General features: G+C 47.8%; 7 protein-coding genes across 7 annotated transcripts; 4 read left to right on the forward strand and 3 right to left on the reverse strand.

Moving 5' to 3' along the window:
- Positions 1–50,177: 50,177 nt before the first annotated feature.
- On the reverse strand, positions 50,178–61,021 carry WDR93 (WD repeat domain 93). Its single transcript, XM_062501421.1, has 15 exons — positions 60,758–61,021; positions 59,839–60,034; positions 59,146–59,210; positions 58,826–58,904; positions 57,891–58,018; positions 56,188–56,275; positions 55,403–55,580; positions 55,133–55,200; positions 54,500–54,586; positions 54,053–54,184; positions 53,318–53,549; positions 52,593–52,653; positions 51,717–51,873; positions 51,389–51,590; positions 50,178–50,289 (listed from the first exon to the last, which is right to left on the reverse strand). The coding sequence occupies exons 1-15, from the start codon at positions 61,019–61,021 to the stop codon at positions 50,178–50,180; spliced, it is 2,049 nt and encodes a 682-aa protein (XP_062357405.1).
- Positions 61,022–61,803: 782 nt separating this feature from the next.
- PEX11A (peroxisomal biogenesis factor 11 alpha) lies at positions 61,804–64,578 on the forward strand. Its single transcript, XM_062501423.1, has 3 exons — positions 61,804–61,859; positions 62,366–62,481; positions 64,013–64,578. Exons 1-3 carry the CDS (start codon positions 61,804–61,806, stop codon positions 64,576–64,578), a joined length of 738 nt encoding a protein of 245 aa, XP_062357407.1.
- A 6,443-nt stretch (positions 64,579–71,021) lies between these two features.
- PLIN1 (perilipin 1) lies at positions 71,022–75,650 on the forward strand. Its single transcript, XM_062501562.1, has 9 exons — positions 71,022–71,066; positions 71,700–71,898; positions 72,029–72,111; positions 72,476–72,728; positions 72,913–72,961; positions 73,061–73,202; positions 73,723–73,869; positions 74,533–74,766; positions 75,270–75,650. The coding sequence occupies exons 1-9, from the start codon at positions 71,022–71,024 to the stop codon at positions 75,648–75,650; spliced, it is 1,533 nt and encodes a 510-aa protein (XP_062357546.1).
- Positions 75,651–77,563: 1,913 nt separating this feature from the next.
- LOC134049361 (ras-related and estrogen-regulated growth inhibitor-like protein) lies at positions 77,564–79,600 on the reverse strand. Its single transcript, XM_062501741.1, is given in 5 exon segments — positions 77,564–77,989; positions 78,533–78,609; positions 78,878–78,931; positions 79,352–79,523; positions 79,526–79,600. Coding segments are annotated over 5 exon segments (804 nt in total).
- Positions 79,601–80,292: 692 nt separating this feature from the next.
- Positions 80,293–90,359, forward strand: KIF7 (kinesin family member 7). The gene is made up of 18 exons (XM_062501394.1): positions 80,293–80,593; positions 81,858–82,058; positions 82,297–82,708; positions 83,245–83,776; positions 84,244–84,381; positions 84,527–84,751; positions 85,144–85,346; positions 85,634–85,740; positions 86,045–86,200; positions 86,504–86,706; positions 86,817–87,014; positions 87,225–87,350; positions 87,816–87,992; positions 88,296–88,511; positions 88,712–88,918; positions 89,373–89,571; positions 89,665–89,814; positions 89,974–90,359. Exons 1-18 carry the CDS (start codon positions 80,293–80,295, stop codon positions 90,357–90,359), a joined length of 4,137 nt encoding a protein of 1,378 aa, XP_062357378.1.
- A 2,448-nt stretch (positions 90,360–92,807) lies between these two features.
- Positions 92,808–109,780, reverse strand: TICRR (TOPBP1 interacting checkpoint and replication regulator). Its single transcript, XM_062501391.1, has 22 exons — positions 109,133–109,780; positions 108,316–108,601; positions 107,489–107,727; positions 106,976–107,219; positions 106,323–106,455; positions 105,474–105,616; positions 104,560–104,772; positions 103,779–103,927; positions 102,951–103,045; positions 102,498–102,591; positions 102,251–102,330; positions 101,694–101,930; positions 101,175–101,271; positions 100,884–100,956; positions 99,994–100,134; positions 99,413–99,503; positions 98,830–98,891; positions 97,930–98,085; positions 97,013–97,170; positions 94,547–96,836; positions 93,242–93,346; positions 92,808–92,926 (listed from the first exon to the last, which is right to left on the reverse strand). Exons 1-22 carry the CDS (start codon positions 109,778–109,780, stop codon positions 92,808–92,810), a joined length of 5,853 nt encoding a protein of 1,950 aa, XP_062357375.1.
- Positions 109,781–114,646: 4,866 nt separating this feature from the next.
- RHCG (Rh family C glycoprotein) lies at positions 114,647–122,437 on the forward strand. Its single transcript, XM_062501424.1, has 10 exons — positions 114,647–114,857; positions 118,189–118,375; positions 118,838–118,988; positions 119,329–119,476; positions 119,871–120,037; positions 120,715–120,852; positions 121,208–121,344; positions 121,881–122,005; positions 122,213–122,286; positions 122,372–122,437. Exons 1-10 carry the CDS (start codon positions 114,647–114,649, stop codon positions 122,435–122,437), a joined length of 1,404 nt encoding a protein of 467 aa, XP_062357408.1.
- The last annotated feature ends 17,932 nt before the right edge of the window (positions 122,438–140,369 follow it).

Raw genomic sequence — 140,369 nt, forward strand, 5'->3', positions numbered from 1 at the left:
CTGGGCTTATCATTATCCAGCAGTATAAGGTCCTCTGAGGACTTGAATTCACATTTTGGTCCAGCTCATAACACAAAAGCCACACCTGAGTAACATGTGCTGGCAGAGCTAATTTCACAGAGTACAGAAATACAAGCAGAGGAGCTGCAAACATGTTTTCCATTGACTGAAGCGTACAATGTCTTATTTATCACAAGCCAATTGATGACTAAACTCACCCAGCAAAGTCATAAAAGCATTAGTTTGTATTTGTTGTTCACATTTGGAGACATTATACATCAAAAAGGTCAATGCTTCCCAACTTATTCAATTATAACACAGCCATCTATCATACTAGTTCAGTTAATACCATGTTAGTTTGCTGCTTCTGAGGAATGATAAAAGTTGAAGTGTCCATACAGGATATTCCACTTTAATGACAAACCTGACAGTGAGAACAGAGCTCATTGCAAACCTTTCTGCAGCCATTCTTTGCCAAATTCTTTGTGTATCTGAACTACTGCTCCTTGCAGGTGACAGGGTGTTTAAATGCACTGAGACACAGTGCTGCAGCCTGAAGACATGCTACCTATACAGAGCTTGGAAAATGAGAATCCCTCAGGATGTTTTATTTGCCTGCATTTGTTATGAAATGCATGGTGACTGGGATTCATTTACTGGTCTCTTTCCAATAGATTTCATCAAAGAAAAAACCATCATCCTCCCTGCACAGGTTTGAAAATCTAGATGTAAGATAGCTACAAGGCAAGGATTTATTTAATAAATCTGTGCGATCAGATAGAATGAGAAAATATGATATTCCAATTTTTTAGAAGTGCAGACAAGAAATCTGGACAGCTTTGGGTTCTCCAGTCTGATTTCACAAGCAAGGGAGACTGTTTAATACATGATGAAGAAAAGGGCTTTTGGAAGCAAATGGTGGCAGGACAAAATGCACCAAGATAAATCACACCCAGGGAGACCATTATGTTTCTTTGATAAAAATCCTCATTTTTTAAAGCAGCATATATAACCTATGAGGACTTCAGCAAAAAAGCTGACATTGAAAATTAAGTTCACTGGAAATTATTTGGATTAATTCAAAACTACTAAATATTTCTCCACCCACCCAGTAGAAGAGAGGCTGACATGCTATTTCGAGAGGAGGATGAGCAGGCTGGGGAGATTATTAGAGGCATTCCTCTGTGTCTGGGACCCATTTCCGTTACTATTTTCATTAATTATCTGTAGACAGAGCAGAAAGGCACTAATGCCTTCAGTGGCATTAGACACAGAGCTGGGAAGCATTCTTAGAGGAATTGCACAGAACAAGAGGCTGAGGGATGGGTCAAACACAGAAAATCATTTATGATTCTGTACTGAAGGAGCAGCAAGAATATCTGGGAGCATCTGGGAACTTATCAGTGGGGAGGAAGGGGGAAAGCAAAGCATTGGTCTAGCACAGGATGCTTCTGAGCATTTGAGAGGCTGTGGCCATTCAAAAACAAAGGGAATGGGATGAGTAGCTCTGCACACAGCTGCTGGGGAGGATGCAGACACATTTACAGGGCACAGATAAGGACGAGCATCTCATTGGGAATACCCTGCCCCACACAGTCCCCTGTGCTCAGAAATGCCCAACTCAGAGCAAAAAGCAACAGGGATGAGCCAGTGTTGTAAGAGGAAAGTGGACAAGCTGCTCCATTTAGCTTTGCAAAACGAAGCCTGAGAGGGGCTGTGATTATTTTCTATAAATACATCAAGGGGGTAAACACAGGGGAGAGAGAAGAGCTATTTCAGCTGAGAAGGAATATTGGCACAAGAACAAATAGATGTAAATTGATGGACTAAAAAAACTTCAGAAACGTCAGGTTTTTGAATAGCCACACAGGCAGGGATAATAAGCTTTCCCTCTCTCCCTTGCTCTGTTGCTGAATAGGTTTGTGTGGCCCATTTGGGTGGGATGATACCATGCTGCTCCCAAGCCATCCTGTGAGGTCTAGGTTCTCATGCTGAGCAGACACCAGTCCTGCTAATTCGTATCTCTGATACCACAGAGATCTCCAAAGCCCCCTTCAACCCATACCATCGAGAGCTTCCAAGAGTTTCACACTCTCAGGTTTTTAAACAGTGGGGTTTTCACCACAGCTGTTTTTTCCTGGTCACAGGCCGGTGGCCAGGAGGACCATGGAGCTCCTGCCCTGTACCCTGGCAGGGAAGTGGTACAGATGCCACCAAAACCTGTTGATGTGCACACAAACACCTGGGGCCCTCCATCCCTGCAGGACCAACCTGCTGATTGCTGCCCTGTGCCTCTGCTGACAGGCAGCCAGGAAGGGGTCATGCAAAGGAGAGCTCAGAATAATGGGATTTTTAACATTAATGGGGATCAAAAAACCATAATGCTGGAATCAGTTCTTTTGCAGGTGGCAGAGAAAGCTTTTAAATCACAGAAAATAATCATTATCCATACTTATACAGTAACATTACTAACAGACTCACAAATATCATCCCTAATCATCACATACTATGACACTAAACAATATATGGGAAAGTGAAATCAATGTCACAAGTCATCAATACTTTGATCATTAATTTCCAGGTAAATTATCCGGCTCTAGCCTTACAAAAGGTGCAAAAATCATGGCTGTCACTGGCAGGAGATCTCCACAGACACCAGGGGTAGCTTTTCCCAGCTCTGTAGCACCTTGCTCAAGCCCTGACCATGTCCCCCCCCTCCCTGTGCAGAGGCACAGCACCCCAGGAAGGCATTTTGTCAGGCTGAATTTCTCAGTGCAGCACGTTCACACTCACTGCTTGGATGGCCCTCCTCCATCACTTAGTACATTTTAGCATCTCCTCCAAGCAGCTTTTTCTTGGGGCAAACACATCATCTTCTGGACTGTTTTTACATTATCACAGCAGAGCTGCTCTGATGACGCACAACTAATGTGGGACTTTGCCTTTACATTTTGTTGCAGTCCGCTATAAAATTAGATGGAGGGCTCCTAAGATGTACATTTTGAGTCCTTCCATATCCCACTGGAAAGTGCCAACTCATCTTGCAATGAACGAGTCAAATTCAGAAGTAGAGACTTCAGTAAAAACTGGTATTTCGGTGAGTGGGGCAATAATAATTCTCATTGCTCTTCCTCTGAGTCACGCATGAGAACTCTCCTGCAGACCAAAATGAGCTCATATATACCTCAAGTGCAAATAGGAAATGCAGTCCTCTCCTCTGGACATCAACTACCAATTTGTGTGTTGCCTCATACTGTTCAGATCATGTTTTGGGCTGATATTATCACTTTTACCTTCAAGTTTATTGGTTTTATTTATACCAACTGGAGTCATTCTTTTTAACAGACTATCACTGTGCTTTATAAATCTTATCACAAGAATAAATCAAGAATAACATTTTTTGCTAGTCTATGAATCCATAATTGTCATTTTCTTTCTGATGTTTTATGCAGATGAGGATCTTTCTCAGTACATTACTACACATGCAGAAAAAAGCCCCCCCACCCTTCTCTAGAAAACCCAATGAATTTTAAATTGAAACCTTCCAGATTTTTTGTGCACAAAGGTTGATTTTATTTGCACACTGAACAAACTCCTGGAAGAGAAACACATTCATTTTAATACCTACTGCTGGATCTTAAAGCATAATTTCTTTTACATAAAGAAAACCTTCAGAAAAAAAAAAATAAACATTAATAGACTATTTGCTCAGAAACTCCTCTGGTCCTGGGAACTTTCTCTCTGAAACTGTTGGATGCTACATGGCATGGCACAGGGGGTCCCAGGAGCTCAGGACCCACATCCTCCCTCCCTTTTCCAAACATCAACTCAGAAACCCCAGCTGGGCCACGGGTCAGTGATGGCTCCAACTGATGCAGTGATCACCAGGAGCTGGGAAATATGGCAGCAAAGCCAGCTGCACACATCCCAGCCCTTCCTTTTATTCTGGTAGATCTAAATCCTCCTAATGTGCCAGGGCTTTAGTAGAAGGGAAAAAACTTAAAGGGCCTTATTTTAGTCTGAATCCATTACAGAGAAAACAAGGTGTCACGAGTGTGATACTGCTTGGGGGAATATTGTAGCTTCTCCCTCTTTCCCTAGCATGACATAAAGGGTCTATTAAAAGGGAAAATACCACTCTCTCATAGAAAATAAAAAACCTATGCCCTTTTGAGACGAATAGATGTCAGTCCAAACTGATGGCTTAAATTAAATATTAAAGATTAAAAAAACAAACCTCCTGAACCAGAGTTTGATTTATGTAGTACTATTCCTTTAGAGAGGATTTGTGGAAACATGAACTCCTTCTCTCTGTTGTTCTTTGTAAAAGAAAAAGAACAAAATCAATTTCTATAAAGCAAGATTATTTTAGGACTCAAGTTATCAGAAATGCCTGCTCTATCTGGGACATCTGTTTTTCTCTCCCCCATCCTTTCTCTCATAAGGCAGGAACTGCAGAAAAAAAATGAAAAATATCCCAGAGCCAGCCTAAAACTAGGTTATTACCACTTTTCTCAATGTGATTAAACTTGTCTTTGTTGCAATCTCACCTATTTTCAGCTAACATGATCAGCTCTCTTCACAGACCCACCTTTAGTGCAGCATCCCTGGGCCCACTGGGTGGTTTTCCATGCTCTCCTCATTTCAGCAGGACACCATGGGGCACATGGGCACCCAGCATCCAAAAATCACCATTTCCCCAGGGGGACTCTCCCACAGGCAGGGATGATGCTGGCAGCGTTTGTTAACAAAGCCAAAACAAATTATTTCTCCAGCAAACCCTGGACTCTGAACAGGAAATTACAGGGTGATGTTTAACAGCAGTTATGAACCTTGTGCCCCATTTCCAAAATCATCACAGGCACGGACAATTCTTAGTGGACTTTGGGCTTCTTAATCTCCCAGGCTCTTCTGGAAGGGATTACAGCATACAGCACTGAAAATTTTGCAACGCTTTCCCATCTCTCAGGATTATTTGGCACACACAGCCCAGGAGACAGGGAGAGTTCCAAGCCCCTTACGCACAGCCAGTGTTTTACATTTCATGGTTGGCCTGGCACCAGGTTTTCAGCTGCCCAAAGGAACCGATCCCCTAGATGTGATGGACCAACTCTAGACCTAAACCATGGGAGGAGGTGACCCAGATACCTGGGAGCAGGCAGGAAATGTGAGTGAGGGGAGCTGGGCTGGGGCTGCAAAAGGCAGCCTCGGGTGTGGGAGAGTTTAAAAAATGTGCTGGGCACAAGCTGTCCATGGGGGTGGGAGGGTTAATCACACAAAAGCTCCCATGAGAGCCTGTCTCACAAAAGCTATCTTTCACAGGCAGAAAAAAAAAATAAGAGGAAACAGCTGCTAAAGACAGAGAAAAGATACTGCAATGTTAGAGAACTCCTCTGGGCTTGCAATAAGTCACTGGAGCAAGTTTGTTCTTGAATGTGTCTGAAATGCCTCCAAAGCAAACATGTTCTTTTGAAGAAGGATGTTTTTATACATAGCTTAAAAGAGATTAGTTCCAATAGAAGAGCACAGCAGAAGAAAATATTCAAAAACAACTGGAGATTAGTGGTTATCACACTGGACGGCAATCAATATTAGAGTTAATGCTGTCACACATTAATTTAAATATCAGAAGTCTAAATGAAGAAAGGAAACCCACATAAGCATAATTAAATCATTCACCTATATCCAACAAAATTAGAGGAGTTTTCTCCCATCCTGCATCTGCAGCCTCTTGTACAAGTGATATGTGAGTTTGCATCAGAATTTCAGATAGAAAATCCAGAAAATTGTTCAGATCAAGCTGGATTTGGCTCCATGACTACAAACAGAAAATGTAAATCCTGTTACATGGTGCACACTCACAGCAGGACAGAGATAAAGCAAGGGAGATGCTGGGATGTTCAGTAAAGAAACCACCACAAAATTTGGCCTTCCTTTCACCAAATGCCCAGAGAGAGGCTGAAAGACTGTGCTTACTCATTACTATTCCCCATGCTTATTTTCTCTCCAGAAGATGCCAAAATATTTATCCAGCTGCTGTGTTTTAACACTGCACTGGAAAGGGACTGGAAATTCTTGGCAGCTCTTTTGCAAGTTTGGGTTTTATGAAAAAAAGTGTGTGGGGGGGAAAGGATATGGAGAATCTGTGTAGCTGGGTAAACTTCCACTTGAAGCTCTCAAGTGCTGTTAGGCAAAACAGCAGGATTTTATTAAAGCAGAGAAGTGCCTGTTGCCATACATTAATATGTGCCTTTCTGGATGCTCACAGGTGCAGATACTAAGGCTACAGGAGGTTTATCAGGAATCTAGCCTGATCCATGTTGCTGGGCACTGGGCTCAATAGCCCTTGAAAACAAACAAACCAACCAACAAAAAAACCCAAACACCCCAGCTGAGTTTTCACAGGCAAACCAGGTTCATACAGCTCCCCATCACTTAATTAACCCAAACCCTTTAAGTCTTACAGAAAACCCACAGACCTAAAATCACAGACTTTGAGAGAAAAAGTCAACTGGCTTTTAAAGGTTAATTTCTAGGCCATTGGAAGATTCTTTATGTGTACAGCTCAGTTGGCTCCATTATTAAATTAGCAGGTTACAAAGCTGGTACACCATGCTCTGCACTGGGACATTAAGCTGCAGGAATTTTCCTCTCAACACTGGCATCTCATTACTTGCTTCTGTTGATTATTCAGATTGCATTAGATGTCAAGGCTTGCTAGATTCAAAGACCTCACTGAGACGAAGGCAGTTCTATCCATCACAGACAACACCAAGGAAATGAGTACAGAAGCTACACCATCCCCCAGGATAGCAAGTGATGCAAAATATACCACACCACGCCTTATTTAAGTCTTTTGAAATGTCACAACAGCTTAGATTTAATAGGGGAGGTGCAGAGGAGGGGGAAATCCCCCAAGTTTCAAGAGGGTCTGCAGCCAGAGCTCAGTGAGTTGTCACTGTGTTTATGTCCTCACATTTACAATTCATACCAAGCTCACCTCTGCAGTACAGATTCCAGCCCTGAAAAGTGGGAGGCATCTCTAAAACAGAGGAACAAACTAATTAAGAGATTATACTTCCATATCCTCCTCTAAACAGAGTACTTGTTGTAGGAAGAGTTCCCCCCTGCCCCAGCAGCTTGAAATATCCTCTATGGACAAATAATAGATAAAGATAAAGATAAAGATAAGATAAAGATAAAGATAAAGATAAAGATAAAGATAAAGATAAAGATAAAGATAAAGATAAAGATAAAGATAAAGATAAAGATAAAGATAAAGATAAAGATAAGATAAAAGGTAAAGCAGCCCCGTGGTTTGTGGCTCCAAGGCAGCCTCATCCTTCCTGCCTGAGGTTCCCTAAACCAGGAGTACCTCAGGGTCCCATCCCCTTCTGCTGCTCCCACCTGCCCTGGGCATAGAGACACTCTCCAAATCAGAAACATTTGGTTCCACACCCTCACTCAGGCACAAACAATGGAAAAGAGCCTGCACAGCCAAAAAGGTGAATTTGCTTTGGTTTAATTAAAAAAAAAAAAAAAAAAGTGGAGATTTCCTAATTGTTCTCTCAGCTAACAATTTTAGACTTCTTTCCTCCTACTAAGTGAATATCTTCTGTGATTTCTGTGCTAAAAGCAGCTGAACATCAGAGACATTGATCTCGGCTCCAGCCTTTTATTTTTTTACATTATTTGGATCTACTCTGGCTTGGCACCACACTATTGGTTTCTATCAAAGTGCCACTTTCTGTTTTGTTTTTGCTTGCTCACACACCTCAGCCCTTTGGAGGGTGAGTGCCAGCCTAAGTACATGGGGCAATTAAACTGTCATGGGAAGAGACTTTTCTTGTGTCCCCAGAGCATAATTTTGGTGCTTCCAGAGGACGTGAATGTACCAGTGGGATGGGAAAATTATTCCCACAGTAATTCACTGCCTCCTTTTTGTACCAAAATTATTACAGACATCACTTCCATCACATACCAGCACAGTGGGACCAAACAATGCTGGTGGTGCAGAGGCAGACTTCCCAACTTAAAATCACAAATTCAGTTTGGAAGAGGGCAGCTCTGTCAAATGAGAGAGGGAAAATCCCTCTGCCCTGCACAAGTCCTGGGCTCATTGAATGTTTTTTCTTTTTTTAATGACTACCTTCTGCATTCAGAGCATCCTCATTCTTTTGTTTCTGTTGCCTTCTCCCTTAAATACAGGACGCTGTCTCAGGCTCCCTGCACGCTCTCTAGAAAACAAGTACAAAGCACTTTCCTCCTTCTAGGACAATACACTATATAAAACTACATAAAGGCACATCAATCACAGAGCTCACATTCATTTATTCATGCCATTATAAATGAGAAATATCTTTTGGTTTTAAAGGTTTCTTTAATAAATGAAGGTTGAAAAGCCAAAACAGAAAAAGAAAGAAGAAAACAGAAAGAAAAGAAAACTACATCAAAATATTAAATATGGGAGAATATCAAGCCAATGCTCTCATAGATTTCTTGAAATTACTTAAAAGGCTTTCACAGCTGAAATCAGGACAGAATAAAAAGACTGAAAATACTAAAAGAACATGCTGAACAACTTAAAGAAGAAAGTGAACAGAAGGTCTGACTGCAGAAACTCAACTGAGATCCCAAGGCATCTCCATCACCCATGAGAACCCAAGCTCTTCTCAGGAGCTGGAGTTTCCCTTCTTTCCCTGCCAGCACCAGGACAGGGGTCCTGTTTGGGACATTGCTCTCAGCATTTACAACCCCAAATCATAACCCCAGGCTCTAGAGGAACAGCATCTTCTGCAGAGGTCTAAGAGCAGGGAAAGGGACAAGTGCGGTGACAGATGGGAATTAAAACAAGGAAATGCAGATCAGTTCAGATTTGGGCTGAGGAGACCATCAGGAACCCCTTCCCGAGAAGCAAGTGGGGATACAAAAGCAGAGAGGTGTGGGCAGGGCCAGCACTGGATCTGGACCATCTGCTGGAGAAGGTTCTTCATTTCCAGGTCAGGCTGCTTTGAAGGAAACTCAACACCAAATTTTGGCTCAAGACCATCAAAGAGAAGAAACAGATGTGGGTTTTGGAGCAAACAGCAGGAAGACCTAAGAAGGTGCAGCGAAACACAAGAGATCCTTGTTGTCCATACTAAGAGTTTAACGAGCCAAAGGGCTCTGAACATCTCTTGTGGGAAGATATTATCCACAGGAACAGCGATCACTCTTGAAATCCAGTTAGGCCTTGCCCACATCAAAATGTCAAAGGGAGATAAAGGTGTCTGATCAAAATTTGTCAAGTGCATCCCAGCATTTCCGTAACAGATGGTGTGGTTTTTGACAGAACTATGATGCGTGAAGTCAAGATTGACCTGCAAACTGCAAATGATGAAGATGTGATTAAAGAAATAAGAATCACTCTTGGAGACAGTGGTCTTAATCAAGTAGTTTACATTCCTTGAATACTTGCCAGTGTAAAGTCTGTCCTGTAGGCCATTTGTAAGTGACCAAGGACACCTCTGTTACCAGTAGCTTCTTTTAACAGCCAGAAAACACAGTAACTGATAAAGCAAAAGGTGAATGCAAGTTTCCAAAACCTCTGTTCAAATTTGAAGTCAGCTATTATTTTATAGCTAATCTTCTGTCTGTTTGTGGTGATGAGGGAGCCAGATGTTTAATTAGTTTTAACAAAAAATTCCATTAAAATTTGTCTTGCTTCTACTGAACTAGATTTATAACCTGTGTAGACAGAGACAATTGAAAATCCCAAGAAAAATATTCTATGGGGAATCCAAGAAAATCTGTATCTCAGAACAGTTTCTCCTGTACTTGGGGACCTTCAAGGTCTGTAGACTCTGATAGAAAGACCAATGCATTTTTCAGCTGTCACCATCACTTACTTGCTTAACAAAGGAAAGAGAAAAGCCTAATTACTCATGAGTCCATTTTTAATTTGCAGTTAGCAATCTTTTAGGAAAAAAAAAAAAAGGAAGGAAAACACAAAGATGAATTATCCCTTCACTTAGAGCAGTAAGAAGATAGTGGTGTTTGCAGGCAGGCAGGTCCAGGGGGAAGTGCTCAGGAAGCTTTACAACCCAGAGCACCATTCCAGCCAGCCACTAACATCACATCGTAGCTTCCAGTTTGCAACCCTCTGCAGTTTTTGTTTACTTCTTTTAAGTAATATTTTGCTCAGGGACTTGTTTCTGTGTTATTCTACCCAATCTCATCAAGGCAATTTGTATCCCCATCCTCGTCAGGCACAACTTCCCCAGAATCCTCATTTCAACAGGTCCAGCAATCAGATTTTTTTTTTTCTGTACAAAAAAAAAAAATAATTCCAAGCTACACTAAGGCCACTATTTTTTATTTAAAATAAAAAGTGTCCTTTCATCATAGCCTCCTCAGCTGTTATAGGAAGACCCTCCACATGCAGACAAATAGTTGTGAACAAACAACTACAAGCAGTTCCAAGCTAGTGTTTTGCAATCATGTTCTACTCTTATTCTGTTAAGAACAGAAAGACCTACAGTCATGGTTATTTTGGCTCTTCAGCCCTCTGAGTGCCCCTCAGGTACTGCTGTGACTCAGAACAGATCCATGCCCTGGAGGCTGCTAACATGATTTTCTACTTGTTGCAGTTTCCTTTCCTCTTCTCCTAATTAACACCGTTGTGAAACTGGTTGCTCTCCCTTAACCTAACCGATTTTAACACATGCAACAACATCGACAAATCCTTCCATTAATTATTTAAAAATACAAACATGTTTTGGGGCACTGTACAACCACCTCAGTGTAAGTTGGACTTGGATATAAAGCAGATCCCTGTCTGAACTGAAAGGACTCAGTTTTGATTGTAGAAAAAGCCTGTAAGCACAGTAAGACCTTGGTCTTTTTCTAGGCTGCATTCTCATGCTTTCTTGAATTAAAGGAAAAAATAAAATTGCAAGCACGTTTCTTTCAGGGCAGATTTCAGCCTTACACAAAATTGAAATCTTTGTCTTAAATAACACTACCCTCTTTGCCATTGTGAGGGGCAAACTACATTAGCCAAGAACATTTTTTAAACCACTGTTGAGAAAAATAGGTTTTTCTAGTAAACACAATCCCAGGTCTAGACAGAGCCTGAAAGGAATCTACTAAAACCATCCAATGAGAAATATGTAGAAGCAGCATAGTCTCCTTCATGCAAGAAAAGGTTTTTCCTGGAGATAAAGTATCTCCACAGGCTCACACCCAGCCCTTTCTCAGAGGGTTCAGATGCATCTAAGGGGAGATTTTGGCCTCTCTCAGGAGGGTCAGGAGAGTTGTTCCAACACCTGACACCTTGGTCAATATTTGGATCTGTAGATGCTGCATCCCTGTCCCTCACCAGCAAATTCCCTCCCTGGCACCAGCGAAAGACCCTTTGGAGCATCACTGTTCATGAGGAGCAAGATGTATGAGTCAGAGATAGAAATACAGCCCCAGCATAAAGGGGACTTCATGAAGGTCTTTACATTTCCCCTGGTCCTCGGAACAGGAAGAATGTGGGAGAGGGGGCTACAGCCCCAGGGCTCAGCTCCTGCCTCTGGGTCCATCCCACTCCTGTGGCTGGCCTGACCCTGCAAACCTCCACTGTCATCTCAAGGCCATTCCCTGCTCAGGAAAAGCTCAGACAGTTTACATTATCCTCCTCCCTTCCTATAATGTGTCTTGTACTTGTGCCTTGGGCAGGAGCAGTTTAGATAGCATAAATAGAAATAAGTGATAACTATAAAGCAAATAACAGCAGCGTGGAGGGAACGGCATCTTCCAGAGTGTGTTAAGGCAGTGTTAAGAAATACGGGACAGGCTGCACTGAATATCAATTAGGAAGAATGGCTTTTTTCTTCCTCCTCTTCTCCCTGGTGAAACCCCAAGGCATTTCTCATTCTGCTCTGAGGCACAGTGCCAGCACCTCTTTTAACAAACACTTGTTTTCTGGCCAAGCATGGGGACTGGGAGACTCTGGTTGAGCAGAAAATGTTCTGGTCTCAGTATTCCAGTGGGTGCTGTGTTTTTCTAAACAACTTCTTTGCCTCCCATGACAGCAACCTACACAAAGCACTGGCAGAAGGACTCTGTTTTCCCTCATTTACCCCAGTTACAGTCATTCCTCCCTCTGCCCCACCTCAGACACAGGTCCTCTTCCCTGAGTACATCCCATTTACCAGCCTTCCTTGGGGACACTTCCATCCTCTTACACCTCTGAACTTTTCACTCCCATTGGCCATCCCCACAGATCACCATTCAAGCCATGGCTTGTAGGAAGAAGTATGAAAGCACACTATGTGTGGAGAACTGATCATCATAAGAATGGTTTTTCACTATGCCATGTCTCTTACCCATTTGGTCCAGCCAGTGGAAGTGAGTGGAGAGCACTTCTTGCAAAGGTTCAAAGTGCCCTGCACTGATAATAAGGCTAAACATCAAAATACAAGGAAGAAAATAAATTCAAAATGTAAGGTAACATCAATGTCACAGCAGACCTGGGAATTTCTTGCATCTCAAACAAGGTAAACCCTGGGAGGATTTCCAGAGTGTTGCTTTTCCCCACCCAAATCAAGGCTAAGATCCCTGAGCACAGGGAGGGGAAGTGAAGAAACACCCCAGGGACATTGCAAACAGCATGTTCGAGGTGCTGGTGGAGTTAAAAAAACTTCACCTCCTTGAGGGAATCGAATATGGAATTGAATCTGGCAGGTGAGAAACCATCAAGGCACGTGTGAGACAACACAACAACCCTGAGCAAGAGCTTTCAGTATCCAGCTTCAGCAGGACTCAGAGCCAGCCACAGGGTGTTGGAGGCATTGCTGCCCAAACAAACCAGAGATGCTGTTCAGCATGTAAAACAGAGAGCGAAAAGGCACAGGGCTCTTTATGACACGTTCAAAGCAAATCACTGAGGATTTATACTAGGAAAGAGTCACTACATCACGCCCTGCTCCTCCTGTAGTGCCATCAGCACAGACCGAGGCCTCTTCTGTGCAGCTTTTATCATGGAGGGGGCTCTTGCATGGCAGAAATGGAGTAGAAAATAAATATAACTTGGTACAATCCCCAACCTAAATGAAAACTTAGCTTCAATTTGCACTCCAAAAAGTGGATTTTGAGTGCTGGGACACAAATAGGATGACTAATATGAATGAGTTAATAGAAATGGAAATCACTCCCATCTGAAGTGAAAGTAAGAGCCAGAGCTTAACGCACTTAAGTTCTGGGGACTGGATAATTCCTGAGGATAATGATGATTAAAAAAAAAAAATCTATCAAGGCATAAATGGCAGTGTGTGCTAGGAAACAGCAAATATAAAACTATGTTTAAGAGAAGCCCATTAATCCAACTGCACCAGTGTGCAAGATTTCCTGAACAAGTTATGAAGGGAACAATAATTAAAAGATACGGTGCTTAATGGAAAGCTGTATAAAATGTAGCATGGGTGTACAAAGAGCTGATGCCAGACTGAATCCAATATCTTTCTTTAAAAAGATAACTAGTTTTCCATGGGAAAAATGTGGTAAGTCTAATCTATTTGGACATCTGTAAGGAACTTGGAAATAAAACTGCATGGGAAAGCACTGGTTGGAGCTAGGAAAAAAAAAGGGGGGGCTACAAAAATTATTAGCAGTGAGAAACTCTCCAAGGAGCTGACCAGAATACATTCATGCTATGTTCTTGTCCTCCCATCTTTTATCTTAGCAGTGACTTAATTTTTTTAAGGTTGGTCTGAGTTTCTGTGGTTGATGAAATTCAATTCTCACATCTTAAGTACTTAATAAGCCTACACATAAAGTAAGCTTCTTTTTATTTTTTTGGGGGGGGGAGGTGGGGGGGGAATGTAACAATTTATTATTCTTTGAAGTAGGCAAGGACGGTGGTGTGTATGTCCTTAGCTTCAGGAAAGTTCTTTAGAAATTTTATGTCTTAAACCATCCAGTTTCTAATGCTCCCCAAGCCTGTATTCTGCTCCACAGCTGCAGCACACAGTTTGTTTCTTCACATAGTTTCAGTCCATCCTCTCTCCTCTGCAAACTCAGTCATGTCATTGCCAATGATCTGGTGTGAGGTTTGCTTCATGCTGACAGACAGGAGGCTCAGATACTCCATCTCCAGCTTTACTCCTGAGGCACCAAAGGTGGACATCAGGCATGTCCCAAATCCCCTGTCCCACAAGGACCAGCAGCGCTGAGGTGTGGTTTAGAAAAATACAACCACTGGCAAAGGAAAGGATGAGGACCATTCTTCTGCCACCTGACAGGGAAACTCAGTGTTTATGGCTGTTAATCAGCACAGTCCCAGCACCAGCCAAATCCCACCTACTGTGGAAAAGCCCAAAGAGCCATTTCCATGGGCCATGCCAGGAAAGCCCAGTACCAAACAGGAATGACATTGGTCTGCACTTTAGCTGTCTGTGTTGCCCTCTGGGAGACTTTCTACAAAGGAACCTTGCAGGAGCACATTCCCAACCTGAGTTTTCCCCAGGCACAGTGACTCTTCAGCTCCGAGATTGCAAGCACAATCTTCCCTGTATGGGCAAAGTGTCAAACACTTCATCAGCAGGAAAATGTCTGTATGGATATTAAAGAAATAAAACCCAGAAAGGCTGCACACACCAAGTGGTACTAAACTGCTATAAAATTCAAATTAAGCTGCATTGCATTGCACAAACCTCCCCCCAAACCCACCCCATGTAAGGTTATTAAATGAATGTGACTCAAGTGCTGCAGAGAAAAGAAAACAATATGAAAATTCCTGAGAAGCCAGTGCATAATTTTCCCATCTCCAAGCCATAATATGGCAGTGCTAGAAGGTTTCCTATTTTGGAAACATCAGGCAGGCACATTCTGTCTCCATCCCAGCATGTCTTAATCAAAAACATCCTGATCTCAGGTTCAGCAGCTATTTGCAGGAACAACCAGCAGCACACAAGTGATCAGAGAGATTACAGAAGAGAAAATTCCTGCACCAAGGAACCTTAGCAGGGTCTCCAACCCTCTCCAAACACGTGTCTTTGCGCTTGAGCATCTCTATACACTGCTGCAGGAAGCAGAATGGAACAACACAGTAAAGACGTGAGCAGTATGGCTAAACCAGACTGTCCAGGGCATCCTCATTCATGGATGCTGAAGATAATTTGGGTTAATTGCATGTGCTTGTCTTTCAGCCTTTGGGTGCAGTGAAGAAGATGGGAGAAAAACTGGGAGCAGGATGGGAAGGTGCTGAACCAGCCTGGAAAGCATCTGTAAAGAGCAACAGCATGCAAAATCAGAAGTTGGCTTTCTATAGGGAGAAAGAAGAAGGTCCATTCCTGATGTAATTTAAGGTTTAACTGTTTTAAAGAGATTTAGCCATGCTCTGCCCTCCCTGAAACCAGAGGTTCAGACATTGTGAAATTGAAATGTGTGGATGAGCCAGAGCTTCCTATTCATCACAGAAATACTGAATAAACAGCTACTTCTCACAAAGGGCAATACAAAACTTTACAAGACCATCCACAGTTTAAATTTTAACAAGCTTAAAATATGTTAATACCGCTAATATTTGATCTTTTGTGAGCAGGAAGACAATATTAATTTACTGCTGAAGAATATTTTGGGTTTTCACCTCCTGTGATTAATCTCTCAGACAAAATCAAATCAATTCACATTACTACTTGTCTATCATCAAATCATACTGAGGTACCATTCAGAAGGTAATTAAATAAAGTTTTTAATCTTAGATGACATTCAAATACAAGTAAACAGCTTTCTCACTATTAAAAAAAAATCATCACTCTTACTTAACAGGTGGCAGATGTAATGATGGCTTTTAAGGAGATTGCAGTATTAAGCTGAACAAGAATGACAGAGCTGACAGTGTCTCTTCGGTGGTCTTTAGAAAACAAAGTTTGCTTGCAAACTTCAGATCACTGTCTCAGAAGCTCCCTGGGAAAGATTGGCTCTCCATGGAAATGGTCAGGTACACACTTTTGGTTGAGCTCCCTCACAGCACACCCCTCAGTTCTCCAGAGCCTGTCCTCCAGAACTGGGATAACCAGTGCAGCTCAGGTGCTGCTGTTCAACCCTGCTTCCACTCGTCACCTTTTGGGGCACATCTTCCCTCTGGAAGATTTAAGGAAATCATTATCCTCTGGTCTATGAGTGTAAGAGAGAGACATTGATTCTTCTTGGAAGCTTTATCTTTTATTAGATATGGTTTAAAAAAAAAATAAAAACTGAATAGGAAGGAACATACTTGCCTGGAAGCCTTCCTCCCTGTCTGCTTTATATTAATACAGGTATTGCAAACTTCCTTCTCTAGACATACGACCACTTAAAGAATTTGCTGACCTGGCTCCACCTTTACACAACAGTTCTCACAGCACCTGCAATAACATCCATCTGAAAGAGACACTGCCATAAAAACCCAGTATCCCTGCTAAATTGAACAGTCCTGCAGACAGCAAAATTCCCTCAAGACAAAGACAAAACAGTTCACAGGAAGCCAATGCCCTCCAGGTTAGCAGTGAGTTCACCCAAGCCAAAATCCCCCAGGGTGTTTTTCAGATATCTCAGCTCCTGGTTTCAGAGAACCAGCTTCCCCCTCACTGCCTGACCTATACACCAAATTATTCCCTTCCCTGCTGACCTGCACCAGTCTCGGTCCTGCTTAACCTGCATGGTGCCCATCACATCTCCATGCATTTGGGAAACCCCTGCAGCCAGAACTGCTCACTGTTCAGAATGGTTAACAATCCAATTAGTGTAAAATTAGCTAGTTTTAAGGTGCAAGGCAAGAAAATATTTAAGTCAGGAGGAATCCTCCTCTTTAATTAACTTTAGTGGAAAACAAGTTGTCAAACTGTATGGATATGTTTGTTTTGGTTCACTAGATTTCTTAATAAACACATTAGGTGTAACATACTATGGTGAGCTTAATTGCACAGCTATAACAAAATTCAATGAAGAACATAGTTAACAATTGCTAAACTGCAGCAGCTCCTGTTATTGCTTACAGAGTTATTACAGCTGGCAGTGGTCATCCGGCTCCTCTGGATCCTAACAGAGCAGAGACTGCACCAACCCATAAAAGAGGTAGGAGAGGGGAGAGAGACCAATATACACTTAAATAATTGTGCAGCAAGGCCTTGTAAATTCCAGTTTCTGCTAACACTGCTTCCCATGGAGAACAAAGAGCTTTGGCTGGCATGGTCCATGCTTCTCCCACCCAGGCACTGTTCTGCTCCCTTGCCGAGAGCTGAGCTCTGTGTGAACTGAGCTGCAGAGATGCCCCAAGCAGAGGACCAGTCCTGCCAAGCCCTCCATCAACACACCAGGGTGGATGCTCAAGGCATCTGTCACTCCTGTAGCCCTCACCCATAGCCCAGGGAGGAGCAATGAATTGTTCTTCTCCACAGATCAGTACAAGCATTTCTGTCCAGGAGCCCGGAATTCTTGGAGGGAAGAACAGAAGGAAGAGATGGCCCTGCTGCCAGGGCCATCCCAGCTGTAAGGATTATGAGAGTTTGCCCAGTGTCTCTGTCTGAAGGTAACAGCCAAGCAAAATGCACACACTTGCTCAGTATCAGCATCACTGCACCCTCAGCTCAAGCATTACTTGTCCATGTGCTGCAGACTTCACTGGGGGGAGCTCTCCTTTTGCAGCAAGAGGAATCAGTGCTTCTCCACACATGTTCTTCCTCTGGCAGGGGAAGGGAAGCCAGCCTCAGGTGTTGGAGAGTGATCCTTGCATGCAGTTAATGCAGAGAGTCTGATGGTGCCAGAGCATGGCAAGGGCAGATGAGGTGAGAGAGACCCTGTGAGTCCCTGCACCACGAGCAGCACAGAGCAGCTCTGCACACAATGGATGAGACATGTCCCACCCCACAGAACCCTCCAGGACCACCCCCTCCACCTCCCAACACATGCAAGTTTCAAACTCAGTACAGGTTGATCCAGCCAAGACAAGGAGCAGCAGTGACAGAGACACAAATAATTTAAGTTTTGTTTGACATAGCTTCAATTTTCTACCCCTCCTGAGAAGCTGAACAGCAGCAGTGGATCCTAATACACACACACACACACATACACACACACACACATATATATATATAGAACACATTCCTGTGATGGATGTCTCTCTCCCCTACCACATCTCTCAGTCAGCACACAAATTAACTTCAGTCAATCAATCATTCTGCTATCTGTGCCTATCGCCATATATTAACTCCAGTGATAAGATAGTGATAAGATGAAGTTTAGATATAGGCCTCTAACCTCTGGCTGGTGCAAATGAGTTTACACAGCCCATACTTTCACAATCCCAAGAGAAGAAATAATACTTACTATCTCTTGTTTAACGATGAGCACAAACTGCATATCCGTACTTTTATAGATACCCTGGAGAAAGGTGAGGGAAGGTGCACTCCATAAGCATAGTGATGAGTTATGTAGAAGTGCTCCCAGTACCCATTAGACACTCTAATATGATGCAGTCTATTAAGAGGAACACAGGCTGCACTCTGTTATTTTACAAGTGAGAGGCAGAGAGTCCATGGACAGAAAGAATTCCTCTGACTAAATCCAATCAGGCAGGAGACAGTGCACAGCAGGGTTTTTGCTGCTGTTTTACCCATCACCCCTCAAGGGGAGAAAAACAATCCTTGCTTAGCTTTGGTGGCAGAGGAAAATTAATGCCACACTGGGGGCGAGGGTTGAGGACCTTTTCTCCGCAAAACCGTCCCCAGGAGCTGTTCATTCTTTTTTGCCTCTTCCCAAAACCAATCGTGTCCCAAGCCATCCATTGTGCGCACCCGCAAAATGGTGTTGTGTGTTGCTGGCCTAAAATAGCATCAATTTAGCAAAACAAGACTAATCCAACTTCTTCTGGTAGACCAAGTTTATTAATCATGGAAAAAAATGCATAGTTCTCCTCCCTCTACTTCCAACTGTAAACTGTACTCCGCCTCAGATGCTACAACACATTTTCATTTAGAAATTCTGGCTGTTTGCAATTAAAACCATGCAGCATCATTCAGGCAAAGTATAAACACCCTACCACAAAGCTTTACATACTCATGTCAGACCATACATCTCTACATGGTGGGTGTTCAGAGAGCCATAATGCCCCACCCCTGGAGGGGCAAGGGCAGGTAAGGAGAAAAACCCCTGGAGGTCATGGTGAGGAGTGTCTCCCTCCCACAGACCTTTGCAAGCACATGCTAATCTCTTAAGCTCCATTGGTTGTTATAGCTGACATCGCCCCTGTTCACCCTGGTTCAGATCCTGTTTTCCATATATGTCCCTTCCCTGGGATGTTCTTCCCTCTCCTGATCCCCACTGGTTCTGATTTGTTGCAATGTTCCACCCTGTAACCCCATTGGTTCTCCCAGTTCATTGCCCTGCTTCTGCACCACTTTCCCATTCCCATTGGCCCTTGACCCTCAGATCCACCCCTTCTCCCCCCTATTTAATCCTGTGCCCTCGACTCCATCTTGTCCCTGGACATTGTTTGAGACCCAAAAGGCTTCTCTTGGATTTCCATACAGTGACCCATCCTTCACCTCTTTCATCAGCCAGCTCTGTTTTGTGCAAGCGTGCTCCGGGCCCCGAAGATGCAGGTCACTCTCAGAGGAACCCATTGAAGCACGCTGCTTCACCTACAGACCATGCAGCCATCCCAGGAGGCCTCTCCAGTGACTCAGCTGTCATTCCCCCTCTGTTTGGTGAATATTCTCTATTCAAAGGTGGTAACAACCAGAAGAAAGAAATAGCCCGTTTCAGTTGTGTCGCAGCAGAAAGCCTGGAGAGCATCAATTAAGGTCAAGGGACAGAGCTAGGAGGGTTAAGAGCACAGGAGCAGTCAGCAGCAAAATCCTGCCAATTAACATAAAAAGCGCACAAGTTGTTCATTCTGTTTAAGGTTGTTAAATATTGAAATTAAGTGTTATGAACTATTAAATAAAATTAAAGTCAGAATTAACTGCCATGCACGCTATGCCTCGCCTTATAATGACTCATTAGTGATGCTCACCAAAGAGCATCACCCCACACAGCACCAACGCTGCTCTGTCTCCAGCTGGGGTCTGCCTGCAGAGAATTCCCTGGCAAATCCCGCCACGGCAAAAAGAAGATAGAGCTCAACAAGTCCCCATGCATCAGGCTCCTGGAAAAGTTGGTGGGCAAGAGTTTGACACTTGTGGATCAGTAGCCAACTCTGTCTGTCTGAGCTAGACACAGCTGGAGAGGCATAATAACCACCAACAACCTCCTGAACGTTTCAAGTGACAGAGCTTTTCTTAGAGCAGATTTAAAATCCCCCCTCTACATTTGCTAATTAGTCACACCTAAAAATACATCATTTGCCCCAGAGACCAAGAGGATTAAGTCACTTTTTTTTTTTTTCCTAGACATGATATTTTTATAGGAAGAAAATCTGGTAAATATATGGAAATGAACCAACTCTCCTAAAAGGTTCTCTGATTTTAAGTGAAGACTCTTCTGCATCACCAGCGGTTTATATGCACTGACTGAAGGCATAATTGACAAGGGATAATTGCTTATTCTTCCTAATACATGGTGAATTACATTTTTCTGACTCAGCACACCCTGCTGATGAGAAGCCTCAAAAAACACTTGCAACAGAATCAGTTTGGAGGGCAGGAGCCAGATACACTTTTCAACAGGAGGGGCCACTTGGGCCTCATCTTGAGCGCTGGAGAGTCATGATTAGTCCCCAAGAAAGTTGTGACACCACCCAAGGGGGCTGGGTCTCCTTGGCACTACAAAACAGCTCAGCTAAAAGTACTACATGCCTTGCCTGATGGCAGATTTGTACCAAACACAGACATATTAAAAGTACAACAGGATCAGAGTTCAAAACTGTGAGAGGGTTTAAATATTGAGTATTCACTAATCAGGTGAATGTAAGATCTACTTAAGACCACAAACATTTAATAATGCTGATAAAAATTAGCAAAGGCTGATAATTGCTTTGCAGAAAATACAGCCCAAGGTATGAGTGGGATTTAAACCCCTGTAGGATTTGTCCTTAAAATGCTTCACAGCAGTTTAAAGGGGGCAAAGAGTTTTCAGAAAGGGTTTTAGGGATTTGAGAAGTGCATTTGAAAGTCCTTCCAAAAGTCTTGGCAATTAAGTTGGAAGAAGGTATTATTGAATGTCGTCGAGACCAACCAATTCCCCAGGCTCAGGCCAGGAGCAGAAAATGCTTCCTTGTTTTAGTACTGCTGGCAGGCTGCTACAAGGTCAAGTCAGTGTTGACACAGGGTCCTGTACAGACAGGATGACAAAACTCTCCCTTGATCAAACACTAATTGCAGGGCTCAGGCAAATACTTCACACAAGGGAGGCCAGGGTGAACATTTATGAATGTTCTCACAACCCACCCCAGCCCTCCTAACTTCAGAGACTTTGAATGAGTATCTCCAGCTTTATCAGATAAGAAGCTTATTTGAAATTCAAGGCAAGGGTATTCCAAGGCTCTTCCTTTTCTGCATGTTCATTCTGTTTCAAGGGAAAGATATTTTATCTCATGCTTTTTAATTCTGACTACAGAGTATAATTGGCCAGTACTGGAAGATAAGCAGTTAAAAATCTCCATTTCCTTTTTAAATTAAGGCTTTCTTGAAAACAACCTAAATCACATTTACTGAACTCAAAATATTTAATGCTTATTCAGTAAATTTCACAGGAATTAATTTTTGGTTTATATCTAAACAACACTTCCGATTGTTGAAATACAGTGTGTCTTCAAATTAAAATATGCCGGTGGGAGATGTAATCTAACATTTCCTTCAGATTAATGCCAATACTAGAGAAGACATTTCTTGAACAACCTTACTGCTCCAAAGAGCTATTAAAGGATGCAGAAGAAGTTACATATGCAGAGATCATCCTCCCTGAGAGTTCCTCTTGCTGGCTCTCCCATCCTCACACATCAGGGATGGCTGCTGAGCCCAGACAGGTCCAGGTTCACCTCCCATCACCGCAACAGGACAGGGGTCTCTGAATGCCCACAAACTGACCAGATCAGGGTCTTTTTTCTAAATCTGCCTCCAACCTGTGCACCCCGTGTAGTCACTGGTTGGGCTGCACTTCACAGCTGGGTGGTTCTCAGCCACAGCCTGAGTTCTGATTTATACAGGTACTCAAAAGCATCCCAATGCTCAACTCTTCAGCAGCATCCTTTGCACAGACTTCTTTTGGTGTCAGCAGCAGTGGGCAACAAATTCTGTCAGCTCATATAAAGCTTTGTCCTTTGTCCATATTTTCCCCAAGTCCAAGCTGGGCAAGGAGGAACTAAGGTGGGACATCATCAACCAGATCAGATCTGAAGATAAGCGATAATGTCCTAGAAGGTGGCACTGGAGAGGATTAGCAAAATGCAGAGAAGCCCTAATGAGACACCAATTAACAGTGACTTTGGCTTATCTCTTCCATCCTAGGGGAGGGAAGAATTTCTAACAGCAGGAGCAGTCTCAAGCAGCAGTTGAAGCTTTGGAAAGTCTTCTAAACACACCATGTTCCCAGGCCCCCCATATCCATATTTCATCAGTGTTTGCCTGGGTGGAGAGGTGGAGCAGACCCCCTTTGGCACCCCAAGGACCAGCCCCTACTCAGTGCCAGTGAGCAGTCATGCAGTGTTAAAGGCTTTGCAGTGTGACATGGGAATACAGCATGTGTAAAATCTCCATTTCAGAATTCTGCTGTTTAATTCAGGGAGACAAAAAGGGAGCGGTGGAAAGCTGTGAGTCTGGATTGTGTCTTTGAGGCGTTATAGGGCTCCAGCAGTGATGCTCAATTAACACAAACAGCCAGTGCCAAGCACACCCCAAAGCACTCGGTGCAGATTACTCTGCACAACAGACATTGCCTGGCGTGGAGGGTTTTCCAGAGGCTCTGCTGCATCTCACAGAGTAGAGTTGTTTCCTTAACCTACTGCTGTAGGCTATGGGTGTAGAAGCAATACAACAGGGAAAAAAAAAATGAGGATAACCCAAAGAAAATAAACCTGCACTTGCTTTCAAGGAAACTGCTGGCTCATTCACCAAGCACAGCTCCAAGCCTGCCAAAGTTTTAGAACTGGTTGGTCAACATTCAGGTACATGGTGTGATTCTTGGGGTGGTCCTAGGCAGGACCAATTAGATTTCAATAATCCTTGTGGGTTCCTTCCAGCTCGGGATAGTCTACGATTCATCAGCCAAGAATTAACTGGCAATGGTTGCTCAGCTTGGGTTTTGCTGGCCAGGATGAGTATCTGCTGCAAAAGCATGATGTGTGCTTTTAGAAAGGGTTAAAAGATGACTCCAAGGCAAGCAGATTTGGTGTTTCAATAAGGTACCTCTAATCAGGGCCACAGGCTGGGGACAAGAGAGGGACAGCCAGCCTGAGACCTGGCACAGCAGACTGCTCACACCAAACTGCTGTGTTTTACAGGGACTACTGGTCTTACCCAGATCATGGGAACCTGAGCAGAAAGCTCCAAACAGGCTGAGAAAGTAAGGAAAGTGAGTGTGCTAGAGATGCAGACCACGTAATTACAGGCAGAGACACCTGGATGGCTTAACAGAGGTAAATGAAGTAAAGTTCATTAAGGATCTAACACAAGACAGCCAAGGATCTCAGGCGTCAGTACTAAATAAGGTGGAGGAATTTAGCTCTTCTGGTCCATCACCAGTTTGTTTTGCGTATCAGGATCTCAGCAGGGCTGCTGGGGCACAGTTGGGAGTGAGAAGCAAGCAAGAACATTTTCCTGCAAGCTCATATAGAAAGGACAACACAGGGAGAGCAGGAAAAACCAGGAGATTAGCCAAGGCACAAACAGCAGGGACTTTGCAGCCACAAAACTGTCTCAGGTTTGCAGCAGCTGGGAGATAGCTTTCTTCATGCAGCAGCTCTGGCTTATTGTGACAGCCTTGTGCCACTGCCATCGGCTCCACATTCAGACAGAAAATGGCTTTTTCAGCCCTAAGCTCACAGCACCTGAGAGGCCACTGACTTTGTGCTGGCCAACCCTTATCTTGTACGTTAAGGGGACTGTGCAAGGAGCCCAGAGGGGCAGCAAGAAAACATTCAGAGAGGTTCTGGGCTCCAAAAACACACTGGGCTTCTACTACCTTTTCCACACTAGACAGCTGGGAAAAAAATTCAAACCAAAATCTAGGCCAGCAGGATTGCATCAGCACACTTTGCACCAACATGTGTCCAGTTTGTGCTGCCTTCCTGCTCTGCCCTTACAGAGAGACTTTTCAGTGCCATCCAACCACCTAAAGAACATTGCAAGAAAGCAGAGAAAAATCCGCTCTCTTAGATTGTATCAGAGATGTTGGCAAAGAAAAGGAGATCTCCTTCTTGCAGGAGATGCTGAATGAACAGCAGGCCTGACCACTGAGGGCACCAGGTGCTTTGCAGATCTGGACCCTGAGCCATGGACTGCCATCCCACCTCTGGTGGCAGCTCACATCCCAGAGCCCAGTGGGAACCACCCTCGGTGGCACAGGTGCTGCCTCACAGTGCTCCAGAAGAGAACAAGCTGCCTCATTCAAACAAGAGAACTTGAATTCCTGCCCAGCAAACCATCCTCTTGAAAGGGAACTTTCAGATCAGCGTTTATTAATTCTGGAGTGTGATTTTGTTTCCAAGAAACTTTCTCGGCTGAAACAATGAAAAATTGCTGGTTTGGCAAAGTTTCTGATTGAGAATTCAAGTGACGGAGCAAGTGTTTTGCTGATAACGAAATCATATACATTTTTGTTTTCTAGCCACTGCTATTTGCTGCAGAGTATTTATGGGGTGTGATTAAAAAAAATCTACACACTCAGCACAGCTCAAACTTCTTTCCACAGACAGGTCTTTACCCCATCAGAAGTTTTGTCAGGACAGAGGAGTTACCTCTCAGAGGTCCAAACACAGAGTAAGCCAACTCACCCTTCTGCATGGGACCAGGACTGCCAAGAGCAGCTAGGAGCTGCACAAGACTCATCCATGTTCTTGAGTTCCTGTTAACCAAACAAATTTCACCTGGGAAAACAATCTGAAATTCAGTTTAGCCAGAGGAACACACAGTTATCCTGTTCCTGTGCACTAAGCACATAAAAGCCCATTCAAGAGCTCTGTTTCCCCCCATACTTTAATTTATATCAAATCAACATGAGGCCAAATAGATGTTCTTGTATAAGCTGTTCATGGCAGCCTGGATTATGAGTGTAGTTTTGACTACTACTTGAAAGTCTTTTTTTTTAACCCTTGTTTTTTAATCCTCTGGCTGTTAAGACTGGAAGCATAAGGAAATTTCCAGCTCTAGCTCTTGCCTCGCTCGCTTTGCCCAACAGATCTTCAGGCCACGGTGCTGATTACTTGATTGTTGCTAGATCTCACACTGCCACCTCTGAAAAACTGTGTTGACAGACACCAGTGACTGGAGGTCAGAGCAAGCAGCTGGCAAATGGCTACCAGCACTGCTGTGGGGGAAGCAAGGCTATCAAGCCTGGAGTATTTATCAGACTGCAGGAGAGCTGACTTGCCTGCTAAACAGGGTGGGTTGGGTTTTTTTCCTCCATTCAGATGAGGAGGGAGTTGGAATCTCATACAGCTATTTGCTGGAAAGGAACAGCTTTCCACTCTAGCAGCAGCAGCCCTGCCCCAACTACCACCCTGACAGCCAGGATATATTGCCTTACTACTTTTGTTAAGAACAAAATCCAGGGACTTGCAGCTACCACCCCCACCATTAATCATCTAGGTTCAAAGATTTTATTTTACTTTTGTGCATCTCCAGAAGAGCCCTTTGATATGCAGAAGCTGTATTAACCCCCAGGTGATGGCTCTGATGTGGGGAGGTTCAAGGGCACAAACCAAGACCATGAGTTTCCATTGAGACAAAAGGCCACGATGGGAGTGGGGGGCACTGTGAAGAGCCTGGAAACCATCCCTGGGGCCTGCTTTGCTTAAGAATATGCACACACTGGAGACTGAAGTCTGACCCAACTGAGAATTGAAGACTCCATCCGTCAGGTCAGGATCCCCAGCTGACCTGGTCAGGTCTGTGTTTCCCAGGTAAAAACATCCCAGCTGCGTTCAGACAGGAAATTGTGATGTCTCTGAACACAGCTGGTTCCCTTCATTGCTCAGCTCATCAATCCATGGAGAGGCTATTACTGTTATTGATGTGCCTCAGACCTCAGGAGTCCTCAGACTTCCAACCCCAAGAGCTGTAAAGTCATGAATTAAACCCTAAGAGTCATTATTTTAAAAAGCTGCATTATTTTCATCTTCCGTCTGTTTAAATGCTCTAGGCTATACTTAGATCAAGGTTTCTTTTCACAAGAGCTAGAAATTTACTTGCTCTAAATGAAAAAAAAAAAAAAAAAAAGAAAAAAGAAAAAAACAAACAAACAAACAAACAAAAAAACCCTCCAATTGTCCTGGAGTTATGAGTTATGCAGTGATTTGAACTGAAGTTTTCATTACTGTGATACTTGCAGTATAGGCAAAATGCTCCAGTGCTTCCAACTTGTCCTTGAGAATATATTGCTCAAGGTAGAGAAGGATGAAAATCCAGGGTCTGGCCAGAGCTCATCTCACATTATGTTCTCCCATATGCCTTTGGAAGACAGAAGTGCTGCAGTCCACATCAAGGCAGTGATTTCCTTAGGTGCTTGCCTGCCCTCCCCATAATGGATTTTAAACCACTAGATCAAGTGGAGCTTAGTTTACCTTAAGTTTTCTGCTTGGATTAATTTTCAAGACATCACAAGTGAATTGAAAAGGAAACCACAGATTCAGTTTCCTAATCCAGTCTGGTGGATCCACCCCATTCCTCACCAACAGCCTTCATTCACCTGCTTTCACCAAGAGCAACACTGATGGCAAAAAAAAAAAAAAAAAATGGGTGGAGGGAAGAAATAAAAATAAGAATATCTAGCTCAAAAAATAAGGCCTTTTTAAAATTTTCTTCTTTACTGAAGCCCCACTTCCAAGTCCTAAAGAGGAGCAAAGATCAACTGCAATTGATTAAAAGATGTTCTATTCTGCAGCAATATATGAAGTCCTTAGCCAGAAACAGCCCATTAAGATTTTAATTACTTCTAACTCACATAGTAGAAAGTTTGTGGTTACAAATTAGGACCCAGTGCTCCTTGAAATAAGTGTAAAAATGGCACCAAGATCAGACTTGGCTTTGCAAGAGAAAAATAAAACCCTTATTTTTCTTTAAGAATAGTTTTAATTTCTACATTCATTAAGAATTCAAGCAAAAAAGCCCAGTATGTTTCTCAAGCTGGAGAGTGTTCTGTTTTATTTTCTTCTTTATAAAATAATCCTGCTGGGAACACCTCTCTGCATACATTCAGTAACTCTATTCCAACCAAAAAGGAAGTCCTACCCAATACTGTAGGTAGCTTTAACAAATATTGGAAGGATTGCTCTACAAACAGCACAGCCCTGCACAGAGTTGGAATCCAGAGCAGCGCTGGAAGGTGAATGCATCATCCCCAGACAGGAGGAACTCTCCTTCAACAATACCCTTGCTATGCATTAGTCCCCTCTATGGGTATCAGCTTAGTCAACAGCAATATAAAGAAGATTTACTGCAAGACATCCACAAAAGAAACTTATGAGGAACACACACATCCCACTGCTGGTAAGGTAATTGCTCCATTAGGGAATGAGACCCTTCAGTGAAGTCAGTGCAAAGGGTCTCATTTGTAAATGAGTGCCCCAACAGCAGCTCCACCTCGTCTGTCTCACAGGGACTGACTCCTGGGGAATTGGGAACAGACATCTGTGGGTCCTCACAACTTTGAGAAGGACCAGGCCCTTTGCACAGCCCCCATTGCATTTTTGGGTGGCTAGATTCCAAGAGGAAAAACAAAAGGACTAAGTCAACCTGGGTTAAAGTAATTTGCAGATTCAAAAATCACCCCAGTCCTGGCTGAATCAATTAGTATTTCCTCCTCCTGATGCCCAGGTCTCCTTTCTGAGATCATCAAAAGTTCTAAAAGCTATACCACTCACACGGGCAATAACAATTCCTTTAATATGTAATTTTAAACCACCCACCACACTCAGTCATTCAAGTCTTTGATACTCATCTGCTGCTTTACTGAGGCCCTTTGTTAAGGCACAGTGTGATAGACCTGAAGCTCTCTAGGGTGAGCCAATTTTCACAGAATGTGGCTTTAACAAATTCTATGTAGCCAACTGGAAAATTAAGAACTGTCTTTTTTCTCTGGAATTTATTAAAGTTGAAGTAGTCTTTTTAAGTGTCTTTTCAACATGTCAGTACTATCTAATCAATGGAAGATAAATTAAGGGTTTGATCAAACTTTCTTTCACAGGAATTGACCTGATTATTAGAACCAATATTTTGTGTGTTACTTCATCCACTGCAAGAAGGTGAAAAATCACCTGTACCTTGCTATGAGTGGCCAGTTTTGGGTACTTGAGGCCACCTGACCTTAAGCATTACTCAGTACCCACTGTTGTCTAAAAAGGCCTGCAGAACATGCTTTGCATTTGACTCTGTGGGAGAATTGCCATAGTTATTATTTAAATAGCTTAAAATTGGGACAGCTTGAAGTGCAGCAGGGCAGACTGGAACCATGAAAACCCAAGCAGTGCCACACAGCCCCCTGAGGTCACAACAATACCTCCTCTAAAGCCTTCTGAGAGGAGAGACAAACGATTACTTTACTCAAAAAGACACCACCACGGTCTTTGGGTAGTCAAGAGAGATGAGAGGTAAAACCACTTTAAAAATCACAGAGTCCACTAAGGTTGGAGAAGATCTCAAAGATCTTTGACTCGAGTCATTGACACAGCACCACCGTGTTCACCACTAAAGCACATTCCTCAAGTGCCACATTCACTTGATTTTGAACTCTTCCAGGAACGGTGATTCCACCTCTTCCCTGGGCACCCTGTTCCACTGCCTCACCACTCTTTCAGTGAAGAAATTTCTCCTGTCATCTATTCTGTAAACCTCCCAGCACAGCCTGAGGCCATTTCCTCTCATCCTGTCACCTTCTCACATCCAAATTCCCACCCTTACCATTTCCTAAACCAGGCAGGGGAAAGGTTGGAAAGCCCACACCAGTCTTCCCTCCAGCCACCTACAGGGTCTGCAGAAATTCATCCACAGGGAGGGATAAAAGCATCTCCACAGAGGCATCTTCCAGCATCCCAGTGCAGTGCTTCCATCCCTTACCAGGCAGGGACTGCCCTTAACACAGCTACTCTGATTTGCTGTCCAGGAGCCAGGACTGCTGAGCAATACTGACAAATCTGGCCCAATATCCTTCATCCTGAGATGCTTCTCAGACACACAGTACTGATGGCTGCCAATCTCCCACAAACCCATTGAGATCCTGAAACAACCAGGCATCATTTCAGGGAAAGTCTTGAAACAAGAATAGGAAAAAAAATAACCCACTGGAAAAATAGTTTCTATTTGAGTGTAATAGATGCCCTGGGAAGATGAAAACCTTTGTGTATTTCTTGATAGAACAAGCTGATGATGTGACTGGGCCACAAGAGAGGCTAATGAGTTTCTGCAATTATTACAGAAGGTCTGCTCAAGAGAAGCTGAAGATCAGTGTTATTGCTCAGGCCTAGCAATCCAAATTTAGGAAAGATCTCATTTGGACTGTAACAGGTACAAAGAACTACACATGCTTAGTTAATCTCACAAAAGAAGATTAAAAATAACTCATTTCAGTTTGCAAATGAAAGTGTAGTGGTACAATTGCAGTCTTTGAATAGATCAGGGAGATTACCAGCATCAGACCCTGCCTATTTTGCACTGAGAGCTGGAGTGACCTTTGACTCCACCAACAATGTGCAAGAGAAAAAGCAGTACAGGCACAAGAGGAATTTTTACATTTAATTTCCAAGCACAAATAGATTGGCTAGTTAAATGTCTAAGTGTTAGATGAGGGCATAGCTTTCCCATAGGAGAGGATAAGATAAGCATCCCTTACTAAAAGGATCTCACCTGCTTGCAAGTTCTCTGAACAGGACTGGGATCCTTCCTTGAGCCAAGACATGGAGTTAAACTTTCAGCAGCTTCCCTTCTTCTGTGACCCCACAATGCAGCTGGTGTGCATACCAACAGCCCCAGTAGCATCTCCAAAGCTGCTCATGTTTCCCAGTCTCCTCATCACTGAATATTTCCATGAACCTTTTACAAGTTTTTCAGTAGAGGGATGGGGGGAAGCAAATTTAATATACTGAAAAATTAATAATTAAGGGGCAGGGTAAAACTGATTGAATCTTGTGTTAAATTATACAACTGCAGGGATGCCAGTGCAATTTTATCATTCATACTTAGTGTAATAAAACTCTCAGACCTTTAATTTATCTCCACTCCAGCACCATCCTGCATCACGGAAGGGTTTTGCCAAAGAGCAGAGGTCAGGCTGAGGAGCTGCAAATACAGCAACTGGCTTTAGCTGCCTCCCTCTTGGGAATGACATCAGGATGCTCTTTTCTAAGGATAAATCAGAGATAAGCACAGCACCTGACAGCTCACTTGCTTTCACGTGCTGTACACCTGTGTACAGTGTACAACTGCTTTACTCTCAGAAGTGGACATAAAACTATGCAAAGCAAGGATGGGGAAGTCTCAGCTGGGCTTGGCCTCTAGCACAGTGTCTCCCACAAGAATAATTCAGAGCTTCTGAGGTTGTTGCTGATCAAGAGGACAGGAAAACAGCTTTCCTTTCTCCAAAGGCATGGTCCATCCCCTCACTCTGAAAGGTGTTTAAGACACCCTCAGGATTTAGGTAGCTTTCTCAGACCAGTCCTAAATTATTTGTAAAAAGGCAGGGCTGTGTAACAAGCAGTTGCTATACCTGACCCCAGGAGACAGAGCAGATAGTGCTGGAGCTTGCACAGACTGCAAGAAATGCTGTACTTTAGTCCTCAGGTCTATAGGGATCTGTGACAGATATTTTGTGCATCTTCTGGGCTTGAGACTTATTGCACAGTTGCCTGAGCTCAATGCACCAGCTGTTCCACATTAGCTCCTTGCCCCTGTACTCATTTGAAGCCCTGTTTTGAGCTGATTGTCCCAAGATGGGAACTCAGCAAATTCTGGAAGGTCTGTGTGGCTCCACTCTGCCTGAGATCTGGGTGGATTTTGATTTCACACAAAGTTGCTCAGTGAAAACTTCCTACTCCATATCTGTTTCCCAGCAGGCTTCACAGGACCTTGCACTTGAAGGAGTAGTGATCCCTGCCAGCCACCCACCACACTTAACACTCAAGCTCAGCCTGTGCACCAGCCCCCCCAAAACAGGCAGGGTAAAATTTCCAGTATCTTTTAAGACAGCTTCAACTTTAAAAACCAACAAGAAAATGAGCAGCTGACTAAACTGTTGCATGGTTTTGAGGAATTATTAATTTCCTTTATTGGTACAAGCTATGCATTCATAAGCAGCCCAGAGCCTCACCAGACTCCTGCCAGACTGAATCATTTCAGCTGGAAGATGAGAAACTGCAAAAGTTCAAGGTTGCCACAACAGCAGTCAGGTTTTAGTTCAGTAAATGCTATAAACAAGTAAGCAAAAAACCTCCCAGCCTCAAGATGCTGAAGACTCAATTCCACCCTTCAGAGCCAGGCACACAAGATGCACTGGAGGAGGGCATGGTATCTGTGGGAGCTCTGCAGTGGCCCCATCCCAAAATGACACAGGAACACAGGGCTGTGGTGCCTGTGAGGTGGAAGGACCCACCAGGCACCAAAGGGTACGCTGGAGACATCAGTAATTTCTTTGCTGCAAAGATGCCCTTCAAGTAGTTCTTATAACTCTTAACCTATCCCAGGATGAAAAAGACCATTGGAGCAGCTTCCTCAGGCTGAGAAAAACAACACAACTGCTCTGTCATGCTGCCTCTGCAGGGATATCTAGGACAGAAACCTGTAGAGCTGTACTGAGTAGGTACATATGGTCAGGGACCACCTTCAAAAAACACAGTAGTTTTAATTATTCTTGCTCCTGTGCCAGACATACGGCATTTTACCTTCAGCTTAAATGCCATCAGCTTCTATTCCCATTTTGTTCCTTTCCAAAGCCTGTCCTTTCTCCCCACTTTAATATTTTAAGCTGCAATGGAACTAGATTTTTTCAGAGGAAAAGTTTGTAGCCAAGCAAATATGTCCATGTCATAAGATGAATGACTATGCAGCTAAAGGAGTGATGTTTTCAGGATTAATCTTGGCTAAATATTTCATTTTTTCATTTTGAATTATGAACATCTTTTTACATAAGTACTGATGGAGTTTATAGATCATTCCCAAAAGGTAAGTTTGATTCAAAACCTAGAAAACCACTTGAGGAAGAGGACTTCAGTCTTATCTGAAGGACAGTTTTTACCACCTACTGAAGAGCCTATGGTAAGATGGTAGGTCACTTATTTTTTGATAGTGTTTTTATTTTGGCAAAAGAGGACTCTCATAAAGTCTTGTGCTACTTTGCCATTGTTGGATTAATACAATGAGACATTTGCTTGAGTCTAAAACCATTAGATATTGTCAGAGGTTATCTGGGACTCGGCACTCAGCAAGAATTTGGCATCACATCCACCTCCTTGTACTGTGGGATTCATGGAGAGCTGTCAATACACATTTCCTTCAGGAAATCAGAAAGCATAAGAAACCCCGTGGCAGAGAAGATGCAAGCCTGATGAGCTGCAATCAGTATAAATTAGCACCTGCAAAGGATAAATCCAATGCACAAGCAAAGAAAATATCTATTATGACTAGCAGAAAAAATCCAGGTGCAACATGAACTTGAGCATGTCACAAGGTTGTTATTTACAGCTAGTCCTCTTCAGCAACTGGAGTTTTGCAAAGAAAAAAAAAAAAAGAAAGAAAAAAAACACCAAAACCACAAAAACAAATCTGCTAAGATCTCGGACACCCTGAAGACGGGTGTACACCCATCGGGGTACCATCCTTCCCAGTTTATGTTAGTTAACATCCCAGAACTCCTGGAAATGCTCAGCCCCCAGCTGGCAGGTGATGGAGGGCTGGCTGGAGAGGGAGAAGTGTTGGATCTGCCAGAGGAGCTTATTTGCATGTTCTGTAGGAGCAATAGGATCCATTTCCTCCCCATGCATTGCTGTGTAGTAAGGACAGAGACCTAGAGTTTTAATAGACCAAGCAGATGAGAAAAGGACCCTGGTGTCAAGAAGCACTGCCCAGTGTCACCAGGCAGCCCAGCAGGTCACATAAACCATCTAAGTTAGGAGTTTCATTTAGAGCTCCTTGTTCTTACTACACCTGCAAAATCCAGATACTGATCTCATCCAATACTGCCTCTTAACTAGGAGATAAGTACCATTAATTACCTGCAGGCCCGAGGACATCTCCTTTCACTGCTAACCCACTCTCAACTGCTCTGATAAATACCGAGTTTCCTCTTGCAGGGGGAGGGAGCCTATCTGCAAAGTGTCAATAGTCTAAAGCCACTTTCAAAATAGCATCTACCAGCTGATAAGTTTATTCTGCATCTCAGCACTTCACAAACATCAGCTCCGAACATTTTTCCCTGACCAATTTATCAAGATTTATATCAGATTTGGGTTCTGTGCTCCAGCTTGACTTGCCCAATATTTCAACATTCTGTAATCAAACCCCAAGAGGCCCGTGACTCGTGGGCATGACATCTTCTGCTTCTCAAGATGCTCCTGTGCTCTGAAATAGAGGTAACTGTGCTAGGCAATAAGCAGGAAGAGAATATTTCAGGAATACAAGAGAAATAATTAAAACTCAGCAATTTATTTGGGAACACATATGTGCTTTAGTTAGTAGGAGAATGTCATCCATGGCTTTTTTAATCTCAGGATGCACTGATGTATTGTGACACTTTCTGCTTTTCAGTGCCCTGCATTTCCATCCATTTCCTTCCCTCAAGTGGGGCAGGCTTTCCAATGGATTGTCACCATTTAGTAATTACAAATATAAATGTCACTGCTGTCAAATAATATAACACACCTCACGCATCAGGACACAAGCTGTTTAAAATCGAGCTATTATAGCAGAGCCACCGCTGTGTGAACACGCCTTGATTAAATTCATAGACATTAATCATTTTAAATAAAAACTGAATTTTGTCAAGGCAGCAATGAACTTTCCAGAAGATATAGGAGTGAAGAGATGTTTCCAGAAGGCAGTTCCTCCAGGCATTGCTTTAACACTGGAGCACAGCTGGAGTACGTAATGCATAGCTGCAAAAAGCAGTTTTTAAGCTCTAGTTCCATGGAGCAGTTCAGGACCACAAAAACCCTGAAAGCTGCAACCCTCAGCTTATGGCAACTGCTCACCTGAGCACAGGCAGAGCCATCACAATCAGGAGTGTTGTCTGCACAGGCGCAGCCCCAGCGAGCCAAGAGCAGGGTCCAGGGTAATTGGTTTTGCCACGCTGTCAATCCCACCCCCAGGAAGAGGTTTCCCTGCCAGCCTGCTCAGTGCCAAGACAGCTTCTATTTTCCAGACTGTCAGTCTCAAACCCTATCAGATTTCAGGCTGCAGAAGATAGATTATCTGGGCAGCATTATGACAGATGCACTGCTGAAGATGTCCACTTACTCAGAGAGAAAAGGGACAATTTCTCCCCCTTCTCCTTTTCTGTCCATGCCAGACCCATCTGCCATCCACTGCTATGTTCATCTTTGTCAACAACTCCACCAAAAGGTCTGCACATGCATTAATTAGGCAAAAACATATTTTGATGGAAAGATTTAGTTTCTTTATCTTCCCAGGGAAGGGATATCCTGGGAAAACAATCTATGATTCTTCCCCTATGTATTAAAGAAGTTATTTTGCATAGGGACCAAATTGCAGTGGCAGAGTGGAACAGCCCCTTGGCATGATGATAGATTGCTTTATCAGTCATACCTGTGAACCTTATTTACAGAAGCACCACAAAAGTATTTGAGCTGGCAGCTGTTCCATTGTGAGAGCAAATATAGGTAAAAAGGTTTTCTATTCTGCAGAAGTTCCAACTCCTTTAAAAAAAAAATGCATGTGCAAGACACATCTCTCATCACTGTCATCCAGCTCCTGTCCACACCTTTTGATGAAGAGTCTCCTAAGTGTGAAGCATTTGCTAAAATACAGAATGATATTACTGTCACTGTTCAGTCTACTTATGAAAGTCCAGCTCTGAGATCAAGAGCAGATGAAAGAGGAAAGAAATCTCATGTGGAGTCAGATGATGCTCAGCCCCAGCTTGCTGCATGTCCAGCCAAGTTTTTACCCCATCACTGAGTTACTTTGCACTACTGGTTCCCAGGTGGGACTGAGCCTTGCCCTGTTTGGGGTGAGCAGACACTGGTGCCAGCTACAGGGACAGCAGAAGACCCCAAGGGCCATGTCAGAACTGTAGCAGCAAACCAGCATCAGACCACACTCAGAGATCAAATTTCTTACCCTTCCATTTTAAATGCAAGGAGAGCTCAGTGCCCTCACATGAATTGAGCACAGACAATACACAGCCTTGCTGATCCCTCCCCTGCCCTATTCCCTCCATCACCCAACTACAGCTGTACATGCAGCTGCACAGCAAAAGCAGACTGAGAAACTGATCTGGGCTAAAAAAAGAGGCAACTCCTTGCAAATAAACTCTTAAATTTAGCTTCAGAATTTGCAGCAAAACTCTCCTTGATTGAAGCTGGCATGCTGGGAGTGAGATGTCTCCTGGCATGGATCACCCACCCTAGCACTCTCAGCTTTTCCCTGGAGATGTGGGATTTCTCTGTGCTGCCCTGGGACACAGCAGCATCATGCACCACACAGCTTTTGGTGCCCAGCAACACCATGGTCCTCCCTGGGCCATCCCCACAGGCACAACCTCAAGAGACAGACAAGAAACACTGCAAGGCCACTCATCCAACTTGAGGTACCAGGCAGCATCATCACAAATCCTCAGGCAACAGTAAAACCCCTAGATTTTGGTGTTTGCTATTTTTATAAGCTAAAACACGCATGCGCATGTTCCATCACTCTGTTGCCAAAAAAAAAAAAGAACCAGACAGGTAAAACACAAAAAGGTCAAATTTGTTATAAATGCAAAAGCCACAGCCCACAGCCCTTGCCCTTCAATCCCTCAATCTGAGTCAAGTATATCAACCAGATCTGCCACTCAGCCTCCTCTTCCTGATATAAATGTATAACAGAATGGAAATTGTGCCGGGAACCAGAACATATTTGCCACCTACCAGAGTCAGCATTTCATTTTACACCAGAAAAATCTCTCCTGGACACTCACTTCAAACTCAGGTCAACATTTGACTCCCCCAGAATCAAGTGAAGCAGCTCTATTGAAAGCTGCTTGAACTACCCCTTCTACCTAAACTTGTCCCCTGAAAGACCAGAGAAGCTCACCATACACAAGGTTTGCTTTCTCACTTGCTCTGCCTGAATACAAGCCCTCTGCTGCTCCTCAGCACCCTTCAACAAGGGGAGATTGAGCTTCAAACAACAGCAGCTTTTCCAAGCCTAAGAAAAGCCAGAGCAGACACACACCTCAATTTACCACCAAGGCTCCCAAGCAGCTCCATTTGCACAGCCATGCTCTTCCTTTGCTAAGACACTTCACCCCACAAACCCCCCACACCCTAAGATTGGGAATAACCTATTATATTCATAGCCTTTAATGATTTCTCAGGTGGACTGGATTCAGTGCACCTGAAAACCTCATCTTCCCAACCTGAAAGCTTTTACCCCACTATTCTGGATTGCCCTGGAAGGAAATGTGGGAGTTTTGTGACAAAACATTTGTGTTCCTTCACAGGGGACAGAAGAGAGGTCAACCTAGAGGAAGAAGATGGCACAGATGGAAAGGTTTGGTGTATTGGGGCTTTTTTCCTCTATGGAGAAAGAAAACCATTTCTATGCAGAAGAAGTGTAAAAGTGTTAGGAGTCAAATCAGCAGCAAATTACACACCTTGTACTAAAAAGAATATGTTTGTAGAGCTCTAATAAAAGCCTCAGAGTCTTGTTCTCCTCTTCAGCAGTGGAAAAACACCCCTGGACTCTTTGCCTCGTAAAACACTGGCAGAATTGCCCTGTGCAAAACGCTCTCACTACAGCCGGGCTGGGGGTGGCAGGAGGGGCAGGGCTTGGTGTTGTTATCCAGTGGCCAGCAGAGTGGGTTTGCAGCCACAGCCTGAGAGAGTGAGGCCTCAGACTATAAGGTGCTGTCTTGCCCTTCACTTTTCAGCTCCTGTTTTTAGTACACAGGATTAAATTGTACAGCGCTGCACACCTGACAGCACTTGCTGCTGGGTGCAATGTGACATCCACTACTCTCTTCTGCACCATGAATGAAATTCAGAGTAGCAGCTGTGCTGTATAGTCAAAGGGAACTTTCTTGTGGACCACTGCAGAAACCATTCTCTGCAGAACATGTCTTTTCTTTGCATGTGCAGAGGATGAGCTCACTCAGACCACACAGGCACTGGATTCTCAAAACCCCGGTGTGTGGCCAGCTCAGGGCAGCAGGGTGGGATGCATGCTCAGCATGGATGTGCACCTGGATTCTCCCTCCCATGGTGATCCAGGGAGCATCCTACAGCATCCCACTCAGCTCCACGACCCCTTGTGCTCTCCAGGAGGAGGGAGCAGTGTGGGGCTGGGAGGGCTCCAGGAGGTACCAAAGCAGTTTTGCTGAAGTCACGGCCGCACGTGGCACTTTGGGGATGGCACAGCCACAGACCTGAACTCCGACCTCCACAAACACCAGCCTTCTGATCAGAATTTGAGACCCTGTAAAAACCCCTCTCACGCACCTCAATTATTTTAACCGCTTAACCATCATGTTCCAGTATTGATTTGAACACATAGGAATTATTTAAGTCAATTGCCTATTAAAATTCATTTTTGGTGAAAGGTCAAACCTGCAAATTGAAACCAGATGCAGTACATTATGCTTATCAGTACTGTGATCTGCACACAAGTTCATTATAATGTTTCTGCAGAAGTCATTTCTCCTGTCAAATTTTGCTCTGTATGGCACTGTGGCTATTACAGGCTCTATTAATTAAGAGGCCTCTTTACTCTTATTAACGGAAAGTTTTAAATACTGCAGTCTCAAATAAAGATACCTTTAAAAGAATTAGGGCTTACCCACCTTACAGCATGCTGCTCCTGAAATTCAGAGACAGAGGAAAATGAATTAATTTTGTAGCTGGAATTGAATTTTATTCATTTACAGAAGATCTGAAGAGCTTTTAGACTCCCCGCAGTAAATAACAGTCACAAGTAGCACCCTCTCCTGAAGCCACCAGCATCCAGGACTGTGTTGCTTGTAAAGTGCAGTGACTTGTGGGCAGCTCTTAATCCACTTGAAGTCTGTCAAGAGAAAAAGGCCACAGGAATGGCCCCTCCATGTCACCTTGAAGCCTCCATCAACTCCTGATGAAAGGCAGAAGTACAGCAAACCTCAAAGCAGCCTCTGAGAGTTACACTGCTCTCTTCCTCAGCAGCCTGAAAATCCCACCCTGACTTGATTTAGGTTGCATTTGGCTTTAAGTTCCTAGAATGATCAAGGCCAGTTACTCATGGCTTGCTCTGCCACTGCTTGCATGAGTCTTTCCCCAGTACATGCACTGCCCTTTTTGTCTTTCTTTATGGACACATGGCTTATGCAGCAAAGGGGGCATTGGAACACAGGGAGATTTTCTCCCAGTCTCAGAAGGGTTTTGAGACTGACCCTGTAACTACTGCCCCAAGAGAAAAATTATTTTTCTTCCAAAGTAAAAATTATTTGAAAGGAAGGCTGCTGTTCCAATGGGAAAACAATGGAGCTTCTCTTGGGAAAACTGAAAACAAACCAAAGTGGAAATTTTCATTTCATTTTAAAATACCAGCTTGAAATAGGATATTTGCATTTCTGCCCTCCAATAGCAGGAAAGTTTTTTTTATTAAGATGTTTACAAAAATATTGTGTTTTGGTAGAAGGAGGTGGTATTTGATACTTCTGATAGGGAAAGCTGATCTCTGACCATCTCTGAACATCTGAAAGTGTTTTGAGCTCTTTGCAGCCTACATTGACATTTCAAAGTATTAAAAGTTGTGCAGATCAAGTCAATAAATTTCAAGCATCTTATGAGTAATTCAGTTTATAAAATCTCTCTTCTCTTCCCAGGGAATCACTTCACTTGCATGTTACACCAACACAGAGCAAAGCTCTGCTTTAATTACAGCATCTTCCACAGTTCTTCCAAGAGTTCCTAATATCTCTTTAAGACAATCACCAGGGAAAAGTGGAACAGAAGAACCAAGAGAAGAGGAACTGCTCTCAGTGCCAAGCATATTCAGCAGTTCAGCAGACACACACTGACACATCTTTTCTTTACCAAAAGTTAAACCTTTTCTTCTTAAAGTTGTCATTATTTTCTTGTAAAAATATTTATTTTCAGTGGAGCTCTGTAAAATTTGTCCAATTTCCTTGTACTGTATTTGCTGGAACAAGGAGCCTGCGAGTCCCCAGTGGGTCACCCCAGAAGTTGATGCTTGGGATTTTAGCTTTTATATTTTTCAGATCCTGTACTGCTTTAGGGTATAACTCTAAACTCCATACAGAGTGTTAGTTAACTGTCTTCACATTTTGGTCAGACAAAGCAATCCCTCTAGGCCTGATCCTTATCAAAGAAAGTGGGAGCTTGTGGGTGTCCCATGGAGGGGGCATGGGTCAGTGCAGGGGCTGCACCCAGAGCAGATGTCTCTTTCTGCAACACAGCTCATAGGAAATGAGAAGGTATCTCCTCTCCTGAAATGGGGATCATCGTGCAAGCAACCCCCGAAAAGGGCTGAGGCTGGGGAAAGCCATCAAAAGCAAAAGTTCTTGTTCTTGTTAAGTTTGAAGACATGCAGTGGTGGTCCTGCTTCTTCTTGGGTTGGGCTTAACTCATCTCTCAAAAGTGATTTGAAAAGGACTCTGTGGACACAGCCTTTGGGAAGAGGCAGGGGAAGGGATCAAGCTGCTGTCTCAGAGCCCATCAGGTTCTCAGCTCAGCTGCAGAGGTGCTGGTCTGCAGGCAGGGCAGGGTCAGTCTCACAGCAGGATTTGTGACACAGGCACAATCCTGCAGGGAAGAGAGTGGCGTGGTCAGGCCAGCAGCAGTGGCAGATGGTGAGGATCTTCCATCTCAGCAGAAGCTGCAGGGCTCTCTCAGGAGGAGGGGAGGCTCGACACCTGCTCTTCCAGTCACACGTGGCTCTGTGTAAGCAAAGGGATGGTCCACGAGCAGGACGTGCACTGCACAGGGTGCCACCTCCCCAGCTGTGGCTGCTGAGGCCATGGCAAGAGTTCTGCAGGGCTATGGCTTTTGGAGGTCCTCATGGGATTTGAAACTGCTCCATTTAGTCAGAAGAAATCATGGCAAGGGCTAGTGCTGTTGGGGCCATGTAATACAGGGGTTAAATAACAAATTCCAATATCATCTCTCCACCTCTCTTCCTCACTTTCTTGGAAAAAGGATGGGATAAGTAAGAAGTCAGCCCTGGGCAGGACTTCAGAGTCTGTGGCAGGCAGATATGGACTCTCTGAATGTGATTCACAGAGGGGAGGCATCTCAGAGCAGCTTCCAAATGACCAGCATCAAGGAGTTCTCACCATTTGGCTGAGCTCATCCCAGTGCCAGTGTGAGCCAGTCCCGGGGTAGGGTGCACAGCTGATGCAGAACTGATGCTGCACTTGATCTCAGCTGAAAGGCCATTACAGAGAAATCAGAAGAGACTGGCTAAAAGCAATTTATGGGGTTACAAAATGATGTATTACATGCACCGTGGCTCCAGGTTTGCAGTGATTTAGGCGGCTATTGATTGAGGAGAGACTGGGGCATATTCCACCACCTTTTTAATTTCAGTCTGATTTGGCCACTACTTGCAGGTCAGCAGGCAATTTGATGAGACAAAAACAAACGAAGCATTAGAGCAGCCTAAATCACATGCTTTTAGAAGTACCTTGTAAATAACTTTTAAGGCTGAACAAGGAGAACAAAATGAAAGAATTGGCTATTAAGGAAATCAAGACTGAAGTTTCAGGCTCAGAAAAAATGGTTTCATGACACAGCTAAGAAAGAATATCACTCACACCTACCATCATTGCCTGCCTGCGTTTTCCCAAACAAATATGCTGTCTTTTTCCTCATATTTTGGTGCTAATTCTGACTCAATGTGTACTGATTAGATACCAAAATAAAGCCAAAGTTCATACAGTTTCTTACAAAGGTCTCTAATGATATTATTTCAACAATGGGATGGATGACTTAGTAGGATTCCAGATTATTCAAACCATGTAATGCTGATTATTGTCTCTGCACGCCAAGGAAAGGGACAGGCTGTAAATCTGAGTGTAAAACTCCTGTAAGGGTAAACCTGAGATGATTTTTCTCCTGGAGGTAGTGATTACACTATTAGTACATGGAGGTGGGGAAGTTGCCCAGTGACTTCCATCAGGGAAGGAAACTTGTCACATACCATGTGATATTGAGGAGAAAAACCACAGGCAGAGGAAGCGTGAGGAAAAAAGTTATTTAATTCTTCATTATTTCTTTTTGATTCTAGGGTTGAAGTGGTCCCCTCCTCCCAAAATTGCATTAAAGTGCATGAAATCCCAGATCCTTTTCCCTTTCCCTCCTAGGAATGTGTCCTGTAACTTATCAGGCACACCCACAGTCTCAGAGGGTGAGAAGGTGGTGGAAGCACATGGTAAAGGGGGAATTGTTCCAAACCATAGAATGTATCCAGCTGCAAACTGCCTGAATTCAGCCCCGAGGTCACCTGTGCTGCATTTGCATATTGATGTTGTGTAGGACATGGGCAGGGGTCTAAGCAAAGCAGATCGATTGTGTCACTTACACCAGCCATCAGGTGTGGATATAAATGGATTTTCTGAGTTTGCTGTGACTATCAAAAGCTTGAACTCTGATGTGAACAGGTAAAGAGAGACACAGGAATATCTGATTGGAGTAATTAGCACTTTCATGCAGAAGGCTTCTCTGATCTCTAATTGCATGTTCGTTTCAGTCTTTTAATAGCACACTTGTGAGGTGCTTTTCTACTTGCTGCAGGTAAAGGGAGATGTGACCTCCTATTCCACTGCACGTGCTGATGGAGCAGATGTGATGTCCAGACTTGCTGAGGGAGCTGGAAAAATCTCTGAATTTACTTCAAACCAAGCAACTTCTGAGGACCCAGTTCTTTATTTCTGGCTAACACAGAGTTTGTTCAAAAGGCCTCAGGTACCATGAAGTTCCACTCCATGGTTTGTCTCAAAATAAAATCAAGTTGAGTGAGGTGAGGGAGGATGACATCTCTTTCCAAGGGCCTGTGGGAAATTATACCCTGCTCCTAAATATATACACATGTTGGGAAAGGCCAGTCAGGCTCTATGGACTCTCACAGGCAACACAGAAAGTGTGGGGCTCAGCTGCCAGTGAACCTGATTCCACCTTTCTAATAATTCATTCACAACCAAATAAAACCACCTGAGCATCTTCTTCCTTTGTCTCAACTCCAGAAGTCAAACACCTCAGAAGTTATTGGCAGTTTTAATTAAAATTAGCTTTGAGACACAGAGCAACCTATAATGGTTATGGCTCATTCTAGATAATACTGTAATAACCCTCTCTCATATTAAATATAGCAGCAATATTGTTCACCAGAGATGAGGACATTAGCACAAATAATCAGCCTCACTGTTGTGGGGAGGGCACTGAAGCCAAGAGGGGGTCTAAAATGATTGCATAAAACACATTTGCTTCCGAAAAAGAGACACCCTGCAGCTCCCTGCCCTCAACACCATCCTTCCCTGGATTTCCAGGGGGTTTAGTTCAACCCCCCCCATTCTGTCTCACGTGCTGCCAGTGAGAGGCCATTTCCAGGTTCCTGCCCCTGCCTGGGCACTGCCTGCATTGTCTCTGCCAAACAGTCTCGTTCACAGGAGCCACTTGTCACCAGCACAGAGCTGTAGCAGGGAGGGCTGTGGGCTCAGTGACTGCAGATGTGTTCACAATTTCAGCCCCATTCAGCTTTTCTGATCCCAGGCCCTGGGCTCAGCCCAAAGGGTTGCAGAAACACGGGACTCAGCTCAGAGAACTCGATGTTCGAGCAGGTTGACAAACAGAATCATTGCTTTGCCTCATTCCAGAGCTGGGGTGGCCATGGCACTCCAACAAAGGGGCTTTGGGGGGAAGCCCAGGAGGCTCTGCCTTGGGCTGGAGCTGCAGAGAGCCATGGCAGAATTTCACACCCTTGTTCTGAAGCAGTGAAACCCAATGGCTCTGCAAACACAGATGCCTCAGGGAGGTATTGAGGCACCTGCCTCCTGCTCACCTACAAACCCTCAGCATGGCTGCAGTTAACTGAAGTTCCCTCCTGTTGATTTAAACAGGATTTTTTTTTTTTTTCCCCCATGTTGCAAATCCAGTGAAGTCAATACATTCAAGGAAGGAGTGCATTTGACCCAGGGCAGTTCATGTCACAGACTCAGGTGTACATTGACATTGCCCAAAGGCCCTTGCAGCTTCAGCTCAGTGCAATTTTAAGGGGCAGTGGAAAATTTAATTGTTTCTTGACATGCATGACAGCCAAATCTTCAGTGCATTTTCTAGGGAGATATCTAAAATTCATCTCAAGACATTCTGATCTGATTTGAAGGAGGCCTTTGGGGGACAGTGAAAACAGTCCATTTGAGGAAACTCTAGTTGAGTATGTGAGGAAAAGGCATCCAAAATCATTAATTTCTTTTGCAAACCACATCTCTTCTTTCCTACAGTACTGAGGATGTGCAGGAAAACACTGAAACAAGTTTTGCTCTAAAGACCATTTCAGTGAAAAGGATTGTCATTTTTTTAAACTAATGAAACAAAATGCAGCAGTATTTCCCCTTTGAGAAAAAAAAATTAAATAAACCTTCTTCCTTACAGTCCTTATTCCTTTCTCACCCTGTGTGTGTAATTAGATAAGAAAGACAAGTGAAAAAAACACTGGGGTTATATTCAAAGTTTGAAAACCACAGGGTTTTTTACAAACTTCTTGGGGAAATGTTTAGCTTTCTGACAGATGATACAAACCTTACTTATAGAACCATAAGCTCCTTCTAACTTAAAATCCCTTACATATGAAATGCACTTCAGTGACCATTCTGCTCAGGAACAGTTCATCCTTGGGAAAATATTATTGCTGGAATGCTACGTGAGTCCACAGCTTAGAGCTGGAGGATGCATTTAAATTCTCTAAAGAGGCTTTAGGAATTCATAACAGCACTTGATCTACCTTTGGGGGAGGGAATATGGGGGTTTTGTGCTGCAACAGCTGAAAGCATTAATTGGCTGATCTTTTCACCAAGAATTCATTGTATTTCTTTACGTGCCTTTTATGTGTCTGCTGTGTTGCCCCAGTGCCTTGCTAAATATTTCCTAGCTGCAGCATGGCATCATTGAAAGAGGGAGAGGGGCTCCAGCCATCACTCTGTTCCCAGAGAATGAAAGCAAAGTCAAAATTAAACAGGAAAACAACTGTCACTACAATGATAATCAAACTGCAGGCTGCATTAGCGTTTTTCTTCCAGAAGCTCTGGTATGAGGCAACAAGATGCGTGTCTTCCCACAAAATAATTATGTTGTAATGAGACTGTCTTAATGCGTTCAAAGAGAAAAACTGCTGTTAAGGCTGGCTAAATGGAAGTACAAAAGCAGGACAGGTAGCCTAAATGGCAGCTAGGCTTTATAGTTTCTTCCCCCGTCTGGAAGATTAGGATTAGTGTGATCATAATGAGATGGAAGTGTAAAATCCAGATCTGGATTTCAAGTTTTCCCTCAAGAGGTGGAGAATATACAGAGGAAGGCTTCTGATTCAGATTCATTTTGTAAAGGAAATGTGTAAGTCTCTATCTGCTCACTCTGGTTCCAACAAGTAAATAACTTCAGTCTCTCTGATCCCTGAGGAATGATGATTTACAACTGGTAATGTGCACTGAAGAAAAATACAACCTGTTCCTGAAAACCACTGATTAAAGTGATCATAGCAAAGCCAAATAACTCACAGCTTCCTCCTTTTATCACTCATAGCTGCCTTACCCCTTGTTACTCCACTCAGCAGCACTGACTCTGATTTAATCTGCTGGAAGGGGGCTTGTCTGTAATGCTGATCAACACAATTCAGCCTTTGCAAACACTTACCAGTGCCAAGGGACCTTCTGGCAATGTTTTTAGCAGAAATAATTTTAAGAAAATGAATTGCTAAAATATGAACTTCCACAGAGAGAGGACCAGGAGAAAAAAATGACAAAACCATAATAGGCACTGCCTGCTCACTGGGAAGCACGAAGGATACGAGTTATTGAACCAGGAGGGAAGTACAACCTGGCAGATCTGTTTAGTCCTGTCTCATCCACCATCACTGCCTCAGTCTCTGCCAGGACTCTGTCATGGGGGAGATCCATAAAAAGCAAAAGCTACTAGTGATGGAACTGAACATTCCATTCCCATTTGGACAATTGCAAATGTTTTTCCTGGTTTGTGTCCCTTCTCTAGTTGCCCCTCTGCACTGTCCCAGGAATTGTGTGAAATGCTTTTCTCATTTCCTGCTGTGTGTCATAGCCTTCAAAGAGAGAAGGGACCCACATGCAGAATGTGTGGGAAACACTTCAAGAACCCATTCCACTTCATTTCTAGAAACTGAGAATCACAGGGAATCTGGGTGAGAAGGAATTCAAGAGTGCCTCCTGACCTGCTGAATCTCCCTGGCCACGTGAGATCCCTCCACTGATGGATGCTCTATGGCTCCCCAGAAGTCTACACTTATGCTGCCTCCACAGCCAGTGCAAATTTCCCCTCACCTCTAACCTGAACTCACTGCTAAGATCCTCCATGGACACTGGGGCCTGTTTAGTCTCCCTACATGTTTTACACATACACACACGGCTTCCAAGTCCCTCCACAAAACCCACACCTTTTCCTGATGGGCTGTTCCATCTCCCAGAGATGCAGCAAGCTGGAGGCTGGAATATGACCTATCCAGAACAGAAACAGGGTGCAAATTCAAGCAGCACAGGTAGTTAAACCACTGTGACAACTGACCACAGGCTGTGCTGGCGTCAGTGATGGGCAGTTTAAAATTAGGATGCCAGATGTTTTTTTAATGATGGCTGTGTTTCAAAAAGGAATTAATTTAGAAGCATCCTCCACTTAGTGTTTACCCTGTATTACTGTGCTATATTATCCTATAATTGGTTGTTAGGTCAGGATTGCAACCTAGCAGGTTCCTCTTCCTTGCCTAATTAGCGTATCTTCCTCATTGCTCAGTGCAGGACTTGTTGTTTTCCCCCTACACATCTCCTTTTCTTGTGAACACCCTCTCAACAACACAAATTTATTCCCTCTCCCTCCAACAATCCAGCCCTTCCCATGCAGAAGAGCTGCTGTTTGCCCGAGCGGGCTGACCCGGAGCTTCTAACAAAACGAGATGCTGAGTCTGATGAGCTTGAGGCAGTGGAAGTGTTTCAAACTTGGCAGCACAGCCAATTCACTACTCAGACACTGTACATATCCCTCCTGTCTGATCTGCAGCCCTGCAGTGACATGAGTCATTCTCCTTCCCCTTCTCTTAAACCATGGACTTTCCTGGGCCTGTGCAGCACGTGGCCCTGCACAGAGGTGTGCCCATGTGAGGACCTGGCTCCTGCCAGGACAAATCCTCCCCTATGGCACAATGAGTCTGATCCTCTACACACCAGGCCCAGCACTTGGCTTGTGTAGGGTGTGAGTTCCTCAGGGCACGAGCACTGTCTGTCTTGAGCTGCATGGAGTGCCTGTAAATCCACGGGGCAAGAGCCAAGACACAGCATCACCCTCGTCATCATGCAAATCTCTTATCTCTCAAGCACTCAGCTAAGCCCAGCCAGCCTCATCCTGTATCTTGGCCTCGGAAACAGGGCTCATTTCTCATCCCAGCCAATTGTCCTGCTCTTGCAAAATCTAGTATCAAGGTCAGCAGAACCTGGCTCCCCATATGAGAGCACACATGAATATTGTACCAGGTCCTAGACAGAGCAGCACAAGAAACACTGGACACCATCAAACTGGAATAGAAACTGGGACACACTGGAAGGGTTTGCAGAAGCCCCAAATTAAACCAGACTGAGATGCCTGGCACAATGCATTAGGAAGGATTAAAAGACTTGATCTGCATGGCTTGGCTGAGCAGCACAATCCAACAGCAATAGCTTGGACTCAGAGGATGATGAGAAACTGCGCCTTGGTACAGGGAACTCACATTAGAGGTAATGAGGCAACACTAGTTTGGACAATGAGAGCTATTTCAGAAATTAGGAATGGGATGCAGTACATAATCTACCTACATCTAGACAAAAATTAGTAGAGCAGGGGAGGCAATTTGACCTTCCCTCGCTATTTCCAGAGTAAACTGAGTAAGCACTTGCTGGGACTGTCCTGCCCCAGCCACCATTGCATGTCCCACAGGGTCTTGCAGGGACAATTATTTCCCCCAGGTAGGACACAGAGGTCTTTGCAGCTTCCTCCTCAGGATGGCTTCAGGTTTATGTGGTGAGACACTACAGGATATGTGGATTATTGTGTTAAAACTGGCAACACAGGCAACAAGGAGTGCAGATCTTAGGGCATACAGTACTTCAGCTCTTCCAAGGACCACACTCCTTCCAACAGACACAGACGTGGCTTATCCAAACAGCCTGAACATTTACTGGCCCCAGGAGCGGGGGAATAAGATCATATCAACCTCTGATTTCCTCTGCCTTCACAGCACAAGCAAGTATGCAAAGAAGTAAGATGACATTTGGCTTCTTGCAGAGAACAGCAGATAATTTAACGAGATTAAACGACAGCCTTGTCTCCCTTCTCGTGCAGAAAAACCATCTCTGCCCGGCTGGGCAGGAAGCTGTCTCTGCTGGAATGATGCTGCTTGAGCGCCTCTCTGTGGAATGATGCTCCTCTTCCTCCCTCACAGCCCTCTCTATCTATCAACTGATCTTTTAATTTTCTTTTACTTTTTTAAAATACAGAGCCAAATTGCTCCTATTATACCCTGAGCACCTCTGAATTCACTGAACATCACACTGAGTTAGGAGCTGGCCCAGCCAGAATTCACAGTTTCGTCTTTTGATGGTGAGATACACACACACACACACGCATGTGCACACACACACACACATATATATACATATATGTATATGATACTCCTCAAGGCATTTCTGTAGTTTCCAGCATCAGAACAGCTGAAACTGGAACAGACCTGTAGCTGTCTAGGGCTCACAGAGTGACCAGGCATGAAAGTGGAGCTGCCAAGGGCATTGTCTTTGAACAAGCCATCAGGTGGATGTTTGTCACCAGAACATGCTGTGGAGCTCAGCACAGAGCTCCATCACCAACACACATGTCACCACACTGATCATGCCAATTTTTCTGTATCCCTCAAAGAAGCAGGAAACAAATGGTCCCCTGCTGAAATCATGAGTTAAAACAAAGGCTCTTCATCAGCCTCCTGCAGCTGCTTGTTGTTTTCCTTTCTCTGTGGATTCTGCCAGCTCCTGGTTATCTTGGCCAAGCACATGATTAGAATCTTAGAGCAAATTCTAACTGCAAACAAACAAGTACATCTTGAGAGGAATACACACAAACTGGTGGATGCACAATACATCTAACTGCTCAGCAGATCCTCTCCTGCCTCTTCTGATGCCAGGCAAGCCCTGCTCCTCTTCTGGGTGGAAAGCAGATGGGGTAGGATTAATGGCACAGATCCCCAGGCCCTTTATATTTGCACAAATAACAAAAACTAGACCCAATGCTGTTCAAGGGGCCACATATTAGCTGTGCTGGCTTTCTACGACATGGGAAGCAATGTAGGAATAGGAATTCCTGCCCCAAGTAATCCCCTATGCCTGGCTATGGCAGAAGGTCTATTGTTTCCTAAAGTACCATAGAAACAAAATAATTAAGCTCTATGGCCGCCACAGCAAGAACAGAAGGAAGGATCAAGGATTGCTCCTTGTTCACTTCAGTGCTGACCCAGGTGGCTCAGTTTAAGCAGGCATTGAGGGTGGTTTGGGCTCACCCGCCTGACTTTGCACTGAGGCAGATGGCAAGAGCTCACCCAGCCCAGTCCCAATATCCGTAACAATCAGATGAGCTGTGAAGCTGTAATCTGTGGCAGATGGAAAATGACAGCACAAAAGCTTTTACTACAGCCCTCAGAGCCTTCACAAAGGTAGCAAATAGGAAGGTTCAATTCAAATAGCTTGTTCTTCTCCAGAGCAAACCCAGGAACCTAAGACTGGGAAACAAATAGTATGCTTCTAGCTTTTCCTACCTCCCCAACAGATTGACTTTATTTTCAGAGGATGAGCTGAAACCTCTCACCAAAACTCAGCCCAAAACAAGAAAACTTGCTATGAAAAACTGAAATGGGACTTTGGCGTGGGAGTGTCTACACAGCACAGTCTGTGCTGAATCCCTGGCACCCTGCATTGGTGTTCTTCTGAACCTTTGTGGGAGACACTAGAGGGAGACCTGGGGAGGGGGGAAATGTACCCTGTGCACACAGATTGGAATAGTTCCTGGGAGATTTATCAGATTATTTGTGGGTTATGCAGTCCTCCTGGAAGCATGATCAGTTGTAAAAAGACTGAAGCTTTCTCATGGGCCTTCCAGGCTGTAATTCCTAAGCAGTCTTATCCCAAAACTGTCTGCTTTGAAGTCAAGAGAAAAAACTGCAGAACATCCTGTGTCAGGCATGTCACACTCTGCAGTGTCACTGCTGCTTATCACTGCTATGCTTTGAGGGAAGACACCTCCACAGCCAATTTGCTGCCTCCTTTGAAAGGACCAGGTTTCTGGTTAAGTACAAGCATGCTGATGGCTGCCTATCTGGGTAGGAGCAGAAAATGAGACCCACTGGTGAGCTCCAGCAACACAAGGACAGAAAATCAGTCTGACAAAACACCAATCCTACGAAGAACAAGAGACCTTTGATGGAGGAAAGGCTTTATTAAGGTCCACTGTATTATTGTAATGTACCAGATTTCTCTGATGCTCCAGGTCTCTGGGAGAGAGATGACTGGAATAGTGTCTATCAAAATGTCAGTGCTGGATCATGAGCCTGGCCATCAGGATACAAGGCTGGCTACTGCTTCTTCTCTCCCTTCACTTTCTCTCTCTCATTGTCCATGGCAGCTGCTTGTGCCTGCAGACAATCCCAGTATTCCTGCTCCTCCATTTCCAGCAGTACCTGCTGCCTAAAACAAAAAAAGGGGGGGGGGGGGGGGGGGGGGGGCGGGGAAGGCTGGTTCAAACAAAAACAGTACCTGACATTCCTCCAGTGCTCAGACAACACCCCTAAGGGCCCCTGGGGCTCACTACCAAATAAGCAGTTCTACTTCCTGTGTCCAAAAAACCTCAGTGATTCCCTCATGCCAATCAATACTCAAGTTCACTGCTCCTGACAGCAAGGACCTCTGAATTTCTATTGTCTCTAGATCTCTGGAGACACAGGTCTCACTGTAGTTGTATTTGCACTACTCTGCCTTCAGTTCTCAGTTCCCAGGGAGCAAGATATCCCTGGAGGTGGTGATTCCCCAGTTTTCTGGCGTAAGGCAGACACGGTCTTCTCTCCAGCTTTTTGAGAAGGAGGGACAGAACTGCTGGCTGGTAGCATAGGATGGAACTTTTCTGCACCTAACTAGCCAGACATCTCCACAGGATTCACCCTGGACACAAGGAATTAGGGAAAGCTATCAGGTAACATGTGCTCTAAGGTCACACTTGCAGCCACCTGTTTCGTTTCAAAGTAGAGAACTGAAGCACAGTGAAGACATAAAATACTGACAGGAATCCGGCTCTATGTTTCCAACCGAACTCAAGGCAGAGGACCCCAAAAAGAGATGTCACAGTGCCATCTAATGACCGCATCCACGCGATGCACCATCCCCGAGGCTGCCGGGGACCTTCGCAAACCAAGGAACTTCCAACACAAACCTTCTTAAACACTACATGAACCAGGGAATGCAGGGATGGAGAGAGTTACAAAGAGATCCCAGTTCTGCCTGGTGTGTGATCTAAAGCAAACACGTGAGGCTCATACTCCCTGACAAGCTTGCACAAATAGTGCTGCACAAAAACACATTAGAACTTGCATCCTGACTTATACCTGAAGCTGTTCTAGGAAGGACAGAAAGGAGAGGAGGAAGGGTTCTGGGTGGCTGCCAGGAATCCAGCTGCCTGAATACCAACCTTAGACACAAATCTCACAGCACACAGAACAACCCAGAAGCTCCAGGGTGAGACCTTGCATGAACTCAGTAACACCACAGCTTACAATAACACAGGTGCACTTACCTCTCAGGCAGAAAGTAAAACCTGTCACGTAAGAAAATGTTACATCTCTCAATCCACTGCAGTTCCTGCAAGGGTTTGAGAGGCAAATCTGGTTTCTTTGGGAAAGCCTCCTTCAGTGGGTAGGAATTGAAGTCAAAAAGGAAGATGGTGCTGTGAGTGGCTTTACTCTGGACCAATTCATCTGCCTGCTGGTGCTCAACTCCTAGACAGAGACAAGAGCAGTGAGCTACTACACCAGGGATCATCCAACAAGAACTGTCAAGGATCAGTGCACAGCTGAATGCATCCAGTGATGGTGTATCTGTGACCACCCCAAGGTGTCACTCACCTCGGAGCAACAAGCAGCAGCTCACACTATCCACTGTGAACACTGGCTGCCAGGGGGGTGCTACAGCATGAGAAGGTGGAGTGCAGAAGCAGTAAACAGTCTGTGATGTGTCAGTGTTCATCAGGGACACTGTGCCATCCCAGGAGAAGATCAGGACCTGAAGCAGCCAAATTGACAATTAAGTGTAAAAGAAGTGACAAACGTTTTCTGTAAGGGACTTGAGATGATATCCAGGACTTCACATCCCCAACTATATGATGCTGTTTTCTTTGCCTGCCCCATAGTCATAGGGTAACAGAGATGAAATATAGCCCTTGCAGGGAACTTGGACCAAGACTGCTGGAGGTTTAGATTGGAAAACAGGGCACATTAGAAATTAACTAGATCCAGCTTTCTGCATGGCTGCTATGGTGAGTGGCTTCTAGCCCTTTCCTCCCCATGCCTGCAAAGTTTCTGAGGCCACTTGTAAGGTCTGGTTGGACTTGTGTTTGTAACTTCTTCCCCAAGATGCCCTCTCATATTTGACCCTGATGCCTGAGGCTTCATGGCGGAACCCTCCCACCTTCCAGCTGGACCTGTCCATGTGTACCTCAGTGGCCAGTTAGGGGGAAAAAGTGCAAGGGGATAATGAGTAAGATCATGGAAGAGAAATCCTTTGAACATTACCAGCTACACAGAGACCTGTAACTGGTGCAGGAAGTATTCGCATCAAAAATATTTGGAGACTGGGAAAGAATATGAGGCAAGAATCATATCTGATTGCAGTGCTCATTATCTTCTAGGCACCCAGTTATTGTCCTTGCTGGAAACAAGATCCCAGCACAGCTGGACATGTGTTCCCACCCAGTTGTTTAGAGAGCTGGCAGTAATACTCACTGCACTGGGGAAGGCCAGGACAGGCATCACTGCACTGACAGTAAGATTTGGATTTTCAGGCCTGTAAAAGAGACACAGGTTTATGCTGCTGTTGCATGTACCTGGCACATACTGAGAGGCTGTGATAACAGTAGCAATTTGTGGCACACTGGCTGGCAAAAAGTCCTAGCCAGCCCCTTCCTTATAGACACAAAGCCTGTCTCCTCCTGGGCAGGAACCCCCGAGGCCCATACCTGTGCAAACCTGCCTAGGAACTGCATTGGAGATAAAAATCCCTGCCTGCCATGGAGGCATGAATCAGAATCTTCAGAGCAGCAGCTTCCCTCTTCCTCCTCAAACCAAGGGGATGAGTGAACACAAAAAATGATAGAAAGATGGCAAGAAATGTTTACTCTGACTTCTAAAGGGATAGTGTTCTGTTAAGGGAAGAAGAGGGATGAAAAAATTCCCCTGGGTACCCAGAAGAGACACAAATAGTTCAACATCAGCCCTGGAGCTATGCTAGAAGTATTTCTGTTCTGGTGCACAGAAGAACCCAGAAACACCCCTGATTCTGGCAAACCATTGGATTTTAGTACTAGCAAAACCACACTTGCTGCTGAGAGCAGCATGGCAGAGCCATGTGGGTAAGAACAGTAGGAAGTTCTCTACTCCACAGAAATCTGGGGCTCCCTGTTAGACTGGACCACTATAACCATGGCTTCTTTGGCTGGAGTCTACCTCACCTCTCTGCCAGGAGTGTGATGCTGGACTTGCCAGTTCTGGAGGCTTTCACCAAATAGAAAGAGCTGTCTGTACACAGCACTAGAAGCTGTATGATGGGATAGACGGGATCTGCACCACAATAGACAGGATCTGTACCACATGTCTCATCACTGGCAGCTGCAGAATCACACAGAAAGTGGACACTACGAATGAAACGTTCCTCCAGAATGGCAGTCACAGACATTGGGTATCCTGAGGAAAGAAGAAAGGGTACTGGTAATTTATCCAAGCAAAGCTTAGTTTGGAGTGTGGCATGCTCAGAGGGAGAACAAGCAGATGGCAGAAGATTCTTCTGCCAGGAGAGTCCCTGCTTCATGGCAGGATGACACTAGCACTGATGGCAGCCTGAACTGTGATGCCACAACAGTCTCAAAAATAACCTTAGAGTGCAGTGGCAAAGCAGTGACTGTCACTGTCTCACAGCCTCAGGGCAAGACTGATCAGTCGTTGCTTAGCTGCTCCAGCCCCTGCATTGCCCTGGATGGGGATGGCTCTGCAAGGGCCAGGGCAGTCATGCTGTGCTGGGAACTTCTGGCCAAGCATCCAATAGATGACTGAATCCAAACTATTTTCAGATTTCCTGGTAAACTCACCACTTGCCCTTCATTCACACCAAGTCTGAGCCTCAAACTCATAGGCAAAGTTGCAATTTATCCATAGTGATCCCAATATACAGTCCCAAAGGACAAGCTCACCTAGATGTTTATCCCAAATAGTTACTGTTGCATCTTCACCTGCCAGTGCCAGGTACCTGGAGCAGGAGCTGACAGCCGAGCATGCAATTGGAGCTGCACATGGCCACACAACATCAGGTTTCAGATCAGAATCTAAACAGAATGGCATGAAGAGAGACAACTGTAAGAAGGTGCAGAACATTTTCTTACATAGTATTAGCATCCATTTTCCCCATTTAACATGCACCATTCTACAGCCTCCTGCCAGGCTTCACTAAAAACACTCAGCCTGTGCAACACAGAGACCCACAATCCAAATGCCAGCCTAACCCACAAGATATGAGTCAGCTTTCTTCCCAATTCCTCATTTCCCTGAATCATGAAGACCTAGCAGAATGACAGCCCCTGGCCACAGAACACCCCCACTCCCCACAGAGTGCTCTGCTAGAGCAAGCAAAACTTTCTTACTGGCCTTCTCCTTGAGTGAATGGTTAAGTAAGTACAAGCAGAAGTTGTGGTTTCCATCCCAATGCACTCCGATGCCAACTGGAATATCTGGTACAGACAAGGGGAGGACAAAAAGAGAAGACTGGGGACAAAGAAAGGAACAATCCAGGACACCAAAATACCATTAGAAAGCTCTCATTAAAGGCTTCATGGTACTCCTGATAGAAATGCTGCTCACACAGAACAACCTCTCCCTTTGGTTTTTTGGTTTTTTTTGGTTGGTTGCTTGGTTGGTTGATTTGAGTTTTTTGGTTGGTTGGTTGGTTGGTTGGTTGGTTGGTTTTTTTGTGTGTGTGGTTTTTTTTAATCTTGACTATATGCCTCCATTTTCATTTTCTGGGGGGTTGTTTTGATTTGGGGTTTTTTTCAGGGGGAAGTGATGGGGTTTTTTTTTAATGAAGATACTTTTTTTTTTACTCTATGACAGTGACTGACTTATAAGTATTAGGGCTGACAGTTTTACCCAGGTTTATGTTCTTGGAGATGGAACTTACAGAGTGGATGCAAGCCAGGCCCACTGAACTCTCACTGGAGCTCAATGTCATGCAATGACTGTGCTTCACAGATTAAGAGCTTTTTGTCCATTTGGATTACCTGGCAGTACTTCCACTTCTGGTCCCACCAGAATCCGGCTAGGAAGGAGGAAATGAAAGGTAGCATATCTGAAAAAAAGGAAGAAATACATGTAAAAGAAAGGCTTTGATAAGTAGGCAGCACTATTACAAGATCTGGAACAGCTCCAGCCCCTTGCCCTGAAGCCTTGGGATGAAAGAAGCAAAGCTGAGACAGAGGCTTCCATCTACACAGCTCAGTGCCCTGTGTGGATTACTCATGGACTGAGTCCTGATTGGTGCTCTCACTCACCTGGGGATCTCCTCCTTGATCACACCCTCAGCCTCCAGATACTCCTGGTAAGTGCTACAGAAGATTGCTTCCTGCAGCTCCCACTGGGAATCCTTGATTAGGTGGTTATACCCCAAGCCAAGCATGCTGCCATCATCTACTTCCTTCAAGGCATCCAAAGGGCCTTTAAAACTAGTGCCTGGATTGGGAACACAAGGGGAAAAGGCACAGGCCTGGAGAAGCAGAAACCATGGAGCAAACACCATGGAGGCATTTGGGGGTGGCATGGTCTTGAAGCAGAAAACACTATCTTGTCTGGATCTTTCCACGTCACAAGTCCATTTTCCAGTATTTGAATGCAGGGATTAGGGCAAGACTTCTGAGGACCCCACTCACCTTGCCTTTCTGTGGCATTTTTCCAGCATAAAGTCTGTCCCCTCCTCATACTTGGCATTTTTTTATAAATCCAGGACTCATTTTTCTATAAATCCAGGACAGTGATGAACTAGGAGTGCTGCTAGATCTAGGAAGCAGCCTCCTCCCTCTCCAAAGACACTAAAGTCAAGGGTGTATGATACCCACTCTGAGACACTCTAAAGCATTTTGTGCTGGCAAAGGTGACATGTGAGATGGTCTGGGAGGAAGCAACTCCCACTACAGGATTATATATTACTAGAAAGACAGGTCAGGAAAGGAGCAGGGATGATGTTACTGAAGCTTTCTGACCTGTTCTGTATTTATAGGGGCCATGATTCCTTTGCCACCTCAAACAGGATGCAGGCTGCACATACAGAATCAGTCCTGACCTGTAATGGGTTTGGGTGGCCTCACTGTCAGCAGCAGCACTGGTGGATCCAGCTCTACATCAGCTTGGATTGCAGACACAGGAAGTTCCTGCAACAGAAAAGTGCCCACCTGAGAACTGTGTTGTGTGCAACACTGATGAGTTTTAACCTGTTCACAGGAATCAAATGCTTCCTTTGTGTATGCAGAGGTTGGCTGGCACTGTCTGGGAGATACTGGGTTTGGGCTCGTTCTACAGACCAAAACATAGAAGCTTGAGGGCGTCACTACTTTCTCAACTGAATTGCAAGGACGTCCTGCCCAGACTTCTGCCTTTGTGCCATCTCTCAATTATTCCTGTTGCAGCACAGGCCTGTGTGAGTCACAGCAATGCTCAGAAAACAAAGAGGGGGATAAAAAAAAAGGAATGAAAAGAAAAGGAAAAAAAAAAGAAAGGAAAAGGAAAAGGAAAAGGAAAAAAAAAAGAAAGGAAAAGGAAAAGGAAAAGGAAAAGGAAAAGGAAAAGGAAAAGGAAAAGGAAAAGGAAAAGGAAAAGGAAAAGGAAAAGGAAAAGGAAAAGGAAAAGGAAAAGGAAAAGACAAGCAGGACTAAAGGCTGAAGAGTATCTCCTGAAAGCAAGAACCAGATTTTACTTCACAGAGCCCAGGACTGGGGGAGGTCACACACATGCTTGGCTGGGAACAGAAAATTGTAACAGGGGGCCAACACCAGTGTGTGCCCACCACCACCACCACCCCACACACATTGACATTGGGCTAAACAGAAAAGGTCTGGCTTAACAATCAGCCACCATCTGAGAAGGAAGGGGAAGGAGCTTGGATAGTTTGCATAGAATCAGCAAAGAGAGAATGCTTGAGTGTTTGGTTTTGGCTTTGCTAAGTTAAGCAGGGTGTTTGCTCTGAGGACAAGGCTGAGAAGCAATTCCCTCTTAAATGTCCAGGAAAGTCTTTGCTGAAGGAAGAGGAAAGAGTTAGGAGGCTGCTATCACAGAGGGCTAGTTCAAGATGCTGGGCAGGAGGTGTCTGTCTGCTGAGAGGTGAAATCCAGCAGGGTGAAAGTGATAAAGGGGAGGGTTAAGCATTGACTCAGCATTTCAAACTCCCCATGACAGCTCAGGACTGAGGCCAGTGACCATCTCTGCAGAACTGTCTCCATGCAGCTCCTCAGTGTTCTGCCACAGAACCAGAGCTGACCGTGGTTGGTGCACACAGGTAGGTGAGGCTGTGACTCCACCAGGCCCTCTTGTATGTAATCTAAAACACAAACCCTGTTCAGGGCCAGACTCCCAAAAAGAGGCATCCTGCCTGATTCCCACTCCCCTTCACCTTCCCCCAGTAACATGAGGGAGAAGCCCTGTGGGAATACCCTTACACAGGGCCCCCTCAGATGGAACAATGCTGCTGAGAAATGAGCTGCCAGTTTCAGGGAGGGGCAGCAGGAACATTAACCCTGGGACCAGAGGAATCTCTTTGGAAAGCCTGTCTTGGGAGAGTAAAGATGTCCCAACAGCACAAAGGCCTTATGAAATGTGGGATGGGCAAATGGAGCAGCTGCAGAGACACACACATGTCATCCTCTTGGGCCAACAGGAGGGTTCAGGCTGTGTCTTGCTGTCACTATCTGCAGCAGCAAGGCTTGGGGGAAGACCTGTGGGCAAAAAGGTGTAAGAAAAAATAGCTCAGAGGGAGATGGAACTGTTTTGTACCTCAGATGAGCAGCTTGACCTCCTCTCACTACAAGCCAGCTGTTCTGCAGCTTCTGTGATCTTTTCCATCTCTGTCAGCCAGGATTCCTTAGGCAATTGGTAGATCTCCAGCCAAGCTTTTGTGCTGTCTGCATTGGGAAACCATGTTAAGCAACTGGAAATGAGGAGGAAAGGTTTTCAGGCAAGCAGCCTCTGTTATCTTTCATTCTTATGAAAAGATACATGTATTTTTTTAAACATAAAATCTCTGTGAACTCCATGCAGCCCACCTCTCCTCCCATTTAAGGTTTTATATGCTTGATTGAGACTGACATCTCAGTCTCCAGCTCAACTCCTCAAGGTCTCACATCCACAAAAGAAATTCCATGAAGCTACTCAGTAGCTTCTTGTAGCCTCTGAATAGTAGAGTAGAAAGTAGAAAGTGAGACATGGTAGTTCTCTGCTACATGTCTCATTCTCAGCATGTGTACAGGCAGATTCCACCAGACATTGGTCCAGAAAACCTGCCTGCCATGGATTCAGCTGCCGTGAAACAGAAGAATGTTGTAACAAGGAGTTTCTTGTAGTTTTTTTAGAGGTTCTCTATGCTCTCTGGCCTATATCTGCGAGCAAATTCTTCAGGCCTACATCTTTCCAGTGTAAAATTGAGCCATAGCAAACCAGAGGAAGAACTGAGTTTGGTACTTCTGGAGAGAGGGAAACCTGCTTTCATCGAGCCTCCTGAGAGCTGGGGACTGCACTGACCAGTTTCACACAGCTCATTTTTGGGATCAGAACTGATCCACACCAAGCATTTTGGAAGGGAGAGGGAGTGGCAGGAGCTGCTCTTTAACCTGGAGGAGGAACTGGGAGGGTACTCAGACCACTTCCAGCATTCTAAACCATTGCTGCTACCCCTCTGTTAGAACACAAGAGTCTCCAAACACAGTACTTGCCTTGCAGCAGGATTCCTGCATAATCACCTCCTGGGGACAGCACCGCCTCCACACAAGTGCTTCTCTGGCTGATGTCCTCCTGCCAAGGAAAAACAGGCTGGCATCAAAGCAAGATCACTGATTCAGAGAGCTCCTTGGCCTTACACAGTTTGCAACAGGCTGAAGGCCAGGCAGATTGTTGGAAGAACACAAATAAATATTGGGCAGCAGTCATGGAGCACTACTGCCTATGAATAAATTTCTGAGGGCAACTGGTACTCCTCATGATTGATTACTTCCCAGTCTGTGCCCAGTGTCTATGGTATTAGCTCAGTACTTACCACTTCATTCAGGATTTTAATGAGCAGGAAGCTTCCCCTGAGAAAGCAGAAGAGCCAGGCAAGCCCTGAAATAGAAATACAAAAGTAGCAGAAGGTGGGAGAGAAAAGTGAAGGAATGTTAGCCATGCTTTTGGGAGATGGCTGTTACAACTTGTGCAGGAGAGTGAACAGGATTACATTACTTCCTGGGCCCAAGGAACAATATCCCACTGTTTCCAGCACTAAACTTTTGCTGGCTTTCTTATGAGAGCACCAGTAAATATTTGATTGTGTACAGAGATGGATAAGCCAGTCTGAAAAGTATCTCCACCAGAACTGACAACTGAATTAACAAACTATTACACATGCAGGAACAGGTCACAGACAGGAGGTCATACTGAGCAATAGTTCTTTCTGCCCAGCCCAAGATGCTCCTAAACTTTACTGTGCTTCACCCTCAGTTCTGCACTTGCCTCTGCTGCACCAGCAAGGCCACCAAACCCACACCCTCTGCTAATCACAAGGCCCTAAGGCCACTCTGTCACCCTGCAATCTGTGAGCTGTCCAACACCCTCTCTGCAGGGCTTTCTAGGAAACTTCTCAGCCACCCTAATGTTCCTCCTGATCTAGCAATATTCTGTAGCACAGCTGCCAATTCAGCTCCAGAGCACAGTTAATCCCCAGCTAGGGAAAGAAAATCCACATCACACTAACCCATTTCATCCACAGCAAGTAGGACATGGCACTCGCTCCCCAAATCTGAGGGATGGATGGCACAGATCTCTGTCTTGGCTACATTCCAAGCACCGACAACCTTGAAGTCACGTGTGTTGAAGGCAGACAGACCCATAGACAGACCAACAAATATGTATTTTCCAGACACTGCAAGACAATTGGCTCTTTCAGTTACCTACCAAAAAAGGGAAAATATGAGTGTACCCAACTGCCTTCTACAGCAGGGTACATCAGCCATACTAATGATATATTCCCAGCCTTTTCACCAGAAGATGCTGATTTATTCTGCAAGGGGAAAATTTTGACACATTCTTTCTCCACAACAGCAGGGGAGGGTCTGTCATCGCTGACATGGAGACTGGTCTGCGTTAGGAATGAGAAAGTTTTTGCCTACCTTTCCCCTTCCCATAAACAGAAGGGGGTTTCAAGGCCAAGAACTCAGGAGCATTCAGCCTTCCATTCCAGTGCAGAGCTGAACTCCTCCAGGCAATCACAGAACACCAGAAGACACCAGAGTATCCTCCTGGACACCCCCACATAATAATGGGGAAAGCAGCACAGTCGTTCTGCTCACGGTGCTCCCATTGGAGCACTCACCATAACACAGAGCTGAGCTTGCCCACTAGTGTGCTACTGACTAATTACCTTTTCCCAGCAAACAAGGGTGGAGACAGCCTGGGAAGCAGAAATTGAATTTAGTGTTTAATACCTGCTTCTCTCTTTTCAGAGAGGTGTGATAGTTGAGTGGGAAGCAGAACCTGTCAGACAAGCTTAGAAGCTGCAGGCTTTTAAACTGAACCAGTGAGATGGTGGTGCATTCTGAGGAAGGTCAGGAACAGAGGAATGACAAAATCTGCTATGGTGGTTAATGCTGTCTCTGCTGGGAGAGACTCTGTACCTGGAATTCAGCTGTAGGAAAGCATTTCTTTGGCTGGACCTTTAATTTTTGTGCTTCTTGGAGCATCTCCCTTCTTTCAATGATTTCCATAGCACCCTCAAAAACCTGCATCACCAGTTTGTTGATCATCCTGAAGGGCTGCGGCAGCACATCACACTTTCGATCAGAATCCAGCAGGAAGAAATCTTCCTCCTCTTCCTTTTGCCAATCCTTTTCAGATGATGGGGGAATCTCCAGGGGATGCTTCCGGGTGTTCACCGCCATGGTTCTCCTTTTCCAGAGGCAAAGCACACGACGGATGCAGGAATCACCCTGGATGCAGAAGAACAAAGAGTCCTTCAATACTTTATTTCATGAGGTAATGGGGAAAAGATGATTAATGATGTCTAAGGGGGGTTCCCTTCTGTATTGATAGCCAGAGCAACCCTGTTCTGTACAGCTAATTTCTCCTTGTATCACCTCTGTTTCCCGGGGGTGTTGTCCTGCTCTGGGGATCTCAGCCACACAGGGGTCTGCAGGCTGCCCACAGGTAAAGAGCCCAAAAACTTTGTCAGGAACTTGTGTAAGAATTATGACAAAACATTCAAAAATATTAGCTTGTTCTTCGTTAATGGACTTATTCGGCCTGAATAAAATCCCAACGATTAACTTTGAGAGTGGGTTTTATACTGGAAGTTTTATACTTCATTTCCAAGACGTTCTCCAAGCTGGTTTCGGGCGGGGCCGTGCTCACGCGGGCGCACCACACCGCCGTCACCCCTCACCGCGGCCTGACCTCGGAGCGGGCCGAGGACCGTACCGTGCTCCTCCGGCTTTCCCGGGAGGATCCGCCGCAGGTCAGCCGCCAGCTCCCGGGAGGGGGAAGCCTTTAGGGGTGACACCGCCACTGCTCCGTCGTTGACGGTTGCCGTGGTAACGGCACGTCGGTGCCGCAGCCCGGCCGTGAACGCGGCGCGCAGAGGAGCGTTCCGGGGAGGGGCGGGGCCCCAGCCCAGCGGGGCGGAGCGGCCGCGGTCCCCCCGCTGTTCCCGCGGTGCTGCCGAGCCATGGAGGGCTTCGTGGACTTCACCAACCGCTGCCAGGGCCGCGACCAGCTCTTCCGGTGAGTGTGGGTGCAGGCGTCCTCCCCGGGACCCCGCAGCGCCGAGCCGGGGCCCGTCAGCGGCTCTGCGCCCATGCCCGTCCCGCCGGGCCCGCACCCAGCCCGGCCCTGGCACGGGCCAGGGGCACCTTCCGCTCCAGGGATGGTGCCGGACTCTCCTCCGTGGTGCCCAGCGACAGGACGAGGAGCAATGGCCGTAAACTAAAACACAAGAAGTTTCACCTCAGCGTGAGGAAGAACTTCTTTGCATTGCGAGTGGCAGAGCACTGGAGCAGCTGCCCAGGGAGGTCCTGGAATCTCCCTCTTTGGAGACATTCCAAGCCCACCTGGACATGTTCCTGTTTCACCTGCTCCAGGTGATCCTGCCCTGACAGTGGGGTTGTACTGTATGGGCTCCTTCCAACCCTGACAATTCCGATTTTGTGAAATAAACCTGTCCTGCTGCTGCCATCCTGTGATTGTCGGTGTCTCACCTGTGTCCCCCTTCCTCGTTTTTTCCCTTCCAGAGCCACTCAGTACACATGCATGTTGCTTAGCTATTTAATAGAGAATAAAGGCGATAAAAAGAAGCTGGTAATGAAACTCAAGCAGTTGGAATCTAGCATGAGCTCTGGCCGGAAAAGTAAGTACCTGGTGTCTAGAGGGATAAGACCTTCTTCACTTGCTCCTTCCAGTAAAACAGCTCCTGGCCTTCTGTTTCCTGTAGTTAACCTACCTGGAGCCACAAAACCTCTTTTAATATATTTACAAAACTGTCAATAGACCTTATCCCTGCCATGGCTTGCCAGGCTAGGTAGGGCCAAATAGACTTTTTTTACTTCCTCAGCCTCCTCTCCATTTAGACAATCAGAATTACCACTGGTGAGAGGAATAAGTTAACAGTCAATTACTCCTGTAGAGGCCAAAATAACACCTCTGTTCAAGGACAGACCAGCGTTATGGGTAAGGCTGGCTCACTGTGTGCTCATTAGTCCTTCCAGCTGATGAGTTGAGACAGCCCAGTGTTTAAAGATCATCACCCCACAAAATCACCTCTGAAGGACCATCCTTCAATGTGGCTTTTATATCCTACTTAACATATTCATTTTCTTTAGCATTTATACCCTACTAAATCACATACCCTTCCATGCTTCTGGCACAGCCTGACCATTTGCATCACTCCATTTTGTGTCAGGGTTGCTTCCACGATGGTTGCTCTGTGACTATGTGTGTATCACTTGTTTTCAGCTTGATCTTCCACCCACTTGTCAATTGCTCAATCCTGGAACAACTGCAACATATTAGACAAATATTCTAGTCGGTTGTATTGCCATGGATGCATTTATTATTCCATTAGCTTCAGAGTTATGGTAATTTCTAGTGGGCAGGCCAGTTGGTTTATCAGCATAGCTATAATTCTCGTGCTTCTGCTAAATAAATCACTAATAGACATCAGGCCTAAATTCAGGGCTCTTGTAGTTCCACCAGGCTTGGGTGCTCTCAACATCTGTCACTGTGACAAGGCAGCAGGGTGTTAAAAGTGTTTTGAATGATATTGTATTAACATTCAGGAGCCAAAACCCCAAACAGTGCAGCAGGTGAAATCAGATTTGCCATATGTTGTAGCTTGACATGGAATCCATTGTTCCACACAGTTTGCAGGGAGCTATATGTCCCTCTGACAGACTCATGGCTGAGGAGAGACTTTGGTGTCCATGCTCAGCAGGTAAATCACCAGCTTTCACAGGCACATAGGAAACTTGTATCTCATGGTTGCAAAAGGATTAATGCAGTAACATCTGTCCACACAGTGAGGTAAAATCCAGTGAAACGGACAGCTGAATTTAGAGGCTCTGTTTGTGTTCTATATTTGCTGGCACTGACTCCTGCGGAGCTGAGGGTGATACTGGTCCAGAGGGCCCCCAAGTGCAAGAACAAGGTGGCAAGAGAGGCTTCAAGTCCTGGCTAATGACCAAACGTGTGTGTATGTCCTGGGCTGTTGATGTTTACACAGAACGGAGGTGTTTACACCCCTTTCCTCACTAATTCTAGGAAGTGCTTAATCATATAAACGCCCAAAGCCCTCCAGGTTTTGTAAAAGTACACAGTGGACAGTGGCAGGCCGAGTTCTGCTTGAGGCCGGGCCGTGCTAACCTTTGTGGGGTTTCTTGCAGTGTTCAGACTGGGCAACATGGTGCACGCCTTGGTGGCAGCCCGGAGAAGTGCAGAGCTGCCCGAGGTGGTTCCTCGCCTGTGCCTCACAGCCTCCCACCTGAGCCGGGCCCTGTACTTCGTGTGCGACGCCGTGCTGTGGCTGAGGAGCGTCGGGCTCCAGCCCCACATCGACAGACCCAAGTGGCACCACTGGGCTACCAAGTGCTACTACTGCTCGCTCCTGCTCAATCTGGCCAGGGACTGGTATGAGATCTCCTGGAGGCTGGAACAAGCTGCACTGGAAGAAAAGACAAAGGAGAATTGCTTCTGGCCGAAACACAGCGATGAACTAAATGGTGTGAAAAGTGATGGTTTGCACAGTTTTTTCCGCCAGCTCTTTCATATACTGAAAAGGAATCCTCCTTTGCTGCTGGATTTGGTGAAGAACCTCTGTGATCTCTCAGGCCCTCTGGATACGCTGGGGATCTACAAGACCAACCCAGGAGTGATTGGTTTCTGTGGCCTCCTCTCCTCCCTGGTGGGGATTCTTACATTAGCAAGCCCACATCTGAAGCTCAAACAGTGACATGAAAGTAGCTGCATAGTGTGAGGCTGCAGCTTTGATCCTCTGATAGATTTTTATCTTCGTATGGCACTTTCAAATGAACATGTCTTAAAATAACCTCAAGATTAATTTTGTCCTCTGAATAATTGAATTCTGCCCTTTTTCCTTCCCTGTGCCTTTGCAGATGAGTTTGGTGCCGTGACACACTCCCTGCTGGAGTGGAGAGAGGAAAAGGCCGAGCAATATTTCACAAACAGAAAGAGGACTTGGAACTTGGCTGCTAGATGAAAATATTCCTTTATTTTAATACAGGGTTGTGAAATAGGTGCATAGGCAACTGTAATAGCTATATGATTCATGGCTACACTAATCATGTTTACACTGGAAAGTTTCACTAATTCAGTAGTCCAAGGTCGCTACAGTCAGATTATCTAGAGTGGGCTGAGACAGGTTAGGAGCTGCAGTTAGAACAGCCTGAAGTCAGGGATGAGTGTTCTGATGGGTTTGGGTTGATGGATGCTGTGTCTTGCAGGTACTGAGTACACTGTGAAGGTACCTGGAAATGGTGTCTGTGGTGTGTGCACTGGTGATGCTGGAGCTGCAGTCTAGTGAGTGCCAACTCCTCTCCCAAGAAATCTGCACTTTCTTTGTTTCCTCTGATACTGTGAGCCAAGGACTGTTGGCCAGTGACTCTGACTGCTCCAGCAGGCCACAGCTGAGGGCTTTGGTGCAGGACAGCACATTAGCTCCCAAACCCCTGTAATTGCAAGCACAACTATTTTCCATTAATGATATTGTGATAAGGAGCTTGTTCTTCTCTTTTAATTTTACATGAAAAATTCCAGTATAATAACGTGGTTGGAACATGCAGTTAAGGAGAGAAGCCTGGCTCAGAGCTTGTTGAGTCAGAAAAACTGCAAGGACACGTTTCTAGTTGTGTAAGCTCCAGGAGGGAAGACAATGGAGTTGGTCATGATAATATCAGAATCCTGTGTGAGAAGAAAGCTTTTTACTGGATTTAGGCATTCATAGTTTAGACTTTCCTGTTTGGTGCTCCCTATCCTCTCTGCTCATGACCTCGTGATTGCTTGTGTGTTCACTTGCTGGCTGAATGGGTTCAACCATTTGAAAATGCCTCATGTTTGCCTTGCAACTGTGTTATTGTTTATCACTGACCTCACTGGCAGTGATGGCTGGCAGTGTAACTGTGTTGAAAGAGAAATGCTGTGTCCAGCTGGCTAGCATGGCAGTTTTTGCTGCTCCTGACTTTGCAGAGTACCAGTTTGACACCATCTGAGATAAAACTGCACATTATATAGGAGATAAATTTAACATTTTTCTTCATCAGAGTGAGGCTGTGTGTTCTGCTGCTTCCTGGTGTAAGAAGTCCTTGTTTAATCTGTCAAGGAGATGTGAACAAACTACTATAACCAAGGTGTTCTCTTATTATTTCTGATGCTATCTAAAAGCAGAAAATTAAAAGGTGTGGGTCTCCTTTATTAATAAGCAAAATATGTGGAATTAAGTAGGCAGATGAGGCAGTGCTCCAGTTTACCTGAAGTTGTGGTTGGGCTTGGAATTACTTCCAGTGTGAATACAAAGTGATAGCCTGCCAACAAAGTGTTTGAAAAGAAAGAGGTTGCTGGACAGGGGAATTAAGTGTGTTTGAAGACCAGATGTGGCCTTCATCAGCTCTTCTTCTTAATATGGAAATGTGTAGCACTAAAAGTAGAGCATATTGGCAGTTGAGGCCAAAATGGAGCATTGTGTGTGGGATATATATGTTGGGCTATATTCTAGGCTTCCTCTCCTTTATAACAGTGGAATTTTTTTGTTTCTTTCTCCATTGGTCTTTCATCTCCTGGCTATGTAGAATCCATCCCTACCTTGGTCAGAGTTGGTCATTGTCACAGTGTGTAGCAACCCCCGGAAGAAAGGAAGAGGAGTCTTGATTATCTGACAGTGGAGGTTTGACCAGTTTTTGTCTACAGAATTCCATTTTATTGCTAAAAATGTGTTTTCAGTCTCAGTCGGGGGAGCTCTCAGATGCAAAATACTTCACAAAATACTTCCACTGGTTTGCCAACTGCTTTCTCTTTCTCTCTTACACTTTTCAGGGAAAGTCATTGACAGAGTGGTTTAGCCCAATCTCCATCTCCCTGTGCCCTGCAGGCAAACACTGCAAAGCTCTGAGCCGGGCTTTGATGTTTCTCCAATAGTGCCTGGTGTGGATTAGCATGTGCAGCCTTATTGAGGGAAATGGGGTGTGAATTTTCAGCCTGTCTCAGCTCTGCCTGTCCCATTCTGCATTATGTGGGCTGGAACACATGGGAGTACCTTTGTTTGCTGGATATTAAGCACTAATATTTGCTTCTGCTCCCCAGGTGGAAGCTGGTGATTTAAGGTACCTTAATGTAGTGTGACTGAAGCGGTAGGATTGTGATCATTTGGAGAAAATCCTTTTAGTGCCTTTTTTGTATCTGTTTCTAATATAGCAGTTGGAATAAGAACAAGATGTTTGAACATAAGCAATAAATTGTAATGAGTGTGACACTATGTCTGTGTATAACTTGGAAGGTGGTGTGAGGAGATGCTGAAGGAGGGAGGATTCCTCCCACATCTGAATGTTATAAGGGGTGGCACTTTAAAGAGATATTGCCTGTGATTGGGTTCTAGAGCTTTCCTTTTGCAGTAGCCAACTGGCAGCTAAATTCATCCAGCTAATTTAGAGCCACAATTTCAGCTGCAAAAATATTAAGAAATACATGAGTATCAGGTGAAACTGCATGCACTGAATGCATGCATGAATGCATTCAGTCTTAGAATGCACTGAAACAAGGTGGTGTTTTGGGAATTGCCATCAGCTGCCTTTGAGCACCAGCAGTGAGGGCTGGAGCCTTATGGCCCATGTAGGCACAGCTGGGTGAAAGAGACAGGGACACCTGCATTTCAGTATCTTATAAACAGCTTTTAATTTGGGTGGTCGTAGTTTAAGGACAAATGCCAGTTCAGGGAGGGAACAAAGGGCAACATCTCAGGCAGAGGTGGCAAGGGATGGAGCCAAGATAACCATTAAACTGAGCTCACTGTTGGCTCCTACCCCCTGCAGTGAGGGTCTTGCAAACTTGGAAGGTCCAAAATGTCAGCTCCTGACCAATGTATAAAGCATGGCATTCAGGAATGCTTTAGCAAGAGTTTCCTTCTGGATTAGTGGCCTCATGCTCATTTTGTAATGGAAACAGTAGGAGAGTGATCATCTCTTCTGCTTACAGACAAGGCCTTCCTAACATTAACACTGCTTGGCATGACATTTCAAGGAATATGTGAGCCATTGGGTATTCCCAGGTGAGCGTCAAGAGCAGTCAAATGCTAGAAACCAACATCTCCAGGGAGATACCAAATAAACCAGTTCTGTAGAGGAAGTGTGACTGGGGCAGGGTGTGAGTAGTCTTCCAAGTGTCTAAAAGCTTTTCTGCCAAGAGCAAGACAAGAAATTGGTCTCTAAATCCAGGAGATAATACTTTAATATTGCCACAAATAATTAAATTACACCTTTTTCTTAACTGAAAGTAAAATAAAAATCTAAATAGATTGCCCAGGAGGGCAGTCCTTAAAAAGAAACTGGGCAGATGTCTGTCAGCAGTTGGTTATGGGGCTGCTGATCCTACACAGAAATGAATCAGATACCCCTCCAGCCCCTTCCCAGACCAAAGTGTAAAGGTGCCTTGCAGGGCTTTGGGGATCTGGCTCATCTCCTCACCGTGGTTTTTTAATGAGTACTCAGCAAACTGCAGAGACAGGGGTGTGAAACTGCTTCCCTGCACCCTGTGGATCTGGTGAGTTCTAAACATTGCCTGCAGGAGCACAGGAAGTGTTTCTGGTGCAAGCTGGAGTGCTGGGGCAGGGAAGCTGTGGTACCTTTGCCCTGCAGAGCCAGGGCTGGCACAGCCTTTGCTCCAGAGGAAGGGGAGGGGATGAGCACAGGCATTAGTAGGGCAAAGGCTGTGTTGGCTCCTGACTCCAGCCAAGGCAGAGAGGAGGCTGCTATGCCCTCTGCACTTTTCACTATGCCAGCAGGGCTGGAAAAAGTCTCAGTGCCAAGAAAGCAAACTTTCAAGCAGGCTCATACCCTTTGTCCCTCAGTCTCAAGTGCAATGAGTGACCCCAACACCAGCTGGAGGCAGCCCAGCACATTCATGTGCCTCTGTACCCGGCCAGCAAGGCAGGCACAGCCCTGGCCTGGGAGTGGACTCTGGGCTCTTTGGGAAGGGAGTATTTTCTTTCTAACTGGGGCTTTCCCATGCCCCATGTACGAGCAGGGCAGCCACAAGCAGGGAGCCATGGAGCCGTGTTGGGTGCTCACCTCCACATCCTGAATGGGAGTTCTGGCTAGCTGTGGGCATTGTGAGCCATGTTCTAAGGGGCTCCCTGCCTTGCCAGCTGATCCAGGACACACAGCAGCCCTGGACCACTCATCTGCACTGATCTCCCTGATTATTGCCTTGTCCTCTGGCATTTGTCCTCTTTCCACCACATCGTCCCCATCTCATCAGTGTGGCTCATCTGTAGTCAATAACCAAGACTTGGCATAGCCCCATACAGGTGGTGTGGTCTTCTTTTCAATCAGTGCCACAAATGGATTAGCTAATGATGGTGTGAGTCCTCAGTGTGCCTCCTGTGCATCCAGGCCATGGAAGAGCAGCATTTTAGTGAGAGCATTGCTGGCTGGTCAAGGAGGGCAGATATTCCTCTACAGAGCATTGTGAAGCCACATTTGGGGAACCATGTCTTGTTTTGGTCCCACCATCACAGGAGACATCTTGAATAGTCTGTCAGAAGATCACTGAGAGGGTAAGGCATTCAGGGGTGTGGAACACAGGCTACACCAGCAACAACTGGGACACAAAGTTTGCTCAGAGGTGCACAAAGCAAGGATGGGAGATGCCAGGTACAACAAAGAAAATTCCAGCTGGGCATTGGGAAAAAATAGTTTAATCATTAGTATGGTTAGCACAGGAACTGGGCCCCAGAGAGAGGAGAATCTTCTCCCTGAAAGTTTTTAAGACTGGACAAGACCTAGAGCAGCCTGATCTGGCTTTGAGGGTAGCCCTGTTTTGAGCAAGAATTAAATGAGGTGATCTTCAGAGATCACTTCCAAATTGATCTTTTTCTCCATCTACCCCAAATGCCTAAAGCTTTCCTAATGTAGTGTCTGCCCTGACCCTCAGCTCACTAAAAAGCCTCATGAATCATGTTAGAAATTGCAGACCTGGCCAAACCAGATTGTTTCAAGTAGAATATGTCCCCCCACATCTGCCTTCTGCTCCTTGTGCTTAGTAAACTCTCCTGGGAGAAGCCATGTTCTTGGTCTGTGTTAGGTTTCCCAGCAGAAATGAGGCATATCAGGGCTTACAGAAATACAGGAAGGTTTTAATCTCTTAGGAAACTTTGCCTGACAATTCAACTTCTCCTTGTCTGCTCATGATCTGTTGTTTTCGAGGTGGTGAGGTCCCAGGGCAACTTCTCATCGTCTGTGGAAGGAGAGGTGATAAACCCCCGAACATTTCATCTGTACTGCAGCTTCTGGACTCTGCAGGGAAGGCGACAAAGGGGATTTTCTGCCGTCATCTGTTCCCAATTACGGTGGTTTCAGGGAGCTCCTTGGCCTGTTTCCACCGCAATCCTCCTGAGCCCACGCAACTGGGAGGTGGGGCCTCGTGGTGGTGGTAGTGGCCAGAGCACGGTGCATCAGCCTCACAGCACCCGGGTGAAGGGACAGTGCAGACACCACTCTCTGCTCCTGCTCTGCTGGGGACAGGCTGGCCCTCGGTGAGTAGCCTGTGCCCACTGGGTGCTCCAGGACAGCTTCAGTGGGACCAGGGAGTCAGAGTAGGGATTCTCTCTAGATTTCCAGAATTTCATCTGCTGCTCAGCAATAGGGGTCTATGCTGGGGTTGAAGCTGTGTTTTCACAAGGATGAGTGTTGGCATTATGAGCAGCAGATATATGTGAGGGGAATGCTGACCTCACCTGGATATCTTACCATATCCCTACCTACTGCTCTTCTACCTGCTCCTGTCCTACCTTCTTACCCCTTCTCAGCCAGCATCTATTCTCATGCACATCTGTTAGCATCCTGGTTACTCTGAGTTCACTTTGCCAGCATACTTTATCCTGCCCTTACCATAACTTCTCTAAACTAGATGCCGCTCAAGTAACTTTTTGTATCTTTGGGTGTTAAGGTACATGAGCAGGGCAGGGCTGAACGGAGGTTTTGATTTTACAGTTTAACTGGTAAAAAGTCAAGCATCGGGCAATGCCACATCCATTGCACCCGTGGGAGGTGTGTGTCAGCCCAGTTGCTGTGCATGGGAGGTGCAGGAGTGAGGGGGAGCCCAAGCCCAGCCCTGCTTTCAGGCAGAGTCTGTGGTTCCCAACTTTGCTTTGCAGGTGGATGTGCCACAATGACAGTGAAGAAGACTCAGGCTGTGCAGGATGGAAGTGCCAAGGTGGGTGCAGGGAAGGGGAGAGAGAAAAGGGCAGAGATGTGCTAAGGGGGACAGGTAGTGTGTATTGACTGCTGGATGAATACCAGCCACACCTCACACTGTCTCAGATGTTCCCATGTTCTCTTTATATGGATTTCTACCAGCAGTAGTATAGAGCATCATCAAAGGGAAAGGATACACCTTTATGCTTGCTTGAAATTGAATAGTTCAGATTCAAAAAAGTAAACCTTGAGCTGATGCAAGCACTAAGTGATGGCTGCCAACTGCGCCTGTCCTTCATCTGTGCCCCATTTAGTCCCCAGACCTCCAACAGTCATGGAGATTTCCACAGGGTGGCAAGCCAGAGGGAGCACCTAAAGAGTTGGGCTTGGGACATTGGAGGAGCAGGGACAGTCCCCCTTGGACACTGCCTGGGGTGTCCCTGCTCTCTCAGTGGCAGCAGCCAGCCTACTTGTCCTTACTCAGCATACCTGGGAGACCCTCAGTGGGGCTTAAGAAATGGCTTCTTCCTCTTCTTGTACAAGCCGAGGTCCTCTGATCAATGCAATCCACCAAGAGCCACTGGTGTGTGGGCAATGGGGCATTCCGCAGGGAAGGGCTGCTGGCTCAGCTACATCCATCTGCCACGCACAGGAGAACGTGCTGCAGAGGGTCCTGCAGCTGCCCGTGGTGAGCTCGACCTGCGAGACGCTGCAGCGCAAGTACAGCAGCACCAAGGAGTCACACCCGCTGATGGCCTCGGTGTGCGAGGTGTACGAGCGGGGCGTGCAGGGCGCCGGTGCCCTGGCTATGTGGGGCATGGAGCCCGTGGTGCGCCGGCTGGAGCCGCAGTGTGAGTGCATGTGCTGGGGGGGACGTGGCAGGGGGACCCACCAGAGCCTCCCCTGGTGGGATGGCACTGGCACAAGCACGTGCCTGGCACAGCCCAGGCGCTTTTCTTACCGTGCTTTTGCCCGAGGCAGTTGCTGTGGCCAATAACCTGGCTTGCCGTGGCTTGGATCACCTAGAGGAGAAGATCCCTGCCCTGCAGTACCCCGTCGACAAGGTAAGTCACAGGCAGGACAATGTGGAATCCCCCAGCCCCTCTGGAGAGCCCATAGTACATCTCCTCTAGCCTTGTTTCTGGATGGTGACAGTCTGCTGGCTGGGAAACAAGGCAGCATCTCCAAAGAGGGCTCCTCCAAGGGCTTCTGCAGCCTAAACGATGGTTAGGGTGCCCGGATATAAGTCAGCAATGTCCTGTGTCCCATCTCTGCTGGCTACCTCCAGCCCAGGCTGGAGAGAGTTGTTATGCCCCTCTTGGAGCTGTTTACTGACATGGACGTTGCTGGGGTCCCTGCAGTCCCTCTGGCTGTCCCATGCCACCCCAAGCACACCAGTAGGGCTGTTCTCCATCTCTCTGGCCACAGCTCGCATCTGAACTGAAGGACACCATCTCCTGCCCCCTGCAAAGTGCCAAAAGCACCATTGGCAGCTCCGTGGATAAGATCAGGGAGCTGGCAGCGGAGGGCTATGAGGCCACCAAGAGCACAGTGGAAACAACCGCCAAGTACACAAGGAAAAACTCAGTGACCCAGATGGCAGCCGCGGGGGTTGACACAGCCCTGGGAGGGCTGGAGAAGCTGATGGAATACCTGCTGCCAGAGGAGGATGAAGAAGCAGGTAGTCCTGATGCCCAAATGCCCTCTGAGGGAGTCTGGTGACAACTGGCTGGGTGGCTCCTCAGTTGTGGGGTGCATGGGGCAGGAGGCAGCCCGTGGATTTTGGCATAAGGCTGCCTAGGAGATTTGTCCCACCAGAATGTAACCCTCCCACCCTTCTTCTGCCTGTACTCTTCTGCCTTTAGATAAGAAGCCCAAAAAGAAACATCTATCAACACCAAAGGCCTCCCAGCAGCAGCCCAGCACTACCGCCACTAACACCACTCCCAGTGCTCCCAGCACTCCCAGAGCTCCTAGCACTTCTAGTGTCACCAGGGCTCCCAGCACACCCAGCACTCCCAGTGCTCCCAGCACCCTGGGCCGGATTGGTGCTTTGGTCAGCACTGTGTCCCACCGCGCTTACCAGCAAACCACCCAAAGCCTCCAGCGTGCCAAAACCAAAGGGCAGGAGCTGGCCTCCTGGATCCCCATCCTGGTGAGTTCCAGAAGCCATCTGCTGGGCTCCTGCTCCCCCATATCCTCTTTTGAGTTGATTTTGCTTTCAGACAGGACATTTCAGGCTCCTTGGAGCAAATCTGAGCGGAGTACATTCCCCCTGCTCAGCAGGACAAGCTGGGGCTGGCGGTTTCTGTGTGATGTTCACACATAACCATGTACCACATCAGTGGGACAAGTTATTTTTAGCTGGCTCCCAGTGTGTAACTGTTGATTTATGGCCTTGCCATAACATCCTTCCTAAAGCAAAAAGGCCCTGTGGAGATCCAGAGGGGATGTGGAAAAGGAGTTGCTTCTCCTACCCCATGCTGCAGCAGAAATATCTTCCCTGGCCTGTGCCAAAACCCCAGAACTCCCATCTGCCCTCAGTATTTCTCCCCAGATGCACAAATGAACTCCCTACTCCCTGTGCACCCCTGTGAAATCCTCGGGCTAAACAGGATGGAGTGGATGGGACCAGCCAGCTCCCTCTGAGTGGTGTCTTTTTGCTCCCCTTCCAGGGAAGCCTGGCCAAGCCGAGTGCCCCTGTGGCCCCTCAGCCCCGCAGTGATGGGCAGGGCAGTGCAGGTTGGCCGACCGGGCGCCAGAGCAAGGCACCGGAGCAGAAGCAGGAGAAGGCAGGGAAGAAAGACACCAGCCACGCCAAGGTATGGAGAAAAGCAGAGCAGTGAATTCTCCAAAGCATCCTCTTACCCATGGAGGCTGTTCCTCCACACCCCTGGGGATCAGGCCCCTATCCCTGTTCAATCCTGAACTGTAGTTTGGAGGATGCAGGAGGGGGTTGGCAGTGGGGCAGCCCCAGGAGTCCCCTTCCAATTCCCCCCTTAAGCTGGGGGCTGTGGCCATCCTCTGTGCCAGGCAAAGTCACCCTGGCTTGTATGTTCAAAACTCCTTTGGAGCTGGGGGATGTCGGCACTGAACTCTCTATTGAACCTCTGAACACCCCTGAAAAATCCCCAGCAGCGAGGGGTGGTGTGAACCGGTGGGGCTGGGAACAGTTTCCAGCATCGCTCCGCTGGGACCTGGGGACGGGAAGCAGCAGGTTGGGGTCAGTGCCCTTTGCCTCTGCCTGCAGCGGAAACACAGCCTCGAGCAGAGGGTCCCCCGGGGCTTGGAGTGGGGAGAGCTGGCAGGGACAGGGAGACACCCTGCTGCAAAGAGCTGCGGTGCCTTTTGCAGAGCAGCAAGATGAACTCTCTCAGGCTTAGAGCTGCAAAGGGGATGGGGAAACCGGGGCCAGCCCTGTCCTGCCTGGAGGGGCCAGTGGGGCAGAGGGCCTGGCCAGGAGCTGAGCTGGTTTCTCCGGGCAGGCGGGACAGGACCCTGGGCTCGTGAGCAGCATGGCTCACAACCTGCAAACCGCCTGTGCCTCCGGCATCTCCAGTGTGAAGAAGGTCCCGGCCGTGGCCTGGGATGCAGCAGAGGGCTTGATCCTCTTCACCCCGCGCAGACTGTCCAGGGCCATGGAGACAGTGGATGCTCTCGGGGGGACCCTCGTCAGTGCCCCTAAGCATCTGCTGGGCACCCTGTACAGCTATGTGCCGGTGAGTTTGCCCCCAGCCAGGCCCTGTCCATCTCCAGCAAACCCCATTTTGCTGAATCTTCTGCCACAAATACCCTATGGCTGCAGGCAAAGTCAGGGGGTACCAGACTGGGGAGCTGGGGTGCCATGAAGACACCACAGTGCCACCCTCCTCTTGAGCATCTCTGAAGCTATGACAGCGAGTCCCCCAATAAAACAAATGGGTCAGACAGTGGTGACACCCTCACACAGTTCATGCCCAAGCCAAGGTGTCACCACATTCCTGGGAAGGTGGAAGTTCTGGCTGAGACCCTGTTCTCTCTCCTTTACCTCAGCCCATTGCTCCCCTGGGAGCATTTCTCCACCACAGCTGCTCAAGAACTACAAACCACCCACTCCCCTCCACTCTGGGGGCAAATGAGCTTCTCCTAAGGTTGTCCTAGTTTAGGGAGCAGCTGTGTAGCACAGGTGGAGCAGGGCTGGCAGGTGGGTACAACCTGGCTGGGTGCTCACCCCATCTCTCAGCTCCGCAGGCAGTCAGTGAAGGAAGAAGAATCATCCAGGGGCAGCAAGACTGACATGGAGAAGAAAGAGAAGAAGGAGGAAGAGGAGGAGACCAAGCCTGCTGCTGCCTCCACTGAGGAGAAATCCCAGCTGAGGAGTGACTGGAGGCAGTACCGTGGCCATCACCCCCTGTCCTTCCTGGGGCTCGAGGATCCCCTCTTCCTGCGGCACAACTACTACCGCAGCCCTGCCTTCGACCCCGACTACCCATTCCCACGGAAATCCGCCTTCTCCCCCTACAACAGGCGGGTGAGCGAGGGCTCCTACCGCTTCAGCCCCGAGTCCATGTACAGCCGGGCCTACTATGGCAACTTCTACAGTCCTGTCTTCAAGAAGGACTGAGCCAACAGGTGGGACAAGCACATCCCAGCCCCTCTCAAATCCCCTCAGCATGCTTTGCCTGGGCCCCTGCCAGCAGCCCAACACACCCCTGTTCCAGGACAGGAGCTCAAAGTGGTAGACAGGCCATGAGATAGCTTATTCTGGAGTGCATCAAGGCCAGGATGGGAGAATAAAGGCAACCAAAAGCCCTGCTGCTGGAAGGAGAAGGTAGGGGAAGGCGAGACTAGGAAGGTGAAGGAGATATGGGAAGAGCGGTGAGACCAGAAGGGACCACCCAGGCTGGCACTGGGCTACTTTGGACTCTGCTCAGCAGACAGAGTGAACTTAGATGGGCTACACATTGAGAACAGCAGTGAGTGAAAGCAGGGGGGATGCCAAAGCTGTCAAACATCACCATAGCAAGTCCGTTTCCCCATCCTTCCTCCCTCCGTCCCCCCTTGCAGGGCCCATCCCTGGATGCAGATTGCTCCTCCATGGAGGGTCTGAGATCCCCACCGAATAGCAGGATTCATGAGTGGGAAAGCCCCGGGCACTTCCAGCTGGTGATGGGATGGATGGTGGGGTCAGGAAAAAGGCTGGTGAGAACAGGTGGAGCTCCTGGAGACCCTCTCCCACAGCATCACCTGGCTTCCCACAACACCTTGTTGTATCTGCTGCAATAATAAACCTGCAATAATAAACCACCTGCCACTCACCCCATCTGCTCGGCTTCTCTGTGGGAGTGAGACACCAAACCAAGGGAACAGAGTGGGGTGAGACCCCCAACTCGGGGCCAAGGGAGTGGGTGCGGGAAACATCCTGCTACATTCCCTGTGGGTAGCTGCCACCGGGACAGTGGGTGCTCATGCCCAGCACGGTACGTGTCTCTTCCCATGCCCCAAGTACAAATTTGCAGCTCCAAGGAGCCAGGGCTTCCTGCCAAAGAAAATTTATTGCATTTCCAGAAGAACACAGCAGAGAAATCAGTGTCCCTACAGCACACACAAACCCTCTTCCAATACACTGCTTTCCCAGGGCACAAAGAGAAGGGTTTGGGAGAGGCAGGGAAAAGCCTCCCAGCAGAAGAAGGGTTCAGCGAGGAGCCCAGAGAGCCCTTTCCCCACCTCCTTTCCTCCCCGGGGACAGGCAGCCTTACAGAAGGGGTGGCCTGGGAAGGCGCGTGGTGCAATTCCCATCCTGGGAACGAGCCCCACGCCTGGCTTTTCCCAGGCACAGCCTGTACAGCTCTCGCCCGCACACGGGAAATGCTGGAAGGCTGTGGGAGAGAGGACCGCGATCAGGGCTGTTCAAAAGCACGGTGGGGGAGATGCGAGGCACCAGCCCTCACCAAATCCTCCAGGATCACCGGTGCCCAGGGCTCTGGGACACTCTCACATGGTGATACACACACAGGAACTGCCAGTGCCTCCCCAGTAGGGAAAGCCCCACCTCTTCAGCTCATGGGTGCTCCAGGGTTACTGGTGAGGATCCTGATGAGGGTTAAACAGGACTAAGGATCCCAGAGCAGGAATGGAGAGAAAGGGAGTCGTGCGCTGTATAAGAGCAGGATATCCTCCCTAATTGCTGACAGCCTGGGCAGCTCCTGCTGCAGGAGCTAGGGATGCTGCTGCCTGGAGCTTTGGCAAAATCCCCCTGTGTTTTCCAGTGTTGGAGGATAAAAGCACAAAGCAGGGGGCACCTAAAGAGCTGGTACAGCAAAGAGATGAGACTGTCCCATGGCAGAGCTAAGAGTAACACACTACAGTCCTCAGCTGCACTGGCTGTACATGGCAGGACACCCAGACCCTGACATTAGGAGGACAGCAGGGAACCCATCCTATTTATGGAAAGATGCACACCATCTCCGTGGGCACCCAGCGAGGAGGCTTGGCCCAGCTGGGCAGCACATAGAGCAGCAACATCCGTGCAGGAGCTCAGAGGGAGTCTGTTCGCTTACGGGCAAACACAGCTGACATGGTTTTGACGATGCCACGGATCCCTGTACCCTTCTTCAGGGCCAGCTTGGTGTCTGGGATGAGCTTGGCCAGTCCATGGAAGACCATGAGGGCCCCGTGGTAAGCCTCAGCTGCAGAGACCTCATAGAAACCACAGTCTAAAGAGAGGGCCAGGAGCCGCCCCTCCTCACTGGACACCACCCGTTGGTGGTGCAGGTCCCGTTTGTTGCCCACGATGACAATGGGCACTTTCTCTTGGCTCTGCCCCTCCTTGGCTGCCTTGATGAACTGGATTTTGAGGGGCAGAATGTTGAAGCTGTCACGGTCACAGATACTGTAGACCAGGACAAAGCTGTCTGCCCACTGGATTCTCTTCTCCTCTGAGGAGCCATCCTCTGCCTGCTCCTGAGGAAAGAGAAAAGGAAGGATTGTTTTATAGGTGATCGCTCTCTCCACACCTGCCTGCTAGAAGAGGGCAATCCTGAGCCTGTTGGGACAGGGACAGCTAGAGAACAGTGCAAAAGGGCAGAGAGAAAGAGGAGTAACAAGGAGGGCAGAGCAGCACCTGGCAGAACTAATCTAGGGGGCATGATTCAGCTTTCAGCATCACACCCTAACCCTCACCCAGCTACCAAGCACTGCAGGCTGTAGGTGATAATAGTGGGGACCTCAGAGCAGCACTTCTACTCCTTTAGCACAGTCCTGTATTAGCATCAGTGCTTCAGCTCCAGTGTTCTCAGCCATGGGCTGGTAATTATTGCTACTCTGTCAGCAACATTGCTCTCCTGTGCTTGGCAGGTGAGAAGAGTTCGGTCACTTAGGAAACCTCTGATTTGAGAGCCCTGCTCAACTGGAATTCCTAGCCTGTGGTTCCCCACAGGTAACTTCTAGTAAAGGGGGCTTTTGTCCCTGGGGTAGAAACGGGTGATAGAAGTTGAGTCCTCTCACCTGGGAATTGGGGACGTCCCAGATGTGTAAGAGAATCTCTCGGCCATCCACAGTCAGGTTGTGGCTGTAGATGAATTCTGCCCCCCCCAAAGAGAAAAAAAAAATATAGTCATCTTCATGGTGTCACCAGCTGCCACCCTGGACCTTTTGCACCCTGGAGAAGCAGTTCTGGAGCAAAGAGATGGGTCACTGAACAAATACAACATCGAGCCCCTGGAAGCAGGCAAAGGCTCTGGAGAAAGGCAGGAGAGGATGGGCTGCAATGAAATCCCAGAGGCAGAAGCAGGGTTGTCTCTTGACCCCAGTCCCTGTTGGGAACTGGCCTGGCCCTGGCCTGGCACTCACCCATATCTCCATACTCTCCAATAAAGCGCCGGGTCAGGAAACGCACAGTAAGAGCTGCAGAGGGAAGGATAGGAATCATCAGAATAACCAAAACCCTGGAGGATTCTCCTTCCTAAATCCAGAGCAGAGTCAGGCACCATCCCCTTGAAAACTCCTACAAGCAGGACTGACCTCTGAGTTTCCCCAGCCACCAGCAGGTCTGTGAGTGCAGCAGAGGCACAGCAAGAACCAAAGCATCTGCACAATCTGGATCACCGGCAAACTGCAGCTCAGTGGAAAATGCCTTCCCCTGTCACTCCCCGGCTGACTACAAGGTTGTGCTCAGCTTCCTCACCTTGAACCACAGCTGCACCCCAGGGCTCAGCCCCATCTCACCAATTTGCTCCATGGGCTGCTCCCTACCACCGGTCCTCCAAACACTGCTGCAGTTTTCAGCCTGGGAACCCCCCGTTTGAGTTTACGGTCAGTTCTCACCTGATTTCCCTACGTTGTCTGCTCCCATGACGAGGACATTCGCTTCCATCTTCAGGGCAGTGGGTCCAGGCACCTCCATGAGTGCAGGGTGGTCGGGGGTGAAGCTGGTGCTCCGGCGCAGGGGGAGCCGGAGCCCCATGCCGAGCGTGGCCGAGCCCCTCCGGCAGCCCCGGCCGTGCGTACAACTCCGCTCGGCACAGCCGACAGCCCAGCGCTTCCCACGGCACCCAGGGGACCCGCGAGGCCCATACCCCTCCCCGCAGCCGCAGGGGCGGTGCAGAGGGAACTGCAGGCATGAAAAACTTTGTCATCGTTCATATTGTCCTGAACATACGTCAGTGGCTGAGCCGGCCCTGCCAGCCCCCAGCACGGCGGGCGGCCGGGAAGCACCAGCTGTCGGCACCAGCTGCTCCGCAAACTGCATCCATCCCAGGAGCTGCCCACGCCTCCACCTCAAGCGCTCTGCGCCCCGGCAGAGCCACGCAGCCCCTTGTCCCTTCCCCACGGCCATCGCGGGAATGTCTGCCAGCAGTGGAGCGTCACAGGCGCTGAGATGTCTCGCCAGTGATGAAGCAGCTGCTGAGAGACGCGAGTCCCTTGTGACTGACGGAGCATCTCATGGGTGGCAGAACTTTGTTTCACCAGAGATAAAACACCTCGCGATTAACGGAGCGCTGCCCCGCACGTGACGAAGCATCTCGCAGGAGACGGAGTCCCTTGCGAGTGATGAAGCATCCCAAGAGCGATGGCGCTTCTCTGGAGCACCGGGGAGCCGCCGCACAACTCCCGCAGCCGCGGGCATCCCGCGCTCCCCCCGGGCGCTCTGCCCGGGGGTCCAGAGAGGACCGGACGCATCCTCCCTCCCGTCCCGCCGCATCCTCCCTCCCGTCCCGCCGGGAGGAGCCGGGAGCTGACGCCATCGCGGCGCGCCCGGCGCGGCCATGGCGGCGGAGGCGGCGGCGGTGCGGGTGGCGGTGCGGGTGCGGCCGCTGCTGCCCCGGGAGGCGCTGCGGGGACACCGGCCATGCCTGCGGGGAGATGCCGCCACCGGCGAGGTGGCTCTGGGCCGCCGCCGGTTCCGCTTCGCCGCCGTGCTGCCCGAGGCGGCGGGGCAGGCGGCCGTGTACCGGGCCTGCGTCCAGCCGCTGCTGCGCGCCTTCTTCCGCGGCTTCAACGCCACCGTCTTCGCCTACGGACAGACGGGCTCCGGCAAGACCTACACCATCGGGGAGGCCAGCGTCGGTAAGTCTTGCCGGGACCGGCGGCTCCGTGCCCGCCGGCATCCCCGCTCCACCAGCATCCCTGTCCCTCCAAAATCCGTGCTCCTCCAGCGTCCCTGCTCCACCAGCATCCCTGTCCCTCCAGCATCCCTGTCCCTCCAGCATCTCCATCACCCCCCGCTCTCCCCACCAGCCCCACATCTCCACCTCCTTCCATACCCAGCCAAGCCACCCACACCACCATTATTCCAGCCATCTCTCCCAACCCACCAGCCTCACCGGTGCTGCTGTCGACACCCATTTCAGCACCTTTGCTCTCTCTACCCTAACTCAGGTGTATCATCATCGCCATCACTTCCAGTTTCACTCCCAAACAGCCCCTCCCCTTGCCACCCTACCCCCCAGAAGCCTTTCCTTTCCCCCTACCTGTGTTGCTGTAGCCACTCCCCATGGACACCTTTGACATCACAGTGTCTAGGTTTCTCCTTTTTCACTGCAGGGCAAGTGATAGGACCTGGTCCTCCACCACTTCTGGAGGTGGTGGTGATAGTCCTAGGTCCTGAAATAAAGCTGAAGGAGAGGGAGGAAGTGTTTCAAGTATTAATCCTGCTTGTTTCTTTATATGAAGGAACTGAGGAAAGAGACAGCTTTTTTCTTCTGGTTTAATGGCATTGTGATTTCTTACAGAGGATGTACTGTAAACATTTCAGTCATCTTTAGGTAATTGCATCATTTATAAACACTAAATTGTTTCATACTTTTAATCTATGTCTGTTTTCAGTCTCCCAGTTCAGTCTATCATTGCATCAGATTTGGGAATTGCCATGTCACATGGCTGTTGGAGACAAAAGGAAGAACATTTAAATTCAGACAGTGGAGAGCTGTGGCCAGATAAAAGCAAGCTGCAAGCACCAAAAAAAGATAAAACCTTCTCAGAGCTGGAAAAAGCTGTGGAGTTGTGCTGGCTTCAAAGGACAGCACGCTGTAGCTGCAGGCATGGTGTTTGATACTCACTAAAATGCTGAGGTGCTTTATCCTTCTTGAGGAAGGACTGGAAACAAGCAGCTTTGCTGCATTCCAGCACAGCAGTGGGATAGGATTTGCCCAGAGGTCTTGTAGGATGTATAACCCAGGCTGTGAGGGCTGAGCTGTGGGAGAGTTGTGAGGCTGCTCCTTTCCAGCTGACATGTGTTGCAGGCAGGCTTCTGACCTCAGCTCTGTCCCCATCCAGAGTGGGCTCCCTGGGCATTCCCTGCTCTCCGTAAGCATGTTCCTCTCTTTGCCAGCTTCCATCAATGAAGATGAGCAGGGCATCATCCCACGAGCCATGGCTGAGACCTTCAGGCTCATCGATGAGAATGACCTGATCGACTACACGGTCCGAGTGTCCTACCTGGAGGTGTACAAGGAGGAGTTTCGGGACTTGCTGCAGGTGGATACAGCCAGCAAAGACATCCAGATCCGGGAGGATGACAAGGGGAACATTGGTACGTGTGGCTGTGCACAGGTTCCTTTTCTCCCCGTGTTGTAGGCCAGAGCTGGGTTATCTATCCATGAAGGCAGAGCCAGATCTCCCTCCATCCCTATGTCTCCTGCAGCAGTACAGGCAAGGTGACAGCACCTAGCAAGGCCCAGTACAGGCAGGGTGACAGCACCAGGCTGTGTAGAGGAGCTGCATCCTCAGGCAGCCCAACCCTCCCAGCCACAGCTACCTTTGCTTTGCAGTGCTCTGCGGTGTGAAGGAGTCAGAAGTGGAAGGGCTGGATGAGGTGCTGAGCCTGCTGGAGATGGGGAACACAGCCAAGCACACGGGAGCCACCCACATCAACAGGCAGTCGAGCCGCTCGCACACCATCTTCACAGTGACCATGGAGCAGCGGCGTGGGGCTGGCCGGCTGCCCCTGCACCACCGCCCGCCCGCTGTGCCCGCCGCCGGACAGGTCCTGGTGTCCAAGTTCCATTTCGTGGACCTGGCGGGCTCAGAGCGAATTGTGAAGACGGGAAACACAGGGGAGAGGCTGAAGGAGAGCATCCAGATCAACTGTGGCCTCCTGGCCTTGGGCAACGTCATCAGTGCCTTGGGAGATCCTCGGAGAAAGACCACCCACATCCCATACAGGGACTCCAAAATAACCAGGTACTACTGGGATCAGGACCCCCCACATCTCACGGGCTCATTTTGCAGGGCTGCCCTCTCTGTGGGTTTTCATGTAGGGAATCTCGAGGAGCAATGATGCAGGCCTAGCTCGGTGCAGTGCTGGAGACAGTGATGCTTGCGTGAGTCATGCTGCTGAAGCTGAGATGAGGTGTTGCTGTGGGTTATCCTGTCCTTCCTGCCTGGCAGGAAAAAGTACTCCTAGTAGATTTGTTTAATGGTCCACAGTTAGTTCTTAGCTCGAGCAGGTAGCCTTTGCAATTTCCAGCAGGACCCCTGGCAGTACATACCTAGCAGTGATCACAGTCAGGGAGCTCCCATCCTCAGGAGTTATTTGGATAGAGACTTGCCATGGTGCAAATTGTTAATCCTCTGCTTAATGCTTCCATTCACCTCACTAGTGCCAAACCAACTACAGAGCAAGGATATAATTTTCCTTGGGCTTAATCTCTGAAAAAGTTTAAAAACATTCTGTTTCCTGTGTTAGTTTGTATTTTAATCCCTGTGCTCCTCCTTAGGATCCTGAAAGACTCTCTGGGAGGGAATGCCCAGACTGTGATGATAGCCTGTGTCAGCCCATCATCCTCTGACTTCGACGAGAGCCTCAACACGCTGAACTACGCCAACCGGGCTCAGAACATCCAGAACAAGGCGGTGGTGAACTGCCGCAAGGAGACGGAGCACATCGAGGAGCTCCACCTGCAGATACAGAACCTGCAGAAGGCGCTGGAGCAGCGGCAGCGCTCCGAGACCCGTATCATCCACCGCTCGGGCAGCGCCAAGCGCGGCGCGCCGGACGCCACGGCCCGGCTGATGGCCGAGTGTGCCCATTACAGAACCTGCACCGACGCCGCGTACCGGCTGCTCATGGAGCTCCAGGAGGATGGCAGCCTGAGCGTGGAGCAGATCCTGCGCGTTAAGGAGTGGCTGTGCGCCGTGGAGAGCGAGAGGAGCGAGCTCACCTCAGCCGGGCTGGATAGCGGCATTGAGAGCACCTCCATGGAAGACCAGGGACTGGAGGTACAAGCTTCAAAGCTGACAAAAGCCCAGGTAATAGTGGGGTGTTACAGCTCTGAGGTTTGGGTTCATCTCATGGTCACAGCACCCCCGGCACAGCGTGATGGAAGGGTCAGGAGAGGGAGGGGAGCAGAAGTAACCTGTCCAGGAGGCCCTAGGGAGGCAAAAGGACATGGTCCTCCCAGCAGGCAGGGAGAAATTAAATTCAGCTGCAGCTGAGAGATTTATTGCACAGGAAGAATCTGGGTATGCAGAGCTGTTGTGTCCTTGCAGAGTCTAGCATGGGAAGGGAAGGAGTGGAAGATATTTGGATACTCTCCAAACATCTTCCTTAGGATCCTGAAAGACTCTCTGGGGGGAATGCCCAGACTGTGATGATAGCCTGTATCAGCCCATCATCCTGTGACTTTGACAAGAGCCTCAACACACTGAACTATGCCAATCGGGCTCAGATTGCAAAAGTGATACTGACATTCCCTCTCTTTTATTTTGTGGAGCAGGTGAGCACTGAGAAGAAGTGTGAGTCCATCAAAGATGAGCAGGTGGCCAAGCTGCAGAGGCAAGTGGAACGCCTGGAGGAGGAGAACCGTGATTTCCTGGCTGCATTGGAGGATGCTATGGAGCAGTATAAGCTGCAGGTATTTCTGGGCTCTGCTCTCTTTGTAGGGACCTGCCCCACTCCTCTCCTTCCTGCCCAGGCGTGCTCAGCCCAGCTTTCAGGTTCCTCTGCAGTGCGTCTTAGATCAACATGTACGTATCCACATTTTTTTCATTGTTTCCTAGAGTGACAAACTGCAGGAGCAGCAGGATAAGATCTCAGAGCTGCACGTGCGCTTGGAGATGGCAATGCCAAACCTGTGTGTGCCAGGACTGCTGGAAAATCTTCACCTGGTGACTGCCAGCCAGAGACCTCACACAGCCCCACTGGATGCTACCCCGTCCCATAGCCTTGGTGGGGTTCCCTCAGGGCTGCTTCCTGAGCAGAGTGGAAAAGCTCTTTGCAAGAAGGTGAGGGCATAAGGCTGTGCCATTGAAGAGCTGCTGCCTCTTCACGTGGCTGCTCTCCACTGTAGGAGAGCTTTTGCTCTGTTGTTCAATGTGATCCTTGTCAGAAATGTAGTCCAGGGGACTGTGCTTAGTGTTCAAATCCACAGTTTTACAAATCTGGCAAAAACAGCCCAACTTCAAAACTGAGGCTTTTGCTTTCATGTTGTGGGTGAGTCCCAGATTTGTTCAGTGTTTGAGCAGCAGAAGCACAGGCAGCTGGATCTGGCAACAAACCAATTCTCCTGAAAATACACTCAATCCATTTTGTTGCTTTTATGTCTAGCTGGGAGCCACTTTTTCTAACACTGGCTCTCACATAAATTGTTTCCTCTCTTTCCAATTCTGTGCCCCAGAAGCTCAGCAGCAACTCTTCCTTGCAGAAGGAGGAGCCAGCAGGCTGGCACCCAAACCACGCACAGCGCCTGAGCGGCAGTCCTGAGGTCGGAGATGTGGTTCTGAGGAGGGAGCTCAGCCAGGATTCAGAGAAGCCATCAGAACTGTTCTCGGGAGAGGAGATGGAGGAATGGGAAGGGAAACAGTCCCTGTCCCAGTGCCGGTGAGTTGGGGTGTCCCAGCCAGCTGTCCCTGTGCAGTGCCCTGGCAGTGACCTGGCTGTCCACCACTGCAGCTCAGCTCTCGTGGCTGATGTAGGGCAAATGCTGCCTGTGGGATCAGTGATGCTGCTGAGACACTTTACTGCTCCCTAGGGAGATCATTACCATCATTCCTGACCACAACTATTGTTTCCATCTCCTCCTGAAGCCTGTGGATCATGAGGGTCATTACTGGGAACAGCTTTAGCAGTGCCCACACCAAAACTGATTAATTTGCTTCTCCTTCTAGAAATGGCATCCAAAATTTGAGCAAGAAAGAGATCTTCAAGTTGAGCGAGGAGCCGAGTGGAGGCAATGCGCACTCAATTCAGGAGGAGCAGCTGGAGCTGTCAAAAGGCAAGTAGCAACCATAGGTTGATGGATAATCTTCCATCGGCTGGTGGTGTTTCACTGGGTGATCTTGATGTCCCACCTGGATGTGCCCAGAGGACAAAAATGGAGCAAAAATGGAACCCAGCTGCTTTTGTTAGGGAGAAACTTGAACTTGTAGGATCTGGAAAGGGTGTGTGTTTTGGTGGAAGCTTCAGGTGACTTTGGGCAATGCTGTGCTAGGCTCTGGCTACAGATCCAAGATCAGATTGTCCTTCTGTCACCCATCTGCAAAGACAGGGCTTTCCTGATCTGGAAATCTGTATTCCAGAGGTCTGTGGGAAGCGGGAGTCACTGCTTGGTTCCTGGGAGCGCCTGCCAGGGAAGGACTCTGAGTGGAGGCTGGTGCAGGCACAGCAGAAGATTCGAGAACTGGCGATCAACATCCGCATGAAGGAGGAGCTGATCACGGAGCTCATTAAGACAGGTGCAGAGCTACTGGCAGAAATACACACCCATTTCCCATTAAAACCCCCTCCTAGTCGTGGTGCCTAGTCTCTTCTTCCATTCTCATCCTCTCTCCCTGGTTGCTTGTGCTCAGCCTCTTCCCCTATAAGCAGCAGGGCCTTGTTTCTCCATCCCTCCAGCTGACAGAAACCCTTCCCACTGGTTTGTCCCTTCCCTGGAATGGCTGTGGGAAAGGGAACATTCAGTCTCTGTAACCAAAAATATCTGGGGAGAGGGAGGAAGGGTCAGGATCCTGGCTGTGAGAGAGGGGGCTGTGTTGCAGGCAAGGATGCCCAGGCTCTGAACAAGCAGTACAGCCAGAAGATCAGTGAGCTGGAGCAGGAAGCAGAGCAGGTGCGGGCAGAGCTTAGCGACAGCCAGAAGCAGCTCCAGGAGCTGGAGGGCAAAGAGCCGCGGGACCCTGGGGAGAAGCGCAAGCTGCAGGAGTACCGCACGCGCGTGGCGGCCGCGCAGAGCAAGGCACAGGTGAGGGGGAACGGCTCTGCCCACCCCAGCCCTGAGCAGGGGCAGAGTCGGGGGCACCTCTGCAAAGAGAGGAGATGCCAGGGCCAAGGGTGGTTTTTACCATCTGGCAGGTTCTGTGCAGGAAGAAGCAGGCGACAGAGAGGCTGGTGTCGCTCTCGGCGCAGAGCGAGAAGCGCGTGCAGGAGCTGGAGAGGAACATCCAGCTGATGCGGCGGCAGCAGGGGCAGCTGCAGCGGCGGCTGCGCGAGGAGAGCGAGCAGAAACGGCGGCTGGAGACAGAGGTGAACAAGGGACAGCACCGAGTCAAGGTAGGAGAGAGAGAGCAGGAGCAGCTGTGCTGCTGTGGTGGTCGTATTACAGTGGGGGGGTCTCTGATGTGGTCTGTGATTGTCTTGGAGAGCATGGAGACGGAGAGTATCCAAAGAGCTAGAGGAGAGCATAACCTGTCCCTCAGCCCCTGGCTACAGGGAAAACATCTCCCACTTCCTCCCTGCTCATGGCTGCTCTTTCACACACAGGAGCTGGAACTGAAGCACGAGCAGCACCAGAAAATTCTGCGCATCAAAACAGAGGAAATTGCTGCTTTCCAGAGGAAACGGCGAAGTGGCAGCAACGGTTCTGTGATCAGCCTGGAGCAGCAGCAGGTACAGACAGCAAGCCTGCCTCCACTTTCCTGTTCAGAGGGCATGCTTGGCAGACTGCAGGCAGATGGGAGAGAGCTGAAAACAGGGACCTGAGCCCATCCTACCCATGAGAAGGACAGTCCATAATGTCATTTGCATCTAGTAGCAGAGGACTTAAGATCTTGTCTTATCCCTAGGATCTCATCTAAATCATTGGTAAAGAAGCTTTGAAATTTTGTCTGTTAGCAAAACAGTGGTGAGAGATGTGCCCTCCAAGAAGTCCTTGACAGGTGGGAATTTAGTTTGGCTCTGCCTCTTGGAGGACTTGGAAGGATAAAACCAGCAAAGTCTGGGCTGTGGGGGTTAGCAGAGATGGAATAGGGACTCTTGTTCAGATCTCATCCCCACTGCTCTTCAGTCCAGCAGTCCTGGGCATTGCTGCTGCTGTCTGCACACACACACAACTTTTGCTTCTCCCTCCATCAGAAAATTGAGGAACAGAAGAAGTGGCTGGACATGGAGATGGATAAAGTTCTGGAGCAGCGCCAGGCCCTAGATGAGCTGGAAGATGAGCTGAGGAAGCGGGAAGCTATTGTGGCCAAAAAGGAAGCCCTGCTGCAGGAGAAGAACGGCCTGGAGAGCAAACGGCTGCGCTCCAGCCAGGTAGGACAAGAGTGTGACACTTCAACCCTTTGCTTGATTTCTAGCAGAGGTGGAGGCTGGAAGACCTGGGTGCCATCCTGGGTCTGTCAGAGGGCTGCAGGCCAGCATGAGGTGGTGTTGGGAAGTGGGTAGGAAATCTTGTCTCTTTGATAGAGTCTGGTTGTGCTGTGCCTTCGAGCTTGTTGATTTGGTAGCCCTTGGCTTGTCTTCCTGGGGGATCACTTGACTTATAGAGAAAATAGAACGGGGCTGAGGGCCTGACTTTCCTTCAGAGCAGACCTCCTTGAGCATCCTCTGCTGCAGGCCCTAACAGATGACATAGTGCGTGTGTCCAGCCGCCTGGAGCACCTGGAGAAGGAGCTGAGTGAGAAGAACGGGCAGCTGCGTCATGGCAGCGCCCACGACCAGCAGCAGATCCGCCAGGAGATCAACAGCCTGCGTCAGGAGAAGGACCAGCTGCTCAAACAGAGGCTGGAGCTCGACAACAAACTGCGCCAGGGCACGCTGCTGTCCCCAGAGGTACCTCTGCTGGAGCTGGGGGGCAGGAGGTTGTAGGAGACAAGTAAAGAGCATGAGGGCATTGGCAGATGCTCCCCTGCATCCCAAACTGTGCGTGTCCCAGCTTCCTACCAACGCTGTTGACATGACACAGAAGGTTAGGGCAGGGTGAGACAGATCAAACCCTTAGCTCCCGAATAACTACAGCTCTGCCCTGACAGGAAGAACGGATCTTGTTCCAGCTGGATGAGGCAATCGAGGCTCTGGATGCGGCCATTGAGTACAAGAATGAGTCCATCACGTGCAGGCAGCGGGTCCTGCGGGCCTCGGCCAGCCTGCTGTCCCAGTGTGAGATGAACCTCATGGCCAAGCTCAGCTACCTCTCCTCCTCTGAGACACGAGCTCTGCTCTGCAAGTACTTTGACAAGGTGGGAGACAACTGCCCTCTGTGCTGGTGGGAGATGTATTTCATTTATTGTCTGTTAGCGATTGCATTATTACCTAGCCAGAACACATAATAAACGTAACACACCTTGAATGCCCTTGTTAACAGAAATTATGATCTGACCAAGCTCTTGTTTTCCTCAGTTTCCAGCCTAATCCTTGTATCATGCTGTAGTTTTGTCAAGTCTGGCCACAAAGCCACAGCACCATGACCCTCAGCTGGGAGAGGGTTTAACTAGTCATAGATCCTTGTAGTGGCTCTGCCACATTAGTGCAGCCACACTTTGCTCTTCTGTCCACAAGGCAGCTCTGACATCCCAGCACTACTAATCTCTGTAAGCTGTACGGAAAAACTAACGTGACTGGGACTCACTGGGGCAGGAAATCTTCTCAGGCATGAAGGAGCTGAAGTGTTCCTTGCTCTTGCACCCTGTCCAGGTGGTGACACTGCGAGAGGATCAGCACAGGCAGCACATTGCCTTCTCAGAGCTGGAGATGCAGCTGGAGGAGCAGCAGCAGCTGGTGTACTGGCTGGAGGCAGCCGTGGAGCGCCAACGCCTGGAGATGGACCGCCAGCTCACCCTCCAGCAGAAGGAGCACGAGCAGAACATGCAGTTACTGCTGCAGCAGAGCCGTGGTAACCCCCCCAGCTCTCCAAATGGGCAGCACTGCTACTGCTTTTGTCTTTCACAGGGCTCCCAGGCTGAAATAGCCTTGTTTTTTCTTGTAGAGCACATGGAGGAGGGGCTGGCCAGCAGCAAGCTGCAGTATGAGGCAAGGATTCAAGTGCTGGAAAAGGAGCTGAGTCGTTACATGTGGGCAAACCAGGAGCTGAACCAGAGACTGAGTAACATGAATCTCCAGCCTGGACAGACCAAAGGTGAGAGAAAACCCAGGGTAGGGCTTTGCTGTTCCTGCCAAGTTAAAAGGGAGGTTACAGCTTGGAACAGTCCAGAGCAGTGCATGTCCTTCTACAGGTATTAGTTTTGATGAGGGAAGTAGAGATTCTGATACCTCACTATACCCTAATTTTTCCCAGCAGGAGTGGAGAGAAGCATTCATGGGGCTGGGGACAGAGCTGCCCCTGAGCTTGGCACCTGTGAGGAATTGAGCCTCAGGGAGCAGTCCTTGCCTCCAGCTGCCTCTGACGAGAATCCTCGGGCCAGGGATGAGAGCAGGGACCTGGTGCACGCCCCTTTGCCCTCGACCTGGAGGCGTTCCTCGCTGCCCAACGACAGCCCCGGCGACCCTCGGCCGAGGGACACAGAGCACTCCCTGCGAGCGGGGCAGCACCACGAGCTGCTCCCACCACGGAGCCTGGCTCCTGCTCCCAAACCCCGCCGGGAGCTGCGCAGAGCCAGCCTGAACGTGAGCCCAGTGCCTTATCACCCAGCCATGATAGATGTGAGGAAAAACCCTCTCTAGAGCCAGGCTTAACGCTCACCTGGCACAGGGCAGGGAGCAGCAGGTATTGCTGACCTGAGTTTGAGAGCCCTCCTGCCCCACAAGCCAGCCTGCCTACAACCCTGTTACATTTCAGAGGCCTGCAGAAGAGAAAGATGTGACTTGTTATCCAGAGGGAGTTGAGTGTGGGAGCAGCAGCCTACATTCTCCATGTTGCTGTCAGTCCAGGCAGCACTGACAGGATGCTTTTCCTCTGCTCCCTCAGTAACTTAAACACTGTGAAGCAGAAGACGCTTTCCTTCCAGGCCTCTTAACACTAAAAACTTGTTTACAATGTGGAAGTCTCAGCTGAAGGGCTTGCTCAGCCCTGGCAGCCTCGGACGAAGGTGCTCTGCAGTCCCGCAGAATTTGTACATACATGTTTGTAGTAACTTTGCCTTTTTTACATTTTTACTATAACTTTTTCTAATAAAGCAGAGTGAGTTTTATGAAGTGGTCACTTGTCAGAAGGACCACTTACTCCGGGTATATAGGAAAGGATTTATGTTTAAATCTCACTGCATGGGAAGTCAGGTGCTGTCACACTGTTGGGTCTAATGTTTAAATATCTGCTTTAAGTAGTCCTAGCCACATCTAGTAGGTCTCCTACAGTAAATTGCCACAGGAGGAGCACCTGCAGCCAGCAGTAGAATTGCCTGAAATGTCCATGATGCAAGTAACTGGTTTGGTTTTTCTCTAGCAGCCTCTAAGCTGCTTTAAGCAGGGTTTTCACATTGTTGAGAGAACTTCCACTGTGGATTTAAGAGAGACTAAATACAATCCCGCAGCTTAACGCTGACAGCTCATGAAGGGAGACTAAGTTTAACTCTGGCAGAGCAGAAAATGAAAGCCCAGATATCTGCTTTAAGAAAGGCAAGGGGCAGGGGCAAAGGGCTGCTTGACCCTAAAAAACAAACCATTGCTTCAGCCCGAAATGAGAACAGCTACCACAACCCCTACTTAAGGAGAAACACACCAAGTTAAAGCCAGCATCTGATGTAAGAACCATCTTCTGATCCCCTACATCGTTGATCCTGCCTATACTGGTGCAACAGGGGGGGATATTATTGAGGGCTCTGTATGTGGCTGAGCTACGTAAGATTAACTTCAGATACTTTTATTTCCTGTTGTTGAAAGCAAAGACCCTCAGTAGGGAAAAATAACAATCCATCCTACTTGGAAGTAGTAGATTTGGAGTTCCAAGCTTGTGTCACTCCACATCCTTGAAGCAGGTGCAGCTCTCCCAGAAGCAAATCACTGTTAAGCACAGGATTCCACCCCTCTTCCCAGCAGGAAATTAACAGCTTTCCTGCAACAAATAGTATGTCCAGGAAACAAGCTCCACTCAATCCATCTAGTCCCTCAAAACCTTAAAGGCACCTTACAAACCTCTAATTTCCCACACCTTTAGTTAGGATGACCTCACACCATCTTCATAGCTCTCCACTTCCTGTGCAGTCAGTAGACACAGTGGGGTGACTTCCCCAAAATCCTGCTGTGCACAAAGAGATCACTATCCCAAGGGAAAAAATTCAGCCCTTCCAATATTATGCACAATTTTAGCCCCTCGTAGCCTCAATCTCAGGCACTGAACCACAGGTCCTGCTCTCTTCATGGGGTTAGAACACAAATGTGTCACAGGCAACTAAATCACTATTTAATCCATGACTCAGTGTGCTTAGGAATAGTCTTGAAACTCATCTTCAGTTATTCTATCCAAGTTTCACTTCTCAAGGACACTTCCCCAGCCAATTCTCTCTGGCTTACTGCAAGTTTGGAGAAAAGGACAATGAAGTCATTCCATCAGCATCTGCTTATCCAGCAATAGCCAGGAGCAGATACACCAAACCATTCATGATCTACAAAGATGCTCCCAGTTAAATTATCTTTCTCTTTTTCTCTACTCTTGGCACTTGGCTAATTAATTAATCTGCTTGTTATTTTCCCACTAAGCTGTGGCAAACTGGATGCAATTAACAGAGGGATCCATTTAATATCAGGACAAGACACAGCAGGAGCACACAGCTTGTTCTGTACCCATTCGCCTCCAGCATCCTCCTTCCTGCAGCCCCCATCCCTCAAGCCAAAGACAGATTTTGGATTGAAGGACACAATGAAAATTCATATTAGTTTATTTTACAAGAAAGCTGTAGAGAAGTGGCAATTCTCCCTCTTGGCCTGGGAGGATTGGACCTTCACTGCAGAACTCACTCTAAGCTTCCGTTAGCAGAAAAACCAAGTTAGGCTTTGAATGGATGGAAAAAAACCATAAATTTTTAGAGTGGTCCTTACTTCTACTGCCATGTGCTTTCATCCAGTCTCCTACCAACACAAGGCAGATCCAGTCCAGCACCAAACTCCAGTCTTTGATAAAAGGTGTTGGACAGCTGGGATAATACAAAGTTTCCCATGCTGGCCTGGCTCCAAATTTCAGCTGAGCAGCTTTTTCCGTGAGTAAGTCCTGCTCAGGCGATGCCTCCTGGAAGCCATGGTGTGGAATGGAGACAGCTCCTGGTTGGTAGTAATTTGGACAGCATCAGATTCCTCTCCTACAAAAACAGAAAGAAAACATAAAAGCCACAGTTTATCAGAAGTCACTGGTGATTCTAAGAAGCCAAATACCACATGGAGACAACAAGCTGCACTTCCCATGTAGCTGCTCTCTCTTCATTGCTACCTTTCCTCCCAGACTTCCCAGTTCATGCCAAGTTTCTTGAAAGCACATGAGATAGAGACACTGAACACAGTAGTGGCAGATACAGTCACAGGTTTTCTGCCCAAAGCCCAACCCCCAGCACAACATGGTTTTGTTCTTACTAGCTGGAGGCCAGCACAGAGCACAGCCTTTCCTCTCTTGTGCTTACCTTGAACATGCTTTCTCCGAGCTGGTGGTGGGGACAGCAGTGGAGACTGGGTGAGGGCTGCAAGGCTGCTGGCAGAAAGTCCACTCTTCAAGGGTGGAGTGGAACCTGGAGAAGCACAGTGAGATGCTGCAGCAAAACCACTCAACAAATCAAATATTAAGTCTCACACACAGCCTTTACGCTACCTCAAAACTGACATCACTATTAGTGATACTTTTGAGTTTATCTGAAACAAACTCCAGGCTGTCACAGTGGTGTTTTAGCATTTGAGAAAGGTAAATGGCAGTCTGGAATCAGCTCTTAGCACATTTAATTTTCTTAGCTAGTTTAGCAGAAAATCACTTCACTTGTATTAAACACAGGTAATTCACATTTCCTGGAAGAAAACTGTTAACAACCACAATGATCTAAAAATATAAACACAATGTCTGTTGGTACAGAAAGTCTCTTACAGGACCATCTTAAGGCTAAGCACTGCTATTATTTCATGTCCTGAATATGGATCAATTTTGCTTCAAGGTTTGGCCTTTTTTCTGTGATAATGCTGAGTAAGATACTGACTCTGTATACAAATCTTTCCTTGCAAGAGAAAGCAGACACCAAAGCTTAGTGCAGACTACAGAACACCTGCCACAGCTCCCTGTAATTTCTACAGCAATACTGGATTAAGTATTTGAAAGTCAGAAGGCCTTGTGTACAGAGCTGAACAGCCTGTTTCACCGAGGTTAGCTGAAGGGTCTCTAACCACTGCAAAAGCAAGAGGCAGCTCAGACCTATACACCTGATACATTATTGCTAGCAAGGGAATCATTCCTGGTAGCCCTTTCAAAGGGCCCACCACCACAGGCAGAGACTACTGGAGCTCCAATAAACACCAACATCCATAGGACTAACTCCACCAAGACTCCAGTCTGAAGCATGGAAGCAGCCAAGCTTTACACTTACAATTCTTGGCTTCAGAGCTGGATGCTGGGCAGAAACAGCAAGTGGCATCAACACAAACCTGAACAAATCACCACCTGGATGCAACTGGGATCCTCTCTCCTCAAGTTCTCAAACTTTGCTTTTAGCTCCTCCAGCCTCCTGCTCTTTCATATTTCTCTGATCTCTCTTCCATCATTAATACTCCTCATATCCAGTCTGCCTCTCCACATAATTATCTTCCACGTCACCTACAAGCCACCCCCCTTTCACCTCACTCTCCCTCAGATAATTACACAGAAAACAATTGTGTTCTTGTTTTAGTCTAACCTCCATTTTAACCACACCTGAATTTCAACAGTGTCTTTCATGCCATTTAATTACCTGACAAAAGGAAGACATCATCATCCCCTAGACAACTGTGCTGCTCCAGAGTTTTGAGAGCACACACTCCTTGTTTCTCAGCAAGTACAGAGTCTGTCCTTGATTTACTTCTGTTGCCCTCATCTGTGGAAAAACCAGTGAGATCCAAACTGCCCCTATCAGCACACGATCTCTTGGCACTGTGATTCTCCTCCTTTTCTGGTGATAGGTAAGTAAAGACCCGCTTCCGAGATTTCAAGCCAAAAGTTCCCATGGCAGAGTCTTCATCAGCCCTTGGTTCAGAGTCACTAGGAGATGCCTGATCCTGGAGCCTGCAAATTCCTTCCAGTTCAAATTCCCCAAGAGTATTTGTTACTTTGCTGCTGCAGTGTTCTGAGATCCTCATCGTTCTCTCTCTGCCTGCTGACACCCGTGTCCGTTCATCAGCACTCCTCTCGCTCTGACCACAGCTCACATTCGCAGTGCTGCCTGCTGCTCTCTTCCTCCGAGGCCAGTCATTGATGGCATCAGGAGTAGTCTTCCCCTTCTGCTTTGGAGAAGGTGTCCGGAGAGCTCCTGCTTCCAATGGGAACGGGGAGGTGACAGTAGAGGCACAGCTTGTTGGGGTGTATGACTGGCATATGTAGGTTTGTCCTGCACTTTTCCCAGGTGTACTATGGAAAGAACGGCAGCAGGATGGAGAAACACAGGCAGCTGCTAGTTTTCCTGGGTGCTTGCTGCACCAGGTCATAGCAAAATCACTGAAGGGGCTTTCTCCTCCCCTAGGTTTGCTGACACTTGCTTCAGGTTGAACTTCCAACGATGAGCAAGAGCCAATTTTCTTAATGCGAAGCTTGGGCAGGCCTGAAGCTTGCATTTCCATTTCCACTTCGTATGTTGGCGAGCTGGCAGAAGGAAGTTTGCAATGACTTTCAGGAGTTGAGAACTTGGCTACACACTGTGGCTCTCCCATGCGTGCTGCAGCCTCCCGCTGCCTCCTGTCTGCAGTGCAACGCAGGGAATAGGCAGGAGGAGACTTCTGCATGGGAGGTGAAGTTTTCAGGGCAAATCTGCAGCGTCTCTTGAGACTTGGAGCTTTCAGTCCCATATATTCTTCCTTCAGCAGAGTTGTTCCTTCCAAGTCATCACTAGCTGTTTGAAAATCACTTGGGAAAGACTCACAGGTGTTTGCACTACAGCTCTCCCACTTAACTGATGGTTCACAGTCTCTCTCAGCATTCTGTGCATGTTCCTGCCCTCCAGCAAAAGGTTTTGGAGACAAATGGTTTTCCAAGTTGTCCAAGTTCTCCCTTGAAGGAGACTTTTGAGACACTCTATCCATCTGTTTATTTTTCTCCAATACAAAAGTATTTTCAGTAACTTGGGACTGATGAAGCTGAAGGCTTTCTACAGAACAGTTACCACCACTATCATGACAACTGTCCTCTTTTTCTGTAAGTGTTGCACGTATGAAGCTCTCTCCTCTAGAACCTGGTTCATGTTTGGCCTGCTTGGATGTGTGAAGCAGGGATCTCAGTGAAGTGCCAGCAATACCTGGAGTCTTTTGAGAAGATGGTTTAGGTGCACCAGGTTCCCAGTCAGACTCCCCAGCCTGTGTGTGGGAAGCAGAGCAGCTTGTGTTTGTGGAACTTTCACAGAGTGGAGAATTGCAGAGAGGCTCAGGCCTCACAGCAAGTTGAGGTATTTCTGTACTCAGTGGGCTGGTACATAACTTTGAACCTGGATCTTCAAGTTTCCTGGGCGTCCTTTCAGGTGCTTGAGATAAGTGATCTGACTGCACCTGAATTTCCTTTGTGAGGATCTGCCTTCGAGCACAAACTGGAGATGCTAATTTTGAGAGGTATCTCAAGGAACGTCTTGGAGCCTGAAGTTCTGTAAAACAGCTTGCTTGGATGGCAGAGGGGGAAGAAGAAGCAGCTGGATTTGAATCTGTTGGAAGTAATGCAGAGGCCTTGAGCCCTGTGAGCCCTTCACGTTTTGGTGTTTGCAAGGCAGGCTCTTTCCAAGGAGGGGAAAATGTTAGTGCTACACAACAGTCCTCAGCAGCTCCTTGCAGTAAGTGAACCCTCTTGCTATCAGTTAGCACAGATGGAGACTTGACCTTTTGTGCAGGATGAGAAAAGTACTTTCCCAAACATTTAGCTACAGTCTGCTTAGCTGCTGGACTTTTGCCAGGTGTCTTCTCCAGCTTCTGTGGCGTCCTGTGGACTGTGCGAGGCGATCTCCTTGGGAGCTTGCTGGCAGAATTTAGTGGCTTCTGGGCAAATTTATGAGGTGTTTTTCTAGGAGTCTGCAGGGGAAAAATAATTAAAGAGTATTATCTATCCATCTTCATGTTTACTTCCCAAGATTTGAAACATAAAAAGCCCATTGGTTGAGACATAACAAACACTAAATTTAAGATGCTGATGAATGGAGGAGAAAATGAGGATGGTAGAAAAGAGAAAAGGAGGTGACTATTTCTACCTGACATGAGGGAAGCTCCTCTAAGTGTAAGGAATCTTTTCTCGTTCTTCTCCTCCCAGGTGAATGCTTCACTGCAGGACTACACATGTCAATGACAGCACCAAAGAAAAACCTCTTGGGAGTCTGAACAGGGGGGCTCTCAGAATGCTGGTTAAGGCCTATAAAATGCAACAATTTAACTAATTAACTAAGTACAATTTAACTAATAGAAAATGTAACATACCACAATTGTCTGAACCATGTCAGATGTGTGGAAAACTAGTGTAAAAAGCTCATATCCCTGGCATGTTGTTTTCTAACCAAGAGTTAAAGCTTCACCAGAATTATTGTTATTTCCCATTATGAAATTAATATCCATCTGTAGAAAGAATGCTCCAATGGTAAAAAAAGATATAAAATACCTCAGCCTCTTATTCTATTTATAGCTTGTAGCTTTAGATAGTTCTGGTTCATGACTAAGGATTCTAATAAGTAGAACATAAAGAACTAAGTGTCACCATTTTTAGCTGATAATCCTACTGAGAAAGCCTGCAAAGAAGATCCCATCAGTCATTGCTTTATGCTGCCACAGAGTAGACTGCAAGTAAGCTATAGGATTTCTGTCCCATATTTCACAAGGATTTTACTGCATTTAAGGAATGCAGACTGACAATCAGTGGTATTCTGTTAGATGGGCCTGACTGGTTTGTTAAGTTGGCAGTGAATTCGTCATAGAAACAGCTGCCTTACCATCCTCAAAATTCAGATTACCAATTAAAAAATAATTACTGAGGATGAATTTCTGTCTATGGAAGATATTACATGACAGCTCTTAGCTTCTTACAGTCTCTTGTCGAGCCAAATCAAATCAAAGTCAGAGCTATCCATGCCAGCTTTTCAGATCAGCAGTATCAGTCTGCTCAAATCCCACTCAGTACCTTCTACATCCTGCAGTTTACAGCTCTCCTTTTCTTGTCCTTGGTGGAGGTGCTGTGAATTTTTTGAGCTGGGTTGTGTAGTGGAATAGAAGGCACCATAGCAGGTCCTATTCAAAGTTAGCTGTTTGATGCGTGGGCTTCTTCTCAAACCTGCTTCTGAAAAAGCAAGGACATTGGAGATTGAGCCTTCTTTCCCCCTCAGCAATGGGCACATCATCAGGAACAGTTCACAACTGCAAGGGACATACTCTCAGAAGAAACTTCTCAACAGATACCAAGTAGGTGAAGAAAAAGTTCTGTTTTCTTGAGAATTTGGAATATTTATGCATACAAATCTCCTTTTAAAGTATGATGCCCCTCTTCTACCTTATGATTACTCTCATTCCTCTTTAGCAATTATATGGAAAGGAATGATGGGAAAAGCCATGTTCAATGCAAGTTACATCCAAATTAAAGGATGGGTTAATGCTCTTGTCTCTTTTCCCTAATAATTTCATTTTCCTGCTTGCCCAGACATGCTGTTTTTTAATTCCCTTCTGGGGAAAAGGAACAGCAGTAGCCAGCATAAGAGACACTTTCCAGAGCCAGGTGTCTGTCTGTTACAGCAGAAATCAGAGCAAAAATAAGCATGTGCTGGTTTGACAGTAATTATAGCAGTTCAGAATCTTGTTCACCCTTCAAGTCCTTCACATTTTTTCATTAAAAGACTTACTATCCACCTCTCTTTCTTAACTTCCACTGTACAGAGCAGTTAAAGCAGTGAGCAGCAAGTGGTTCTGTCAGAATAGAATAGTACAACACTTCTGGACTGACTTATCATGAATTAGCCAAATCAAAGAACACTCATCTTACAAGCTACAATACAACCAAACCACCTTTAATGAAATTATCAGTGTTTACCATATATGGTCTTCTCTGGAGATTCTTCTACAACACCAGTCTCACAACCTGGATCAGAAGACCTTGAGAAACAAGACATTCTGGGTTAGCATACTGAGCACATTTACAGGAACAGAATTTGCCACAGAGACCGAAAAGCAGTGCTCTACTCTACACCAATATATTGCTTTGGGGCTACTCTAAAGGAGCAATTAGTAAGCACTTTGCCTCCTGTTGACATGTAATTAAGTATGGGTAGCTCCCTAGATGTACAAGTAACAGTTCTACATAAAAGAAAGTGCTACAATTCAGTCTGAGGTCCACAAAATACAGCAGAAGCCTTTTCTTTAGTAGCCCTTGAATCAGCAACTGAACCTAAACAGGTATTAGCTGCAAGAATTCATGCAGCTTGACTTGCATGATGAAGCAAGCAGTATTTCCCCCAACTTAAGCAATGGCATTTAGCCTCCACTGGTTCTCTTACTACCTTAAGTGAAGAACTTCTTACCCACAGTGATACCTGGTAATTCTTCTCATACCTATTAATTAAGCATCAATTAATTAGATAGCCAATACATACTGAAGAAATTCAGAAAGAACTCACCGGCCTTTGATCTGCTTGTGTAGGAGTCTCCTAGACACCTGCTTATGTATTGGTGTTTCTGCAACTCTCTTGGTCAACAACTTGCGATGATCTAAAAATCATGAAAGAGCTGTAACATCACACAACTATAAAGCACTTGGAACAAATAAATAAATGCAGTTTTGTACAGGCTTAAGCTTGACAGTCAATTTAGAATATCTGTGCTGTCTCCCAGCACTCACAAGCTATCATTATTTCACTCCAGTGTCTACACCTCCCTCCCACTCTCTCAATATTATTAGTAGTACTATGTCAGACATAGTTAACCTATTGAGATAATTTCATTCTTTGTCTTTATTTCACAGATCCTTTCTCAACCAAACATTTTTAACTTTTATTTTCTTTATGAGATGTAAAGAGCTCAGTAAAATCAGGTTTCAGTTTCAATAGCATCATTATTCATCTAAACACCACAGCAATGACCTCTTTTTACTCTTTATTAAAAACAAATCATAATTGTTTCACAGAACTGAGAATGCAAAAATAGGAATTTTAACAAAAGTTCTTCCATAACAATCCTAAATGTGCAAGTCATATCCTACCTTTGTTGCCCTCACTGCTGCATTTGTATTTTAGGCCTTCCACAGCAGATACTGACTGGCTTCTAAGCATCTTTTTCAGTGACCTTTTTGATGGTGAATGCATCTCTTCATTGAAGAGATTCCTCCTTACCTTTGTAACCTCTGTGAGGCAAGAAAAGCAAGACAAGATCAGATTACAAGGAAAAGCAGAACAAAAAAAAAAAAAAAACCAAACAAAAACCCCCAAAACAACAACAAAACAAACAAACAAACAAACAAACACACAACCAAAGGCCAGTGTTCAAGTGTCAGGCCACTAGGGATAGAACATACCAGCAGGGAAAGACAACTTTTTAGAGGCAAAAAAGCTTTGAAAAGTTGGGTTTTTTCTACTACTGGAACATGTCCTCCTTTAAATCCATTCCAGCCTTCTCTTCTGAATTTGTACTATTTGCATTATTCCAACAACAAGCTACAAGCAGATGCCATAGCAGAAAAGGCAGACAGTCAGTGGCCCATGTGGAACATTAGCTGCACAACAAAATCTCAACCAAAGCATATCTTGGTTCAGAGACCACATGTGAGATTTATTTTTATGAAGCATTTGTGGGGATATATCCTATTTTCAGATATAGTTCGTTCTTGTCCCCATTTTCTTTTCAGGACAGAGAAGATGGAAATAATTTCAGGAGTCAAGGTTTTCTTTTGAGGACACAAAATTTAAGTTTTCTGTGTATGAGTACACAGAATACTGTGTATTTTTTCCCCTCAAAGTTTTTGCACAACTCAGCAAAACTTCCTTCAGATTTCCAGCATGCCTCAGCATAATTTCATCATGGCTCAGTAAAATTTACAGGGACAACATGTGCTGAAGATGCACCTTTCCATGAACAAGCCAGGAGTCAATATACCTTGCACTGCCTCTTTCTGTGGCAAAGGCATCTGCTGAGACTTCTCAGTGGCATGGTAGGAACGCAAGTTCTCCTGAAACAAATGAGAAATCAGTCTCAGCAGCAGTGCAGTGTTATGTTTAAGTATGAACATTAACTGTAAGCTCTGAACCACACATTATTTCATTTTCTCCTTCGAAACAATTTGATCTCTGTACAGCTGATACATGGCACACTTACTAAGGGAATACAGAGCAAGAGTTTTTGCAGTTAAGCATCACAACACAGACAATCCTTCTGGAAGAATTTTACCTTTCTGATGGGGTTCTTGGCTACCTTGGGAATCTCAATTTGACGCAAGTTCTGTGGTGCTTCTGTCATGCTCCTGTGTCTGGCTAACACATTATTCCTTTAGAAAATACGTAAAAGTTAAGTTAATATGAGATGAAAAGCACAGTTATCAACCTAGTGACAATTAAACTTAGGTGTGACTCAAGATAGAAAGTGTTTACCTAAATTCAAATTGCAAACTACATTGATGCCTCACTTACTACAACAGTGGGTAATGATTTGCAATATAAAAAGCTATTCCTAAGGTTGGTATTGGAATTAATTCACAATTTGTTAATATGAACACAGAATCCCCAACAGAGATCACCAGTAAACCACTTTTAACTTTAACAATATAGATCAGCTACTGCAAGAATATAACATGTTTTTCCTCTCATGGAAGATGCTCCTGAAACCTACTTTTGCATAGCATATAAATACAGAACAAAGACTGTATTTTTTATAGTAAACAAAATGCTGCCTCCTGTTTGGAATTGCTACCTTCTCTTTTTGGCAGATCTGGTGCGCAGCTCCTCCAGCTGATCACTCTCAGTGCAAACAGCACTGGGAGTTAAGACAGATGATAAAGAGGGAGGAAGACCTGGAGATTTGCTATCCAGAGTCATGGAATCATCACTGAAGAAGTCTGAAGGCAGAACTGATGCCAGCTTCGGAGGTATTTGTGTACCCAGACCATAATAAATATCTCCAAGGGTCTTCGGTATAGAATTCATATACCTGGAACATCAGAGAGAACCACATGAAATACACCCCTCCTCAAAACTGTTGGTATTTCAAACCCAAGGTGTGAACTAAATCCTTGTTCTTATATGTCAATTTAAAAACAACAAACTAAATATCAACTGGGTTTTTTCATTAGTTTACTTATCAGCTACTTTTTCTTTAACCAAAATATAAGCATAATAAAGAGAACACATCTAAATTTTTGAGAATTACAAAGATGCAGTAAATCAAAGCCACTGATTGCTATCTACTTACAGACAACATTCAACCCAAACCACAGTCCCCAGCAACACAAGTCATGCCAAATAACTTACAATTCTAATATTTCCTCTAGAAACTTTGTAAGATAGGCTGGGTCTTCAGTCAGACATAAAATGCGCAGCATATCTGTCACCTGGAAGAGAAAGTCAGGTGGCAAAATGGATTAAGGTGTGACAGCTGCAGCAGCAGATATTTTAGTAAGGAATATAAAGTGTTAGTGCAAAATCAAAGGAAAAGCAGGTTCCAGGTCCACATTTCTAGTGCCATGCAGAAACACAACCTGGTTTATACTTTACTTGCCTCTTCTAACAGCTGCTCCATTTCCTCAGTGTTGCTTTGCAGAGAAGGGCACTGAAGGCACAACTCAAGGCGCAAAAATACCTGAAGTCGGCACCTAGGAAAACAAGTAATTATTCACCACCTCTTTTTCCAAGGGAAACAGCAGATTTACTGCAAAAGGTGTGCTCAAAAAAGCAATGGGAAGTGGTTCCTTTTGACAGCAAAATTTAGTTAGCATTTCATTTTGCTGGCAAGGGAGATGCCTCATTCCAGATATAGGCCGCAGTGCTTATCACACAGCACGGGTATATTTGCATTTAATTAAATGGTTTTACTGCAACCAGATATTCCCCTTGAAATATTTGCCCCATGAAAATACTCTTCCAGTTGTACAAAAAAAAAAAAACCACCATTAAAAACTGCTAACCAACTCCACAATATCTCAGAAGCTGAAGTAAATACAGTGTCTCATACTCTCTGACTTTAGTGTCCTTCTGTGAGCCATACTGTTGTCTGAGAATTTTGCTGGACTTCAGGAGATGGTTTCTGACTCTTCCCACACAGGCCACCTGCAGACACATAACGACAGCAAGAACTTCAAAACTGTTCCCTGTCTGTATGGCACATTCCTCCCTTATCCCCAGGTTAACCCCCCAACCTATTTTTTGGAAGTAGTTATGTTTTTTCCTTTACTTTCAAGGAAAGGAATTACTTTTCCTTTCAGTAGCAAAGTTATGACACAGAACAAATTAGAGCTTGAAATCACAAAGGCCTCTTGCTCGCAGCTTCAGGCCTTCTTCACCCTGGATCCACTTTGGATTTGTCTCTCACCATTTTTTTGTTAAATTAATCACAGCTTTACCGGTTTTGGTTCCAGATTATTATAAGCCTATAAATAGTGCTAAAGACTCTAAGAAAGACCTTGAAAAATTTCTCTTTCCTGGCAAAGCCAGGCCTATATTTGCCATGAAATGCAAAAACAAAAGATGCACCTTCTTTAAAACACAGTTTGCAAGAATGTTTTTAAAGTACTCTTTGAAATTAGAATTTGTAAGGAGGTCAGTGTAAAGAAAAGATGTTGTGCAACACCTAGCAAAGTTGTAAAGTGATAACTGAACTGGATTTTCCTATATTTTACAAGCATCCAGTTTTTCACTATTGAGTCCTCACAGATAGAAGCAGTCAGTGACCATGATGCAACTTCACATAAAACTTCAGGGAATACAAAGGAAAGGCTGCCCAATATAGTAAAAGTTCTAACTTCCAGATCAGTAACAACCCCACCCACATGCTCTTACTCACCTCCTTCTCTTTGGCATCTTGTATTTTCAAGAATCTTTTAATGGCCATGATCATATTCTGGGCACATGCAGATGAAGGAATTCCCTCAGCAACAGCCTTCTGGTAGCTTGCAGTCAAGTGGGACTGCAGCTCCTCCTCTGTTTGGAACTCTGCAAGGAAATTGTCTCCATTAACTAAATGCATGTTCACCACACCTCACTGATAAAATATTAATCCCAGCTGAAGCAGGGAACAGAAGAGGCAACAATAAATATTTCCTCCAGCAATTGTACATCCAGACCACAGCACACTAACAGAGGCAGTCCCAGGTCAAGGCCTATGACATATTACAGGCTAAATCAATCCTATAATCAATAAAGGTCAGGCTACTGTAGTAGTCAAGAAATGCCCTTTATTTCTGCCTAATTAGTAAACAGGGCTGCATTTCCAGTTACACCCTGATGAGCGCTTCCCTCTATTCCTTTTCGTTAAAAAAAATTTAAAAGTAATCCTTATTGCTTTTTTTCAGATGGACACAAGGCAAGAAACTAACCCCAGAAGCAGCTATAACACTAGGTTGTAAAGAATCAGAAACTAAATGGCAGAAGAGTGGGAGAAAATGTCTCGTCTGCTATGCTGAAGATACAGAAACTCAAACACTGATCTACTCCTTCATACTGAATACTCCATTATTATCCTCTGCTCTCCCTTCCATAAAAATCCTCTATGACTCCTATATCAGGATATGAAAAGTTCATATGAGATATATAAGTACAGAAAGATAACAGGTCTTAACACACACCACTTGATGTTTTAAGTGCTTTTGCCTTTGCTTCCACCTTTTCATCCAATCTTTTTGCTGCAAGCTTTTGCGGAACCTTCTCATTCACTGCTGGTGGCACAGCATCAAGTTGAAACTTCTGAGCTTTTACATTCAGTCTTGCTACATTGAGCATCTGCAGGGATCTGGGCATGGTCTTCATCTTCTGCCTGACTGGAGTTCGGGGAACACCACCTGCAATACCAGAAGAGAGAGTTCTACCATCAGGCACACTGGGGCAGGAACTCCATCCAAGGTAGAGAACATTAAATTCTGTGTTACTGTGAACTTAGTTACCTCCTGGAGGAAAACATGGCCCAAAAGGTTGGTATTTCTTCATGAAATCAACCTCTAGCCAGTGTAGCAGGCAGCTACTTCTCTAAATAAAAAGCCAGGTGCATATTGCTCTGCATAAGAACTTGTATAGGTTTAATCAGAAGTTATATTTATAGGCAGCAATCTTATGTCACAGAAATAGAAACAGCTGACAGAGCAGGACTTGCAGATACATGAGGCTAGGGTAAAGTCAACTCTAGTTAGTGTAGAGAAATGCAATGATTAAACTCTTTTAGAAAAAAAGTGTTTTATTTCTCAAACTAGAACAAAATTGAGAGAGGCTGCAATACTTACTAGTAGTTGGAGTAGTCCCTGTTCCAAAAGCTAATTAAACTGCAGAGCTCTGCATGCTGCTTTTAAGTGCTTTCTCAGCCACTGCACAGCTCTCAATTACAATTATTTGGGTTCTACTACAGGACAAACCTAATACTTACAAGTAAATGAGACTGTCCCTAAATAAAAAAATCTAAAGCATGGCACTAATTAAGAGTACAGATCTCTGGAGTTCATGCATCATCTTTTACTGACAACACGCACACACAATCCCCAAGTATACATACGTCTTTTTTTGTTATTTCCTGGTCCAGCTGCAGCAGAGGTTTCACTGAATTTTCTCTGATACAGCTCAGATAGACTTTCTGAGAGCTCCACATCAGATTGGTCTGCGTCATTCTTCCTGTCAGCACAAGGAACCTGCAGGAGCCTATATGAAAGAACAGTACTGCTATCAAAAAAGGTGGGAGTAGGAGGCATATCCCTTCTTTCCTGAGGACAGAAATAAGGTTTTCTATAGATTCCAGTCTGCAGCAATATACTGCAAGTAGCTCACACTAGAAATTCTTCCAGCACCTGTTCCCCAAGACTTAGGAGATGCAGAAAATTCAAATGCTCTTAAAATGCTGGAAACAAGCATTACATTAATGTACAATGGATGTGGCACTGACCTGTACCACAAAACTAAATGAGTAGCTTTGTGCTTTCTAAACTACCCTACATTAGGCTCTTTTGTTTCACTCAGCAAGGTCTTTGAAGAAAGCAAGCTTATTCATTCCAAATAAACACCAACTGTGAGAACACAACCACATCTTCAGTATCTTGCACTGGATCTTACCGTCCCATATAAGCTGAAACTTGTCATTTCCCAAGTAGCTTAAGGTCATTTTAAGTGACCTTTATAACTCCTGAAACTACCAAGACTTTAATCCATGCAAACTGATACCCAAACATCCTGTTTTCAGTTTCTTTTGTCTAATTATTTCACCAAGAGATAAGCCACCAGTAAACGGAGTACAGAAATAAAAGCAGTAGAGAGGCACTTAATTCTAGAACTCTAAGCAATGCTACAGCCTTACTCCCTCAAAAGGAAGCAAAAGTCCTTGATTATTGCTCAGAGACATTTAGAAAAATACCTGAATGACTCCATCAGATCTGAGCTTGCTCCACAAGCATTGGATGCAGGATACCATGCTTCCAGTACTGAAGGATGCCAGCTCCCTGTATGGGACAGTTCCCTTTGGACCCATCCTGGCACTGGAGTTTCTTCTCCTGCAAGCAGACACACACATACACAAAAATGAGAAAAGCTGAACTATGGCAGAAGGTCCCAGCCTTCAGAAGCTCTAAGACAAAGGTTCCCACATCTTTGATCCTCGAGAGACAATTTCATACCCAATATACCAGAAGATGAGAATATTCACTCTAAGACAAAATACACATGTAAAAGCTGCTTCCTTGCTGCAGTCCCACCCAAAGGCTTTACTGGCCAGGGATGGCCCATGTGAAATATTTTAAGGAATCCTCCTTCTAAAAGCATGTCCTCAGGTACATGCAGCTGTGCTTTATCTGCAAGCTAGTGGAAACTAACACTCTGTCAAATAAAACAGAAAGCCACACGCTTACAGATTTCTTTCTGCATCACATCACAAGGCCTTAACTACAGATGACACAATGAACAAGTCCCAAAAATGAGACTCCTCTAGGAGAAAATCATTAACTTTAGATTTTTTCCACTGCAGGTCTGGAGATGATCAAAAGATGGAATTTTGCATTTCCTGATACCTACCCAGACTGGCCAGAGAATCTTCCACTGACATGTCAATTTTACTCAACACACTATTCACAATTTCTGGCAGGTGAGTAGCACAGTCTTGAGAAGAGTCTTCCACTACAGCTCCTTCAAGATTGCATCCCTGAGTTTCAGCAGTCTTCTCAGGACCAAGCACAGTCAGAACTGCAGTATCCTCAGAAAGTGGTGACAGAACAGCAGTGCAGGGACACCAAGTTTTAGACAGTGATACTTCAGCAATCTGCATTTCAAAAAAAAAAGAAAAAGAAAAGGTGGGGGAAAGTTTATGTTATCTAGAAATACAGAGACCTACCTAAGGAGCACAGATACTTTCAAGCATGTTATCATGCTACAGAGTTACATTATATAAAAAAAAGTCCTGAATTTTGCTTCAAACGAGCAATCTACAATGCAGTGTCTATTATTGTCTTCACAACATGAAACTGCCATCCCTTTTGTCACAGTTCAACTCAGAGCAGGTATTAGTTTAAGGCACAGAGGAAAATTTACCATGTGCAATCCTTCAGCCACCAGACACTCCAACAGCTGATGAAACAGAGACCTGTTACATTCTCCCTGCTCAGCCGGTGAGCTCTGCAGTATCCAGCTCTCTGTGAGGAAGTGGCCAGCCTGTGCCAAGCTCCAACCCGTCAAGCTTCCTTTCAGGAAGATGCTGACTGGACACTGTAGTTGTCTTTGGCTCATGGCAAGAGGTACCAGCATCACAGCACAGCTTTCCCGTTTCTTCTCTCCTGTGCAAGCATAGGACAAAGTAAAAGTCTGAAAGCAAGTAAAAAAGGTTTCTCCATTTAGGTGAAGAGACGACTTCAATGTCAAAAAAGTGAGCTCCAAGGTTAAACAGGGAATATACTCTACAGTAAGTGTGTTACAGAACTGACCTCTTTCCCACACTTTCAAGGAGCTGAGTGCATGGAAGCACCACTAAAGAAAGACCCCATGCATAGTGCATGCTGCTTTACAGCTAATCTATTTTCTTCGGAAAGGGCTTTTAATCTGTGCTCTTATTTTAGCTAAATTGAATAATTTATGAGAAAACGGAGTACACCTCTATAAGGTGTGACCAGCTAAGAGCTCTTCATCCAAACTTCTGAGAGCATGGAAGACTGAAGAGGCTAAATCAGAAACACAGGCTCACAGTTCTCATATGAGAAGAAGTAGAGCAAAAGCAAAGCATCTTTTAAAAGAAAAGCATCTAGGCTTTTAAATATGTGAAGTTACTTCTCCACACACTATTCACAGAAGAAGCTCATCAAGGACCCTGCATGAGAGATCAGTTACTACCATGCACATCTGTTTTTCTTTCCTTTTATTATTACCTGGCATGCTGAGAAACAACGTTCCTTCTTGCTGGGGAAACACTGATCGATACACGGATGGCCTGGAGAACAAACAGTTCAAAGTCGCATCCAGGGGCAGAAGCTTGGCCCAAGGCACAGCCTGTGGCACTGGGAACCTAGAATCTCCAAGGAAGCCAGGAGCAGCATCTTCCCTGGGGTGACTCAAACAGTGTACCAAGGTTTCAGCTGGCAAAATGGTGCCTCCCATCTTACAAATCACTTCAAACATTGTCCAGTAGCCACCATGATCTGGGCATTCAATCAGCTGAAATAAAAGTAACAGAGATGTCTCAAGTGAAGGTTGGTAGTGAGAAAGCTTTCGTGCAAACAAATAAAAATTGTGCTTTTTCAGAAAAGCTGGCATATGAAACATATCTATACCACCTAAATATGATGCTTTCTGAGTGGTGTTATCAGCCTTCATAGGAGCCTAACAAAGTAAATACTATTCCCAGCGAATTAAAAGCTAGCAATATTTTCAAGCATTTTTTAAATCTGATATCTACAAACCTGAACTATCAGGCAGCTTATCTGCAATTCTAAACAGCTGTAACACCCCTCTAAGTCAAAGCATAAGACATCCCATCAATAAACACCGTACAGCTACTGCAGATGTACCTCAGTCTCCATGTGGATGACTCCATTCCAGATTTCAGTCCCTTGCTGAAGATTATGTGACAGTAAGTGAAACCTGGCACGGTTCCCTACCACCCAAAGATTACTTATGCCAGAAAGCAGCGTGGGAGACGTCTCGCTAGTGCTCACAGCTGAAAGCTGCGCAGTATAACCTCGTTACCTGAGCCCAGTCGGCAGTGTCCACCCAGAACAGGGTGATTTTCTGCTCCACAAGCAGCTCCTGGACACTCTTGGGCACGAGTTTCTCCGCCAGCTCCTGCGCCGTAGGCGGCTCTCCAAGGGAGGAGGGGGCGTCGTTGCCCGACACGAACTGCCGGAGCTCCCTCCGCGAGTGCGGACAGGGCGAGAACACGAACACGGCGTTCACGAAGCCCTCGGGCGGCGCCTCCGGGGGCTCTGGGGCGGCCAGCCCCGTCCTGCGGCTCCTGCGGGGCGGCTTGGCGGGGGACGCGATCTCCGGGCGGTCCCACTGGAAGTCGAGCAGCGTCTCCTTGAGCCCGCTGTGCGTGAGGGCGGCGCGCGGCGCGGGGCCGGGCAGGGCGGCGGGGGCCCGCGCCCCGAGCCGCTCCGCCAGCTCCTCCTCGAACCGCTCCCAGGCGCGGGGACCCGGCTGGCGGAATCCGCCGCCCCGCGAGGCACCGCCACGGCCGCCGAGCGAGTCGAAGAAGCGGAAGGCCCAGCGGAGACGGGAGAGGCCGAAGCGGCAGCCCAGGAGGGTGAGGAGCCGGAGGGCGCCGCGCTGGAGCCGCTCGCGGCGCGCGGGGCCGGCGGTGTCCAGCAGGAACACGGCGCTGTGCGAGCACGACATGGCGCGGGCCCCTCACGCCACCGCCACCATCGCCCGCCCGGTACGGCCGCTCGCGCCCTCAGCTGGAGCGGGCCCCCATTGGCTGCTGCTGAGCACCCGCCACGCCCACTCCCCGCGCCTCCCTCTCCCATTGGCGGAGAATGGGGAGCGGGAGGACGGAGGGGCGCGGCGGAGAGAGGGGCGCTTGCTTCTGATTGGCGGCTCCGCGGAGAGAGCTGCCATCCCATTGGCGGGAGGCAGTGACGGAGGGGCGGGCGGGGCCAGAGCGCGGACAGAGCCGATTGGGCGCCGCCACCGGTTTAAAATTTAAAGCCGGCAGGGCGCGCCTGGCGCTGACGTCACTAGGTGTGCGCTATGGCGTCATCGGGGCGGGGCAGCATCACTCGCCGCGTACCGGGTGGGACCCCGGGGCTGAGCCACGACACCGGCCCGGTCCTGCCCACCCTGCACCCGGCAGGTTCCTCTAGTGCCACTAGAGGTCTGCGCCTGCCCGCAGACCGGCACCTCCCCGCTACCGCCCTCGGGCAGGAGGGACAGGGACAGCGGCACACAGAGGCTGCCCGGAGGGTCCTGCCGACACGGCGTCCTCCTCCCCGAGCCTCCCTGGGGGACAGCAGGGACAGCCCAGGGCCCGTATGAGTAAAATTCATATTCAGTTTAGATTACATATTTTTTTAAAAAAGTACTGTTCGGCTGGTCAGGCATTGAAATAGGTTGAGCAGGGTAGTGATGGAGTCACCATCCCTGGAGGTGTCCAAGAGGCATCTGGATCTGGTGCTGGGGGATGTGGATTACAGTGGTAATGCCCTGTTGATGGTTATGCTTGATTGTAAAAGTGTTTTCCAAACTTGACGATTCTATGAAAAAGTGTAAGGTCAGAGCATCTGGACAGGGGCTGACGCTTGTGGAGGGCAAAGACCCTGGGTTGTCATCAGCTGCCTTGCCCAGGAGCATCCCCTGACTGCATCGATTGAAGCACATCTTTCCCCGTGGTGCCAGTGGTCGAGGTGTGATAACACCTCGTTATCCGCTGGGTAACGTCAGAGGAATCCCCACAGAGCAGAGCCACCCGTGTCCGCTCCACCCTCGCCTCTAGAGCTTGAATGCCCCAGCCCAAACCAGAATCCCCAGCAGCCAGTCGTATTTATAGAGCAACAAAGACAGGTGGGCGCTAAACTGCCCATTCGGCTCTCTGGTGACTGTGAACACAAGTGGATTTAATGAGCTAGAACCAGGAGCTGATCCACTGGCTGGGCAGCAGTAACCTGCCACCAAGAGCAAGGGAAGGACAGCAGATCTCCCTGGAAAAGTGCAGAGGGCAACCTGCAGCCTTGGGGATGTGGGCTCCCTTCTCCTGCCTGGGGGCTGATATCTCTTGCTGCTTGGCTGTTTGAGCCCTGAAGAAGAGCCAGCTACACCATGTCACTGCCATTGTCCAGCCACTGGCATCTGTCCCAGCAGTCCGCTGAGGACACTTAGCAGACTGTGACCAAAACCTGCCTTATCACAGTCCACCTGGGACCCGAAACAAACCCAGGGCAAAGGGGAGTTTCCCAGCAAAGTCTGACAGCTTCCAACACAGGAATGCTTCTAGTTACTCAAACTCCTTCTCCTTTCCTACCCACTACAGTGTATTTGCTCTGGAAGCCTATCCAGATCTTGGGAAAGCCAGCAGAGGTGTTGGCTGAGCCCAGGTGTGTTTCCCAATGTGACAGCCAGAGTTGCTCACACTTCTGCTTCTTGTCCTGTCCCATATTTGTGCTGCTTACACAGACATTTGCCCTCTCTGCCTGCTCCACAAGGACACTTCCCTCTCAAACAGTCCTTGGGCTCTTTCTGGACAATCATTTACTTGGTAGTAAATGCTGTTTCTTGTGAGGAAGGACAGAGTACAAGAAAAAATCATTTGTGAATTTGGCTCACTTGTGGTTGTCACTTTGATCCAGATAAGATTTTTTTTTAAACTTAAAAAAGTCTCGCTTTATTTTGTCCTGTTTCCAACATTTATCTCCAAGGGATACTTAATGGTGGGGGCTGGAAAAAGAGAGGCGAAAGCACAGATCTTAGGGAGCTGTTTGATCTCTCCTCATTCCACCACTCTGTTCTGCCCCAGTGGAAAGTTTGTTTGTCTTTCAGCTGAGCCACCCTGAAAAAAAAGTTTTGTTTTGTATTGACTCAGATGCTTTGCTTTCAGGTCATTCCTCAAGGACCTGCACAAGCAACAAGTCACCTTTGATACTGGGCAGTGCCCAGGGTCTCCATTGTGCTGCATCATGGTTTCCAAGACTCCCCAAATCCTCATTCTCTAGTGCCTTCTCCACCCCATGTGCCCAAAGGCTACTGGTAGTGGCTGCTTTGACCACTGCTTCTGGGGAGCACCCGCTCCCTCCTATCCAGGGTGAAGCTGCCCCAAAGCCTCCAGGCAAGAGGGAGGGATTTCTGTGCTTTAGATTTTGTCTCTACAGCTTTCAAATATATTTAGTGCTCATAAAAGTGAGAAACTGGGAGAGACCCAGCTGGGACCAGTAGTGTACAACCCTCACCCAAAGTAACTGAGATCCGGCCACTGCCAGAACCAGTCCAACATCTCTTAAACAGAAAGGCAAATATTCCTTCTCCCCCAGCATCATCCCAGTGATTTCTTGAGGAAACTTTGTGGCTCTTATGGGTGCTGGTCATGATGGGTGACATTCTGTAGTGGAGCAAGTTCACACCAGCCTGAAGTTTCCAACAGCACATTTAAGCACCTTGATATTTGTGACTGAGGTACGGTGAAACCTACCCTGTGTGTCCTACCACACAGCTGGGTACCTTGTAGGGTGGATGCAATGGTAGTCTAACCCATCACAGGAAGTGCTCTGCCAGCACTGCTGCACACACATGTGCTGGCACAGCCCCATCAGCCTTCCCAGCGTTATTGTGGCCCTGAAAAGGAGCCTGGAGAGAAGCTAGTCCTTTAATGGGCTCTCACAGCATGGACAGCCAGTGGAGCATGCCAGCCCTGATGGGACTGCAGTGACAAAGTGCTGATCTACAGGTTGATAAGGAGGGGCAGCGCCAGGCAGTGCACCCAGGTGAGATTATCGGGCCAGCAGAAAAGCCATTAGCCTTTGTTCCTGGCCTCCACACATGGGGAGAGGGGCTGGCGACAGCAGGTGGGACAGAACTGCTGCCCCTGGGGTCTGCACAAGGGCTTTGCAAGCTGCTTTTCTGAAGACACTGCCAGTTCAGTGATGCCTTAGATTAGAAAAGCTCTGCAGTTACTCTTTTGCTACAGTAATCACAGAGTGTAGCTGCTGGTGGCTACAGTACCTAAGCAAGTCCCCTTTTAATATGCTCCTCTCTGCTGCCTTTTTCGAGGTGTCTAAGGGCTGCTTTAGGGCAGGGCAGAATACCGGTTTTACCACGTAGTTGGCACGAGAATATGCAACTGTCAACAGTGTTCCAGCAATTAGAGATCTAGTGTTGTTCAGGGATTTCAGCTTCTTTCTAGCTGGAGTTCCTTTGTATCCTTGTGTGTACAGCTGAGCCTACCCTGCAGAAACCCTGTGTGATGGGAGACCCAGAAACACACCCTGAGCAGCATTGCTCCAGGGGGAGCTCATCCTTCAGACAACATCCACTTGCTTTAGGTGTCCTCAGAAAGTGACCCCAGTCACATGGAGCTCTGCTCATGTCGGGTAAGGACTAAGGCAGATGGGCTTCTCTCTTCTTTCCAACGCTGTCTCTCTCCTGCTGCCTGCACAGGGTTCAAATGAGGTTGGAGAATGATTTTCTGTGGCCGTCAGTCTCTTCAAGACCATCCACAGCATTTTTCTGCCATCTGTCATTTTGAGAAGAAAGCACACAAGAAAAAATAATAAACTCAAATTATTGCCTAATCAACACCAAAATCAGTGCTGCTTGCTCAGCCTGCAGGCCACAATTAGATGCCATCAGCAAATTTGGGCAGCTTGCCTGGGCTGCAGTCTTTCATCTCTTGAAGACTGACAGGCAACCCAGGGATCTGCAGGCAGAGGAAGGAGCTGGAATCTGTTTGCAGGACTAGCCTGGCTCTTTGGAAAAGAGCACATAATTCAAAACAGTAGTGAAAAAGTTTTGTGTTTATGTTTGTTAATTAAAGGAAAACCATTCCAGAGGAGGGGATGTTTAGGGCCCCAGCACCATTTCACTGTATTGCCCTGGTTATGTAGCCCCAGCTCAGTTTGCCTTGCCAGGAGAATGCTCTGGGTAAATCACTTTGGGAAATTATGGAACATGTGTCACTTGAACATCCTTACAGCCTTGGTGGGGCCATCACACATCTGTGCACTCATGTAGGATTTTGGTACCTGGTTTGAAGCACACACCTTCCTCTTCCTCCTGTTCTGCACCTCAGCTGCTTTTCCAAAGCCAAGAGCTGGAGCAAAGGGCACCCTTCCTTCACCCATAGTGCCAGGTGGGGAAGGGCAGTCTCAGAGCTGGGGAGGGGGTGAGCACCCAGAGCAGGGAGGGAGGGGCCAGCAGGTATCAGGGCGCTCCTGCCAGGGTCAGGGAAGGGGTGTGGGACTGGGCAGAGCAAGGGGCCGGACACTCTGGCTCCCTCCCCAGTCACACTGGCCTCCACATCTGGTTGCCCCCGCGGAGGCAGGGCTCAGAGGTGCTCTTAGCAGCTTGGAGGAAAGGTGCTGAAGCCTGTCCCTCCTCCCAGGGAGGAAGGTGGGTTAGAGGAACAGCCCCGCTGAAGCTCCATTGCTCTGAAATGTGATCCTGCCGGAGGCACCTCCCTGGGCCCCACCTTGCTCTCTCCGACCTATATATACATGTGACCAGCCTTGGGCGGGCGCGGGGGACCTGGGCGCACTCAGTCCCCCGGAATCCCTGTGGATGGAGAGGTCGAGGAACCAAGGCATGGCGAAGAACACGTACATGCGCTGGCGGCTCCCGCTCGTGTGCCTCCTCTGGGAGGTGGCCATGATCGTCCTCTTTGGAGTCTTCGTGCGCTTCGGCGCTGAGGCTGATGCACACTGGGAGGAGGAGAAACGAGAGATGAACCTGACCAGTGACATAGAGAATGATTTCTACTTCCGATACCCCTGTGAGTATTCTGGAAGCCTAATCCTTGTGCTGGCTGGTTCCCATCCCGTCCATCCGAACCCATTCCATCCCATCCATCCTAGCCTGAGCCTGTCGGGGTTGCAGTCTCTAGTGATTGCTAGAAAGTGCTCTTGCTTTGAGGCTGGCTTGGGGCTCACCAGAGAGCAAGAGAAAAGCCTCATGGCCCTTTGGTGCCTTGGGGCTCTGTCAGCAGGATACCATGACACCTTTTTTATCCAGGAATAGGGCTGACGTGTTCCCAACACTCCGCAAGTTTCATCTTGCTATCCCCTCCCTCAGCTCTGGATCTGAGCAAGCCTTTATGTGCACACAGAGGAATGGCTGTCGAGATCCTGTGACATCTTCCTCCTCTTCCTCCGTCCACCCCCTCACTTGTGAATTACCCTTTAGCTACTGGCATTTCAGTGCCAGAGTCCTCCTAAGCTGCCAGGTTCCCAGGGTTCTTGTGTCTCTGCATCATAGTGACACAGAAATTATTCAGAAGCTTAAAACTCCTCTGGCCAGGCAGTGTCTTTGAGTGGCTTTCATCTCCAGGGCTGGTCATCTTTGGGAGCCTTTTAGAACAGCCTGCTTCTGTAGGCAATTGTTTCCAAGGAAGCAACAGGCCTGAGTCATGCATCTATTTAGAACATTGCCATTAAAAACACCTGCTAAATCAAAGGAGCTATAGCAACCTGTGGCTGCTGAGGATTAGCTAGCTCAGAAAAGGATTTGCTCACAGAAACCCGCTGCTCAGTCTGCCTCCAGGTTCATGTACGGTTGTGTCTGCCCTGGCCTCTCCCTGGACATCTGCCCTTGGGACCAGACCCACACAGGTTGGCATGAAGCAGCAGCAGTGCCTGAGGGCTGCTCTTGTCACTGGTGTGCTGGGAGAACATCAGGAGTCCAAGAAAGAGTGTGTAGGAGCTAAGGAAGTGACATCTCTTCTGTCCTCAGATCCCACTTGTGCTCTGCAGTGCCAAATATTCCCCCTCAAATGGCAGGATGGATTCAACACAACTAAATCAATCTAAGGGCAACTGCTCAGTTTAGATGTGAGTTATGTTTCTGTTTCAGACCTGAGAAAGGTCTCATGTGCCCAAAAGCACAATTGTTCTTTCTCCTCTATCTAATCAGAAATATTCTCTCTCTGCAAAGATGGACAAACATGACAAGGTGGCTAAGCCCTGGAATTTTAATCTTTGTGTCCATCCAGTGCCGCTCGGAAGAATGTGCTGGCTGAACACCTGAAGATCATTTGTACCAACATATGTGACCACTGCTGTCCACAGCACTTGTCTGCAATGGCAGAGGGATAGGAGTGACAAACAAACAGGTCCTTCAAGCCAGAGAAAATTGGGAAGGCAGGTAGAGGGAAGTTGTCCTGGTGTGAGGAAGCCAATATGTGGTTGTGTCAGTGGTGCCCATTGCCAAGTCCAGTCAGTGTGACAATTCCTTCTCATTTTAGATTGCACATGGATATTCCATAATCAGTGACTCATCCACTCTCTAGGGGAAAAGAAATGAGATTTTTTTTGTCCCCAAGAGGATTCCCAAAGCCCAAACACTTATTCTTGATAGTTACGGCAACTGTCGTGCCACAAAAGCAGGCTTACAAAACCTTTAGGGCATGGCAGTGCCTGTGCTGCCTCTGAGTGATAACAATGTTATTCTTACTAAGGGAAAACAAAGGCAAGGGTTAGAAAAAGGTTTTAGACTGGGAGTGGTTTAAAGAAAGATCTGCTCTTCCTCCTGAGTTTGTAGAAAGTCTAACACACGGTGGGAGCCTCTGGGTTTCTGGAAAGCATGGAGTCTACAGCTTTAACTCTGACCTGTGTATTTCTGCTTTTAGGATGAAAGAAGAATATATAATGCAAATGGCAGCAGATAAATCTAGCTGTATGTTGTGCTGCTTACACTGGAAAAGAGAGAGGGGAAATAAATACAGCTGCAGAGGGAAAGTCTATGGGATTGTGTGATAAAACCACAGTAAGATTGATTCCTAGGACATGTGGAGAAGTGCTTTGGAAGTGACCTCTGCTCAACAGTGCCAGCTGCAGATCTCATCTTCTTCCTTTTTAAAGAGTGATTTCATAGGCATGGGGGACATTTTTTAAAAGCAATCAGATTAGTATGGCACTACATGACTTAAGCCTGTCCAAATGCTCAACCTTAAATAAGTTGCAACGTCTTCTAAAGCACAAAAGGACAAAAAAATCTCGGTTTCTGCAGAGCTGCACTTCACGAGGGTCTTCACCAGCCCTCAGTGGAAGTAGCAGACACAAGTCCTGTGGAAATGGACCGGGGGCTGATGGATTTCAGCACAGGTTCAGGGTAGAGCAGACTTGGAGCCACAGAATTTCTTTTGCCCTAAGTTTGCACCCTCTCTGAGTACACAGACTTTGCTGAATATAGTGGCTATAATGATCTGTGCACTGCAAAATGCAGAATGTTCTGGTTTATCTCCATCACTTCTGTATTCATCTGCTCTGCAGCATGGGTTTGCTGGTGGGAGTCTCTCAAGGGGGATCCCAGACTTGGGTCTCCTGTTTTTTCTCTTGGCTGAGTGGCCTACAGTGTGAGAGTTTGCATGGTTCAATTTGTAAGTATGCAAGCATTTCAGTTCACTTAATTGCAAAGCAATGCTTATCTGATAGAAACGTGCAGCATTAAAAAGTACAGCAGGTTTAATGCACCAAGAAGGTCCTTCAAGAGGCTCACACACATCTGGTTTCCCCCGGGGAAGGGCATCTGAGGGGCTCGAGTGAGCAGGTCTGACCATTAGTGGGAAGAACTGGGTCTCTCTGGTTTAAGCACTAAAAATCTCACTAGGTGGGTTTCTGGTCTCAAGGGTATTTTGCCACTGATTTCTGAAGCATTTAAAAATGTATTTGTAAACTTTCCTTGTTCTTGTGTTCTCCTTGCATTGAGCTATCACCAGGACCCTGCACTGAATGGACCTACCCAAAGTGACCATTTACATGTTTGTACAAAACTTTACTATTCATTTCACATGATGGTTTTTGAGTTTTTTACAAAAGGGGAAAAAACACTCTGAGTAGAAAAATGTTTTCCTCTGTTGACTCCATTATTCTCAGGTCTTCTTTTGCACACACCTTTTAGTAAACATTTACTTTATATGTTGAGCCAGCTTCCAAAACCTGAGCCATTTTCAGACTTAGAAACATGGGGACATGAGGCAAACACACATTTTCTCTTGAATTTCCCCCCTACTGCTACTGATGTAATTAGTTTATTTTCAACACCAAACGCACATGACACTTGCAGCCATGTTGTCCTTGCAGAGCTGACAGTCGCTTCCCTCTGCACAGCTTTCCAGGATGTCCACGTGATGATCTTTGTAGGCTTTGGTTTCCTCATGACCTTCCTCAAGCGCTATGGATTCGGAGCTGTGGGTTTCAATTTCCTCCTTGCTGCCTTTGGGATCCAGTGGGCTCTCCTGATGCAAGGCTGGTTCCACTCTTTCAAGGATGGGAAGATCCTCATTGGAGTGGAGAAGTAAGGAGGAGTTGGGCTCTGGGATGGCACCTCTGGCCTGGCCAGTGGGAGAGCTGGAATGAGAGCCAAGCAGTTGGCAACTCCTGTCCCTCAGTTATGTCAAATACAGATCAATCTCTAAACTGTTGTTTTCCCTCCACGTTCTTCCATTTGCTTTCCACTTTTTAGTCCTAAGGTACCGTCATTGTGACAATACTGCTCAAAGGGAAGGTTGAGATGAGTGTCACCCCTTAGTGTCAAGCCAGGCACCATGGGTGTCACTGCTGAGAACACACTATATCATGCACATTACCTGAAAAAAGTTGGGGTATAAGGATGGGAGGAAGGTCAGTGGGAAATCCAGGGATGTCTCTTAATCACTTCTTTTTCTTCAGGTGGGATCTCTAGAGATGGGGATAGGTAATAGTGATTTACAGAGAAGTATTTCCTCATTAAACTACTATTTTCCTTCCCCTTTTGCAGCCTGATCAATGCTGATTTCTGCGTGGGCTCTGTGTGCATCGCGTTTGGGGCCATCCTGGGCAAAACCAGCCCCATACAGCTCCTTGTCATGACTTTGTTTCAAGTCACACTCTTTTCAGTGAACGAGTACATCCTCCTCAACCTCCTTCATGTAAGGTTTTAGGTAGTATCTGCTTTATTCTGCTCCTTCCTCTCTGCACCTCTCCAAACTGTGTCCCTTTGCTATGGCTCCACCAAGCCACTGCCTTCATAAGCATTTAAAATTCAAGAACTCAGACAGCAAAAGTAGACAGATTGTGAAGGAGAGGAACAGTGGCTCGTACTTCCCTGAGAAGGGAGATGATCTGGGGTTTTACACATCAACCTGGCAATTCAGGAGCACTGGGTCCCTCTGTCAGGTGTGCAGCAAGCTGGACATGATGCAAATCAGGCCTCAGATGCAGAATGAGAGGTGATTCCAGAAGCAAACCCCTGTTTTCCCATGGCTGCAGGTAAAGGATGCAGGTGGATCCATGACCATTCACACCTTCGGAGCCTACTTTGGCCTCACGGTGACACGGGTCCTGTACAGACCCAACCTGGAGCAGAGTAAGGACAAGCAGGGCTCTGTGTACCACTCTGACCTCTTTGCTATGATCGGTGAGTCTGCCCTCATTTCAGGGTGCTGCTACATGGGGACCACTTGGCTGCATGGGGCTGGTTCCTCCTGTGTCTCTGGGAAAAACTGAAACCAGGATATGGAGTTGAGGAGCTCTGCATCCCAGAGGTCTTACACCTTTCAGAGTTACTCAGCTCCCTTCATCAGTGGCTGGGTTGAGATGGTGCCTGGGAAGACAAGGGTGCATTTTGGTTCCCTTTCTCTGCCAGCCTTTCCTGATGCTAGTCTCATCATGCGGGGTGCAGCCTGGGGAAAGCAGGACTATGGGGTATACTTTCCCTCAAGCAGAAGTATGTTCTTTAGAGTTTTTTTTTCAATCCCTGTATTCTCTCTTTTCCCTTTCTCTTCCTCAACCCATCTGCCCCACCCCACCAGGTACCCTGTACCTGTGGATGTACTGGCCCAGTTTTAACTCAGCCATTTCTGATCATGGCGATGCCCAGCACCGCTCTGCCATTAACACCTACTGCTCACTGGCTGCCTGTGTCCTTACCACCATGGCCTTCTCCAGCATGCTGCAAAAGAAGGGCAAGCTTGACATGGTAAGATGGGAGCAGAGAGCCCTGCACTGCCCAGCAGACACATAATGAGGTTGATCAAGGGTCCAGGAAACAACTGGCACTTGTGTTTTGCTGAACAGGCACAGGGGTTTCAGGGCATGATGGTGAAACCAGCATCCAGGCAGAAACTCTGAGGTTGTATTGAGTAAGAAAGTGGGAATGGGTCCTGCAGGGCTTGAGGTGTGGGGTGATGCCCTGCCTGTGGTGGACCCAAGTCACAGCAGGGACTGGCCTTGCTCTGCTGGGCATGTTGCAGAGCCCTGTTTGGCAGCAGTCCCCATCAAACTAGGCCTGCACAGCAGCTCATGAGCAATTGTGGGGCTGACTTGTACGTGTTGGATGTGTGGGTGACATGTCTCTGTGACAGCAGAGCTTGCATGACACACGGGTGAAACAATTTCCATCTCATCACAACTCCCCACCCATATCTGTGGATGCAAAAAACGTGTGTGGTACGGGGAGTGGGAGTCTATGTGCACCTGTGCTACAGACAGAAGCTGCCTGTTCTTTTCTTGTTTTTCACCACCAAGTGAGAAAATGGGCCCTGATATTTCCTCTGGAAACATTTTCAGAGCTGATTCTCCCACTTTGCCATTTGCACCATCCCTGAGCAATTGCAATCTCCCTGAGATGCCAAGGCAGAGCGGTTGCTTCTGCAGGTCCACATCCAGAATGCCACACTGGCCGGCGGCGTGGCCGTGGGCACCAGCGCCGAGATGATGCTGACTCCATATGGCTCCCTCATTGTCGGGTCCATCTCTGGCATCGTGTCCACAGTGGGGTATGTCTACTTCACGGTGAGTGCTGCTCGAGGGGTCTGCAGCCCTGGTCCTGCTGAGGAGTCCAGAAATTGATTCACTTCCCTTTGGTGGTTTCTGCTTTCCAGAATGCATTATGAGATGCACTTCTGTCTCCTTTTACTGCCCCAAAATGCTCAGGAAGTTTCAGATTCTCAACAGGAACGTGCTTGGAGAATATGTTGTTAGTTTATCCTGAGCTTGGCTAGCATTTTTGTCTACAAGACTTTAGCTTTTTAATGGGACACAGTATCTCTCCTCATTCTTGGTTTATCCCACTCCTCCATGGAAGGAGCTAATCTTTTCCAGGGCCACGCTCAGCTCCCTGATCTCTCCCTACTTCCCTTCTCCTCAGCCTTTTTTGGAGTCCAGGTTGCACATTCAGGACACCTGTGGCATCCACAACCTCCATGCCATGCCAGGCCTTATTGGGGGCATTGTGGGGGCCATCACAGCAGCTGCAGCCACAGAGGATGTATATGGAAAGGAAGGGTAAGATGACTTGTAAAACTTCCCTGAGAATAGGTTTTACCTGAAGCTCCGTGGGCTGGAAGCAGGGAGCAATTAGCAGCTTTTGTTAATAGTCCAGAGTTGCCCAGAGTTGTTCCTCGAAATCATGGGGTGCACTGACTGTGTTAGGCTTACTGAATTGTACTGAACTGTAGCCTCATCTTATACAGCTGACTCTTGGTGGCCTCATAAAGTGAGCCACAGTCATGCTGTTTGGCATTATTCTGGGCCACAATGGGGAGGGAAGTACTTCTTCCTCTCTGTATTGTTTTGTGGGGCCAGGTAAGGCTAAGAGTCTAAATGTCAAAGGGAATGTTTATATTTTGGGCTTCTCTTTTGTAAAGGGGGTCAGAGAAGGAAGTGAGCAGTGTTTTGGCCATTGCCATGCTCTCCTGGTCCGCTGCAGAAGAGGGATGGGGCTAGGGAAGAGTTCCCAAGACAGCCGGGCAACATGGTTCCTCTGGAGCAGGGGAACGTCTCCTTCCAGGGGCAATCATCACCATTTCTGCCCTCGGCAGTTTCATCAAGGCGTTTGACTTCTCCGGCGCGTACAAGACACGGACACCCAGTATCCAGGGAGGGTTCCAGGCTGCCGGCATCGTGGTGTCTCTGCTGATGGCCTTTGCTGGGGGGGCCATCGTGGGTAAGCCAGAGGGGAGCACGAAGAGGGGAGGGTTGAGCCAGCCTGCAGCTGAAACAGGGGAACGTGCTCCTGTGCACGGCCGGATGCACCCTGGGGCACGGCACCGAGCACCGTGCCAGGGCTGCGCTTGCCCCCTTGGGTGGACCACCAGCAACCCCCCTGCATCCCCCTGGCCCCCTGCCCACCGTCCTGCCCTTCTCCTTGCAGGGGGCATCCTGAAGCTGCCCATCTGGGGGGACGCGGCAGCCGAGAACTGCTTCGAGGACGGCGTTTACTGGGAGGTGAGGGGCGCGGGGCGGGGGGCACGAGATGGCGCTGTGGGCCCGCGGCCCGGCCCGGCCGGGGTCTCAGGGGGCTCTGCCGCAGGTGCCGGAGGACGAGGAGAGCGACGTGTACCACATGCACAACCCCGACAAGCCCGCTTCGCCCTGAGCCGCTCCCGCCGCCCGCCCGCCTTCCCCGCCGCCGGACCTCGCCCCGCTCCCGGAGCGAAGGATCGTCTTCTCCCCGTGACGACGAGGGCTCTGCCCTACTCTATCGCTTTTGTAACGAGCTGCTGTGGGTATAATAAAGTCGTGTTCTTTCCAAGCCTGCGCTGCCGTGTGTCAGCGGCCGAGCGGGATGGGATGTCGCCCAGACCCGTGCCTCCCGCCAGCGGCACAGGCGCTGTCGAGAGAGCTCTTGGCTGCCCGGGGCAAAGCAGAGGCGCTGGGACACTCCTGGTGCCCTGGGGACAAAGTGGAGTCATGAACAATGGCAATACAGGCTGGGTGTATTCCACAATGTATTGGATCGTGCAGACTGGGGAGATACCTGACTGGGGAGCTGGCACCTTGAGATGACAACGGAGAAGGTGATGAGCCCCCATGGTGGGGGCTGAGCCCCTGCGGGAAGCACAGGCCGGGCTGGTTCTTTTTGAGGAGGGGATGCTGGGGTGCAGCAGCTGACCCGCTCCTCATCCTGCCATCCACAGCAGGGGTGAGGGCCATCTGTGAGTCCAGCTACATTTCTGTGTGATGGCCTCTGCCATCCTCTTCCGTTGAACTGCTCTACCAAGGCCTCCATCAGCTCCTTGGGAACCTTGTTTGCATGTACAGCACAGACTGACAAGACCCTTTCCTAGTTTTTGGCTTCAGCCATTTCTTCCAGTGTCATCAGATGGTTCCTTTCACTTACTATTCTGATGGAAAGAGGACAGCCCCTATCTCTTAGCTGGACCATCAGGCTTCAACCAGAGCTGGACAAAACAGGGGTGAAAACCAGGCCTAAAATCCTGCATGTTTTCCAGGGTGATATGACAATCACAAAAGGAAAAGAGAGGGGGGAAAGGAGGTAGGAGGGCTGATAGGTCTCTTCACTGCATCTAGCTTTTTAATTCTTAACACCTGAGGGGGGGAGTCAAAAGTAGCTATTCACATTCCCTTGGGATATGACACCCTCATTTTCCATGCTGGGTAAAGACAAAAACCCTTTACAACATGTTTCTGGAATTTGTCACCGGCTGCCAGCCGCAGCATGTTAATTAAATGTCGGCAAAGATGGAAGCAAGAGGCTCTGCTCTAATTGGACACTTTGCTTGGTGGAGCTGAAAAACATTGTGACAGAGGAGGAGGTGCCAAAACACTGTGTTCCTGTGCCATGGCGGGGACAGGGACAGCCAGACACGGAGATGCTCTCTCCTGTACACATGTTGCCTTCATTTAGCCTGAAACAACCTCGCCATTGAAAAAAGAAGAGTAATAAAAGGCCTAAAATCCTCAATAGGATCAGTCTCAAGCCCAGCAGCAGTGTGGGATGCAGGGAAAGGGCTGGGGTTGGCTAAGGAGAAATTCAGAAATATTGTAGCTGGGCCATCAGGAGCTCCAGCCCGCTTGCTAGTAAGTGGTGTATTGTGTATTTCATTTATGATGGCAAAAATACAGTGGTTAGAAATGGTCTCTGGAGAATGATCCCTGCAGAGGCTGAAGCATACATTGAACTGCATCCTTTCTCCAAGACAGGGATGGGAAAATGTAGAGCAAGTGTTTTCCCTGTGATGGGATCTGCTAAAGGAGGGAGATTTCGTCCCAGATTCTCTGCACTGGGAAAGAGATGTAACAGCTATTTTCTGCTTGCAGCTTCATCCAAAGAGTGCATCAGAAACAGCCACAAGGATGTTTACTGACAGGCACCATAGACAATGTCATTTCAAAAAGGGAGTCCTAAACTCTTCTACAAAAGTCTGCAAAATCTGGAAGCAGAAGCAGACCTTTTGGGCACTGTGTTTCCTACTGTGTGACTGGACTGGTGTCCCTTCATCCCACACCATTTGAGTTCTGTCTGTGTCCCAGATAATCTGTGTGTCCAATTTCCATGGCCCCTGGTCTCTCCTCCTAGCAGTTTACAAGGGTCCATGGGGTTCAGTAAAGGAAAAGACTAGGTGACCCTCTTTGCTTCAGCAAGGTGGCCAACCCACATCTGTGGTGGGACAGGTCTTGAGCCCTGGGAGGTGGTCTTGTCCCACGTGCACGTGCTGGAAGAAGAAGCCCTGACCCAGTTCTGTGGCCCTCTGGGCTGTGCCTCCTGCTTGTGGGAAGACACCTAAATTGCCCAGGCGGCTGGGCAGTGAAGCGTTTTATTGCCCATGCTCTTGTGGGGCTCAGTCTGGTCTCAGTACCTAAATCACTTGCTGGGGCTGGCTGTGCAGTTTTAATTCCCTGGCAAACAATGCCAGGATCGGGATGGAGTGTTTGAAGTTCAGTCGTGGCCCCAGCAGTGGACGGAGGGTTTCTCAACGGGGGAGCGTGGAGAGCAGAGGATTGGGCTGAGAACGTGTGAGAAAGGGGCTGCAGATACTCTCGGGGATTAGGTGGTACAAATTGGCTGGGAAGCACCAGAGGCATTGACCAAAGTTGTCCTGGGGCAGGTTCCCATGGGGGGGGGGGGGGGGGGGAAATGAAACAACCTGCCTTCAAGGAGGCTGGAAGGCCCAGCCTGGCTGCTAATCCCCTGGGATATCTGTGGCACAGAGCAGAAAAGAGGTTAAAAAAAAGGGAAAATCTCATGCAAAGGTGGTTTCCCCAAGGGGATCATGTTAGAGAGAGAAGGGAGGAGGTGGGGGGAGAAACAGCGTAGTTTAATCCCTCTTTTAATAGGCAGGTGGTGGGCTTTGCTCGCACTCCTGCTCCTGCAAGCTGCTGCAGAGATTTTGGCAAAAGGCCTTTGCTCACCTCTTCTGTCCCCCACTCTTGGTGGAGAGGGGCTCCATCTGTGGATCTGCCTGGGACAAGGGGAGTTGCCTGCTTACTACATCTATGCCCACGTGTGTGTTGGTGTGCACACATGCACGGGTGCACATGCATGATGCCAAATCCAGATTTGGGCTGAAATGGGATCTTTGCACACCCCAGCCACCGGCCGCTGCGTATCTGCTGCTGGCTGTGCGTAAAGCCACAGGTCCCCATAGCAGTGCCCTGAGCCTTCTCGACCTTGCACGACTGGCAGGTCACAGAAAACCACTCTGCAGATGCTGCTGGTGCTCCTCGCGTGCTGTTGGCCGTGATGCCACCGTGCACCTCCTCCCACCTTTGCCACGCACATCCATCCACCTGTGGGCTGGGGCGAGCACGGCGTGTCCAAGCCTGCGTGAGCACCGCTCCAGCCCCTCTGAAGGAGCGCTGTAAATTGTAATCAGATTAGGGCAGCCGGTCGCTTAGGGCCCTTGAAAAGGGCATACGTCCCCTCATCAGTACCTAGCATTGAGTCGCACAAAGGGTCTAAGTAACTCGGCAGGGGTCGGGCCCTCTGGAGCGCAGGGGAGGGGGCTCGCCTTTCTTTTCTCTCTGTCCCTTGTAATTATGTCAATTTGCTAGCCAAATTGTTTGCTTGAGTGGACAGTGGGGGCTTGCCCCCCTTCCCACCTCCCCCCCACCCTTAATCTCATTCATGTGCTAATGTGGGAAGGAGCATGGCCTCCTGACTTCGGGAGGTGGCCGTCAAGGAGCAAAGCACAGGGGAGCATGGGCCAGGAGCCCCCCATTTTTGTGCCCATGGATGGCTTGGCCTTGCAGCCCTGATGAACGGGGCTCTCCTGTTAACTTCACCCCATGGCAGAGTGCGCAGTGGCCAACCAGCCCCAGCCAGCCCTGGTTTTCTCTGGCCATCCCTCACCTGTCCCACTGCCTGCTCGGGCCACGGGCATGCCCAGGGCCAGGAGCCATGCCCTCTGCACTGTGGTTTTCCCGGCACACCTCCCCACCCGAGCACCTCCCAACATTTGCATATATTCTGCCCGCAAATCCTTGTCAAGGGGACCCTCTTTATTGCCTGTATAGATCACAGGGTGTTAGTTAAGGGGCTTCTTTGTATTGCTTCAGACAGCTGGGGTCATCAAAAGTCCTGTGGTGGGAAGGAGAGACAGGAGGAGGGGGGAAGCTCTGACAATACAGACTGAAGGATTAAAGGAGCATATAAAGTTCCTATTGAGTGAGACAAGAGGCTGTTCACTCCCAAGATTGACAGCAACCAGGAGGCGATTCCCAACACAATGTCCAATTAATTCTCTACCCTCTTCGCTGCCGTCTCCTCCTCCCTCCTCTCCTGGGCTGGGGCATGAGCAGGGAAGGGCTGAAGCTAAGATCCTCGAGAAGGTAATTAATTATTCCTGACTAAGAGGAGCTTGCTGAGGTGCAGGCCAGTCCCCAGGCTTGCTGGGCATCCATCCCCCTCCCCAGGCTACTGTGAGTTTGGGCAACTTCAGGGTAGTTTTCCCCTCTTATCACAGAGCTGTCCCACCAAAGGTCCATCTTCATGGCATGTGCTGGACAACAACCTGGGCTACTGCTGAGCCTGGAAGAGGCAGATTTAGGGCTAAAGTCAAGCTGACAGTGGAATGCAGCAGGACAAGGCAGCAGCAGGAAAGCCAGGGAGCAGGGCAAGGTGCATGACCAGGTTTTATGGGCATGCACAGCATCTCGGGAGAGGCAGAGCAGAATGTGCTGGGCCTGGGCATCAGATTTTACCTGTGTGTGCAGCAGCAGTGTCTAAAGCAGCTCCATCGACCCTGGTTTTGTAGGGAGAAGTGGGTTTCTGGCAGTGAGGGGGCATTGCCACTGTTTCCTGGCCTGGCCACCCACACTGGCCCCAGTGCTGGACATGGCAGAACCTGTAAGAGATATTGTAGGATACTGCATCTCTTTGATGTACCCCCATGTACAGAAGCAGAATCTGGACCACCATGTGAAATTTATGCAAATCACTGAGTACACAAATTGTTTGACTTGTCTGGTCTGGCTTTCCCTTACAAACTACCTCAGCTCAGAGGGAGGAAAGCACCTTTCTCCAAGCTGGCCATTTTTTTTTTTTTTTTTTGGTACTCTCTTTGATACTTTGCAATGAGGCTCCCAGGCATGAGTAACCAAAGTCCTTCAACAGTGAAAAATATCTTCATGTCATTTGGGAGAAGAAGCCATGCAGCCAGAACAGCCTTTTCTCACCACAGAGATATTTTGGCCAGCCCATCTTCTACTGCTCAGCACTGACCCCTTCCCCTCTGCTTCCCCTGCCCATGTTACTGAGGATGCCCGGTCACGACGGGGTGGGGGACCCACCCTACAGAGAGCTGCCCTCCCTGTACACCTCACGAGCAGCGGATGCCCTCAGGATGCCGGCATGGGGCTGCCAGTGCCTCGGCATCTCCTGCCCGCTCCCTCCCTCCGCACACGCTCCCAGTGAAGTTGTTTGAAAGTCTTCCGGCAGTTTTCACGGCCAGGAATAACAGATTAGCCATGATCTGATCAGCCCAGTATCTAAGCTGTATTCTCCCTGCTGACAAGTATTTGAAAGAGGGGAGGGGCCACTTTCAGCCCAACGATGAATCTTTCACCGACAAGAAAAGACCCTTTTTTCTCCCTGCCAGCCGCGGGCTGCTCCATGCCCTGTTGCTAAGCGAGACCCCGGGCTGCTGCTTGCACGCGGCCGGCTCCAGCCGGGCCCTCGGGTTAGCAGGATCAGGATATTCACACCAGACAGCTTGTTTTTTTTAGGGAGGGTGTTTCTTTTCTCACCCACCTCTGGCTGGCAAATAACAGCTCGTCAGCGAGGCCCGGGGATGCTCCTGCTGAGACAGGAGGAAAGGGAAAATGCAGAAGCTGTTGGAGGGCAGACTGGGGCACTGGGGTCAGGCACTCAGCCCTAAATGTCTGGGGTTTGCTACCACACATGGGGCTGTCCTTATCTGGGCTATGAAAGGGAAGCCACCCCACAGCCCCCATGTCCTGGTGGTTTTGGGGGGACCTTGGGGACATGGACTTAGAGGATGCTCGGTGCTGGTGTCCGAGAAAAACCTGGCTTGGCCTCATGCAGGGGTGGCTCTGGGCATGGTATTGCAGGGAAACATGTTGCAGAGGAAATAGAAGGATAATCTCCAGTTTTGGGATGGTTTTTTAGTCCTCACAGCTTCACTCTGCTCCAGAGCACCGTCTTACCCTGTCAGCACCAGCCGTGCAACCCTGAGAGAAAGAAGGGAAAACACTAAAACAAAGGCTTCCAGGCTATTTCTGGAGCTGCCAGCATGAGGTGCCCTCGCCTAAGACATGGTGCTCGCATCTCCCTCCTCTCCTGCAAGGCAGCGGTACAGGCAGGACTGCAGGCTGCCAGGGCCTGGGCTGGCACCTTCTGAGAGCCCTGCCCGCCCTGCCTGCCCTCGCTCGCAGGCACAGTGCTGGGGGAAGGAGGAAGAAGGCTCTCCTTCCTTCGTGTACCCTTCCAGTGACTCCCTAGTGCTGCTGCCGAACCTCCCTCACCAGCCCCGAGCAAAGGCATCCCAGTGTTACTGATTCACGGCAGCTCAGGCTCTTTGTGAGCAGCCCTGTGCAGGAAATCTCCCTCTCCACTGCTGAAGGAAGCCCGGAGAAACCCACTCCTTCCTGCCTCAGCCCGGGAAGTCTTGCTTGACCTCAGACTTTTGCAAGCCCTTGATGACCCTTGAGAGGTGACCAGGGTTCATCCCATTGACATGCAGGACTGTGGAAGAGACATGCAGAGAGGCTGTTTCCTTTTCCACGGGAAAGATAAATCACTCTGGCACAGCATCACAAGCTGCTCCCTCTCCTCAGGCTGTGCCCTATGCCCAGCTGGTGCAAAAAAACCCCAGGGAAAGATGCCATAGGGGATGTGAAAGTTTTTGCTGCTTGGAGCAGCACAAAAAGAAAAGAAATCCTGATCCTCCTGGTTTGACGCACAAAATACTGGATCCATGGCTGTGATACAGCCCCTTTCTGGATCTTTAGCAGCACAAAGCAGCTGACAAACTGGCCTCTCCAGCCCAGTGAGCCCTTGCCCAGTTTGTGGAAGGTCCCTCGATGATTGAAGGGGCAGCACCAGTGATGATGTCATTGCCACCTCCAGTGCCATGGACAATGGGATGGCTTTCCCAGTCCCTAGAGGTTGTCCTAAGTCACATCAGAGGTATGATGGCTTCTCCTGTCTTCCCGGGAACAGAAGTACCTACTGATTTGGCATTCGGCAGGAAGGTGGAGTTATGGGTGCAGGTGCTCTATCAGTTTGTGCTTGCCATGGGCAGCAATGACTGTGTGGGCTGTTTTCTAATCTTGATAGAGAGCACCCACCCTAAATAAATCCCCCCTAGTCAGCAGCTTCTGAAGGATGTGCTAAAATCTCTCTAGGCTTGAGCCAGCTAAGCACAGGCAAGGTCTGCTGACCTTTGAGGCTCTCACACAGTTCTACCTAATTCTCTGTTACCCTTTTTTCCTGGCTGTTGGCCATTCTGGCATGGGTAAACTCTCAGCTTTGGGACCTTAGCAGTCCTCTAGTACTTCAGGCCATATTTCTCACTCTTATTGTGTGTCTCTGCCAGCCATGACTCATGTTCTACACTGCGCAGACAGGTCTCCTGCCTCGCTCTGCAGCCAAGAATCACCTGTGTGAATAAGTAGTGAGAGAGCTGGGGTGGGGGGAAGGGGGCGGGGGGGCCAGAACACAACCCACTTCATCCTCTCCAGGGGAGGCTGAATGACTTTTGACATACATCTTCAAGCTTCTTGGCCCATTGCTTGGTTAAACCTGCAAATGGCCTCTGTTCCTCTTGGATAAACTCTCTGACTCATTGACTTCGTCATCTGCAATATGATGCTCACACCATGGACATGAAGACCCATTTTTGACTGCCCCCAACTTTCACACTGTCCTGGCACTGACCAGGTTTTTAGGAGCTCTGTGTGCTACATACAGCAAATCCACAGCATCAGAATTAATTGCTCCTGACTTTATTCATTTTGTCTCAATTGTGCCTGCTGGCTTTGCTTCCAAGCCTTGGCTTTGCCTTGGATTGTGCTTGGCAGGTGCTGGAAGGTGCTTTGCGGGTGTGTGCAGGAGCATCCCATACAGCTTCACTTTTCTCTGGGGAATCCTGAACCACTAAAACCAATTTACTCTGTAACTCTGGGTACTGTTTACTCTGTAAATGCTCTATAAAACCCTTGTTTGGGAAGGATGTGGTCTGCAGAGAGATTTTACTATCCTCCTGATGGTCTGATCATCTACAGGAGAGCACGAGGGCTTTTCCATGGCCAGGGCTGAGCAGCACCATGTCTTCCTGAGGAAGAAAGGAAAATTTGCCTTCAAGAACTAGCAGGTAAGACCTGATCTGAGAATTCATGTCCCAGTGATGAAATAAACCATTGTGCAGAAAAGAATAGTACACAATGTAAGCACTCAGGAAAGAAGAAAATAATTTTATCCTGATTTCTAGTGTCTTCCTGACTTGTGAGCACCCTTCCTTACTCACATATGTCAGCAGAACACCACGGAGATATATTTATATGAAAATCTATTTGTCTCCACAGCTATCTGTGGCATTTCTTTCCATGCCCTTAGCTCCTGTGGCTGCGGGTTCAGGTTGCCTGTTTGGTTCCAGCGCCTGGAGTATCCTCGCGCAAAGGGACAGCATCGGTATCCCTGTGTCCAAAGGAAATCAAAATAAAGAGCCATCATAGGAGGAGAACGGGAGCTTGGATGGTTTGGGAGCACTTGGGGAGCCTTGAGCATTGCAGCATCCTTTTCTGGGGCGCTGCTAGCAGGGAAAGAAGGGGGTCCCCCCACGGGCCTCCCTGCAGACGAGGGCCCCCGCTCAGAAAGAAGTGGCGGCACATCAGTATGCAGGAGTGGTCGCTGCTCGCCAATAAATTAGCATAAACCACTCTAGGAGGTAAATAGACATACAAGGCGCCAGTGTGTGCAGCGTGGGCTGTGGCTTTGTCTCAGCCCCACTATTGTCACGGCCCCTGCTGCACACTGACCGAGTGGGGCCGGTGTGGTGGGCTCTTACACTTTTGACTGCTGGATAAAAGGGGGGAACATAAAGAGAGGGGAGAACTTTTTTTCGGGTTTTTTTATAAGTCCAGACGAAGTTACAGACGTCTGTTAAACGTCAATTACAGCTGAATAAAGACGTCTGCTTGAGGCTTAGTTATGGCTCCTTTCAGTCACCGAGATTTTTCCAGGGTTGGTCCGGGATGCCTTCGGCAACCTAATTTGGAGATTGTAACTCTATAAACAGGCTCTGGCATTAATCAAGGCTGGTGAAAATGCAAATGATGGCATGAGGGGGTTTGGGGATGGGATGGGGTCCTGCGCCTTGCAACTCAGGGCAGGGAATAAAAAGAGGGAAGCAAAGAGGAGGAAGAAAGGGGCCATGCAGAGGAGTAGGGATCCATAAATAGAGAGCTTGGTGGGGTTTGCTGACTTTCCTCGTGGTGCCTTGGGAATCCGGTCCCATCAAGACTCATCTGTACCTGACTCTGCTTCCCACTGATTAACCCCTGTGGTGCTCCTGGCAATACAAGCCTGGTTGCCAATGTTCTTCCCAGACCAAAGCAAAAACAGCAAAAAACCAGACATTTAATGCTTTAAAATGCTGTAGGATCACTGGCTGTTTTGGAGCATCCAGACAATAGGAGAGAGGGTGTCAGGACAGTTTGGAGGCTGCAGTGAATGATTCCTTTTGGAAGGGCAGCTCATGTTCTGCATGTCTCTCTGTTGTTTATTATGTGGCCTGTTGATGTTGTTTCCATTTTGTTATGGGAAAAAAGGCCTCTGAGCTCTATTTGGGTGAGGGGGGAATAAAGCCTCGGTCAGTGTTGTCCATGCCATTAAAAAACACGCTGGTGACCACAGAGACCAAAACACACTTCAGACAGGACAAGATACACAAGGACCTTCTTCCCCCTAGGATACATCCATGTCAAGAGGCCAAGGGCGGAGCAATGGAACTCACCTTGGCCTCATTGGCAATATTATCTTGTGCCCTGAGGTGGGTCAATACCTGGTGGGGAGAACCATGTCCTACTGTATAGCCATGTCCTAGCCAGAGGTTGCAACCCAGAATATGAAGAGTAAGTCTGAAAATCAGAGTGGAAGCAGTGCAGATGCTGAGGGCTTGCTGTGTGATGTGTGCTGTGGAGGAGGCTCGCTCCTCACTCCCCCACTAAGGAGCATCCTTCCCATGTTCTGCCCTGGGGCTCAGCACTGTGCTGGCCCAATGTGCCATGCAGTGACAGTGGGATGGATGGTCCAGAGGAGCTTCAATCTTCATCCTTCCCCTAGATCTTCTGGGAGTCTTCTATTCTGGAAATATTTGAGAAAAGAGATGAGTATTTTAGAGGTGACCGTAGCACAGGAACCCCGTTTCCATTCCACTCCCTTGGGAAAGTACATTTTCCTCTTGTTTTCCTTCCTTGGGGAATATTCTCTCCCCATCTTAACCCCACTTATTTTGCTCTCTGTCACTCCCTCTCCCCCATCTCATATGATCATACACTTTCCTGTCTCCTCTCTGTCTTCATATCAGAAAAATCAAAACTCAAGCAGAGAGGCACAGAAACTCCAGAGGGACCCTTCTCTGATTTCTTGGAGAAACTCTTGTCCATTTTCAAGAGACCCAGAGTACTAAGCTCTTCCTTGGCCCATGGGGATGGAGGTTGCAGTCCCATTTATCTCACAGACATGCCATGGGACTGTCTTGAGGGGTTGACAGAAAAGGGAATTTATTGCAGAGCTTTGAAACAGAAAGCACACCCCAGGTTCTTCCCCTTTGGGTGATGATTAGGAAGGAGCCTGCCCCTCCCAAACCATTATCCTAACAGTGCTGGGGACTGAAGCCTAATGCATTTTCCCCAGGCTTTTTTTTTTTCCATCCACCCATGGCTTCACAGAAATGGGCTGAAAAACCACCAGCATGCTTCTGGAAAACCCCTGTAGGATACCCTCCAACCCAAAGAGAATCTACAGGATGGATTTAGGCCAGAAGACATTCTTTTGATTATGGTTTATACACAGCTGAGCAGTTTTCCTGATGAAGCATCCTGAGAAATCTGTAGCTGGTCCTGGGGAAGTGTGAATAAAGTGCTGTGCCAAGGCTATGGAAAACCCTTGCAGGAAAATGGCACATGTTCATGGATGTCTTTTGCAGGATTTGACTTCATTTTTTTCTTTTTTTTTTTTTTTTCCAGCAGGATGTAGTTCAGAGGAAAGCCAGGGGAAGGTCAGGATGGTGCAACCTCACAGAGCTGCAAAGACTGGCTTAGGAAGAGATGCAGAGCAGCAGGACCTGAACAGGCATCTGGTTGTTATAGGCTGAACTGGGATTGCTGGTTCTCCAAAGCTGATGTTACCATGCCATCACATCCTTTCCTCTTTCACCTGTGAAGAGGGGTACAGGCAAATTTTTGGGGAGTTTGCAGCACATCCAAGGAAAGGAAGGTGCGACCTTGCTGACACTGAGCCCAGAAACCAAGAGACAACAGAAAAATAAGGGGTGGAGATGGGAAGGAGGATGAAGATGAGAGGATGATAAAGGGGGATGTGAATCAGGGCACAGAGCCAGCCTGGTGGACAACGCCCAGGGCTTCCCGAAAAAAAAATGGAGGATGGGGTGGACCAGCGACAGCTGGAAGATTTAATTGCTCCTCTCCACAGACCTGTTCGGCTCCCTCCCTCTCAGATCTGCATTTCAATATGAGAGCAGCAGTAAGTGGGATGCCGCTGGAAGGGGTTAGAATGATTAATCATTTAAAAAGCAAGATCTTAATTACAGGGTGCAATTTTTGCTATTTAAGGAGTCCATTAGTTTCCAGAAAGGAAAAAATACATACATATATATATGTGTGTGTATATGTATGTATAGATAGATATATATATACTGCAGGTTATTCTCCTTTTGAAGAAAATGGGAGGGGGAAAAGCGGGGGGGGCCGCAGCACCCAGGCTGGCGTGGCCGCCCCTGCCTGGGCGAGGGCGTTGGTGTGCGAGGATGGCGAGGGGGAGGTGGTGTCATTTGTTCCCCGAGTGATATTTTTGAAGGGTGCTGGCTGCGAGCGTTCGCCTCGCTCAACCACGCGTTGGCACAATCTGTGCCGGAGCAGGCAGACGGCTTGTGCTCAGCCTCCCCCGGCACGGCTCCTCCTCCGCCGGGAGCCAGGGGAGGATTCGGCCGCTGTCAGCGCCGCTGACCCCTCGGCCAGAATAGCTCCCAAAGGATGTTTTGGGGAGTAATTGCCGTGATAACATCTTGTCTGCTGGGAGCCAGGTTGAGACCTCGGAAGGCTCGTCTTGCCCGCGGTTGGGGCAGCTCCGATCGTGCTGGGGTTGGGGGGGGGGGAGGCTACAGAGCTCCATGGGCCGCAGTGCTACCCCAGATGGGTGACACGGGGCGTCGGGGACAAGGGGACACCAGCTCAACTGGTGCCGGGACCGGCGGCTGCGGGCTCGGCCCCGTCTCACCCCGCGCCGCAGCCTGGAGGGAGGTGACGGGGGTTAATCGCCCACCGCCTCCCCTCTGACCCCTCTGTGGGTTTTTCTCTTGTATGGTCATTTAGCCGTCCCCTGACACAAAAGGGAGCGATTAAACACAGCTCAGGCCCTTCATGCTTTAGTGGATTAATTTGCTGATCCCCCACGGATTAAAGGTCTCGACAGGATCAGCGGGAGCAGCGGGGCAGACCCCGGCGGGAGGAGGCCAGTGATAGTCCCGGGCAAGCTCCAGCCCGCAGCAATCCCCCTCTCCGGGGACCTCGCGGTGTCACCGAGCCATGTCAGGGTTCAAGGCATCGGAAACTCGCCTAAATAGCGCATCCCAGCCCTCCTGCTCGCTTTGCCGACAGCCGAGCCGCGCAGAGCCGCTGTCGGCCCGCTCGCTCCGGGGAGCGGAGCCGGGGCCCGGGCACTCAGCAAAGGTGAACGGCAAACCTGAGCGGCTGTTCCAAGGGAAAGGGGGAGCAGTGCTGCTTTTGGGGGGCCGCACCCCAATGAGGGGGGAGCGTGGTTACCCTCCCCAGGCCTGCGGGAAGCAGAGATTGCATCTGCCTTTAATTACTCCCTCTCTACATATCAGATGCTCGTGCACCTTCTGCACATGAATGCTGATTAATTGCAGGGTTAGGCTCCGAGGCAGGCCGGACCACATTATTTCTGATGTTTGCTCTTTTCACGAGGAGAATAAATGCCATGAATCCACAGTAATCAGTGGCTTTTAGCTTGTCACTCTTATGACACTCTTTACTTAGACCAGGAAATGGCAAATGTGGTGGAAATAAGAACTTTATTATCTTTTATTTTTTTTCCTCACAAAAGGGAGGTGTGTGGTGAGGAGGGGGAAGAAGGTGGTAGGGGCATCTCACAGGAGAGGGAGAAAGCAGCTCCATTTTCCCCGTGCCTGAGGAGCTGAACTTCACCCTGTTCAGTGAGGGAGAGAGAAAAAGCAGCGGCATCTTCTTCGTGAAAGGAGGCTCGGGTGACACATCAGACCGTGGCTATCCTGGAGCAGTGGTGGCATCCTGGGGATAGCAGAGCTGGAGGTCACTGGAATCCCTTCTACCTTCCATAGCATCTGTGGCCTTGCCTGAAAGGCTGAGTTTGGGCGTGCACGGTACAGCCGCATCCGGGCACTGATACCCACGTGCGCTGCATCCAGCCCCGGAGACATCCTATAGCCTAACCGGAAAGGAGCAAGGCTGGGGAGAAACCCAGATGGATCATCACGGAAAGGTTTGGGTTGGAAGGGACCTTAAAGATCACCTAGTTCCAACCACCTCGTTCCAAGGACGCTTAGTCTTCTGGCAGGGATAAACTCTGGAGGACAAGCAGCCGCACCCACAGCATCTCCCAGCGCTAACCCTTTGCCTTCTCTGGCCGGCAAGCCCCGTTTTCCTCCCAGCAGAGCCCCATCGGCTCAGGTGGGAAACCCTTTCAGCGCCTCCCTCAATGCCCTGCTACCGATCTCATTGCCACCGCTTAGCTCAGTGCGAGGGCAGCCCTCGCCTTTTCAGCAGCGAACATCTGGCGTGCGGCGGGCGCCTGGCCCCGGCCCCCTCCCCGCGCCGCCCCGCCGGGGTTGCCCGCAATTAGACAGCCCTGAGCCCCTGGCCGCGGCCCTGCTCAGGTGAGCACCCTGTTCCGAGGACGGAGGTGTAATTAAGGTTAATCAGGGGGCCGGGGATCAGGGCGGTGGTGGGGAGACCCAGTGAGCCTAATGGCGGCCGTAATTAGGCAGCTGTGGAGAAGCGGTTAATGAAGACGGCAACCGTTAATAAAGCTCTTCCTGAGCAGCCTTCTGGCCTGGGTAATTGAGGGATTTGCAAGTGCCATCTCCCCCTTAACCCTGTAATGAGCAGACCCGTGGCAGCCCGCGTTAACCCTTCCGGGGACGGCGGCAGCGGCGCCGTTTGCCGCTCTGCGGGGACGTGCCAGCAGGGCTGCGGTCGTGAGATGTGGGTGTGAGCATCTTCCCTCGCCACCGGGTCCCCAGGGCTCCCTCTGCCCCGTGGCTTCCCCGGGAGCCCTTTGAGCCACGCTCAAAGCGGCTGGTAAAGACTTTTCTCGCAGATGCTGTGGTTTCCCACGCCTGCCTCGGCATTATGCAATCCCCCCAGCCCTCACCGCCCCCCCGGCCCCACCACCCACCAGCGCTGGGATGTCATCATCAGCCCAGGCCCTGGGAACCCACATTGTTAGCTTAGTAAATAGAGAAATCCCCACTCAAGCATTGCAAATGAGGGCAGAGGGGGAGCCGGGGAACCGCGCCGGCGGGCCGCAGGGTCTCTCCCCTCTCTCTCTCTCTCTCTCTTTGAGTTGTCAGATGAATTCAGTGGTTAACAAAGAGCAAGGGAGGGAGCTGAGCTGCTGTCGCAGCTGGGCAGGGCGGTAAGAGGAGGCAGGACTGCAATGCCACCACTCCAGTGAGCAGCCTCGGCCCTGCAATACCTGCTGCAGGTGGGCAGGAGCCCGGCTTACCCCCGCAGCTGGGCCTGCCAAGTGCCTGAACATCAGTAACTGCACCCTGAGGCTTGTACTGCAGCAGGAGTGACAGCCAGGGAAAAGCAGAGGCTCTGGGACACATCCCATCCTTGCTTTGCTTCTCTGCTGCTGGTTGTGGTTGCACGGATGCAATTCCCCAGGGAATCCTGGGACCTTGCTGAGGTCCATACCAAAATGCTTGTGAGCATTCTGAATGTGTCAGTAAAGAAGTAATGTAGATCAAAAGACACTGAAATGCTTTTATTTTCATCTGAAATAAAAAGAAGCACAACAGAGCTGCTTTTACAGAGCCATGGTTCTGCTTTTGTGGGTGGGGCATGAAAATCACCTGGTGAGTGGAACTGCCATTCTGGCAGCAGTGATGCTACTCAGTCTGTAGCACAGCAATGCCTCTCTTGGCCCTACCAGGAGTTTTCTTTCACCTCTCAGCAGAGATCCTCCTGTTTCCCTCTAGCTCTGGGTTTCTGTATGTGTAGGGAGGTGTTGAGAAGGGTGCATAGCCCCCTCTGCAAGGTGCACAACGGCTGAGAGATGCTGAGTGAGTACATCCCACTTGGCACTTGGAGCCAGACTCTATGCCTAAACTGCTGCCTATTGAGTCTGCCCTGCAGCAGACAGGGCAACTGGGAGTCTTTAAAATCTTTATTAAGATGTGGAGGTGTAGGTGCCCTGCTCTGCTAGTTGCCTTAATCTAGAGCCAGAAAAGGTCACAGACTTTCTGGCACTGTGAGCAGTAATGCTGTTCTTGATGCAAGCAGTGCTTGAGGTCCTACTCCCTTCCAGAGTGCCCACAGAGCTGCTGTCCACAGGGATCCCTTGGGGGGGCACAGCAAGAGGATCAGGAGCAGCCATGAGCCCCTGGCAGGGTGTGAGCACCCAGAAGTGAGTGGGTGAGAAGGGAGCACAGATTCACGGCTGTTCTGTCTCCTAATAAAAAACTTTTGGGGTTTTTTTGGCATCCACCACTGGATGGTCAGAGAAATCTGACCTGGGGGGCACATTGTCCCAGGCCATGGTGATTTGCAAGTGGTTGAAAGATGTCAGTCTTTGATTTCTAATGCTAACCTGGCTTCATTGAACTGTTTGTTATACTCTTCGAATTACGTGTTTGCATTATAGTAACATGTTGGGTTTTAAATGAAAAAGAACTTTTTAAGATGACAGCAAAAGTGTTTCACTCTGTGTCTTTGCCCCTTTGGTTTCAGCTGCTGCAGATGGATTAGCAGAGGATGCAGGAGGCTTGGGGAGCCCCTGAATTCCTGCCAGGCTGCTCATCAGAGCACTGGCAGCTCAGCCACCCTGGTAACTTGTGCTGTCAGGTACTTGTCAGGACCAAATCCTTACCGCAGCACAAGAGGGTCAATTGCTATTGCAATCATGCAGCCAGAGGCAGAGCTGCTCACATCCTGTACTGGGAGTGAACCTCAAATTCTACCCCATTTTGGATGTACAGCTGGCATCTGGCACCTTCCGTGCCATGTGTGGTGACCCTGTGCTAAGTAGGGACAGTCTAGTATGGAACAGCAGCCCTTATCTCCAGGCTTCCCAGTGTGTCACATGGTGCTGCAGCACCAAGGGACTTGCTCACATTCTGACCTCTCCCCAGATTTCTCGGACTCTCCTCAGGTCATTCTTATAACCAGATTTACTGCTGGTTATACTGGGGGGATTGGAAGGAGCCAAAACCCAGCCCCATGAGACAAACCCAAAGCATGGACAGATGTTTGTCCTGTCCTGTAAAACAGTGTGTGTGGAGGGGTGGGGAAGAAGATGCTGTGGTGAGAGAGCAGCTTGGAGCAGCAGTAGCATTCAGGAAGAATGATGAAGAAACCTCTCCTTGCAGCACTGTAGTTTCAGGGCCCAGATGTTCCAGATGCTTCCTACCCATGCCAGCAAGCAACTGTGCTGCAGTGTCAGGAGGGCTCCTAGGATTTCCCAGGCACACATCCACATACCTTCAGTGGGAAATGAGTGGTGACTCAGCCTGCATCCCTCCATCCCTCCCTGGTCCCATGGGCTGACCTTGTAGGTTCACTCCCAGTCAAGCACTGCGTTTCTTCAACTCTTACAGTGCAGGGTCACCAACCTGGGAGTCACTGGTGGAAAGTCACTTCCAGCTATTTAGGATGGCTTTCCTTTTTTTGTTTTTTGTTTTTTTTTTCTTTTTTTTTGTTTTTTTTTTTGGAGAAGAACAAAATCCTATTAAAACATGCATAAATAAAGGAAAGAAAAAGACTCAGCAGAGACCAAGTGGTCTTCAGTAGCTGGTGGCTGCTGGTGTTGAACATCTCCAAAACAACCTGATAACAAATATATCCTCTTAGCAGCAAACCTGCTTTGGCAGATCCCACATCAAATAAAATATGTAGATTTTTCATGAGAAGGTTTATTTTTTTTTTGGCTCGTTGCTTTATAAAACACATTTACTCAGTCACATACAAAATACATTTATCCAGTTTCTTTAAAACAAACAAAATAACCTCTCCTCTCCATCTGGCCCCTCTCTCTGCTCCTTTCTAGCCTGGTCTGCTTCCCTATTCCTCACAATATGGAACATGACAGGGTATTTTCAATGCTATTTTTGTCCGTTGTGTCATAGCTTATATTTAAAATAGCATTTAAATCTGCCAAGTAGTGCGGTGTTTTAAACTGCTGTCAGACTGAATTTCTCCTCCTACATACCACAGATTTCAGCTACGACTTAAAGACAGCTGAGGGAAGCTTTTGAGGAAGGGGGGAGGTGGAGGTGGTTGGGGACCAGATTGTCTGCAGGTGTGAGGACAGTCAAAGGATATTAATAGGGTAAAGGGATGCTGGAGAGGGGACATGGACCCAGAGAAAACCAGGGAAGGTGCATGGGAATGAAACTGCCTTCCTAAAGGAAGCTCTTGCTTGGGATAAAAGGCTGTGATGGTGGGACCAGGAGGCTGCACCCAGCAGTTGTGGAAATGGGAGGGTCTCTGGTCTAAGGGTGAAATGAGAGACCTCCATAAAGGGATATTTGCTCTGCATTTGGGGTCCACCTTTCAAGTCCAAAAATAGAGTCAGTTGAGCC

Source organism: Cinclus cinclus, chromosome 13, assembly GCF_963662255.1.
Source record: "Cinclus cinclus chromosome 13, bCinCin1.1, whole genome shotgun sequence".
NCBI classification, from domain to species: domain Eukaryota; kingdom Metazoa; phylum Chordata; class Aves; order Passeriformes; family Cinclidae; genus Cinclus; species Cinclus cinclus.

What these genes read in the sequence shown, in the direction of transcription:
- RHCG (XM_062501424.1), top strand. Translation starts at nt 114,647, where the DNA reads ATGGAGAGGTCGAGGAACCAAGGCATGGCGAAGAACACGTACATGCGC. An exon ending in TGACCTCTTTGCTATGATCG is followed by an intron (nt 119,477 to 119,870) that starts GTGAGTCTGCCC and finishes CCACCCCACCAG; the next exon opens with GTACCCTGTACCTGTGGATG. An exon ending in GATGTATATGGAAAGGAAGG is followed by an intron (nt 121,345 to 121,880) that starts GTAAGATGACTT and finishes TGCCCTCGGCAG; the next exon opens with TTTCATCAAGGCGTTTGACT.
- TICRR (XM_062501391.1), bottom strand. Translation starts at nt 109,780, where the DNA reads ATGTCGTGCTCGCACAGCGCCGTGTTCCTGCTGGACACCGCCGGCCCC. An exon ending in AGCACTTAAAACATCAAGTG is followed by an intron (nt 103,928 to 104,559) that starts GTGTGTGTTAAG and finishes ATTTCCTTGCAG; the next exon opens with AGTTCCAAACAGAGGAGGAG. An exon ending in AAGATGCCAAAGAGAAGGAG is followed by an intron (nt 103,046 to 103,778) that starts GTGAGTAAGAGC and finishes ATGTGTCTGCAG; the next exon opens with GTGGCCTGTGTGGGAAGAGT.
- PLIN1 (XM_062501562.1), top strand. Translation starts at nt 71,022, where the DNA reads ATGACAGTGAAGAAGACTCAGGCTGTGCAGGATGGAAGTGCCAAG. An exon ending in AGAGGAGGATGAAGAAGCAG is followed by an intron (nt 72,729 to 72,912) that starts GTAGTCCTGATG and finishes TTCTGCCTTTAG; the next exon opens with ATAAGAAGCCCAAAAAGAAA. An exon ending in AAGACACCAGCCACGCCAAG is followed by an intron (nt 73,870 to 74,532) that starts GTATGGAGAAAA and finishes TTCTCCGGGCAG; the next exon opens with GCGGGACAGGACCCTGGGCT.
- WDR93 (XM_062501421.1), bottom strand. Translation starts at nt 61,021, where the DNA reads ATGGCGGTGAACACCCGGAAGCATCCCCTGGAGATTCCCCCATCATCT. An exon ending in TTCCTACAGCTGAATTCCAG is followed by an intron (nt 60,035 to 60,757) that starts GTACAGAGTCTC and finishes CTTTTTTGGTAG; the next exon opens with GTAACTGAAAGAGCCAATTG. An exon ending in CTGCTGCTTGTTGCTCCGAG is followed by an intron (nt 51,591 to 51,716) that starts GTGAGTGACACC and finishes GTCTCTGTCTAG; the next exon opens with GAGTTGAGCACCAGCAGGCA.
- KIF7 (XM_062501394.1), top strand. Translation starts at nt 80,293, where the DNA reads ATGGCGGCGGAGGCGGCGGCGGTGCGGGTGGCGGTGCGGGTGCGGCCG. An exon ending in GCACGCTGCTGTCCCCAGAG is followed by an intron (nt 88,512 to 88,711) that starts GTACCTCTGCTG and finishes CTGCCCTGACAG; the next exon opens with GAAGAACGGATCTTGTTCCA. An exon ending in TCTGCAAGTACTTTGACAAG is followed by an intron (nt 88,919 to 89,372) that starts GTGGGAGACAAC and finishes CACCCTGTCCAG; the next exon opens with GTGGTGACACTGCGAGAGGA.
- PEX11A (XM_062501423.1), top strand. Translation starts at nt 61,804, where the DNA reads ATGGAGGGCTTCGTGGACTTCACCAACCGCTGCCAGGGCCGCGACCAG. An exon ending in GGCCGCGACCAGCTCTTCCG is followed by an intron (nt 61,860 to 62,365) that starts GTGAGTGTGGGT and finishes TTTCCCTTCCAG; the next exon opens with AGCCACTCAGTACACATGCA. An exon ending in CATGAGCTCTGGCCGGAAAA is followed by an intron (nt 62,482 to 64,012) that starts GTAAGTACCTGG and finishes GGTTTCTTGCAG; the next exon opens with TGTTCAGACTGGGCAACATG.